This window comes from Engystomops pustulosus, chromosome 1, assembly GCF_040894005.1.
Source record: "Engystomops pustulosus chromosome 1, aEngPut4.maternal, whole genome shotgun sequence".
In the NCBI taxonomy this organism is placed as follows: domain Eukaryota; kingdom Metazoa; phylum Chordata; class Amphibia; order Anura; family Leptodactylidae; genus Engystomops; species Engystomops pustulosus.
This window is the reverse complement of record NC_092411.1, coordinates 93,767,740-93,895,786: the sequence shown is the minus strand read 5'-3', so window position 1 is coordinate 93,895,786 and position 128,047 is coordinate 93,767,740. Positions and strand designations below refer to the sequence as shown.

Here is a 128,047-nt window from a genome sequence, read left to right as displayed (position 1 = left end):
AGTTAAAGGGGTTGGCCACTTCACCTCATGTTTTTTGTAATGTGTGTGTAAGTGTGGCAGGATATCAGGTAATTTACCAATATACATCTATAGATCTGCACCACTTTCTTGATATGTAAAGTGAAGCCTCCTCATAAGCCAGACATTCCTGTCCATAAAATGGCCGCAGATGGAGGGTCATGTGATCTCTATATGTCTATAAACAAACATAGCACATAGCCTTCCATCTACAGCCATTTTATGGACAGGAATGTCTGAATGATAAGGTAAAAGACAGGAGGCTTCACTTTACATATCAAGAAATCACTGCAGAACTTATAATAGTAAATTTAAATGGTAATTTACCTAATATCCCACACCCCACACTTGCACACACATTACAAAAACATGAGGTAAAGTCGCCAACCCCTTTTAGAGTTCTCTAGTGCAAAGTCTAGATTTCTGTATAGGAGTGAAAGGGTAAAAATTGGAGAGGTCCAGGGATAACACCCTTAGGGTGCATTCACAAGGCCATCTGGGGGGATGTATATGCGGCCGCAATTTTGCACATGAGTGGCACTGTTCTGCGCTGTACACTGGAAAAAGATAGGTATCTTGCCCCGTGGGCATACCGCTCTGTAAATGTACCCTACGTGTGTGGACAAAAGTCAAACCCCGTGAATAGCACAATGGGTCCATTACAACAACTTTGGAAAAGGAGGCATCACAATAGGCAGTTATGTTATTTTGTTAAGCTGTTATTATTCCTGTTATTATTAGCTTTGCTAATTAAATAAAATTCTTATGGAAAAATTTCGATAGGCCAAGGATAAACAGGGTGAAAGTGGTCCCCTTTTTCTTATATAAAGAAGTTGCTATACACTTTTTTTTTATGATCAAATGGTTTTAAAACAGGCACAGAAGACACAGCTGTGCAAAAGATCTGCTTAAAGAATGACATTTTTAAAGCTTTCTTTTAAAAAAGACTAAATATCACTGATTTGGTTTACAATATATGTATAACGAGGCAAATATATCTAATACATAATTGTATTTTTGTCAAGGAGACTTATGCTCCACCTTCCATGGTTCAGATAAGGCAAAGAGCTGAACACGTACACAAAATGAAAAAGTGTATAAAGTACAGTAGTGCAACCATGTGCAAAGCTTTGCTCTATTTGATGTTGAGCAGATCCCTCCTGTGGAAAGGCCAGCAGCTCCCTCCTAAACTCTTTAGTTACCTATTGGTCCCCTCCCCTTATCCTAGCAGAACTAGTTCCATATGGACGTGTGGCTGCAGTGTGGAATCCTGATAAATTGCTCTACACATTGCGGGCAGCACCAACATAAGAAGGAGGGAGCCAGGAGCAAGTCAAACCTTCACCAAAGCACTAAGAGAAGGAGAAAGGAGGGTGAATGATAAAGGATAAAGGGTGGGGGATATCAATTTTTCTTAGTGGCAGGAAGAATTTTTATAAACATCTGCATTACCTAAACGGTTAGACAGGGAGTGTGTGGGTTTTCCGCTCCAACCAAATGTTCAAAGAATACAAAAGTTCCCCAAATAATGCTTGAAACAGATATGATCTAATATGCTTATATCTATTAGATACGGGCACTAAATATACTAACATTTGGTATCTACAAAATGTATAAATGTAATTTCTATTGTGTTTGAGCTTTATTTAATGTTATGGAGCAGGTGCAATAATACTGACTAATTAAGATGATTTTTTAATGCTTCAATATTTTATATATATATATATATATATATATATATATATATATATTTAGAAATGACAACATTTTATCAAACATACATGCCCAACAATTATCACAGTGGACATTGTGGAGGGCAACTAACTGCAAACATGATTTTTGCATGGCTACATTTTAGCTGCTGCCATTTCCAAAACGGCTAACCCACATTGATCAAAGTTGTGTGCCAGTTTCCTAAGTCAGAGGTCTCTCCAGAACAAAAGATATATAATTATTTTACATATACAGGACAGTCAAAAGTGGTACCACTTTACCAAAAAGAATTAAGCTGGCAGCACATAATGGTAGTCGATCCGTGAACATTGGACTGTGCGCTGGCCGGATTTATAGGGCTGATCACAGAGCAGACAGACTCTGAACATCAGAACAGCAGCGCTGACACCGTAGTCATGATTGAAGTTTGCTGCTACTGTTTTACAATGTATCTCATAAGGCAGACACACAGGGATAATACACAAAGTGATGTCACAGTACAGTGATAATAATCATAGATAATGATAAGAAATAATTTGATGTCATAGTATGGGGGTAATGCATACATTGCTGTCACAGCATAGGGATAGTTACACACATGGATAATAAAGACATTGATATAGTAGAGGAATAATTCACCCAGTGATGACACAGCACAGGGATAAGGCACCCTTTAAAAGGGTTTCTCCTCTGAATCAAGTTAGGCTCTAACTCTAATCGGTGGGGGACCCAAACAGATCACAAAAACGAGGGGTCCGATGGGGTCCCAGTTACCTCAATTGAATCCCTCGTCGCTCTGGAAGAATCTCTGGATCAGATGGCCATACATGACCGTTCTGCTGCAGTCATCTCTATTGAGATTACAGAGATCAATGAGCTGGGCAATTTCCATCAGCTCCATTGAGATGTATGAAGCAGAACGGTCACACGTGGCCTTCTGCTGCCTTAAAATCCGGGAGTGACGAGGGGTCTGAGTGAGGTAACAGGGACCCCATCGGACCTCTCGTTTTCATGATCTGTGGGGGTCTTATCACTGAAAAACCCTTTTAATGTACATTGGATGATAAGCACGGTGTTGTCAGATGACAAACAGACAAACAAATAGCAGAAGTAGTACAAACATTATACTAGACCAGTAGACAATAGACCAGTACATCCAGCACCTGAGTGAATTGAAGAGCAGGTATGTTTCTACTCTTCTAAGTGTTTATACTCTTTTCACCTCATTTGCAAATGTTTTTGGAGGTGATTTTATTTGTAGGTAAAAGGGTGAGATTAAGCATAAAAGTGACAATTCTAAAAAAAATATTTCACACCCTACCTGAAGGGGCTACTAGTGTAGTGGTGTTAAGCCTAGTGACAGAGATCCTTAACCCCTAAACAATGCGTGCCATAATAGTATGGGTCTGAGCCTTTGCCATAGCCGGTAAGTCTTTGCTGCATATTGCTAGCACCGATCGCGCATGTTATCCCATCCATCACTTGCCGGTGGCTTTAAAAAGATGGCGGTCACATTGGTGAAGATCACTGCTCCCCGTTATCGTTATCGGGGGCGGTGATCAGTTGCCATGACAGCTTTGGGTCTTTGTGTAACCCATTCATTAGAATGTGCGATTAGCACATTGTAATAAATGAGGAGGAAAATCCCCATATACTGCCATACGGCCAGTATGGCAGTATATGGTAGGATCCATCAGACAACCTAGGGTTAAAGTACCCTAGGGGATCTGAAAAAAAAATAGTAAAATTAAAAAAAGCAAAAAAAAAAAAATATATTAAAGAAACCTAAAAATTAGAATCACCCCCCTTTCCTTAGAAGTCATATAAATATAAATAAACAGTGAAAAACATAAACACATTAGGTATCCCCAAATCCAAAAATGCCTGATCTATCAAAATATAATAACGTTTATATAACTTTTTTTTATTGCATTTAACCCTGTAACGGAAAATAGCGCCCAAAGTCAAAAATGGTAATTTTTTGTTATTTTGAAAAATATACAAAATTCAATTTAAAAAATTATCAAAAGGTCATACGGTTCTAAAATATGTAGTATTTGTAGCAGTATGAAAAAGTTATTAGCGCCAGAAAAACAAACATTTAGTACAGGAGGTTTTAATTTCTGTAAATGTATGAAAACATTATAAAAACCTTCACAAATTTGTTATCCCTGTGATCGCACTGACCCAAAGAATAAAGTAGACATGTCATCACTGAAAGCCGTAAAATCCAAGCCCACATGAAAACGGCATGAATGTGTTTTTTTTTCATCATTTATTTATTTTAATTTCATCAAAATTATAGATATTTAAAGGTGGGGAGTGTAAAATGGAAATGAAAAAAAAAAAAAGGGCCAGGTCGTTAAGGTGTTAATGTTGCAGTGTAGGAATAAGTTCACACTACCATTTAAGCCTTCTTTCCATACCTCCACTAAAAAAAGTAAAAAACTGAGTTAATCAGCATCAGTTAATAATCCCATTGACATCAATGTAAATTTAATGTCATCCATCATGTTCAGTTAGGTAGGTACCGTATATACTCGAGTATAAGCCGACCCAAGTATAAGCCGAGGCCCCTAATTTTACCACAAAAACCTTGTAAAACCTATATATTTTTTTACTCGAGTATAAGCCGAGTTTGGGTTTTCAGCACATTTTTTTGTGCTAAAAAACTAGGCTTATACTCGAGTATATAAGGTATTTGTTATCATTGCATTTTTTTTACAGAAAATTACAGTAGCTCCGTTTGAAATAAAGCATAATGCATAATGGGTGTTGTAATTTTTACATTGAAGTCAATGGGAGACGGACATTTTTTACAAACAGTTATTACTTTACATTAGTTTTAAGATAGATAGAGACATAGATATAGATAGATGGAAAGAACTGTCAGCCACCCTGTATAGGAGGAATGATCAGGACTCTTACTGTCTTTCTGAGGAGCTCTGTCAGCAGTTAGTCTGCTTTTTTCCCTCAAAAATCCTCTTTCAAATCTTATAAATCTGTATATCACAGAGTTCAAGACCCCCTCCCTCTCGTTATTAAAGGAAATCTACAGTCAAAATCAAGCATGATAAGCCTGGGACCCTTACTCTTAGATCCAGGCACTGTGACTGTGGTAATCTTCTTATACTTGTTATCTATAGCCTCCTTCCTTCTAAATTAACTTTTAAAATTATACCAATGAGCCTGGGGTATTACAAGAACCCCTCCATGCTGCAGCTTCACAGGCTGTTACACTGTCCCCCCATGCTCCCTAGACACTTCATCCCTCTTTATCACTGCAGAATAAGTTTCAGTGTAACAGCCTGTGAAGCTACAGCACGGAGGGGCTCTAGTAACAGCCCCGGGCCTCATTATAATTATAAAAGTTGATTTTAGAAGGATGGAGGCCATCGATAACAAGTATGAGAAGATTACCAACAGTCAGATTGCCTGGATGAATAAGTGTCCCTGGTTTATCATGCTTGATTTTGATAATAAATTTCATTTAAATTTAAATAAAGCAGAAATCCAGACTCCTGGATAGGTTCCCTTTAAAGCCAGACAGCAAGCTGCTCAAGTTTGGTCTATATTCAATACAGAAAATATACATAAAATGAAGACACATTAAGTTAACAAGTGATGCTATAGAAGAAGGGTCTTCTATGTCCTTGCCCTCTGATATTCCAGTGTTACCTTCTCTACATGCTATATCTATATATGTTCTTCTCCAATTGCATTGAATTTGGGTCATTTCTTTGCTAGTGACAGTCCAGGTAGTCACCCTTCCTCACACCCATCCTCCCTCAGGGAGACATGCCAGGCACTGTGTGTTTTGACAAGGGACAGGCAGCTCTGTGGGTAGCAGTCTGTCAGACACCATGCTCACATCACTCTTCATGGGATACAATGTGAGGCTCTTAGTCAAAGAACAGCTAGAGGTCAAAGGGTCCCTCCCCGTTCTCTTACTTCTACCTAATCGATAAGCCATTAATACTACATGCTAAGGAGGGGGCTTTGGCATCACAACTTTATACAGATCCATAGGGAAAAAGGAAAGGCAATTTAGCAACTTCTTAAATGTTCCAGTGTAAAGCATCTCCAGAGAGTCTTGTTTGTCTATGTACCAGAAGTGTTACAGGACAGGACCAGTGTGCATTGGGAACGATAAGATGATGAGTTGTATTGACAGCTGAAGAATAGAAAAAAGTTACAAGATGTAATGTAAAACTACATAAAACAAAACTGAAATGATCATTTACATTTCATTACACTATTAGTTTTCATGTCATTGTAATCTACAAACCTTACACTGCAAAAAAACAAATGTATCCAAGTTATCATGTAGATTCAGCATACAGCAAGATCTAAAAATTTCAAATAATTGTCAAATCATTTTCAAGTAGACGCATACTTTAACAAATACAGAAAAATATGGCTGCCTTATTAACATCTCAGCTTCAAGTTACAAGAAATAATATGAATCACATTATTTTATAACTTTTTATTTAATAAACACATCACTAAGGCTGCATTTACACCAACGTAAAGGGAGCATATGTACAACCACAAGCTTCTGGCCGTACGTATGTTCCCCATAGGCGGCAATGGCCACACGTGTTGCACCGTACTGCTCCATACATGGAGAACAGAACATGTCCTTCCTATCTATACCTGTGTGTATGGGTGTAAGCAGTGCATCTCTATGGAGCGCGGAGGGGTCACCCCTACTCCTCTCCAGCATGCCGAACATATGCCCGCCCGCCATACGTTCGAGTTCAAGTTCACTCTAACCCCCTAGGTACAGTGTTCTAAAAGTTTGGGCTACAAACATATGAGGGTAGATTTATCATCAGGCTCTTTTGGTGTGTTAAGCAGATTTATTATAATGGATTAGTTTTATATTGGCACACGAGGTGTTAATGTCAATGCAGAGGATTTGCGACTTTTTAGTAAAATAAAAGTAGCAGAAAAGTCAAAATTATCAAAAGTCCAAAAGGTTATCCTTTCACCACGGGGAATTGAATGAATTTGCACCGAAATTTTAGACTTTTTGAAACCTTTGAACATCTGTTTACCACTTTTAAAGATAGAAATCTGACTATGTAACTGTAACTGCAAGCACAGATCCTCCCCTACTGTATGCGGTCAGTCACTTTTGCTATGTGGTTTCTGAAGATGAACGAGTTAATTCTAAAAGTTTCCAGTTCATCGCACTCTTACCTAAAACCTCTGTAAGTTCAATGCGCTGGACAGTTGGTCACTTAAGGAAGCTCTGATGGTCAAACCATAGAGACCATCAAATCATTGATATTGATCCAATCAATGGACTGCAGCAGATGGGGCCACCAATCCTAACACTCTTCAGAAGCTAGCAGGTGAAAAAGATGAAGTGATTATGAAATTGAAACAAGCTAACACAATAACAGAACAGACACCGTGTAAAAGGCTGGGTGTGAAAGGCGGGTTCCTTTTGTTATGGCTAGTGGTTGGTATTCTAGACTCCTAATCCTAAATCCTATTTGTGATTTGAGGTGCTAATCATCATTTATGGTATTTATTTGCTTTGGTAGCCTGCTCAGCCCCCGGATATAGGATTTAGTCTGGTTATAGAGTTTTTTATACTTTTCTTGTTACACTGACTGATAATATTTGTGGGTATGCGCAATTCTTGTGAGTGATCCGTTATGAGCCCAAAGGGATTAGTGAACAAATGTAGGGGACAATCCAGGGGGGGGGGGGGGTGTGGGGCCATTTCTTAGTGGTGGCTGTGAGAATACTTCTGGTGGCTGAGGGGTCATTACTGGTGGCTGTGAGGATAATACTCGGGAGTGTCGGGCCATTTCTTAGTGGTGGCTGTGAGAATACTACTGGTTGCTGTGGGGACAATACTGTGGGTTGTGGGGCCGTTACTTAGTGTCGGCTGTGGGATCATGACTGGGGGCTGTGATGACATTACTGGGGGCTATGGGGACATCTCTGTCACGGCCGTATCCGCGATACTCGGTGCCCCACACCAGTGACCCTCGGTGTCGCGCGGCAACTCCCCGGCCCGGACTTACCTCTCCGGCGCTCCAGCTGCCCGACAGGCCACGCGCATCCCCGGTCACTAGGGTGCGCGCGCCTTAAAGGGCCAGCGTCCTCCTGATTGGAGATTGTTAATCCGGCCCTTATAATCTGGCATCTCCCTTCCTGCCTCGGCGGATCTTCGGTTCAGCATTGTTCCTGTAAGTGAAAGCCCTATCTTCTGTGCCTAAAGGGACTTTCGTGGTTTTCGTACCAAGCTTCCCTAAGCTGTTCCTGTACTGACATGAGATAGTTTCCAGCATTCCCTTACGCTCCTGAGTGTCTGCAGCATTCCCATAAGCTCCAGTGTGTCTTCAGCGTTTCCAGACGTCTCTGTGTCTCCTGTGTTTCTTCAAAGACCTGTCCGTTTCTGTCCGCCTGGGTTATGTGCCAGCTTTTGCCTGCTTGCCTGCCGTAAGTTCCAGCTCATCCTTCCAAGCCATATTCCTGCTGTCATCCCAGGTTCGGACTGTGTCCTAGTACCCCTGTTTCCCTGGCTGCCACCTTGGGCCTAGTCGCACCCATGGAACGACCTGGTGGCATCCCACCGCAAGACCATCTGGACATCCTCCCGCGGTGGTCCAGAGGGTCCACTGGTCCACAGACTCCTCCTCCTGGACTCTTCCCACAGAGACTTTAGTTCTGTTGTGTGTGGACCGTTACAATCTCCTTTACTTAGTGTAGGCGTGGGGCAGCAATTGTGTGTAAACCACATGTTTATGTATACATATGGGTTTTATGGCTTTTATAACATGTTATTCTAGGAAGCATTATTTTTGTGTACTTCTATAAAGCTGTGTCCACATGTATAGAAATGCAAGACAAACCCCTGTGATCAGAGGATCAAGATGTAGCAACAATGAATAACATAAGATGCCTGTGTGGATGGGGTGACATGGTGATGCTGGTTCTAATAGAGTAGAGGGTCACCTGCAGTAACTCTGGTCACTGGAAGTGCTGTATATAATTACAGTTATTGGCACAACCAAATGTGAGGGGGATTATGTATAGGAACAGGCATTAATGAAAGTGCGATTTATATGCATTAGGTCACCCTGGTGCTATCACAATGTTGGCTAGAAGGGGCTCATCGTACCACATTTCCCTATGAAGCAAGCACTACTGTCCAATGCACTGTGCCTGATCCATGGAATCCAACCAGAATATGGCCCACTTCCATGGATAAAGCATATTAATGTGCAGGTAGCCTTAATTATCCTGTGTCAAACATGTACAGGTCAAGATTTTAATAATATTTAATAATAATTATAGCAGATACCATTACAAATACAAATAAAATACAAAAACAATTATTTTATTTGGTTTCCTGTTCACTTCCCCAGTTAAGGACCAAGCACTTTTCCAATTTTGCAATTTTGTTTTTGGTCCATTCCTTCTAAAAGGCATAGCCTAATTATATTCACATTTACAGAGCCAAATGAGGGCTTGTTTTCTATATTGCAAACTGTAGTTCCTAGTTGCAGCATTTAATATTTTGTGCAATGTACTAGGGAGCTGGACAAAATTCAAAATATGGTGGAATTGATCAAAAATTCAGAATGGTTATTATGAATGTTTTCTATGGTTTTCATTGTGTGGTCATACTGATAAATTTCATTTATCCTTTGGGTAGGTATGGTCACAGAGACAGCATATTTGCATTGGTCTGAGAGAAGTGGGATGCAGATTCAGATCCCCCAAATGCCTTAAAGTCAGGGCCGATTCTAGCATATTTGCTGCCTGAGGCGAATATTAAAATGCTGCCCCCCCCCCCCGATTCCTGTTAAGTAAATGCTGAAAACTTTACTAACAATTAACAACCCTACAGGCAGCTCCCTAACACTGTGTGACTGACTACAGGATCTGAGAGTCATTAGTGACATCTAGTACCTTATAGATGACAATCTCTTCCATCAGGAGGACTTTATTCCGGGTTCTCCAATCCATGACGTATCACGGCTGAATTCACGGCCAGATATCTTCAGCTCCGTGCGGCATCTCCACCCGGCGTCCCTAAAAATACCACAGTCACTTACAGTATGAAGTCTTCTGGATAACAACACTGCGCTCCTAAATAATATATACCCCTCACAACACAACTGACCGCACTCTCCCCACATATAACACATCCCTTCATATATATATTAGTCTACTGGAATTATAGCATGCTAAGCACCAATCAATATACAACACCCCTAATTTATTAATACAGACCCCCCCCCCAACATTTGGTTTACATGATGCAAAGTAATCTGTATCCTATAACTAATAAATATATAGCACCCCTAATGAATATATTATATATAATAAATTTATTTTTATATATCCCTGCTCTCATATATTTAAAGGCCTCGTTATTCACCCCCCAATTAAATTATATACAGATCCCCTACAGCTTAAATAAAATCTTGCCCCACATATACAGTCCGCTTCCAGCTTAGTAATATACTGTATCCCATATACATCCTCCCAGCTTAGTAATATACTGTATACCATATACATCCCCCCAGCTTAGTAATATACTGTATACCATATACATCCTCCCATCTTAGTAATATACTGTATCCCATATACTGCCCCCCAGCTTAGTAATATACTGTATCCCATATACATCCCCCCAGCTTAGTAATATACTGTATCCCATATACAGCCCCCCAGCTTAGTAATATACTGTACCCCATATACAGCCCCCAGCTTAGTAATATACTGTATCCCATATACATCCCCCAGCTTAGTGATATACTGTATCCCATATACATCCCCCCAGCTTAGTAATATACTGTATCCCATATACAGCCCCCCAGCTTAGTAATATACTGTATCCCATATACATCCCCCAGCTTAGTAATATACTGTATCCCATATACAGCCCCCCAGCTTAGTAATATACTGTATCCCATATACAGCCCCCCAGCTTAGTAATATATTGTATCCCATATACATCCCCCCAGCTTAGTAATATATTGTATCCCATATACAGCCCCCAGCTTAGTAATATACTGTATCCCATATACAGCCCCCAGCTTAGTAATATACTGTATACCATATACATCCCCCCAGCTTAGTAATATACTGTATACCATATACATCCCCCCAGCTTAGTAGTATACTGTATCCCATATACATCCCCCCAGCTTAGTAATATACTGTATCCCATATACATCCCCCCAGCTTAGTAATATACTGTATCCCATATACATCCCCCCAGCTTAGTAATATACTGTATCCCATATACAGCCCCCCAGCTTATTAATATACTGTATCCCATATACATCCCCCCAGCTTAGTAATATATTGTATCCCATATACAGCCCCCCAGCTTAGTAATATACTGTATCCCATATACAGCCCCCAGCTTAGTAATATACTGTACCCCATATACATCCCCCCCAGCTTAGTAATATACTGTATCCCATATACAGCTCCCCCAGCTTAGTAATATACTGTATACCATATACATCCCCCAGCTTAGTAATATACTGTATCCCATATACATCCCCCAGCTTAGTAATATACTGTATCCCATATACATCCCCCCAGCTTAGTAATATACTGTATACCATATACATCCCCCAGCTAAGTAATATACTGTATACCATATACATCCCCCAGCTTAGTAATATACTGTATCCCATATACATCCCCCAGCTTAGTAATATACTGCATCCCATATACATCCCCCCAGCTTAGTAATATACTGTATCCCATATACATCCCCCCAGCTTAGTAATATACTGTACCCCATATACAGCCTCCCAGCTTAGTAATATATTGTATCCCATATACAGCCCCCCAGCTTAGTAATATACTGTACCCCATATACAGCCTCCCAGCTTAGTAATATACTGTATCCCATATACAGCCTCCCAGCTTAGTAATATACTGTATCCCATATACATCCCCCAGCTTAGTAATATACTGTATCCCATATACATCCCCCCAGCTTAGTAATATACTGTATACCATATACATCCCCCAGCTTAGTAATATACTGTACCCCATATACAGCCTCCCAGCTTAGTAATATATTGTATCCCATATACAGCCCCCCAGCTTAGTAATATACTGTACCCCATATACAGCCTCCCAGCTTAGTAATATACTGTATCCCATATACAGCCTCCCAGCTTAGTAATATACTGTATCCCATATACATCCCCCAGCTTAGTAATATACTGTATCCCATATACATCCCCCCAGCTTAGTAATATACTGTATACCATATACATCCCCCAGCTAAGTAATATACTGTATACCATATACATCCCCCCAGCTTAGTAATATACTGTATCCCATATACATCCCCCCAGCTTAGTAATATACTGTACCCCATATACAGCCTCCCAGCTTAGTAATATACTGTATCCCATATACAGCCCCCCAGCTTAGTAATATACTGTATCCCATATACATCCCCCAGCTTAGTAATACACTGTATCCCATATACAGCCCCCCAGCTTAGTAATATACTGTATCCCATATACAGCCCCCAGCTTAGTAATATACTGTATCCCATATACATCCCCCAGCTTAGTAATATACTGTATCCCATATACATCCTCCCAGCTTAGTAATATACTGTATCCCATATACATCCTCCCAGCTTAGTAATATACTGTATCCCATATACATCCCCCCAGCTTAGTAATATACTGTATACCATATACAGCCCCCCAGCTTAGTAATATACTGTATCCCATATACAGCCCCCCAGCTTAGTAATATACTGTATCCCATATACATCCCCCCAGCTTAGTAATATACTGTATCCCATATACATCCCCCCAGCTTAGTAATATACTGTATACCATATACAGCCCCCCAGCTTAGTAATATACTGTATCCCATATACAGCCTCCCAGCTTAGTAATATACTGTTTCCCATATACAGCCCCCCAGCTTAGTAATATATTGTATCCCATATACATCCCTCCAGCTTAGTAATATACTGTATCCCATATACAGCCCCCCAGCTTAGTAATATACTGTATCCCATATACATCCCCCAGCTTAGTAATATATTGTATCCCATATACATCCCCCGAGCTTAGTAATATACTGTATACCATATACATCCCCCCAGCTTAGTAATATACTGTACCCCATATACAGCCCTCCAGCTTAGTAATATACTGTACCCCATATACAGCCCTCCAGCTTAGTAATATACTGTATCCCATATACAGCCCCCAGCTTAGTAATATACTGTATACCATATACAGCCTCCCAGCTTAGTAATATACTGTACCCCATATAGAGCCCCCCAGCTTAGTAATATACTAAATACCATATACAGCCCCCCAGCTTAGTAATATACTGTATCCCATATAGCATCCCCCCCAGTATAAAATAATTATGGCCCCATATAATATATACTGAATCCTTCCCCAGTATAAAATAATAATGGCCCCAAATAATATATATAGCATCCCCCCAGTATAAAATAATTATAGCCCCAAATCCCCAAATAAAATATACAGAACCCCCCCTAGTATAAACTAATTATGGCCCCATATAATATATACAGCACCCCCCTTGTATAAAATAATTATAGCCCCAAATAATATCTATAGCATCCCCCCCCGTATTAAAACAATCATAGCCCCAAATAATATATATATATATATATAGCATCCCCCCCAGTATAAAATAATTATAGCCCCAAATAAAATACATAGCATTCCATCATCCCCCCCCCCAGTATAAAATAATTATGGCCCCATATGATATATATAGCTCCCCCCCCAGTATAAAATAATTATGGCCTCATATGATATATATAGCTTTCCCCCCCCAGTATAAAATAATTATGGACTCATATGATATATATATAGCTCCCCCCCAGTATAAAATAATTATGGCCTCATATGATATATATATATAGCTCCCCCCCAGTATAAAATAATTATGGCCTCATATGATATATATATAGCTCCCCCCCCCCAGTATAAAATAATTATGGCCTCATATGATATATATATAGCCCCCCCCCCCAGTATAAAATAATTATGGCCTCATATGATATATATATATAGCTCCCCCCCCCCAGTATAAAATAATTATGGCCTCATATGATATATATATATAGCTCCCCCCCCAGTATAAAATAATTATGGTTTCATATGATATATATATAGCTCCCCCCCCCCAGTATAAAATAATTATGGCCTCATATGATATATATATAGCCCCCCCCCAGTATAAAATAATTATGGCCTCATATGATATATATAGCACCCCCCCCTAGTATAAAATAATTATGGCCCCAAATAATATATATAGCACCCACCCCCTAGTATAAAATAATTATAGCCCCATATGATATCTACAGTGTCCCCCCCCAAGCCCCCCCCAAGTATTAAACGTTTTCTAGCCCCATATAGAACTGACATCGTGTGCCCCATATAAAACCTCCCCACATTTAATCAAGTTCATTAAAAATAATAAAATACATACTCATGTTCAGGCAGCTGCTCCCTCGGCGCGGCTCCGGTCTTCACAGGAGAGCCGCGGCTCCGCACAGTGACACAGGCGCCATGACGTCATGACGCCTGTGTCACTGCTTAGAACGGAGCGACGCAGCTGCCGGAAAGGCGCTGCGTCGCTCCGCATATAAATCGCGCCTGTGTCTTAAAGAGACAGGCGCGATTTATTTAGCTGGTGGGCGATTCGGGCGTTAATGGACGCCCGAATCGCCCACTTTAGAGCGGCAAATTTCGCCGCCCTTTACAGGGACCCGCATTCTGCCGCCTGAAGCGAGATTTTCATCTCGCCTCATGGCAGATGCGGCCTTGCTTAAAGTGATATCACTATCACCCCACATTTACCCCACAAACTACTAGTATGAAATGGCCATTCTAAAATTCCTTCTTTTATGTGAAATCTCACTCATTTTAAACATTTTACCAATGAGGTGGGAAGAGTCATATTTTGCCTGGGATAATTAAGTTTACAGGCTGCAAGAGAAACATCACTTCAGACACTCCTATCATTGCTGTAGTACCTAGAAACATCTTTAAGAACGCATCAGGCTTGTGGTTCTGTTAGCTACAGAAGCAGGAGTGAAATAAAGGTTATTTGAATTAATATATTATCAATACTTATCCTCCAATTGGACAGTGAAAGTGCTTCATAAAGTGAATGCATAGACCTTTGGTTGCTGAACATCAAAGGAAACCTGTAGAACAGCAAAGATGTGCAGAAGCAAGAACAAAAACAAAAAACACAAGAAACACACACTGAAAAGACACAATAATGACGAAACCCCCTCAAGTACAAAAATGCCAACAATACGATCGGACAGCACAGCTAATTCAAATGCAAGGGTTCCAATCTATTATAAGCCAGTTATAAGCCAGTTATATAAGCTTTGTACCCAGATTGTACACAACCCCAACTATGTCAATTACACTTGCACTACAATCGTGCATAGTGTGTATCGAAAGACCATGATAAAAGTATGTCATGGATGTATAGTATAAATAAATGACAACTCACATCAAAACGTTAGTATACACGTGTACAGAAATACTTTGTCCAATGTGCCCCATGCTCGTCCAACATACCACAACCATAATAATAATAAAGCTAATATCACTAAACCACCTTATAATACTAAGAAAAAATTAAGAAAAAATACAAATAAAAGTCAGAGTTGCGAGTGTGGACACCAACCGACAAGTAAGATGAAAAAGAAAACTTTTCATTCAGGCCTGAAGTTTCACAATCCACTTCGTTTCAATTCGTTCTAATCTCTTGAAAGTGTTGCCACCACGCGATCCCGGGAGGACTTTGTCAGTACAAGACACCCGAACATCTTTCCACCTGTCATTATGGAATTCATGGAAATGTCTTGGAACACTTTTTAGCTTTGAAAATGCCTCATGGTCTTCCAGTTTGATCTTTGAAACTGCCCGGATATCTTTGAGAAGTTCCTGTATTCGGATCCTGTGTGGTCATTCCAATATACTTCAATCCACAAGGGCATGTTAATTGATACACCACGCCAGATGTGCTGCAATTAATGAAATGAACAATTTGAAATCACTTATCCTACCAGGAATCAGAGAAAGAGTCCGTCTTTATCATTAATTTGAAGATGGAATAATGCCTGCAGGGGAAAGATCCCCATTTCGGCCCTTCTACCCAAAAATGTAAGGTCTAAGATGAAGAGGAGTATAGTGGCTGTTTACCAACATGTCTCCAATTGATTTACTTTTCTTAGCCACCAATTGTGGGTGAGTTGATAAGTGGGTATTCAAATCTGGATCAGATAGGAGTAAGGGCCCAAACCGCTGCACAATACCCTCAACCCTCCTCCATTGCGAGTTGTAAGGTGTAATCAACCTCCCCTGGTTTTCATTAGGTCGATGAGGTCTAGATTTAACCAGTTCGCGACCTCCCGCCGGGTATTCACGGCGGCGGTCGGGTCGCGCTGCATGGAGAGGGCGCATGGGCGCCGCCATCTTACCTGGGATGGATACCTGCGATCCATCTCCAAGGCTATTTCGTTTAACCCCTTCATTACAAAGTGCTGATTGTAATGAATGAGGAGGAAAATCCCCATATGATAGCAACGATCAGACAACCTAGGGTTAAAGTACCCTAGGGAGTCTGAAAAATAGTAAAAATTAAAAAAAGTTAAAAAAAAAAGAATTATAATAAAAAAACCTAAAAATTCAAATGACCCCCCTTTCCCTAGAACTGACATAAATATAAATAAACAGTAAAAATCATAAACACATTAGGTATGGACGCGTCCGAAAATGCCCGATCTATCAAAATATGATAACGGTTTTTCAATGTGTTTAACCCCCTAACGGAAAATAGCGTCCAAAGTCGAAAATGGCACTTTTTTGCCATTTTGAAAAATATAAAAAAATCTATAAAAAGTGATCAAAAGGTCGTACAGTCCTAAAAATGATATCATTGAAAATATTATCAAATTTTGCAAAAAATTACACCACCCACAGCTCCGTTCACCAAAGTTTTAAAAAGTTATTAGCGCCAGAAGTTGGCAAAATCAAAAAAATAATTTTTGTACAGGAGGTGTTAATTTTTGTAAATGTATGAAAACATTATAAAACCTATACAAATTTGGTATCCACTTGATCGTACCGACCCAAAGAATAAAGTAGACATGTCATTTGGGGCGCTCAGTGAAAGATGTAATATCCAAGCCCACAAGAAAATGGCGCAAATGCATTTTTTCACCATTTTCCCTGCATTTGGAATTTTTTTCCTGCTTCCGAGTACATGGCATGGAATATTTAATACCATCACTATGAAGTGCAATTTGTTACGCAGAAAACAAGCCATCACACAGCTCTTTACGTGTAAAAATAAAAAAGTTATAGATTTTTGAAGGTGGGGAGTGAAAAATGGACATGAAAAAACAGGAAAGGGCCCGGTCCTTAACCGGTTAAGAAGATGATTCAGATTCTCCTTTTTCGCACATCTGTATGCTCCCTTGATGTCCACAGCGGAGTACCCTCTCTGCTTAAATCGTTGCTTAACCCCTTATCACCGACACTAGTTTTCAGCTCAATGACCAGACTCGATTTTTCAAATCTGACATGTCTCACGATAATTGGTTATAACTTCGGAACGGTTTAACATATCCTGGTGATTTTGAGAATGTTTTCTCGTGACACATTGTACTTCATGTTAGTTATAAAATTTAAGTGATAAGTTTTGCGTTTCGTTCTGAAAAAAAGTGAAAATTTGGCAAAAGTTTGTAAAAATTCTTCATTTTCCAAGTTTGAAATGTTCTGGTTTCCAGACAAGATGTAAAACTACCCAAAATGTTTGATAATTAACATTTACAGAATATCTGCTTTATGTTGGGGTGATATTTTTTGCTTCCGGTCATTTTTCTAGGATGTTATGAGGTGCAGAACTTTAGGTGCGATTTTTCTTATTTTCATGAAAATTGCCAAAACTCACATTGTGAGGGACAACTCAGCTTCCAAGTGACTTTGAGAGGCCTAAATAATAGTAAAACCCCATAAATTACCCCACTATAGAAAGTTCACCCCTCAATGTATGTAAAACAACTTCTATTAAGTCTATTAACCCTTTAAGTTTTTCACATGGGTTAAAAAATATGGACCTGCTATTTAGAAACTATAGAATTTTTTTGGAAAATACATTCATTTAGGCCAAACTGACAGTTTCAGAATAAATTAAATGATGAAACGCACTGCAACGCTTGATGCCCAATTCCTCCCGAGTTTACTGATACCCCATATGTGGTGGTAAACTTCTGTACGGGCGCACGGCCGAGTATAGAATGAATGGAGGCGCCATTCACAGCAGATTTGTATTGTCACATTGTACGACCTATAAATTTTAAATTTTTTTTGGTAATGCAAACATATGAGGTCTTATTATTTACGGGATGATATACAATGTATAGATAATTCATTTTGGGAGTCTAAAGCTTATTCATGAGATTTTATTAACTATTTAAAGGGGGACACAAACAAAATCATCAATTTTTATTTTGGATTGTTAGCATTTTTTCCCCCGCTCACCGTAATGTAAAAATAATATTTTATCTTTATTCTCTGGTTCACTACGATTGCGGTGTTACCTCATTTATATAGTTTTTCTTATTTTTGCTCAATTTTCCTGAGCAAAACCAATATTGGAGAAAATCGCATTGTTTTTACTATTGACAACTTTTCAGGGCCATAACTTCTGTTTTTTTCTGTTGTCAGATCTGGTTGAGGGCTTATTTTTTGTGAAAACAGTTGTTCTTTTCAGTCGTATCATATTATGGAACGTAACTTTTTTTGATCACTTTTTAGAACATTTTTTGTGATGGTGTTTGGTGAAAAATTCTATATTATGGGAAATTTTTCGAGTTTTTTTTTTACGTAGTTCACCGAGCCAGGAAGGCAGAACCCGGCGGGGAGAGAAGCTGACAGCCTCGGGTCATTCGTCGGAACCCGGGGCTGAGGCAGGAGGGATCGGATCCCCCGGTAAGCACACCGGGGGGGGGGGGGGGGTCCGATCCACGGGGGACACACTTGCACGCCGCAGTCATGCTTAACCGCGGCGTGTAAGGGGTTAAACACCCGGGATCGGGTGCCGGGTCTGGGCTGTGATATCAAAGCCCGACACCGGCACCAGCGAGACCCGGTGTCCCGAAATCTTCTTCTGACGCGCCGCCGTAGAAAGGCGTCACATCAGAAGAAGTACCCTTAATGACCGTCGTAAAAAGCCGATACGGGGGTCATTAAGGAAGCTCGCTTCATCCTCAAAATATTGTTTTGTGCCATAGATGCGTCAGGCTCGTAAAACTTGCCCTACATGGATGGAACAGGTGGTATGGGATGGATGGGACAAAGATTTTCTTACGAAATACTGATGTATTTAATTGACCCCTGTTACTTACCATGATCTTGATGTCCATCCCTGTTTGGCTCACTGTTTGTGTCAATTTAATATTTTGATCATTGAATTTCAATAAGTGTAAGAAGTCGTCCAATGCTTGCCTAGTACCCTGCCAAATAAACAAAATATTGTCAATGAAACGCATCCATAAAAACAAATGGCCATTCCAAAATATCCATAACATATTGCACCTCTTCATATTCCCACAATCCTAGGAACAGGCTTGGATACGAGGGGGCACAAGTGGCCCCCATCGCCGTACCCCTGACTTGCAAATAGTATTTGTCCTTGAAGAGGAAATAATTATGCTCCAACACTAACCTTAATAGTTTCAAAAGTAGGTCGATAATTTGGGCTCAAGATGGCATTGTCTGAGGAAGAAATCGGCAGCTCTCAGTCCAAGATCATGGTCAATGCAAGTATAGAGAGACTCGACATTACAGCAGCTCTCAGTCCAAGATCATGGTCAATGCAAGTATAGAGAGACTCGACATTACAGCAGCTCTCAGTCCAAGATCATGGTCAATGCAAGTATAGAGAGACTCGACATTACAGCAGCTCTCAGTCCAAGATCATGGTCAATGCAAGTATAGAGAGACTCGACATCACTATGCATGCAGAGTGCGCCATAATTATGTTGGACTTCCAACACACCCAGCAATGCCCTTTTATGTGCAGAGTGTCATGTATTTATGTGCAGTCTATGTCAGAATACTGGCATGTAGCCCAATATGTGTCACAGTCACATTTATCATGCAGAGTCTGACAGAATTATTATGTTAAAGGTGCACCAAAAAAAAGTTGCTGCATGGAGAACGTGCACCACAATGCATGAATCTGGCGCACCCTGGACACTACCCAGGCAAACTGCATGTTTATGTTTTTGATAAATGTGCGCCACTATTTGTTGAAAAGTTGCACATGTGCTCGAGGAGAACTGCTCCTTTTTTTCTATTCTGCATATACCTGGATCCTGGCAGTTTGGATCATAAGTCGGTGCGCCAACAGAAATCTCAACATGGTTATTGGTTTCTGTCACTCACTCATTTTTCTGATCTGCTTTGGAGGGCATGTTTTAGTGGAAGGGGTTGGTATGATACAAGATACCACATTTATGTTCAGATGCAATAAATATGGTAATGTTTGAGTCAGCATCCCTTCTACCAAGGCTTGAAAGAAGTAACCCTATTTAATATATCCGTAAAATAGAAATATTTATTTCAATAGCTCATAAAAGTTTTACATATATTAACATTTGTTAGTTGTATTTTCTGAAAGCTTTCGTTTGCAGCAGTTAGAGTATAATGACCTGGTCATACAGTTTAATGATTGCTGTTACTTAGGGATTGGAAAGTCCTTAACCTTCGGGCCTCATCCTCACAGTGACTTAATATAAAATGTTATTACATCAAGTGAGTACCTAAGTAGACGTTGGATAGTACACATAAGGTGGTGTCCTATGCTATAATAAAATTAATTTTGTGCATAATATATACACTATGTCTATCTGCACAGTTATGTGCCAGCTGATCAAAGGAACCCTGGGCTTTGGGGCTATCACATTCAGACCCCTAATGCCTGCATGTCAAAACAAGATTCCTTGGAGAAGCTTTGAGGTGGGCGCCTCAAGGGAACGTGACCCCCCTTCTTCTTCTACATAACATATACAGAATGTGGCTATTATAGCTTGCCACTAATTCCTCTGGGACATTAATATAAACATGAGAAACTTGAGCAATATACAGAAGATTCTGGGAAATAGAGATGTCTGAAATTCAACATTGGTTTCTTTCTATTACCTATTATGCAAGCTCCAACCTTTATAGCATATCGAATCTAAATCAAAGAGGTTTGGACTCCAAGCAAGATAGACTACATATCTTAATAGTTCACAGTTAGTTTTAAGGCATTTTATCAATGCTCTAGGCACAGAACCTGAGCTCATACATCTGCCTAAAAGGCAGCAAAAAGCAGTGTAGTTGTAGAGATACAGAATAAAAGTTTTATTAATTTTTTTGCATACTTCAAATTTGATCTGCTATGCCAAAATAAAGATTGTTTTCTCAGCCTGCCTCAGGTAGCAGATAATCATAGCATATACATTGGGTACGGAAAGTATTCAGGCCTCTTTACATTTTTCCCTCTTAGTTTTAATTGCAGCCAATTGGTAAGATCAAAAAAGTTCTTTTTTTGTTTATTAAAGGGGATTGCCCATGAAAGAAAATTCTCAAATGTCAATCCACCAGTGATGTTTTCACAATAAATATAATTTTAACACCTTACTTTACGATTTTACTCAGTGTTATTGCTGTTTAGCTCCTATCACTCAGTGATGGTCAGTGTAAGATTCCAGAGGGCAGGGATTCTCTAAGCAGACACTTCATGATTTCTCTAGTTCTATGAGCTGACAATGTGGTTAGATTATCAGGGTACAGGTTTATATACACTTTCATTTAGGTTGCAGGAAGTCAGTGTGTGTCTGTGTGTGCAGGGAGGGGGCTAGAAGCAGAGAGAAGCTCAGCGCAGTGTTAGACAGAAGAACAAGATGTCTGCCGACCCTAAACTCAGAAGATACAGGGTCAGGTCTAGGGGCAACCAAAATTGTAAATACCAGGTTGGACATATATCTGTGAAATGCTGTCTTTTTGTTAATAACATTGAACTTTTGTTATCCTGAGTAATATTTAAGAAACGTGTTTTCATGGGAATACCCTTTTAATATACACTCTGCATCTCATCTTGACAGAATAAAAAAACTGTCAAAACTGGTCAATGGGTCTAAATACTTATGACCATGTGATATTTCAAGTTTTTGTTTTGTAATATTTCAGCAAAAATATCTACATTTCAGTTTTTTTAACGTCAAGATGGGGTGCAGAGTGTACAAAGAAAAAGAACTTCTCTGATCTTACCAATTGGCTGCTATGAAACAAAGAGTGAAAAATTGTAAGGGGTCTGAATACTTTCCGTATACAGTGTACATCAGCATGAACATCTGAATTCCGTCAACAAATTCTTGTGACTCTATTTCTATGGTACATTTAATGATCCTCGTATTTATGAACAAAAAGCTATTTTATTTAATTTAATGACCATCATGTCAACAACTTCTCTAACATCCTTCTACCTCTACAAAGTCTGAATTTCATGATGAATTTCTTGTGACTTCATTTCTATTTCTGAAGAGCATAATTTTAAGTGTTTATTTTAGAAGGAGGGAGGTCATGGATAACATACATAAGAAGATTACCACAGTCACAGTGCTTAAGTGTCACTAATTTATCCATGCTTGATTTTAATGGTAGATTTCCTTTAAGCCAAATGAGTGATCAAACAATAATTGAACATTTTTCTTTGTTTATCATCTCTATTTTCAACATAAAAATACCTGTTTTTCAGACATAGAAAGAGCAACGAGTAAAAGGACAAATTTTAAATATTAACTATGAAATATTATACAAGAGAATCTTCCCCTTGGTGTTCTGTGGCCTTTGTGTATAGACCTTTGGCTCTGGTTTTCACTAAAAAATGTAAAGAATAAAAAAGAAAAATGTATTTTATTTGTATGTTTCATAGCAGACAATATACCGTAAATATTTAATGTGCTATTTGCACATGATGGGCGCACATTCTTTTACCAATGCTAGTGATAAAACTGTCAGACAATTTAGAGCTCAATATGTACATAGGGGTTATCATAAATGGTGGATTTAGGGCATTGTGCAGCCCGTGTATATGTGTACATGGTGGTACGATGCCACAGGCTGCACACAGTGCAGTGGAAGGGAGTCCCTGCATTATATTGAAATATACTGCATGGACAGTCTCTCTGCGACTATTCGGCCGGCAGAGGGAATGTCCTTGCATTATATTTCTTTATCATGAAGAACTCCTGTCCACTGCACTATGTGCAGCCCGTGGGATCGGGCCACCATACGGACTGATTACGCTTGTGTGCAAGAGCCTGTAAAATGTGTCTTGCTGAATTATTGCTGTAATTAACCCCACTTTTAGCAAATATTGTCCATTGTTTAATACAATTGGTGCATTCTTGAGTCTAACGTTTTCGTCCAGAGTTGTTACACCACTTTGAACACCGAGCATTATCGAAGTGAAACTGATCCGTTTTTGGTGACTTTTTAAAAAGCTGCATATAATAAAATCTGGGGTAGATCAAATCTCATTGGCTTCCCATGCCATGTCCCTCATCTATTTTTAAGAGGAGCTTAATAAAATACTTGTGCCACTAGAAACATCATAATATATTTTGTAACAGGAAAAAAAACTACTGAGTAAGAATCGGGGAAATAGATTGGTCTCAATCATGACAAAACCATGATTGCATGGCAAAATGTCAAACTCATAAATGAATTGCAATCTCTTAAAGACAGTCTTTGTAAGGAAAATGAAGAGATATCATTTCCATTTAGTTGGGATCTTAAGTGTATGGGAGATAATGAGCTCGGTATCAACTATACAAATGTAAATGTGGATTCAGAGGAGCCTGTCCTTCTGGAATATTAGAAGAGAAGCAGAGACAGAACATAAGTGCTCTTAGTTTTGCTTCTTATTATCAGAGGAAGATGAGACTTGGACTAAGTTTTATCTATGAGCCAGTGACTCTTCTCCCTCACTCTTCAGGATAGATGACCTCAGGGTCAGTAAAATGAAAGTGAAAAGCAACAGGTCCTAATGGAAGGTCAAAGGGTGAAATACATGTTAGCGTTGTTTAAAAGACATTACTAGACGAGTGAATGTAGGCAGAAAGTATTCTGAACCTAGTGCAGGTTGCTAAAAAGGTAATATTTTAATTGGTAATGCTTTGAAGGAACTAAAACTATAGTGCTGGGTATTTTTTGTAAAAATGACCAGTTTAGTTTTAGTTGCTTATTGCTGTGATATTATTATTGATTTCATAGTGCCTTTAGCTTCCTGGTGAGTGTACATAAAATCCTTTTAATACATTTCTTATTTGTCCAATTATTTATTTATATATTTGCTCCTTTTATGCACGTAAACAGTCATTTAAAGGGGTTTTCCCACTAAACAAGTTAGACACTATACACAGGATAGGGCCATACTTGCTGATTGGTGCGGGTCTCAGTGACAAGACCCCCACAGATCATGAGAACAAGGGGTCAGATGGGGTCCCAGGTACCTCTGTCAGAGCCCTCGTGGTTTTCCGGGATTAATGGAGCAGATGCCCCCACATGACTGCCGGACCGCGCATGACCATTCTGCTTCATTTATCTCTATGGAGCTCACAGAGATCGTTGCATGTTGCATTATAGAAATGATCAGAAAGCTCAGTTGTTAGCTCATCTTTGCAACTATAAATAACCATTTTGTCTAATATTGGCTTGTTTAACCACTTAGCTCTCTGTGCTGGAGCTGAGCTGGCATTGGTAATCACGGGATGTCAGCGGTAATCTACTGCTGCCACCCCCGAGTGAGCTCCGATCGTGGTTGTTAACCCTTTAAAATGCTGAGGTCATTGTGATCACTGCATTTAAATGGCTGTGGTGATATTACCTCTGTTTGATCTGCGCCCGCCGCAGTTGCTATGTAAACCTGAGGTCTGAACTATGACCCCAGGGGTGTCCATAGTAAATGCCTGTGAGTGTACATAGCAATGGTCCTGTTATATACGGGACCTTATAGGCCGTGTCTCGACCTATGCATCAACATGCATGTAACATAGTAAAAAAGTAAAAAAAAAAGTTTTAAATAAAAATAAACTAATAAATAAATCAAATAGCCCCCAAAACCCTGTTACACATTACACTTACATATACAATAAAAAAGTGAAATCACCATACAAACCCCACATATGTAGTATCCCGATGTCCGTAATGATAAATACAATACAACAAAATCATTACTATCATTACAAAATCATTACCGCACAATGAACACAGTCAAAAAAATGTTTATAAACCAACCAAAAAATATGATTTTTACCTATTTTGTGCCACATAAAATGCAATAAAAAGTGGTCAAAAAATGTATCAATACAAAAATGGTACTGTTGTACAGCTATGTAGACCAAAAATGAAAAAAGTAATGCTACTTGGAAAATGGTGATGCAAAAATTTTATATTTTTTCCCACATGAGGTTTTTTGTACAGAATTAGTATAACATTAGCAAAAATATAGAAATTTGGCATGCGTTAATAGTACTGATCTGTTGAATAAGTTTAACAAATTACTTAGGGTATATGGTGAAGACCAAAAAAAAAGAAGTCAAAAATCAATTATAGCATTGCAAAACAAATTTTAAGATGAGTTTTCTCTTTTTATCTTTTGTGAACGTGTAAAATTTAGGGCTAAATGAACGTATTACTGACAAAATCTAACCATTCTATATTCCCCCTCCATTTTGATTTAATTACTATGAAAATGTTTATAAAAATTTTGACAGGTGAAAATGGGTTAATATTATATACTGTATATCAAATTTCATTAAAAACAATAATGATCCCTAAAATAGTCTAAAATATCCTTGAAAATATGGAAAACCGATGTTCGATTTGTAAGCCGTGTGACATCAAAATAAATTATCCAGACATTTCAAAAATTAGGAAAACGTAAAGGAGACGTATGGGAAATGTTATTCAGCAACTAATTCAGATGGTAAAACTGTCTGCCTGAAACAATATAATTGTGCATTTTATAAATTACAAATTTTTCCAAAAATTCATAATTTTTTAGATTTTTTATATAAAAGCAAAACTTATCAGCCATAGTTTACCAACATGTGACGAAAAAATCTCTAAATCGCTCTATAAGTAAAAGTTTTTAAAAGTTGTAACCACACGATGCATGTCAGAATACAAAAAATGGGACTGAGCCTTAAGCTATAAGTGGCAACGTCCTGAAGGGGTAAAAGGGGACTTTGCTTTAGTGATTCACAATATTATTATTTCTTTTATAGTGTCTTTAACTTGGTGGTGTACATAGGAAATACAGCTTTTGGTAAATGAATAACTATACTCACCTCCTAGGCCAGTGGTGGCTAACCTATGGCACAGAGCCATTTCTGTGGGCCCTCAGGCCATCACCAGAGATGACTCCAGGTATCTTCCTGCAGTCCCAGACAACCCAAGACTAGCTGTGCACAGAGCTATTTTAAAGTGACAGTGCTATCTGGGACTATTGGAGGAGTGGGAAGGTGTCCTTAGGGTGCTGGTATCAATTAAAGCTGTGACAGAGAAGGGAGTATAAATCGCAAAAAAAAAATTCTGTGTTGGCACTTTGCACTAAATAAGTGGGTCTTGGTTGTAGTTTGAGCACTCGGTCTCTAAAAGGTTCACCATCACTGTCCTAGGCTGTCCTGGATACATTTCAGCAGTCATCTCAGGCAGGATGACAGATAACAGCACTATAATAGGATCCACCATTCACTGTAGATGATAGGCACGACTTATCTACTTCCCCACCTAAAACAACGACCTCACAGCAGGTCATAGAGCATGCCCAGAAAACTTTCCCATAAATGTCAAAATACAGATTCCTGTGAGTCAAGTGGCTGCTGTAAAGCATTTCCCTGTATGCTGTTAAAAGCAGTTTAGCCAAAATGGCCACCCCCATTATCAAGTCCAAAAGAATTGAATAAAACCTGAAATAAATATGTTTCACTATATGATATTGGATCACCAGCTAACAAATGCTTTAAGCATATTAAAATAAAACCAACTGAAATAATTCTATATCCAAGTGTCCACAAGGATAGAATATAACGTGTCATTCTTTTTATATAGAAATAGAGCACAGCCGTTATTACAGGTTGGCTATTCTAAAATCATCAGCCTCATAGAGTACCGTCGATGTAAATTGTTTGATGTCAGTGTCGCCAGCTGAAGCAATTGATTGGCCACTGCACGTCTGCCTAAACTTCCGAACCATCACTTTTATTCCTAGCCTGGCACCCATGAGGTTTATATCCCTTCTACTGGTTATTTGAGACTGTTATTAGAATGTATAAGTCAAAAAAACATTATAACAGCATTTTCTTACCTAGAGTTTTTTTTACTGAATGTAAAAATGTATAGAACAACCCATTGGGGCCAATTTAAGTATTGGGAAACACCTCAATTATTTAGTTATGTTGTTTGTTCTGTCCTATTGCCACATATGTATAAGGTTGCTTTTACATTGTCAGTATATTGATCAGCATTGTATTTGAACAGCAGTCTTCAAAAGTATTTAAAGAGAAACTTCCATTGAAATTAACCCTCCCAAAATAAATACTTCATGATGAAAAAGCATTGCCCTTATACCTAAATGATTCAATGGCTGCAATGTTAAAACAATCAGCTTGTAAACGTACGTATATATGTAACTCACCTGATGAAAGCCCAATGACACCCCAATGAGGCCCTGCATATTCAGTGGTTACTGCATTGCCATACCTACTTGACAGGTCTCAGTGATATGATGCTGTACAGAACGTTGAAAAACAGCTCTGTTACATAATTGGGCACTTCATGTCAGGTGACCAGGGTGATGTCATCTAAGGTACTGTTACATCTGCAATGTCTACTCCATGTATGTATCTAATCATATGAAATAAATACTTAGAAGAGGCATGGGACATGGGAAAGAGTAGACGGGAGGGTCTGGAGGAGCAGGTCACTGCCACTCTGATTTCAGGTAGTATAACAGTACCTTGACTTATGGGGATGTAGGGGAGAAAATTTTACCTAAAAGAAGGGTGCCAGTTATTGGGGCTCTATGTTAACCTATCACTAGCAGTATTTATGAAAATGTGGTGACAGGTACCCAGTAAACATACCACAGAGAAAAGGTATAAAAAACAAGCTGATGCTAAATATTTAAAGGGATATATGTCTGGGCATTGATATCTATTTTAATTTCTCTGGCATATAGATATACCCCTATAACAATCACAAGTCATGCAGTCTCTCGATAAAGATTTATTTTTTAGAACATTTGTTCTAAAGAGGTACTTTAACCCCATAGCGCAATAAGACCTAACCTTACGTCTTGCTGCGCCTGGGGGAGTATGAAGAAGGCTCAAGGGCTGAGCCCTCTTCATACTCACCGGGCATTTGCTTCATAATGAAGCAAATGCCCGTCGCTAGCACCCGTGATCGGTGCTTGCATCGATCGCAGGCTTTAACCCTTTGATCGCCGCCGGCGGCATTAAAGAGCCGGTGGCGCGTGACTTCATCGGGGAGCGGCGATCCGTTGCCATGACACACAAAGATCCGAGGCTATCATGATCTAGGCTATTACAATGTGCGATTTGCACATTGTAATAGATGGTGTGCAAAGTACCCATATACTGCCATACTGTAGTATGGCAGTATATGGTAGGATCAATCAGACAACCTAGGGTTAAAGTACCCTAGGGAGTCTGAAAAATAGTAAAAAAATAAATAAATAAAAAAAGTTAAAAAAAATTATATTAATAAACATAAAAATTCAAATCACCCCCTTTCCCTAGAACTGATATAAATATAAATAAATAGTAAAAATCATACACACATTAGGTATCACCGCGTCCGAAAATGCCCGATCTATCAAAATATAATAACTGTTTTTCACTGTGTTTAACCTCGTAGCGGAAAATAGCGCCCGAAGTCGCAAATGGCATTTTTTTGCCATTTTGAAAAATAGAAAAAATTCTATAAAAAGTGATCAAAAGGTCGTACAGTCCTAAAAATAAAAGCATTGAAAATGTCATCAAAAGTTGCAAAAAATGACACCACCCACAGCTCCGTACACCAAAGTATGAAAAAGTTATTAGCGCAAGAAATTGGCAAAATGAAGAATTTTTTTTCTGTACAGGTTTTAATTTTTGTAAATGTGTGAAAACATTTTAAAACCTATACAAATTTGGTATCCCCATGATCGTACTGACCCAATGAATAAAACAGACCTGTCATTTGGGGCTCACAGTGAAAGCTGTAGAAACCAAGCCCACAAGAAATGGCGCAAATGTGTTTTTTCATTATTTTCACTGCATTTAGAATTTTTTTCCCGGTTCCCAGTACATGGCATGGAATATTGAATACTACCACTACAAAGTGCAATTTGTTACGCAGAAAATAAGCCATCACACAGCTCTTTACATGGAAAAATAAAAAAGTTATAGATTTTTCAATGTGGGAAGTGAAAAATAAAAACGCAAAAACGAAAAAGGGCCTGGTCCTTAAGGGGTTAAAGGGATGTCACCATTGTAACACTGTTCTTTGTGTGGAATGGTGACCCCTCTGAAGCCTCTGCATTTGTTGATTTCCTTAACCATAACAATTGATGTCTGTCCTTTACATCTAATATAGACACAAATAATTGTCATTTTGAAGCTTGACATTTTACACATAAGGTGAAGTTGTTACCAAAACTTTCTTTAGAGGAAATCTATCACCAGATCAAGGTTTGTAAACCAAACATACAGACATACTGGTGTGGATCTGGCAGGATCTGCTGTTCTTTTAGCTTCTTATGCCATTGCTTTAAAAATTATGCAAATGTACCTCAGGTGCTTTAACACTCCATTAACTCTTATGGAGCCTGGAGCCCCTCTGCCTCATTTGCATAATTTTAAAAGGCACAATCCCCAAAATGATAGCAATGAAAACGTCGGCTCATTTCACAAAAAAATGACATATCACACATATCTGTACCCCAAAGTATGAAAAAGTTCTTAGCTTCAGAAGATGGCAAAAAATTTTTTTGTACACATTTGTTTAATTTTTGAAAATGTATTAAAACACAATAAAACCACTCTTATTTGTAAACCCCCATATTGGATACTACTTGATATCCATGATTCCTTTCACATTGTTTTACCTCCCTTCCCCTCTGATTCTTTTAATGTTATAAAAATCTTAATAAATTTAAATATGTAAAAAAAAAACACAATAAAACCTGAATAAATTTGGTATGATCACAATCGTACCGAACAAAAGAATAAAGTAGAGGTGTTATTTGGAGCGCAGAGTGAAAGTCGTAAAAACACATTTGGAATTTTTTTTCCACTACATGGCAGGGAATAAAATATAACATCACAGGAAAGTAAAATTTGGTACGCACAAAATAAGCCCTCACACAGCTCTGTACATGGAAAAATGAAAAAGTTATGGATTTTTGAAGATGGAGAGCGAAAATGAGCGAAAATACCCTGTGTCCTTAAGGGGTTAAGATCATACTTTGATAAAGTACTGTATTTCCATGATGTTGGTAACGGAAGTGTGAAATAACAAAAGGACTCATTGACTATAATAGCGGCCATTGGCCTTCTGATGTGTCCGTTTTTTAACCCCTTAACAACTTGGCATTTTGCACCTTCCTGACACGGCCCATTTATTCAAATCTGACAAGTGGTTATAACTTTGTAACATTTTGAAAGATCCAGGTTATTTCAAGATTGTTTTCTCATGAAACATTGCACTATGTGTAAGTTGAAAAATGTGGGTGATATGATTTGCATTTATTTATTTATTTTATTTGGCAAAAATTTAGAAAAATGTGATTTTTGAAATTCAAAATTTTCCACTTTTCCGACACATATTCATAACAACAAAATAACTTGATAATTAAAATTCACAGAATTTCTGCTTTATATTGACATGGTTCTTTATGCGTCCTCTCATTTTTGTAGTATGAGGCTTAGAGCTTTAGGTGCGATTTTTCCCATTTTTATAAAAAACGCAGAATCTTACTTTTGAGAGACCTACTTCGCTTCAAGGTTACTTTGAGAGGCCTAAATAATAGTAAAACCCTGTAAATTATCCTATTATAGAAACTACACTTCTCAACATATGTAAAACAACTTTTATGAAGTTTTTTAACCCTTTAAACATTTTTTTTAAAACTAAAATACCTTATTTACTCGAGTATAAGCCTAGTTTTTCAGCACAAAAAAATGTGCTGAAAAGCCAAACTCGGCTTATACTTGAGTAAAAAATATATAGGTTTTACCAGGTTTTTGTGGTAAAATTAGGGGCCTCGGCTTATACTTGGGTCGGCTTACACTCGAGTATATACGGCAATGCATTTAAAAAAAATTTACACATTCACAATGGATAACATACCAAAGTACAACACAAAGGTTGATGCACAATGTCACTATTTATGGCTATACAACTTTTACATTTTTTGGGGAATTTTGGCATATAAGAGATTATTTTTTGCAGGATGAGATGTACTTTCCAAATATTTCATTTTAGGACATGTTAGCTTATTGATTACATTTCATTAACTCTATAATTTGTGGAGAAAAAGAAAATCATCAATTCTTGTCTAGAATTCTTAGCATTTTATGTCGGCCGCTTACAGTACAAGTTTTATTCATATTTGTGGTCTTATTTTTTGCATGATAAGTTATTCAGTAGTACCATCTTGGTGTTTGTAACTTTTTTGATCATTTTTAGAACTTTTTTGTGAATGGATCTGATTAATTGTTTTTTTTAATGGTGTTCACCTAGCCGGTTCAATAATGTTTCTGATTTATTGTAATTTTTTACAATACAATTGTTATTTTTTTTTGTAATTTATTAGATGTGTATTGGAATGGTGGTGTTCAGGGGACTTTCACTTTTATTATTTAATTTTGTTTAAAAATTTTTTTATTGTTTTAAAACTTTTTTTATTACAGGTTTGCTTAAAAAAGCGATCCAACAATTGCTTGCTCAAGCTCATATTAATTTAACACAATGCAATACATGTTATGTAATCCACTGAGCATGAACAACATTGGATTAACAACAGTGGATTACAGCCTGGAGACAGGGCACGGCATTGTAAGAAGATTGTGCAAGCCTTGGGGCACTCGCTGGTCTCAGGAACTGCCATCACTAGATCCTGTACCTTTGCTTAATTTTAGAGCTTCAGCTTTTTTCTACTCTCATAATGCTGCCCTCTGCATATATACACAACTTCCTTCAGTCCGTCCTATTGGCGCCACTCACTGTGCCACCTTCTCGCACAGTCCGTCTCTTTGACAAAGAAAGAAAGAAAGAAAGAGCGGAGTAGGATGAGTCATGATTTCCTGCTTCAGCCCCTCCTATTTATTAGTGTTTAAACATGTAAACAAAGAATGGAGAGTCTGCAGACAGCACTAAAGTAAGTAGCAGGAATGCTGAATCACTTGATGAACATTTGGGGATTAATATTAAGGCAGTAAAGGCACATGGGCAACTTATGCAAAAGAGTGGCCAACCTCTTTAACAAAGGCTTCTAACAGAATATAATGCAATGCCAGAAGATTATGGCAGCAGCTTATTGCAGCATATCCAATGAGAATGAGAATTTGTACTATAGACCATGTTGGGAGCAATATCAATCAGATATCTAAAGTACATGGTAAAGTTAACTCTTTGCCACAAGTGAACTTAACTCTATGTCATATGCAATTGTGAGTTGCCAGTTATGTCTGATGATCACATGGGTGAAGAAGTTGCAGGAGCCTTCTCTGTGATACCATGTCCTTTTATCACATAACCTTTACACAGCTCAGTCTCATTATTCTAAATGGGGCTGAGCTTCAACACCAAATACAGAAACTATACAATGCATGCCGCTGGTAAGCAATGAAGAGACCACATCTCTCATCCAAATGCTATTATCACCTTTCCTAAGGAGAGGTAATCAGTAAATAAAAGTACATGAATTTACCTTTAAGGTTTTTTTAGGAAAAACAACTAAGTTTATATTTCATTATCAAGATGATATTCCTAAGAGTACTGGTCTTATCACCTACATTTAGGCTTTAATGAGAATACATTTTAAGTCCAAACACTATGAGCCAAGCTGCACTCTCTTCTTACCACCTGCTGGGATCCATATTGTAATCCAGTCAGCTCCTGTTAGTAGATCAGAGCTGACAGGGCGAGAGCGTTCCTAATGAGGGAAGGCAGTGGCTCCAGGCTCGGGCGGGGTACTAGGAATGGAGACTGCAACCCGTCTGTAGCGGTTGGCCTTAACCCTTGTTCCCTCGCTATATGTTTGATTGACAAGGCATAGCTACACATGAAATTAAGTCTCAGATCTTTTTGCAGATTATGCATATAATTAACTTAATCAGCAAAAATACTATTGAAGGAAAATTTGTCAAATTTTTATTAGAATTGGTAACATATAAGAATTGTCTATTACTAGTGGAGGTTTTAATGAACTAACTGCTAATCCCAAGATGTGCTTTTGCCATTGAAATAAGTGGTAAAATGTAAAGATCATATGAAGAAGCTGATTTACATAATTTAAAGAGGTTTCCAAGATTTAGATACTAATGACTTATCCTTATAATAGGGCATTCGTATTGGATTGGTGGATTGAGTACTGGAGGATTGAGTAATGGATTAGTTATTGAGTACTGAAAGTAGAGCTGACAAAGAGGATCTCCCCAAATTAACTCCAGAAATGTTGAAGTTGTCATCATGACAGTGGATAGGGACAAGTAAAGCAAGTTCATGGCTGACAAATATTAATTATCTATTAATGCATAAATATAACATAAGCTGTTTATATATCTATTTGTATCTCTGGGCGTATCTCCTATATATAAGATTAAATGGTTCTACAGGGACTCTTTCTAACGCTGTCTCCATGTTTAACCCCTTAAGGACGCAGGGTATTTTCGCTAATTTCTCGCTCTCCATCTTCAAAAATCCATAACTTTTTCATTTTTCCGTGTACAGAGCTGTCTGAGGGCTTATTTTGTGCGTAACAAATTTTACTTTCCCATGATGTTATTTATTATTCCATGCCATGTAGTGGGAAGCCGCAAAAAAATTCCAAATGTGGAAAAATTGAAAAAAACTGCATGTGCGTCATGTTCTTGTGGGCTCAGTTTTTACGACTTTCACTCTGCGCTCCAAATAACACCTCTACTTTATTCTTTGGTTCGGTGCGATCGCAGTGATACCAAATTTATATAGGTTTTATTGCGTTTTAATACATTTTCAAAAATTAAACGAATGTGAACAAAAAAGAAAAAAAAAATTTTGCCATCTTCTGACGTGAATAACTTTTTCATACTTTGGCGCATGGAGCTGTGTGAGGTGTCATTTTTTGTGAAATGAGCCAACGTTCTCATTTCTACCATTTTGAGGACTGTGCGACATTTTGATCATTTTTAATTACATTTTTTATGTCATCTAAAAAGGTGTAAAAGTCGCGTTTTGGACATTTGGGCGCCATTTGCCGTTCCAGAGGTCACCGCCGTCAATAACCGTTTTTATATTTTGATAGATCGGGCATTTTGGGACGCGGCGATACCTAATGTGTCTGTGATTTTTACTATTTATTATATTTTATATCAGTTCTAGGGAAAGGGGGGTGATTTGAACTTTTAATATTTTATTATTTTTTTACATTTTTTAAACTTTTTTTTTTCTTTTTTTTCCCACTATTTCTTAGACCCTCTAGGGTACATTAACCCTAGATGGTCTGATCGCTCCTGCCATATACTGCAATACTGCTGTATCGCAGTAGATGGCATTTCTGCTCACTATACATTACAATGAGCCACAGGCTCATTGTAATGCATATGCAGAAGCCATGTATCCTCGGGTCAAACGAAGACCCGAGGCTACCATGGCAACCGATCGCCGCCCCCCGATGACGTTCGGGGGAGCGGCGATCGGCGGTAAGATGGCGGCGCCCACGCGCCGCCAAATTTAAAGTGCCGCCGGCGACTTTGCCGGCGGCAAAGAAAAGGTTAACACCCGCGATCGGTGCAAGCACCGACCGCGGGTGATAGCGATGGGTCTTTGCTGCGATATGCAGCAAAGCCCATCTCTGTATGAAGAAGGCTCAGCCCGTGAGCCTTCTTCATACAACCTTCACAGCTCCGTGGCGGATATATCCGTCACGGAGCGTGAAGGGGTTAAAACCACAGAAGCCAAAATCAGAAATGGATCCTGAGATCTGCAGAAAGTGTAAGGTAGAAGCCCCTGAAAGCTGACTATTCATTATGTCATGTTGTCCGTTGTAATGAGCAGGAGGACTGTAAAAATGTATAGGATTTATATTCTACTAGCTTCCATAGTACACTGGGGGGTGGGGGTGTTCATACCCTGCTGCACTTTTAGCTATTTACATTGAGTTGCTCCACATCTCCTCCACTAAGCTCTGAATGACAGCTGTAGAAAGCAACCAAAAGCATGCTACAAATTTTACTGATAGAGCTATGGAGCACAACAGTATCAACATCCCAGTTACAAGCCACAATTTCATCTTCGACCTGGTAAAGACTTCTCCAGACCTGACAGGGCGTGGGTGAGTTACCAACGATACCGGGACTACTGAAAAAGGTAAAGACTTGGTTCAGACCCAGGGTTAGGGTTAGACAGTGAAAAACGCTTAGATAGAACCCATGGGTGCTCACAGGTCATGGACCTTGCTCTTAGTATTAAAGGAACACTCAAGTCTAAGTTACCTACCGTATATACTCGAGTATAGCCGATCCAAGTATAAGCCGAGGCCCCTAATTTTACCACAAAAACCTGGTAAAACCTATATTTCTTTTACTCGAGTATAAGCCAAGTTTGGGTTCTCAGCACATTTTTTGTGCTGAAAAACTAGGCTTATAATAAAGTATGTATGATAATTGAATAATGCATGGTGCAGGACCACATTTTTTTATAGGTTTATTCAATTTCACTACAAACCAAAATGAAAAAACATAAAAAGAAATAAATACAATTTCAATTTTCTTTACCTGCTCATAAAAAGAACTGTCATGATATACATAGCTTTTGCAAAGATCACAAACCTGTCCAGCAAACAAAGCAACCACAAACAGACTTGGCACAAGCTGTCTGACTGGGAAAGTGGTGGCAAATTAACCCTGTGATGCAGGCAAGGCAATGCCTATAGCAGATAAATTGCCCAGGGCAAACATGCTATCAGGTACCTAACTAACAGACCCTGCAAGATGACAGGGAAAACTTACTTCATCTGGCAGCCGAGTGGACAAGTAACAAAAAGTCAGAGAAAGACCGGTATTCACACAAGTACATAGAAAAACATCAAGCAAAGCCAAACACAAGGAAAAGCGAGGGCACACTTAGAGAGCCAAGACACAGAGGGACCAACAACAGATTAGAAAAGTAAGACAGAAGCGGGTCAAATCCAAATATTGGCAAGGCATAGAATCGTAAAGCAAGAGAATGGTCGAATAAACTAGCTGAGGTCGGATACGAAGAATAGAAAAGATATAGCAATTGCAAAAGCAAGGGCAAAGCATAGGGCTGCAATAAATCAGCCCCCCCCAATGTGGCCCCCCCTGAGTCCTTGGATACAGGGACACTCGGAGGAGAGAGAGAGGAGGAGGTCTCCAACCCAATTTGGGTGGAGATCTTGGCAACTGTTCAGAAAACCGGGGCTACTGTTGAGGGGTTGGATAAACAAGTCGCCTCTCTCTCCTCAGATATGGCCCTATTGAGGGAAGATTTATCTAAAATCAGGGACAAAGTCTCTAATGTGGTGTCCCAGGTTAGGTCCCTGAAGACCAAAAGCTTGAAGAAGGAAGTGGGAGGACTGTCTAAGGCACAGGTATCTCTTAGGGATAAACTGATTGATCTGGAAGACCGATCTAGGCGCTCTAACATCCGGATCATCGGTCTAGTAAGAAGCTCCTAGTGTTACAACAGATACAGAAGTGTTACACTGCTAGCCTTATCGGAAACCTCCGATAACGCTAGCAGACACTGCTGCGATGTACACTAGAGAGCGGTCCGGCTTAGAGAGCGGTCTGGTGTATTCATGAGTGGGCGGTCTGAGGCGCTGCCTCTTCTCCGGACCACCCGACCGACTCCATAGTCTGACAGTGACTGCTAAGCGCCATAAGGCCGATGGCCCCTAATCCCGCTCCCTCTCAAAGTGGTCCGGCGTTTCTAGTGTACATAGTGCCAGTCTCTGCTAGCAATATCGGAGGTTTCCGATAATGCTACCAGTGTAACACTGCTTAAGGATAACATGATTATTAGTTTATACAGTGAACACCAAAAAAAAAGAAGTAAAAAATCCAGTACAGAATTGATGCTTTTCTACTTCTGATCCTCATAAAAAAGTTTCTAAATTTTCAACAATAGGGGATACCAACCCCAAAATGCTAACACTGGAAAAAGCATCTCATCCCGCAAAAACATTCTATTACATGGCCCCAATAACGAAAAAGCTAAAATTTTATAGCCTGCAAAAGGGGTCAATGAGGAAACTAAAATCCTGGCAGATGCAGGTCTCTCCTCCCCCTCATACTGTATATACTCACTTATAATTTTACCACAAAAAAAAAAATGGGAAAAGTTATTGACTGGAGTTTAAGGCCTAGGGTAGGAAATGCAGCTGCTATTCTAATAGCATGTCCATCAGCAGAGTCCCAGTTTACAGAAATGACCACTGGCAGAGTCCCCCATTACAGAAATGTCCTCCAGCAATGTCCCCCTTTACAGAAATGCCCACCAGCAGATTCCACCTTTACCGAAATGTCAATCAGCAGAGTCCACCTTTACAGAAATGTCCACAGGCAGAGTCGCCCTTTACAGAAATGTCCTCTGGAAATGTCCCCCTTTACAGAAATGTCCTCCAGAAGAGTTCCCCTTTACAGAAATGTCCACCAGCAGAGTCCCCCTTTACAAAAATGGCCACCGGCAGAGTCAATCTTTACAGAAATGTCCTCCGGAAATGTCCCTCTTTACAGAAATATCCTCCAGCAGAGTCTCCCTTTACAGAAATGTCCACCAGCAGAGTCCCCATTTACAGAAACGTCCACCAGCAGAGTCCACCTTTACAGAAATGTCAACCAGCAGAGTCCCCCTTTCCAGATATGTCCACCAGCAGAGTCTCCCTTTGCAGATATGTCCACCAGCAAAATCCCCCTTTGCAAAAATGGCCACCAGCAGAGTCCACCTTTACAGAAGTGTCCACAGCAATGTCCACCAGCAGAGTCCACCTTTCTAGATATGCCCACCAGCAGAGTCCCCTTTACAAAAATGGCCACCAGCAGAGTCCCACTTTACAGAAATGTCCTCCGTAAATGTCCCTCTTTACAGAAATATCCTCCAGCAGAGTCTCCTTTTACAGAAATGTCCACCAGCAGAGTCCCCCTTTACAGAAATGTCCACTGGCAGAGTTCCCCTTTACAGAAATGTCCACCAGCAGAGTCCCCCTTTACAAAAATGGCCACCAGCAGAGTCAATCTTTACAGAAATGTTCTCCGGAAATGTCCCTCTTTACACAAATATCCTCCAGCAGAGTCTCCCTTTACAGCAGGGGTCTCAAACTCGCGGCCCGCGGGACAATATTTTGCGGCCCCCACCTGCATGGAGAGGGCAGGTCGCGCTGCATGGAGAGGGCTCACGGGCATATTGCAGCAAAGGCTTACCGGTAACACCCGCGATCGGTGCTAGTACCGATCGCGGGTGTTTTCACAGCGATGGCTGCCGGCAAAGCTGTCGGCAGCCTCAAAAAGATAGCGGCGCATGGGCGCCGCCATCTTACCTGGGATCGCCGCTCCCCGTGACGTCATAAAAAGTGATCAAAAGGTCGTACAGTCCTAAAAATGATATCATTGAAAATATTATCAAATTTCGCAAAAAATGACACCACCCACAGCTCCGTACACCAAAGTATGAAAAAGTTATTAGCGCCAGAAGTTGGCAAAATCAAAAAAATAATTTTTGCACAGGAGGTTTTAATTTTTGTAAATGTATGAAAACATTCTAAAACCTATACAAATTTGGTATCCCCTTAATCGTACCGACCCAAAGAATAAAGTAGACATGTCATTTGGGGCGCTCAGTGAAAGACGTAATATCCAAGCCCACAAGAAATGGCGCAAATGCGTTTTTTTCCTCATTTTCATTGCATTTGGAATTTTTTTCCCGCTTCCAAGTACATGGCATGGAATATTAAATACCATCACTATGAAGTGCAATTTGTTACGCAGAAAACAAGCCGTCACACAGCTCTTTACGTGTAAAAATAAAAAAGTTATAGATTTTTGAAGGTGGGGAGTGAAAAATGGACATGAAAAAACAGGAAAGGGCCCGTAACCGGTTAATCCCCTTCCCTCCGGTACTTGAAGAAGATGAAGTCGCCGCTCTGAACGCACTTGGTGCAGGTCAAAGCGGCGACTTCATCTTCTTCGATGGGAGGCAAGTACCGGGGGGGAGGGGGGATGGAGTGTCCTGGGCTCAGTGCGGTAGGAGCTTGGGACCCCTCGGTGCACAGGACGCGTTCATAGAGAGAACACGTCTCCCAGCATGGGGCTTTCCTTGCGCTGGGAGACGCCATGACATTTGAATCTGAATAATGATATTTTGTAAGCGCATTTTGTGTGGAAAACTTGATGCGGCCCAGCCTTACCCAGAATCTACCTCCAGCGGCCCCCAGGTAAATTGAGTTTGAGACCCCTGCTTTACAGAAATGTCCACCAGCAGAGTCCCCATTTACAGAAACGTCCACCAGCAGAGTCCACCTTTACAGAAATGTCAACCAGCAGAGTCCCCCTTTCCAGATATGTCCACCAGCAGAGTCCCCCTTTGCAGATATGTCCACCAGCAAAATCCCCCTTTGCAAAAATGGCCACCAGCAGAGTCCCTCTTTAAAGAAATGTCCTCCGGAAATGTCCCCCATTACAGAAATGTCCTCTGGAAATGTCCCCCTTTACAGAAATGCCCACCAGCAGATTCCACCTTTACAGAAGTGTCCACCAGCAGAGTCCACCTTTACAGAAGTGTCCACAGCAATGTCCACCAGCAGAGTCCACCTTTACAGAAATGGCCACCAGCAGAGTCCCACTTTACAGAAATGTCCTCCGTAAATGTCCCTCTTTACAGAAATATCCTCCAGCAGAGTCTCCTTTTACAGAAATGTCCACCAGCAGAGCCCCCTTTACAGAAATCTCCACTGGCAGAGTTCCCATTTACAGAAATGTCCTCTGGAAATGTCCCCCTTTACAGAAATGTCCACTGGCAGAGTCCCCATTTACAGATATGTCCACCAGCATAGTTCCCCTTTCCAGATATGTCCACCAGCAGAGTCCCCCTTTACAAAAATATCCACTGGCAGAGTCCCCCTTTACAGAAATGTCCACCGACAGAGTCCCCGTTTACAGAAATATAAATCGGAAATGTCCCCCTTAACAGAAATGTCCTGCAGCTGAGTCCCCCTTTACAGAAATGTCCTGCAGCTTCTTCTTCTCCTATTCCTGCCTGCGTGGCACATACACCATGACATCATGCGGCCGCGACACCTTCACGTCATAGTGATGCATCGGGGCTGCAAGAGGAGAAGACAGAGCCGTAGGGCTGGGGAGAAGAAGCCAGAAGGTGAGTACAGGCAGTCCCCGGGTTACATACAAGATAGGGTCTGTAGGTTTGTTCTTAAGTTGAATTTGTATGTAAGTCGGAACTGTATATTTTATCATTGTAACCCCAGCCAGAACTTTTTTGGTCTCTTTGACAATTGGATTTTAAAAATGTTGGGTTGTCATAAGAATCAATATTAACACTAAAGCTTCATTACAGACACATTTGATAACTGTTATAGCTGTTTATTGTAGCCTAGGACTAAAGTACAATAAATTACCAATATCCAGAGGTCCGTTTGTAACTAGGGGTCGTATGTAAGTCGAGTGTTCTTAAGTAGGGGACCGCCTGTATAGATTTTTAGTTTTTTTTAGATTGATAGCAAATATAGGGCCTGCTTTTGCCAAATTCCATATCGTCTATATGAATATCCGCCATTGCCTACAAGTGACTAGGAGCTGCGTTTGTAGTTACAACTTTTGGACAATTTCTTCTGATGCCCCATTTATTTAGCCCCTACTTTTATTCCCCAACTTTCAATAACCCTCCCACTTTTAATGCCCCATGCCCTTTAACTGAACCTTTTTTATGCCACCCCAATCAAAATCCAGTTTTCTGTAGCCTCCTCATTCGAAAGCCTATTTTCTGTAAAACCCCCTACATATATTTACAATCCGCTAATCTCTACTTTTTATTTCCCTTTTACAGTCAATTTTTTTTAATTAGATACTATGAAAATATAATGAATTATTCAATCCTGTCCCTTTTCTGTCCCTATATCTCTTCATTTTCTAAATACACCCTCAGCTACAGGACTGCTCATTAAGTTAGAACATCCTGCATCTCCGACCTCATCTAATCTCCTGACACTCTCCCTAGCGCTATCGGTTATTGAGTTGACTGGTTCTCGGCAATATAAATGCCTAGAAGTAACTAGGAACTGCAGTTATAGCTTACAGACCAGTGATCCCAATGCCCCCTTCTTTAAGCCCCTGCCAATTTTGAGTAAACCTCCCACTTATAATGCCCCATGAAGGGACTTCATCTTCATTTTTGAGTTCTGAGATCTTTCATTGAGGAAAGATAGAATTTAGTAGCTGTATTCATAGCAATGGTATGATTCTATAAATAGATAATTGTGATCTAGCATTAAAAACCTAAAAAATTGTTGATGTAGTATAGAAGTCCCTAAAAATATCAACAAGTCAAGCATGTCAGCATGTCATCTAATTCAGAGAGAAGTTCAATTATTTCTCCAACCCTATAACTTTGTTTATTATAAATGGCAATGTAGCAGTTCTAATACTCTTAAAAAGTTATGTTTAGGAATCTGTAAATTAAAGAGTAACTGTTTTTTTTCTTCTTCCACAAGAAGAACATATGTTACCTATATCCAGCAGTTTCTTTGCTAAACCCCTCAGATTATCTCATTGCTGCAATGGCTACTTCCTCTGCCTGTGCTGATATGCACTGGACTCTTAAAACTGGACAATTTCATGCTGCTGCTCCCAGAGCAGGAGGTCATGTGACAGAGCTCTCTCTGTGTATGTAGCAGAGCTGGAGGTGTTCAGAACTGTGGATACAGATGTCTCCTGCACAGAATAGTGAGGTACAAGATCTCCCCTGTTAACATCCCAGTCTGTTATTCCACAGAACTTTCTCTGTCTCTCTCTGCACCTCCTGCTACAGCCGTTCCCCTCCTTGTCATCAGCACTTTCTGCACTGTGCAGATTAACTATTAACCCTTAGTGCTCCCACAGCACAGACTATACACTTCATGTAAACTGGTTTACTTTCCATGTGATGGAAGCTGGCAGGCTAGTCACCATATACATCATGTATGTGCACTGTGCAGTGCTCACTGGATTTACTGGTGAGAAACTAAATGGATTTAATGTTAAATTACTTTAAGAGAGAACACAAGGCTCTGTGGGCAAGCTAACTGGCATCAGCTTGAGGGCATGGACAGACAGACATTAGTTTTTTTGCCAAACACCTTCAGAACAGAAAATGCCATAACTCTGGAAAGAAAAGGGTGAGCAGCACAAAGCAGACATTGTTCTTTTTGTTTTTAAAGGGGAAATGACATTTAAAATTTTAGTAAAATCATTATAACTTTACAGTTATGCTTTAAGTAAATCTTCATTTTCTATGATGAATGTGGCTGGGATGAGCTGTGCCAAATGACACCTTTCATTGTCACCAAAAGCACCCAATTGTAGGAATTTGTTCCTCAAACGGAAGTTAAAGATGAAGTTAAGAACGTCAGTATACCCCAATATTACACAATGAATGAACGCCGCAGCAGTGAGTGAAGAGCGACATACTTGGACTTGTTCCTTAAAGATGTCCAGCTCAACTGACACAAAATGGGTCAGGCTGTACACCAGCGGCGATGTCATCCTAACTGCCAATGCTGTTTGCAGCATGTATATAGCACACAGTAGCTAAAACTGTAAATATCATAATGATGTATACTGTTATATGCCCAAGGTTGGTACAATTTTTCCTATTAAGTATTCTTATTATTTTCTTTTTCCTGCAAATTTGTACTGAACCATGGTTATAGTATAGTCAATAAATCCTACATAGAGCAAAAAACCTATAGGCAGATCTATTAAACTGTATGAAGGTATAAACCAATTACTGCACAACTTTTTATCAGTGACTTATCTCATTGGGCATGGTGTTCGTATGTCCTGCTGTGTATAAATATGTATCTCTTCTCATGTAAGCTCCTGGGAGCAGGGCCCTCATTCCTATTATTTCATTTGACCATGTTATTTTTTGTAATGTTTTATTTTGTTTGTATATGATCTGTAAAGTGCCACAGGATATGATGGTGCTATATAAATAAACTCAGGACTCTGATTGGTTGTCTTTAAGATATCTTTATAGATCCTTCATGTGAAGCAAGGGTCTGCAGATATTCCATGCCTCAGAAATGACACTGAAACCACAGCACAAAATTTTTACATTATTTAGAAACTCTAAATAAGTTCAAGCCCACAAAATGCCAGATTTATTGCTTGAAGTAAATGACCATTTACTTGACATAATGAAATGAATACCATTAAGTCAATATAGAACCATATGAGATCTTAAAATAGATTGTTACAGAACCAAGATCATAAACCTTAAGGAGGACCTGTCACCAGATTTTAACCACCCTGACTAACAATGCCTGCTGATAAAGGGTTACAAGTCCTCCCTATATCACCAAAAATTAGCAGCCAGTGGGGCACTGTTCTTTAATTACGGACCGTTTTCTGATATGCAAATTAGCTTTTGTGACTCATGTCTTGTATCTGTGACTCTTTTCTCTCTCAGGCTGGCAGTAACTACAACCCATTATTCTGACTGACAGCTCTGTGTCTCTGCCTCCTTGTTCTTAAGGACTGTCTGTTAAAGTCAACTCAAGCTCTATGTACAGATGGGAAATAGTGTAAATTTTTTTACATGGTGCCTTGTGTTACATTCATGACCAGATTGACATAATTGCAGGTCCTTTAGCAATGGAGGCAGGTGTGACTTCATTTTGTCAGATTCATGCATGGGGTACAGTTTGCTATTGTTAAGAAGCTAAAGGACCTGAGATGATGTCACTCTGGTCACATGACTTGAACTGTGACCAGTAAGGAGTCATAAGGCATGGGGAGTATTAGATGGGAGGGGCCAGATGAGCAGAACATGCCCCCTCTGATGCCAGGTAATATAAGATAAAGTGTGATTTATGTGGATGTAAGCAAAACTATTTTTAGCTCAAAGAAGAGTATCAGTAAGTGAATATAGCTCTATAGGAACCTGTCAATTACTGTATATGGGTTAATGTGGTGACAGGTTCTCTTAAAATACAAGCTCTTTACCATAGACTAAACCTAACAGACCTTTAAATACAGACTACATACCTTCCAAATACAACCCCGTAAGGTCCATGAAGTGACACCATTAAATGTCATTCACTACTCTAGGAAACAGAATCAACCAATCCTTATGGTTGGATACTTTTACCCAGTAAGCTAAAGGACATTTGATGATGTTATTAAGTCCTTTATCTTGACTAAAGCTAAATTGCTGCAAATTATGCCAAAAATACAACAAAAATCATCTCCCCGTCTGTTTTTGTCTAGGCCCTGCATTGGGTGTATATTTTGTTTGTCTATTTGCAAGATAAAAAACATCAGAACACAGCGTCAGAATTCTGCTCGTGTCTTGTATTGATGAATACAGTAAAGGGGGTTGAAGCATGTTTGACTGTAGCATGTTTGACTGCATAGCCATTAACTGGTTAAAATTGTACATATAAAATAGACTGTGTAGTTTCTCATTTCCTTCCACCAACCCTTGCTCTCTTTTTCCATCTGAATGAATAGAAAGGTATACAATATCTGTGCCACAAAATAAACAATTGCCAGAAAGCTTTTACTTCCCAAAATAACCACAGACAAAACGAATAGGTCAGGAAGTGAAGAGAGAATGCTGCTTTTCTTCTTAAAGCTTCATGAACCATAAAAGATAGGCCAAGGAAAGATAGTGAATGCAGGCAGTAGTGTATTGGGAGGTGTATCAAGGTAACAGACATTTTAAATAACGCAGAAGAGGTTTTCCCAGGAGGGAGAACAATGTACCCTATATTTTTTATAGCATGTGTTAACTATACAGACTGAAATAAAATGCACTTTAGAGGCTGCTAATCACATTTATTTCACCATAAAATAATAAAACCTTGCCAACTAAAAAATACATATCAATTTCAATAATGCTTCAATCCAATAAATGCGTTTTTAAACCAACAATACAGTATAACGCATTTTACAATGCAAAAGCTATCTCTAAAATCTGGACTAACTTTACTGCTTTAATTGTTGTTTTCTCATTTTAAAAAGTCACAAGTCAGTGGATATCTGCAACAATGTAATGGCGTCCAATGCACCCCAAACAGTTTAACAGTTGCAATCTGTTCTCAGGTGAGTACCATCCAACGTGTATGGAGAAGTCCTGTAATAATAGTAAGTTAAGCGGTGATAGGTACTGTATTTATGTCTGATACACTCGCCAACATGAAGATGTAGTCTAATCGGCAGTACACTATAGAGAGGAAATTATAATCTACAGCAGGGGTGTCAAACTCATTTTCTCGGGGGCCACATCAGTCTCCTGGTTGCCTTAAAGGGGCCAACTGCCATTTTATTACTGTATAAATATATTAATTTGAGTTGTTTAGAAGTTAAATTTATACAGAATTAACATTACATTATTAACATCAGCCATTGAGAGCAAACACAAAGCTGAACTCTCCCAGCAGCCACAGTGCCCCGGCCCAACAGCCCTACTGCCGCCAACAATCACTGAACCCCAGTAGCCACAGTACCCCCCCCCCCCCCCAGCAATCATAGGGCCCCATTAGCCACACTGCTCTCCAGTAGCCACTGTCCCACCAGGAGTCACAGTGCCCCAGTAGCCACACTGCCCCCCAGCAGTAACAGTGCCCCAGTAGCCACACTGCCCCCGAGCAATCGCAGTAACCCAATAGCAACAGTACCTCCCCAGCAGTCATAGTGCCTCCTTTAGCCACTGTCCCACAGCAGTCACAGAAAAGTGATGACATCATCACGAGTAACGGCTTCAGAGCCGTTGAGTACAGCAGACGAAAGCTGAAGGAAGAAGATGGCCGCTGGTGTTGCTTACTGGGAGGGTTGCAAGGTGAGTATCAGATTCTGCCTCTATCCGTCAGGGACACAAGAGCCGGGCCGGATAACACAAGGCCATGGGCCATGGGTGCTTGACACCCGTGCTCTACATTATAGAGTAGAAACATACAGTATAGTGTTGTGGGAAAAGAAAGAAGACATGAGATATACAAGATATTTGTTTTCACAGATTGTCACAGATTGCAATATGATATGAGTGTAACCAATTTTGTGGTAGTATAAAAAGTCACCATCTACAAAAATCCAGTACCTAAAGTTTATTACCTCAGTATCTAGCTCTGTCCATCCTGTGATTAATCTAGACTTAACTGCACCAGAGACAACTAACAGACCCCCTGTGACCTTTGGGTGCTTCAACAGCCTATTTGCAGATGGGGAAAAAGCCCTGTTCAGGACCTTGGAAGCTAATTCACACAGTGGAAGACTTGGCACATACAGATGCAACCAAAATGGCAGAGCATAGAGATAGTACCAAGATTTAACAATAATAATATATAATATTATATTAGGGGATTTTAATACAACCTTATAGCTAAGCAGAATATATTAGACCTACTCCATCATGAAAGGCACTATCACAAAGGGCGCAAGGCCAAATTTTTACTGAGGCAGGGTGACCACCCAAATGTCAAGAATTGATTTGGTCAATGCCAGTAAAGACCTTCTTCTTCAGTACTTCCCAGAGCTATAGTCAACCATGCCCCTTCCTGATATCACGTACCTAATCATTTACCTGCCCTGGGTGAACCTGGAAAATGAACCCATACTAGCTTAATTGGAGTTCCAGTAAATGTTAAGTACAGGAGGCAGAAGCCTAATGGGCCCTTTTGAAGGTTCCCCAAATCTATGGCACAAAGGGAAGCAGTCCTTCACTCGCATCATCCACAAAACAATATTACAGGCAGAACCATATCCTGCCTGTAAGACTTTGGGACTGGATGATTACCTGGCAGAGTAGCATAAGCATTATCTGGAGGATCCAAGTTTCAGACGGCCCTGGGTAGACCAAGAGAGAGGGGTATATACATGACACTGTGGTGTCTCAGGTTACTTAACAATATGTTAAGCTTTGTGGTTGCCCTCAAATGGCTGATTGTTAATGGTAATGCTGTATAAATATAACTACTAAACATCTCGAGTAGATACATTTATACAGGAATAAAAATGACACTCGTCCCCCTTAAGGCAACCACAAGGCTTATTTGGCACCCGGGGAAAATGATTTCACACCCCTGATATAGAGTACAATGCAAAATCATCTTCACTTACACTTTGGACTCCTACGTGTGAAGTTAAAAATGAATGGACAGTAAGCCCCTAAAATGTTATAGTCACGATTGAACACAGCATCTGTAGGCTTAACATCCCTGCTAGCAAGTGATGCGGCAGAGTTTGAGCTGTCATTTGCAGTGGATACCCACTCCTGATAATGCCAGTCTAGGAGCTAAGCTCCTGAAAAAGCACCATCTTGCCACCATACATGTACTATGACTGTCCAAAAGGCTTTTCTCCTCAGCAGTACTTGCTCCTTTTTCTACTGCCTCTAACCGCACAGCGGCTTATCATCATCCTCTTCCACAGCTTGCAATCCGTGTCTAAAAAAGGTCTATAGTAAAGACCGAAACGTTACATGAATTTGGATTGTCATACACCAGTAAAATTCTGTATTTTTGCATCATCAAATGGAGTGCCAAGTGTTTTATTATTATTATACTTAACAGACTGGTATCCTACTTGAGCACCCTCTTACACACCCAGTGGAGTGATGTGCAGTCCTTTACTACTGTCCAAAAGTCACAGACAGCGAGTTGCCAATGGGTTAACAAACTCAAGACCACTGTGTTACTGTATATCTCCTTTGGTCTTACAGAAACAAGAACTATAGTTTCTCTATAAAATCTTTGGAAGTCATTAAGTTCTCTTGAAAAGATGTAACAAATTATTATTTTCCCCTAAAACATTGCAAAACATATGCTTTACTATATATTAAACCTGTGTACTAAATATTTTCCTGTGCCATGTTATATGGACAAACAACAGTAAGGAGTTTTAACATAACATATGAGATGCGCCAAAGGGAAAACTTACATTGTGGTGTGCAAGTGCATAATACACAGCCATAATAGCATAAGTTTATTATATACAATTGTCATGCAGATATTAATTATAGGAGTTTGGGATAGCAGTGATGGGTTAACCAACTATTTAACTAGATGTCTTGATAAAAATGTTCCTTTTCTAGAGGTCAGGCAGCCTTTTTTAGGTTAAGTCTTGACATGATACAAATCACAATAATCTGCTCCAGGCACGGTTGACTTTAAAAGGTGGTGGCACTTTAGAAGTAGACAAAGAGCATGACATTAGTCACCTTAGGGGACAAAGGGACCAAAAGAGCAGGTCTCTATGTAACTCTCATTGGTCACCTTCATAGTACACAACACCCTGCAGGCAGCATATGCCCTTTTATGGCAGTTTGGACAACAACAGTGACAATTCCTGCAAAGGGAAAGTGGTACTGTCACTAGGTATGCCAGTTATTCTATCTTCGCCTGTCCTTCTGAAGATTATCATGTGATTTTGAGGTTCTTTGCCCTCAAGTAAGAGGTCACCTTGAAAAATGTAATTTTAAAGTTTTAACAATATTTTGATACATTAAAAATTAGGATAACTTGTTTAATTTTCATAGAACTATCCTCTATTAAACGTAAATGAAAGTTTATTATTTTATAAAATATGGGTTCCTTTATTAACCATGCATATGTTTAGATTATAGGCAGAAAACATAGTAAATTAGGTTAGGACAATTGATGACATGATAGCTAATGTCATATTACACTGCAAGTAGTGTTGCAAATAGCGGGTAGAAGATGTACACATTACCTATGCCTAGAAGTGTTACTATAATTCGCAAGTAATAATAATAATTATTATTATTTATATAGCGCACACAGATTATGCAGCCCTGCACAAAGAATGACAAATCAGCCCCAGTCCCCAATGGGGCTCACAATCTAATCAACCTACCAGTATGTTCTGGAGTGTGGGAGGAAACAAGAGGACCCCCACACAAACATGGAAAGAACATACAAACTCTTTGCAGATGTTGACCCTGGGACTTGAACCAATGTCCCCAGTGCTGCAAGGTTGTAATGCTAACCACTAAGCCACCGTGCCGCCCTAAACAAACTTATTGGTATGTCAGCCACAGAGCTGTGTAAGGGATCTCTATAGCAGGGAAAGTTGTAGTTTTTATTGATATAGTTTTGGGGTATATAATTTTGATCACTTTTAACAAAAGTGTTAAAAAAAATTAATTTAAGCATTATGGGGCTTATTTACTAAGCGTCTGCTGTTCATGGTATGTTCATGGTATTTGGGATTTGCGCCGCTGGGACATTTAGAAGGGGATTATGTCGCATGCGATCGGATTTTGGCGCAGCGCCAGCCTTCATGCAACAGAAATCGGACGATCCGAATGATCCGGACTGAGCGCGGAATTTAAGAGTAAAATTGTGTCGCAAGCAATGCACATACTTACGTAAAAGTAATTGTGCCCCTATGTGCTTGTGTTCCGGTGTATGATGAAGGTTCTGACCCTCTGTTGTAGATGCAAAAGTGTATCTGGCAGGCAATTCTACGCCTGGCTCTTCCCTGAAACTTCGCTTGCTATAGCTATTGCACATACACAGGGCAAGAACCTCCATGCCCACCAACTCTGGGGCCTGGCGGTTCGCTAGTAATTGCGATTATTTCAGGACTTTCAAAACTTTTCCTGATAAATCTTCCCCTTTCATTTTATTGTTCTTCACATTGCAGCATTTATCATATGGGAAGAGTATTTTTATATTGACAGTAACGGCATAGTATGTTTCTCTTCTAGACAAAAAAAAAGAATTAGTCCTTACCAGTAATTCAGTTTTCATAAGTCTTCAATGACAGCCTCCTGGAGGTTGCTCCTCCTTCCCTGTTGGGACAGAAAATTGAGAGTTTTAAAGGGCCCTCCCTCAACCGCCCACCAGTGTTTCTTCCAAATAACATCCAAATAGGATTCAATACAATTTTATTTAGTATGTTAAATTCACATTTATAACCATAAACAATAACAGCAGAAGTATGGCTCTGGTAGAGTGGTTTTTTTTATATTTTTTAGGCATAGGAACATTAAGGTGATAACTTTCCTTGATAGTTCCAGTAATCTAGCGAGCAATGGTCAACTTTGAGCCTTTCTTTCCTCTGTTCTAGCCTGCAAATTGACTAAAGATAGAATCTATCCTCCATGACTTGAAATGTGCATATATTTTAGGACTATCCGCCTTACATCCAGAAGATGCCAGGATTCCTCTGTAATTACCTGGCTCCTATAGAAATTAGACTTTAGAAATGTAATTCTCATCAAGTCCACTTTCGTCAAACATCTGACGATTTCCATTTTGTGCCTCTGGGACAGGGATCTAAAAGGGGTGCCGGCTTTCATTTTGACACAAATCGGACGATCCGACGGATTTGGACAAACCGCAGGATTTAACTTCAAAATGGTGTCCCTTACATACACCAAGAGGAAGATGGTGAACTCCCGCGGACCTGATCAGGGAAGCAACAGATGCAGGAAATCGAGTGCACAATCTAAGTGAATTGCGGCAGAGTGCATTCCGGACGGACAATGCACTTTCGGGAACTCCAAGGGACAGGGTAAGTAAATGTGCCCCTTTGTGTTTTTCTATCCTCTGAGACCATCAGATATGGCTCTGGAATGGACAGAGCTTGTAGTTCCCCTAGTCTTCTGGCTGAAGTGATGGCACTAAGAAGGCAGTTTTGAGGGTCAAGAAGCAGATATTGTTCATGGAGTTTGGTTCAAAGAGATCTTTGGTTAGGGAATCTAGAACTAAAGAAAAATCCAACTGAGGGGAAGAGTCTTTTATAGAAGGGGGCAAGTGAGAAGAAATTTCAATAAATCTTTTCACTGACCTGTGTTCTGCCAACAAGATATCGAAGAAGGCACTTAAAGCTGCTATTTGGACCCTCAGTGTACTCAGCCATAAGCCTTTCTCAAATACCTGCTGTAAGAAATCAAGAATCTGAGAAATGTTTGGAGAATTTTGATCAGGAGAAATTTTGGACCAAGAAGAGAACTTTCTTTCATTTGAAGGGGCTAGAGAAGATTTCCTGGACCAAAGACCATGGACATATTGTTCTGGCAGGACTACTCCCCAACCTGACTGGCTGCCTGTCACGGGTGCCCCGCAATGCATGTCGCGGATCGCGGGTACACCAGTGCTCCGCGATGTGGTGCCCCTGTCCCCCCGCCCAGACTTACCTCTCCTGGCTCTTGCTCGGCTCCGGTCCTGACTAGGCAACGATCCTGCTCTGACTGGGCTGCCCGCGCGTCAGCTCTTTAGGATTTAAAGGGCCAGCGTCCCTCTAATTGCCGCTGCCTAATCTGGCTTGCCTTTATAATCTGGCACCTCCCTTCACTCTCTGCCGGATCTCCAAGTCATTCCCTGAAGTGAAAGCCCTCCTGTGTTTCCTAGTGTGCCTCGTTCCCAGGTTTTCTTCTGTGTGTCTATTCCCCAGTGTTCCTCTGAGTTCCTGTGGCGGTCCCGTGTTCCTGTAGCGGTCCTGTGTTCCTGTGGCGGTCCTGTATCCCGGTGGTCATCCTGAGGTCCTGCCATCCTGAGGTCCTGCCTTCCCTGCTTCCCTACCTTGGCTGCCACCGCGGGGGCCTTGTCGCACCCTGGTAGCTTCCCGCCCCAGCAAGACCAGCCCGCTTTGAGGCGGGCTATGGTGAAGACCAGGGGCCACTTAGATTCTGGTCCCGGGTTGCGGCTAGTACCATCATCCCCTGCGGTGGTCCAGGGAGTCCACAGACTCTAGCCCATGAGACTCTCCCACACACCCATGTGTGACAGTAAGATCCGGCTATGGACTGTCCTTAGGATCCACATCAGCTACTGGCGGATTTGCCCGACAGATTTGATGGCAACCCTGGATTGAGCAAAGACTTTATTTTCCAGTGCTCGCTGCACATTGAACTGATGTCCTCCCAGCTCACCACAGAACAGTCTGAGGTGGCATTTGTCTTCTGTTTGCTCTCTGGAGAGGCCCTGGCCTGGGCTGCTCCTCTATGGATAGTGGTGATCTGGACATGGCTACCTATACCACGTTCCTGACAAAAATCTGGTCCAGGTTTGAACAACCTCGATTCTGGCTAACACGCCTGCCCTACCAGTTTCCAGCCTTCCCAGAGGCCGCTCCAGAGTCTCCTGCCTTCCCAGAGGCCGCTCCAGAGTCTCCGGCTTTCCCAGAGGCCGCTCCAGAGTCTCCGGCCTTCCCAGAGGCCGCTCCAGAGTCTCCGGCCTTCCCAGAGGCCACTCCAGAGTCTCCCGTCACCAAGAAGAATTGGAGGAAGCGGAGAAGTAGAAGAGGGGCCCTAAGGGGGGGGGGTACTGTCACGGGTACACCCATACTCTTCTCATAAGAAATGTTTAACTTCACATTACATTTGGCAGCTTTTAGAAGGGGTTTTCTTACATTTTTCTTTTTCAGTTTCCTTTTTCTTCTCTTTAGGTTTTGCTTCGTTCTTTAGGAGATCATCTCCTATAGGGAGCAAGAGGGTAATACTGAAACCCCAAATAGGAACCATATAAAAAATGCCTAAATATATACATATTGAATACATATAACAACAAGTGCTTAATAGTCCCTAAGTTCAAATACTTAGAAACGTATAAACAAGTCAAGAAGAGGGACTTACAGAGCCCAGGGTTAAGGAGCCTCGTCAGTTAAGAAAAATTACTGGTGGGTGGTCTCATCCTCGTTAGTTATGGTGTGTGGTTGAGGGAGGGGCCTTTTTAAACCTCTCAGTTTCTTGTCCCTACAGGGAAGGGGGGAAAACTCTAGGGGGCCGTCATTGGGGACAAAATTAAAATATTGATTATTTTTTTAATTTAAAGATATTAATTTCTGCTTTACCATTTTTTTAACCATTTTCAAGGATGGTATAAGAAAAACATTGCCTCCTAGCTACCTTGTAATGCAGCCTCCTTAACATTAAACATGACTTTTTCAGAAAGCCTAACGACATGATGCAGGCTAAGAGCCATGGTTGGGAGCCATTTGGCCGGGTGGTGATGGGAGGGTAAAACACTCCTCACCCCTGTAATCTCCACTGTTTGTGAGACACAGGGCACAATGGACCTCTATGAGAGCTATGAGCTTAACAGAAAATCTCAGAACATATTCTACTTTCTAATAGTGAACCCCAAAGCATTCAGAATAGAGCAGCAGGTAACCAGGAGGCATGTAGCCTTTTCATGTTTTGGATTTTTGGTAGATCCTTTGTCTTACTGGAAGGTAATCTAATACAAGCGGCCCTCTACATAAGAACACCTGACTTACAGACGGCCCCTAGTTACAAACGGACCTCTGGATGTTGGTAATTTACTTTACTTTAACCCTAGGCTACAATGATCAGCTGTGACAGTCCAATCCAACATTTTTGAAATCCAATTGTCACAGAGACCAAAAATTTTTTGACTGGGGTCACTATTATAAAATATACAGTTCCGACTTACATACGAATTCAACTTGTGCGTAACCCGGGGACTGCCTGTAATAGCATAATAACCAATGCCGCAGATGACCTAACCAGGCCTAAGATGTGTTGTAATGTATGAGGGAGGAATCAGAGATTTATCTTCCTGTTCAAATGACCTTGACAATTTAGGACTATAAGGCTTTATGCACATGTGCCTTGTTTTGTTCTGTAAGTTATCTTTTTTTTTTTTAAAAAGATGGCAGACTGACACAATAATTTCAATAGACCTATGAACATGAGTGGATCCAGAGGCGGACTGGCCATAGGACCCACCAGGATGCCGACTAGTCTGAGGCCGGTCTGGGACTGGTGGGGCCGGTTGAAAAATAATGAAGCATGTACTCACCTTTCCGACGCTTTCCCCCAGCTCCGCTACTTGAAGTAGCCCAACCAGCGGTGACAGCTCGATGCACGCTAGCGCCACTCAGACTATGATGTCGTGCACGGAGCTGTCACCACCAGCCGGACTGCTTAAAGTAGTGGACCTGCGGGTAAGTGTCGGAAAGGTGAGTACATGGTTTTTTATTTGTATATACTGGGGTGGGGGCAGGGTGGCTGTATACGGGTGGGGGGTAAGGCTGGCTGTACACAGGGGGGGGCTGAATGTATAAAGAGGGGTCAGAATGGCTGTACACACGGGAGGCGGCTGGCTGTATACAGTGGGGCAGAATGGCTGTATACAGGGGGAGCTGGCTATATACTGGGGGGGCAGGCTGGCTATATATTGGGGAGGGTCTGGCTGGCTATATACTGGGGGGGGGGTTTCTGGCTATATATAGGTGGGCTGGCTGCCTATATACTGGGTGGGCTGCCTCTATACTGGGGGCCTGGCTGGCTACAGTATATACATACTGGGGGGGGGGAGGCTGGCAATATACTGGGGGGGTGGCTATATACAGGGGACTGACTGGCTTTATACAGGAGACTGGCTGCACGTGTTATATGGCAAAGTAGTAGTAATAGTAAATATATACCTGTACATGGGGGGCAGTATTATAGGAACTATATTCCCGTACCTAGGGGGCAGCATCATAGTAGTTACATTCTTGTACATAGGAGGGAGTATTATAGTAGTTATATTCTTGTACATAGGGGAAGTAAGAGTAGTTAAAGTGTAACTGTAGAGCTTTGAAAACAAACAGCATGATACCTACTTTGTGCTGCTCACCCTTTTCTTTCCAAAGTTATGGCATTTTTCTGTTTTGAAAGTGTTTGACAAAAATCTTTCTCACCAGAGGTGAAGTGGGCGGAGACTAATGTCTGTCAGTGTCGGAGACTAATGTCTGAGGCTGAGGCCAGTAAGCTTGCCCACAGATCCCATGATGCCTTGTGTTCTCTGTCAAAGTAATTTAACATTAAATCCATTTAGTTTCCCACATGTAAATCCACTGAACACTACACAATGCACATACAGGGTGTATATGGTGACAGCCTGGCAGCTTCCATCACATGGAGGAGCAGGGAACATATAATAAGTGGGAGAAATCATGATGTATATGGTGACAGCCTGGCAGCTTCCATCACATGGAGGAGTAGGAGACATGTACAGCCCATACAGGATGTATATGGTGACAGCCTGGCAGCTTCCATCACATGGAGGAGCAGGGAACATATAATAAGTGTGAGAAATCATGATGTATATGGTGACAGCCTGGCAGCTTCCATCACATGGAGGAGTAGGAGACATGTACAGCACATACAGGGTGTATATGGTGAAAGCCTGGCAGCTCCCACCACATGGAGGAGCAGAGAACATATAATAAGCAGGAGAAATCATAAGTAACCCAGTTATATGCAGTCTATAGCCTGTGCTGTGTGAGCACTAAGGCTTTATAGCTTATCTGCACAGATCTGATACTGCCGATGACAAGAAGGGGGAAGTGAGCCGCATAAAGAGCAGACAGACAGATAAACTTCTGTAGAATCAAACACTGGGATGGAGGGACTGATACAGGGAGATCTTGTACCTCACTATTCTGTGCAGGAGACATCTGCATTCATTGTTCTGTAGACTTCCAGCTCAGCTGCATTCACTGAAACATGACCTCTTCCAATGTGAGCAGGAGGCAGCAGCTCCCAGGAAACTGACAGAAACAAAGTGTGAACAAACTACGGATTCATAAGGTTTATCAGCACATGAAGAGGAGGCAGCCTTTACAGCAATGAGGTAATATGAGGACTATAGCAAGGAAACTACTGTTTATAGGTAATAAAGATAATAGGTAAAGATGTTTTACATCCCAAGAGCTATTGAGTTGTTAACAATATTAAAAACCTTTACAGTTACTCTTTAAATTATTGTACATAGGGGGAAGTATTATAGTAGTTATATTCTTGTACATAGGGTCAGTATTATAGTAGTTTTAAAAATGTACTACTGTGTATATATACCGTAAGTCAGTATTAAGTTGTAATCTTTTAAAAAAAGAAGCGTTATTCCCGTATAAGGGAGGCAGTATGAGTTTCTTTCTCTGCGCTGTACATGTCAATGTATAAACAGCTTGCATGGAGTTTGGTAACCCCACCCATATCACATGTTCGCACCTACTTGTTTTGACCCCGCTCACAGAATGGGGCCACTTTTAACATTTTTTTCCAGAGCCACTTTAAATTCCCAGTCCTCCCCTGAAAGGACCATAGATCTGTGTGGGGACAATAGAAAAATCAGAGCAGGTCCTATTACTACCCATGTTTACATGTTGAGCCTTCAGAAGAAAATAAACGCTCACCTTGCTGGCATTGCAATTTAGCAACTCTTCTTTATCAAAGGTATGCAAATCATTACAAGCGTGTAATGTACGTTGAGCCTGCCTGTAGAAGTCCATGTGAAAATTATGGATGCCACACAAGTGTAATCTAAGTGCCGTCTACACCTATAGTGGCTTAATTCTCCAGCCCTCTGTTTTTTTTGCAGATCAACAAATTGACATGTGCAATACAATACACAGAAATGAATTACATACTGATGACACACAAAAAGGACAACAGATCTGTCATGAGGCCCAAGAACAGTACACACTCGTGTTCAGGTAGGCTGACACTTCTAGGATCTGGAATGTAGGAACTAATTGCTGGACCGCATAAAAAATAAAGTTAGAAATTATTAGCAAAATAAAAATAATAGGCTTCATAGAATACATGTGTTTTTAGGGTAAAGTGTTATCGTAGTTTACTTCCAGGAAATCTCTCATTTCATCATTGTAACTGAAAGGTATTGTCTTTCCAGTATATTTGCTGTTAAAGCTAATATTTGCATAAAGACTGAATCATCATATACAAAAACTTAAACATTGTAATAGTAAACTGTTAGTTAGAACTATGTAAACACTTAATAGCCAATTATCAAGCAATTTGTAGTGTTCTTTACACAAAGTCCTTCAGGCAGGTTGTATTTCTCTAAGAACACTACTGCCCTCTGCTGTTTGCGTAGAAAAATGAAAAACACACTGACCTATTAAAGAAAAAGAAAGAAGACTCCCTGCACATGAACATTGTTTAGTGTATAAGCCACCTGTACGACCCTGTCCTATTCCTGTTCTGCCATTCTTTATTGCTGTCATCAGCATGTGAAGTCATCCCAAAGAATGAAATGAAATATGGTTGGGCACAGAGGTGTACAGGTTCTGAATATATCCTGAGAACAGGGGCGTTGCTAGGGTGGAAAAACATCCGGGGCACGGGCCCCAATGCATGTGTATCAGACTTTTAGTAATGCCCCCCCTGTACATAACCCCTCACATGTGGTTGTGCCAATAACAACCTGACAGTGTATACAGCTACAGAAACCACAGGAGAACCCCCTACTTTTTCCCTCCAGTGACTGCAGGTGACGTCTCCTCCATCTTCTCCATTAGACATCACCACATCTTATGTTCCCCATTGTCCCTACATCTTGGACAGTGTTATCTGGCTGCTGCCCCCAACAATCTCCCCCAAATACTGTAAGGCTTGCATTTAAACACCAGGAGCTTGTTACCCATCACACTGGTCTCACTAGAAACGCAAATGAGATCAAACTGAGGTCTGTCCTAGTGCCACGTGTGAACACGCCCCAAGAAATGTACCCCACACAGCCCCCCAGTAACGTGCCCCACACAGCCACAAATCAATGACCCCCATACATCTACCACCCCCAAAATGTTCCCCACACAGCTACCCCCAGTAGCTAATGTGCCCCCACACAGCCCCCCCAGTAGCTAATGTCCCCACACAGCCCCCCCCAGTAGCTAATGTCCACCACACAGCCCCCCCAGTAGCTAATGTCCCCCACACAGCCCCCCAGTAGCTAATGTGCCCCCACACAGCCCCCCCCAGTAAGTAATGTGCCCCCACACAGCCCCCCCCAGTAAGTAATGTGCCCCCACACAGCCCCCCCCCAGTAAGTAATGTGCCCACACACAGCCACCCCCCCCCAGTAAGTAATGTCTCCCACACAGGACCCACAGTAAGTAATGTCCCCCACACAGCCCCCCTCCCAGTAAGTAATGTCTCCCACACAGGACCCACAGTAAGTAATGTCCCCCACACAGCCCCCCTCCCAGTAAGTAATGTCTCCCACACAGCCCCCACAGTAGCTAATGTGCCCCCACACAGCCCCCCTGTAGGTAATGTCCCCCACACAGCCCCACTTACCTCAATGATGCAGGTCTATGTGTTCACTGTGTGTTTCCCCGGCAGGTCATGTGACCATCCATGACATCATCATAGGTCCTTCAGAGTATTATTCCTCCAGAGGCTGCAGCTCCTGCTGGGGAAAACAGTGACTGCACTCCTTCTCATCACGATCTGTGGAGATCGTGATGAGAGAGAGGAGGACGCGCAGGGGAGATCCGGGGCTCCAGCCAAAAGATCCGGGGCACGAGCCCCGGATCTTTTGACCTAGCGACGCCCCTGCCTGAGAATATCTACAAGTTGAACTAGAGATCAGATACATGGAACTTATATTAGATGAATATAGGGCAGTACTTCCTTATTACACAGAAGAGCAAAAGGAAAAAAAAGTAATGGTATCGGCTCACCCTCGTGTCGCTGCAGCTTTTCACGGCGTTGTTTCAGGCCAGGTGCACGGAGTATTCCCACTCACTGGTCCGGCAGTCCACAGTGAGGTATGATAATTATAAGGAGCAAAGGAAGGTAGGAGAGGTGGGGAATCCGGCAACCATACAAAAGAGTCCGAAGGGTAAACGACTGGTTAAAAATATAGTCCAAAAGGTTTAAGGTACGCGTTACCTCTACCACTATTTTGTTTTTGTGTCCCCTTACTGTTTGCCTCTGTGTCCATGTTCCCGCATGTTGTAAAGCGGAATTTTTTAAATTTTTGAATTAAACCTTTTGGACTATATTTTTAACCAGTCGTTTACCCTTCGGACTCTTTTGTATGGTTGCCGGATTCCCCACCTCTCCTACCTTCCTTTGCTCCTTATAATTATCATACCTCACTGTGGACTGCCGGACCAGTGAGTGGGAATACTCCGTGCACCTGGCCTGAAACAACGCCGTGAAAAGCTGCAGCGACACGAGGGCGAGCCGATACCATTACTTTTTTTTCCTTTTGCTCTTCTGTGTAATATTGTATCTGGCTTTGGTTATACGTGCTCCCCTAACCAGGAAACCTTTCATCATTTTTTCATGCATGATAAAGTTATCATATAAGCACACACTTTTGGCTATACAATAAATGGAAGGTTTTCCATAAATTTACTCTGCAGCTAATATACGCTTATTCACACTATAAAGTTTATATGGCCGGATAATACATTTGTCTACTATCTACAAAGGAACAACAAAAAATATTTTTCCTTGATAAAACAAAGTCATTGGGTATAACAAAACGACTAATCATGGACACAGCAGGCGGCAGTACCTCGGCTGTACCGACATTACCCAGTCTGGATAACCCGGAACGATTAAACAAAGCACTTGCACTTTTTTCTCAAACGGATCCAAACCAAGATTCTGACTTCCAAATGCATAGTCTCCTAAACAAATTGGAGGACCGCTTAGTCAACCAACTTAGGCTGTGGTGGGATTGTACCACCCTGGAAAACTATATATCAAAAGACATGATACCACGGGGACTCCGTATTAAAAAATATCCATCTACAATACAAAAAGAAGAATTTGAAACCAACTGGAATAAAATCTTATCGAACTGCTCATTGCAACTGATGAAATTAATTGTACAAAATGAACAGGACCAACTAAAAGTTCTACAGGAGGAGATCGACCAATTACAACCTTTTTCCGACTCTGAACAATATGCACTTGCACACCAAAAATTGGAGGAAAAATTAAATACTCTTGAAACACAAATCACTAATACTAAGAAGGAAAAATATAATAGGGACCTTGAAAATTACTTATCCAACCAAGTATACCTCAAAGCAGGTCAACCACGACACAAGTCAATTTTGAGGAGAAAACCAAAAAATAGAAAAATAAAACCAAAAGTCACATTCTCATCTTCTGCATGTGAATCGGAACCTAACTCTGACACGTCAGACACGGAAAGAAACCCAAACACTACCACTTCATCAAAAAACGACAAAGGCAGGGGGAACAAACCTCCAAAAAAATCAGAAGAGCGGGTAGGAAACACCCCAAATAACATCCAATCAAGGAGTTATACGACACACCAAACGAAAAAATGATCCACATTCCAGTTTCAGAATGTTACTACCCTGAAACCCACAATTCTACACTACACATCCAGAACGATAAACCTAAATTGGACTGCACGAAAACAAGACAAATTATCCCCTCTACAAGCGTTATTAACCTTTCAGCATGTACTCTATCCAAGGAACAAATAAAGGTATTAAACAAGGGATTGTCCTTTGCTCCAACAAACAACATGAACCTGTACAAGACAATCAAGGATGTTAACAAATTTATGCGACTTCTGACAGTAAAAAGATACTTTGCCATCTCTGAGGAAGATAAAGATAACGCTAAGATGGGTACCAACCATACCCCAATACCGATTAACACTAAAGGCCAAGAAAAATTTAATCCTAAGAATACGTTTAACGAAAATGCCACACTTATGAACCTACTTGAAATGGATACAACAGATGAAAAACTAACACCTATACTGAACACTTCCCATCTAGTCAGCACGAAAAACCCTTCTTTTTACCCGGTAGGAAGTAGAACGACGGAAATGGATCTTTTCCAGGAGATTGTTGAAGAAGAATTAAAGGAATTATCCATCAACTCTATGTCCATACAGTCGAAATCTAACCTCACACAACAAGAACACAGAGCCATAAACCAACTTAAAAGAAATCCACATATATACATACGTCCCTCTGATAAGGGAGGCTCTGTAGTAATCTTGGATAAAGATTTATATCTCCAGGAAGTCGAAAAAATGTTAAACGATATCGATGTTTACCAAAAAGTGCTAGAAGACCCTACTCCCATCATCACCAAGAATCTACAATCCCTACTGGAAGAAGGACGATATCTGGGCATATTTGATGACAAAACTATTCAATATTTGTTACCTAAAGATCCGGTTACCCCCTCATTCTACGCCTTACCAAAGTCACACAAGCCCAACTTTCCACCTCCATTTAGACCGATTGTATCCAGCGTGGGTTCGTTAAACGAGAGACTGGGTATTTGGCTCGACAAACTCCTTCAGCCCCTAGTCTCCCGTCTGCCTGGATATCTACAGGACTCAAAAGCGGTATTATCCATCATGGATGACTTTGACTGGTCCCCTTCCTCAGGCTGGCTCACATGCGATGTTGTCGCACTGTACACTTCTATTCCGCATAAGTTAGCCAACGAAGCCCTAGAATACCACCTCAGAAAGTTCAGCAACTATGATCTTGTTTTACAGGACTATATGATTTCTGTTTTATCTTTCTTGTTATCCAATAATTTTTTCATTTTCAATACTAAATATTACATTCAAAAATTGGGGTGTCCCATGGGGGCCAGTTTTTCGCCCTCATTAGCGAATCTCTATATGGCCCTATGGGAAGAGCACTATTTGTTTTCTCCTCTCAATCCCTTCTCAGGTTCTATCTCTTGGTATGGCAGGTATATAGACAACTGTCTCCTGGTCTGGAATTCAGACCAGGAGACAGTTGTCCACTTCATGGAGTTCATCAATAACAACCCTTATAACCTCAAATTCACTCACGCATATGAAAGGAACACCATTCCATTTTTAGACATCACCTTAGTGGGAGACAACACAACAGGCAAGGTTCAGACGTCATTGTTTCGCAAAAAGACATCGGGAAATACCCTGCTACATTCTACAAGTTGCCATGCCCCTCACACCGTAAAAAACCTCCCTATCGGTGAATATGTCAGGGCCAAAAGAGCATGCACCACAGAGTCTAAATATAAGGAAGAATGCCACATTATTACAGAACGACTCAAATCTAGGGGCTACTCTAACAATTCATGCAAACGGGCCATGCACATTGTCAGCAAAAAAACTAGAACTAACTATTTACAAACTTCACCCAAAATTAGGCAAGATAATCCTAAACTTACGTTTAGTTCAGAATACAGTTCTCAATTTTATGAAATTACCAACGTCATAAAAAGACATTTACCTCTCCTCAACCACGAACCCATACTCAAAAAGATTCAAGAAAATGGAGTCGCATTTGTCTCCACCAAAGCAAAAACGTTAGGTGATATTTTATCCCCTAATACTTCCAACAGCACCACGCGGAAAAAATCATGGTTACATATTAGAGGTAGCTACCGTTGCGGTGGTTCACGCTGCAACATATGCAAATACATCAATAAAACCACACAATTCTCCTCCATCAATAACAATACTATTCATAACATCAGAACCTATATGAATTGTGAATCGACACACTTAGTCTACCTCATTCAATGTACCAAATGCTCACTACAGTACATAGGATGTACAATGAGGAAGCTTAAGGATCGCATCAGCGAACATGTCACCGGGGCCAATCCTAAAACCATCTCTAGCACCCGAAATTTGTCGGGTGTCTCTAGACACTTTAAAGAAATTCACTCAGGCAACATGAATGGCATGTCGGTGACTGCGATCGAACAAGTATCACGCCCCATCAGAGGAGGTGATTGGAAGAAATTGCTTCTTTCCAAAGAAGCCTATTGGATCCTTAACTTAGATACTCGCTACCCCAAAGGGTTAAATTACAGACATTGTATTTCTACTAAATTTTAAAATATGTCAGCCAGCCCCATACACAAAAACTCCCCCCCACCTTTGCGGGGGTGTGGTAATTCCCCACACCGGAAAACACGTATACACACTCACCTGTAACTCTACTTAATTCTGGTATGGGACAACAGTTTGTTAGGTATGACTAAGGACTAAGACGCTACCAAAGTCCGAAACGCGTTACCTCTACCACTATTTTGTTTTTGTGTCCCCTTACTGTTCGCCTCTGTGTCCATGTTCCCGCATGTTGTAAAGCGGAATTTTTTAAATTTTTGAATTAAACCTTTTGGACTATATTTTTAACCAGTCGTTTACCCTTCGGACTCTTTTGTATGGTTGCCGGATTCCCCACCTCTCCTACCTTCCTTTACTTCCTTATTAGTTGGTCACTTTCTAATAATTTTCATCCTAGATACTTCTTAGTTGCCAGTATTCTTAGCTGCCACGTCACCCATTGTTTTGGTTCAGTCCACTACTCGCCCTGCCCATGGCATCAATGGTTCTCTCTGCCCCATACAGAACTCCCAGGTTACATCACAAGCAGGTACAGCTGTCCATCACTGGATGCATTACTGTAGATGTATGTGAACACAGCATGTTTTCTTACTCAATACCTCCTTTCACGAAAGCAGTTTTTATCAGGCAGACTGCTTTGGCGGTCGAAACATCACATGATGGGTAAATAAAGACACCAGGTTGATCATCTTATCATGAGCTGTGCAGCAGTCTTCTTCAACAATTGTTACCGTTGAATAACAATATATACATGGTCAGAGCTCCATTTTCGTGAATGACTGCATCAGTGTGGTGTGGCATGGAGGCGATCAGTTGATGGCATTGCATAGCTGTTATGTAAGCCCAAGTTCAGCTTTTCTGCATTGTTGAATCTGGAATCTCTAATCTTCCTACCCCATAAATTCTCTATAGGGTTAAGGTCAGGTGAGTTTGCTGGCCAATCACGACCCTGACATCAGTGATACTGTGGTTATTAAACCAGGTATTGGTACTTTTGGCAGGGTGGACAGGTGGCAAATCCTGCTGGAAAATTCATAAAGCTTCTCGTCAGAAGGAAGCATAAAGTGGTCTAAAATTTCCTGACTCTGGTCCTGTGGGCCTGGTTGCTTTTGCACCTTATTGTACCACACTTTTTCCTTCCACTCAATTCTCCATTAATATGCTTTGATAAAGCACTCTGATCAGCCAGCTTCTTTAGCAATGACCTTTTGTGGTTTAACCTCTCTGTGGTAGCTGATCCACTGGACCACTGCGGACGGTCTGGGATGTCTAAGTGGCACCCGGTTTTCACCAGAGCCTGCTGCAAAGCAGGTTGGACTTGCTGCGGCGAGGTACCACCAGGTCGTTCCACAGGTGCGACTTTCTTAGTACAGAATGGTAAGGCAAGCCCATGGTCAGAAGGTAGAGACAGGCAGCACAGGATCAGAGTTGGGGACGTAGCAGTAGGTCAGGAAAGGCAGCATGAGATCGGGGTCAGAACCGGAATCGAGGTGACAACAGGAAATCAGGATAATCGCAAAGGGCATGGAATAAAGCTTTCTCTAAGGCAGTGATGGCGAACCTTTTAGAAACCGAGTGCCCAAACTGCAACCCAAAACCTAATTACTTATCGCAAAGTGCCAGTACGGCAATTTAACCAGAAAACTGACGGTTTAGTTTAGAATCAATTTACACAGGACTGTCTGAGCTCGGATTCCAGCAGTCCTATACACACTGAAACGCCACTTTTACATCACATAAAAGAGTAATAAAAAGTTATCAAAAGGTTACGCAGTCCTCAAAATGGTAGCAATGAAAACAACGGCTCATTAAGCAAAAAAATCACCCCTCCCCAGCTCCGTGCACTAAAGTTATTAGCGTCACAAGATGGCAAAGCTATTTTCTTTTTCGTACACTGTTTTAATTATTGAAAAAGTATTAAAACACAATAAAACCTACAAATCTGGTATCACTGTGATTTTACCGAACCAAAGAATAAAGGAGACAAATGATTTGGAGCGCACAGCGAAAGTATTAACATCCAGCTTCCCAGTACACGACATGGAATAATAAATGAGAAGTAAAATATGTTACGCAAAATATAAGCCCTCACACAGGTATAAATATATAAATGCACATATAAATATGTAATATATGCATATACATAAATACATACATAGAAATACATATGTTACTTGCTCTTTGGTTGTCCAAGGTGGGGGCCATGCTGGCGGGGGAAGGGGGGGAGGGGTCAGTAGGTTAGATGGGCAGAGGGTGGGTGGCCACAGTTAGGGCTGGGGGGGGGGGGTAATGCAGCATCTGGAATTCGGGGCAGTTTGTGCTGCAAGTTTTGGGCCGGTTGCAGGCGGAGTTTTATGGGAGGTGCGGGAGCGGGCAGGAAATCAGCCTCCTGCTCATCTACTATGCCCCGTGGATGCGCTGAATAAAAAAAAAAAAAAAAAAACTCACCTCAGACTCCGCGTTCCTCCGGCTGATCACTGCAGCGCACACGGAGTAAGGTGCCCAGCACTGGCAGCGTAATGACATCATTACGCTGCCAGCGCTGGGACGCTTAGCGTCCTGTGTGCTGCTGTGATTGGAGTGACAGAGCAGGCAGTGTCAGAACCCTGCCCTGTCATGGCTGTTACAGCCATGACAACCAGGTGTGGACAGTGGGTGTCCGCACCTGGCAGTGGTTGGAAGGATGGGACGCGTGCCAGCAGTGAGGGCTCTGTGTGCCCTCTCTGGCACGCGTGCCATAGGTTCGCCACCGCTGCTCTAAGGCATTGAGCACAAAGATCCAGCAGGGTGTACAGGGAGAGGCAAGTTTACATAGAATTCTGGGAAATGGCCAGCGCCAACTAACGATGCGCTGGCCCTTTAAATTTTCTTAAGCCGGGGCACGACCTAAGGCCTGGGAACAGGCCTGGGGAGAGGTAAGAAGCATGGCAGGGCACGGGTGAGCCTGCGACCCGAGATATGGGTCGTGGTAGCACCCGTGAGAGTACCCCCACCCCCTTCCGCCTCCCCCTCTTCTTGGACTGGAGGAATTTCTGCAGAAGGCCACGATCCAGAATGTTGTCTTCTGGCTCCCTAGACCTATCGTTTGGCCTTAACCCCTTCCAGTCAACAAGAAAGAACCGCTTCCCCCTAACTGACTTCATACCCAGGAGCTTCTTGATTTCAAAGACATCAGTAGAATCTGCCTCAGGAGCTAGAGGTGGTACTTGCCGGCAGAAGCGGTTCATGATGACAGGTTTCAGGGACACGTGGAAGGAATTCAGGATGCACATGGTGGGAGGATGGCGAAGATTGTAGGGCACAGGGTTGATGTGCCTCATCACCTCAAATGGACCCAGATAGCGAGGATCAAGCTTGTAGCTGGGGATCTTCAACAGGATGTATCTAGAAGACAGCCACTCCTTATCTCATGGAGAGAAGACTGGAGGAAGCCTCCATCTCTTGTTGGCCTTCGTCTTGGTGCGGGCAGAGGACTGAAGTAGTGACTGCTGTGTTTGCTCCCAGATGGACTTGAGATCTTGAACCAATTCCTCCCTGGCAGGAACATCAGAAGGCTCAGACAGAGGAAGTGGTGGGTGTAGATGTCGTCCAAAGACAACAAAGAAGGGAGCGGCTCCGGCAGATTCAGAGTCAGCGAGTTATCCAAGTTTCTGTCCTTGCGCAGCAATCTGTTGAGACTGCTGGACCACGATGGTGGTAAGATCGGCCACTTCTGGAAGTGCAACCTTGACGGGATCCAGGGCCGGATCTTACTGTCAGGATCAGTGGTAGTGGATCCTCTGTACCATGCCAGTGCACGATGACATAAGCCCACACGTGGGACCAGAGTCTAAGTGGTACCTGGTTTTCACCAGAGCCCGCCGCAAAGCAGGTTGGTCTTGTTGTTGCGTGGTACCACCAGGTCGTTACACAGGAGCAACTTTGTCTGCGTTGGGAACAAGACGAAGTACGGAATCATGGTCGGGGACAGGCGGGAGGTAGAGACGGGCAGCACAGAAGCGAAGTCAGGAACGGAATTGAGATCACAACGGGAAATCAGGATAATCGCACAGGGCATCAGACAAGCTTTCTCTAAGGCTATGAGGCACAAAGGTCCAGCAGGGAACACAGGATGGGGCAGGGAATTTATCAGGAAAGGTGGCTGGCCAGCCAAATACCGCTGAGCTGGCCCTTTAAATTTAACAGAGTAGGCGCACGCATCCCTGCCTCCTAGGACAAGCCATGGGAGACGCGGCTGGAACCCGGTGAGGTGAGTGGCGCAGCGGGTCATTCGTAGGTACAAGACATGGATCACAGGGGCACCCATGACACAGCACAACCAACTAATAGACATCTGGAGACAAGTAGAGAAACCTATAGTCTGTTCTCTCTGCCACCACTGTCCACAAAACCGTTGAAATGCTTACAAAAAAGAAAATGGTTGACAAAGGGGTCAATACAGATTTTTTCATTAAATCCAAACACTGCTCCGTTGGCACCGATTCAAATTTTGAAAAAAAAGAAAGCAGGCCAAAGCAGGCAAAGCCACATACATATTAAAAATTTATCAGCTACTTTGTTATCTAGAATAGCTGACTTCGTTCCGCTCCGATCGTCTTTCTCATCCATCATATATTTGGGAACCTGTCTCATTTCTTTACCTGCTTACCTTTACTCTTGCTAATTACCTTTCTTTTTTACAAGCTTACAAGATTTTGAACTTTTGTCTTACAGAAGAAAGCAGCCTGATGATCAAATAATCTGTTACATGGCTCTAAAAACAAATGTGGTTTTGAACTGTTCGGTGATTTCTCTTATTATAATGCAGCTCAGCTGACCAAAGAAATAGACTTGCATAGAACAAATACCAAAATATGGGTGGGTATGGAATCTAAAGTGATCTTGATCCCCTTGGAGTAGAATCTTGGTTGCCACTAACTTTTGTTCCAAAAGCAGATGATATGACAGTTTTACCTGGGACACCTGTGCTGCACTTTTCATAAAGGCACAGTTGGGGGGTGAGTAAGGTTCACTTCTTGATGACAGGTTGCCTTTTAGGATTCCAACTGGTGTGTGGAGAATTTCTTGCCTGTTGTCTTCGTTTTGCTTCGGATTTTGGCCTGCATCCGTGAAAAAAATAACCTGAAGGTTTAACATTAGTTAGAAAACATAACACCTGGTTCCCCAGGCTAATCAATGAAAGAAAACTGATGTTTCATGAGTTTAATTGCGGACCCATAAACTTCTCTTGCCTTTTGTGATCCGCATCCTTGAAAAAAGTAGGACAGGTTTAAAATAGATCAATGGAAAAAAACTGAAATGAGAAAACACTCATTGAAAACAATGGATCAGTAAGGCATCCATAAAAATCACTGAACCACAGAAGTGAAAAGCAACACAAGTTTGAAAGAACCCCTATTTAACCCCTTAAGGACGTAACCATTTTGTAGCTTAAGGCGCAGCCCCATTTTTTGGATTCTGACTTGCGGCACTTTATATGGTTATAACTTTTTAAACACTGTTACTTATCAAAACGATGAGATTGTTTTTTCCTCACATGTTGTACTTCATTTTAGTTTTAGCTGATAATTTTTGCGTTTATTTATAAAAAAAAAAAAAAGAGGATTTTTTTTTTTTAATTTGCGATTTTCAAAATTTGAATCATGTTTTCAGGCAGATAGTTTTACCACCTAAATTAGTTACCGTATAACATTTCCCTTATGTTTTGTAAGACATTTTCATAATTTTTTAAATTTCTGGATAATTTATTCTAGCTTACAAATCAAATATCGGTTTGAGGATAATTACTGTTTTTAATGAAATGTTAAAACCATGTATATCAACCCATTTTTAAATCTGCACATCTCAAACTGTCAGAAACAACTCTTAAATAGAAAGAAACACAGGCGGCGCCCCTAGTGTAATATGTCACTTAAAGAGTGCTGTATAGTGACTATGACATCTGCTCACCTTGAGACACCTTGTGTCTTATGCGTTAGAGCAGATATGAAAGGTTCCGTCTAATCCTTGGAAATCTTGCGTAGGGTATGCTGCGTCTTCCCGCTATCCGGTACAGGATTGTGCCGGATGAGGAAATCATGTAGATTTAGTTTTATGAAAAACCGTGTTAGTATAAGACGCCCTGGCCAAATTAAAGTTGGTCCAACACAAGTTGCTTGGGTTTGGAAGTTTTATTCATTTAATCAGTGGACTACGCGTTTCGGGGGTGGTCCACCCCCTTCATCAGGTCCGTAACAGGTACTAAACAAAATAATGATGGTAAAATCTACGTATATATATACACATACACTCACCGGCCACTTTATTAGGTACACCATGCTAGTAATGGGTTGGACCCCCTTTTGCCTTCAGAACTGCCTCAATTCTTCGTGGCATAGATTCAACAAGGTGCTGGAAGCATTCCTCAGAGATTTTGGTCCATATTGACATGATGGCATCACACAGTTGCCGCAGATTTGTCGGCTGCACATCCATGATGCGAATCTCCTGTTCCACCACATCCCAAAGATGCTCTATTGGATTGAGATCTGGTGACTGTGGAGGCCATTTGAGTACAGTGAACTCATTGTCATGTTCAAGAAACCAGTCTGAGATGATTCCAGCTTTATGACATGGCGCATTATCCTGCTGAAAGTAGCCAACAGATGTTGGGTACATTATGGTCATAAAGGGATGGACATGGTCAGCAACGATGCTCAATTGGTACCAAGGGGCCCAAAGAGTGCCAAGAAAATATTCCCCACACCATGACACCACCACCACCAGCCTGAACCATGGATACAAGGCAGGATGGATCCATGCTTTCATGTTGTTGATGCCAAATTCTGACCCTACCATCCGAATGTCGCGGCAGAAATCGAGACTCATCAGACCAGGCAACGTTTTTCCAATCTTCTACTGTCCAATTTCGATGAGCTTGTGCAAATTGAAGCCTCAGTTTCCTGTTCTTAGCTGAAAGGAGTGGCACCCGGTGTGGTCTTCTGCTGCTGTAGCCCATCTGCCTCAAAGTTCGACGTACTGTGCGTTCAGAGATGCTCTTCTGCCTACCTTGGTTGTAACGGGTGGCGATTTGAGTCACTGTTGCCTTTCTATCAGCTCGAACCAGTCTGCCCATTCTCCTCTGACCTCTGGCATCAACAAGGCATTTCCGCCCACAGAACTGCCGCTCACTGGATGTTTTTTCTTTTTCGGACCATTCTCTGTAAACCCTAGAGATGGTTGTGCGTGAAACTGGGATCAGCAGTTTCTGAAATACTCAGACCAGCCCTTCTGGCACCAACAACCATGCCACGTTCAAAGGCACTCAAATCACCTTTCTTCCCCATACTGATGCTTGGTTTGAACTGCAGGAGATTGTCTTGACCATGTCTACATGCCTAAATGCACTGAGTTGCCGCCATGTGATTGGCTGATTAGAAATTAAGTGTTAACGAGCAGTTGGACAGGTGTACCTAATAAAGTGGCCGGTGAGTGTATGTATATTTGTTAGAGTATAAAAAATAGTTATACACATAAACTGGATTAAAAATAGATAAATAGATGTATATAGATAAACTTATAGATAGTATACCAGTTATATATAAAAAACTGATAAAATTCATAAAAGAGAATCCATAAAAATAGTGGTCGGCAAACACATATAGATAGCATATATAAACATATAGATACAAATTGTATAAAATGCATGATATGTTCACATTCATAGAATTTGGTGAGACACGTACATATGGATAGTAAAAACAAACATATACCGTATATACCGAAAATGCATTGATCACAGATCCCCCCAGTATATTGCCAGCAAGTCCCCAGTAGTATATAGCCAGCCTGCCCCCAGTAGTATACAGCCAGCCCAGCCTGCCCCCAGTAGTATACAGCCAGGCCAGCCTGCCCCCAGTAGTATACAGCCAGGCCAGCCTGTCCCCAGTAGTATACAGCCAGGCCAGCCTGCCCCCAGTAGTATACAGCCAGGCCAGCCTGCCCCCAGTAGTATACAGCCAGGCCAGCCTGCCCCCAGTAGTATACAGCCAGCCCAGCCTGCCCCCAGTAGTATACAGCCAGCCCAGCCTGCCCCCAGTAGTATACAGCCAGCCCAGCCTGCCCCCAGTAGTATACAGCCAGCCCAGCAGTATACAGCCAGCCCAGCCTGCCCCCAGTAGTATACAGCCAGCCCAGCCTGCCCCCAGTAGTATACAGCCAGCCCAGCTTTCCCCCAGTAGTATACAGCCTTCCCTAGTATACAGCAAGCCTAGCACTAATAAAAAAAAAAAAACTTATATACTCACCCTCCGGTGGCCCCGATGCGCAGCGCTGCTCCCCCGATGTCAGCACGACTCCACTTCTGTCTTCCGCAGGGTGCCGCCATGTTCCCGGCTTGCAAGCGCATAGTATGACGCGGCCGCTACTGACGTCATACTATGCGACGGCCGGGAGAAGAAGATGGCGGCGCCCTGTAGGATGTTACCGAAGAAAGAAGACAGAAGAGGACCCGCGCTGACATCGGAGGAGCAATTATACACAAAAAAGGACAGGCAATGCCAGAATCAAATATTGTCCATGAATCCTAAGAAACATGTATAATAAACACCAGAAAAGATGGATGAATATACTGGACCAATGTACCAATATAAATTTTATTAAAGGGGTATTCCGGGAATATGAACGTCTGACACAAAAACCCATGATGATATAAATAAATGAATACAACAATACACAATGTCATTAGTCACAAAATGAAGCTTAAATAATATGATTTTATGATTTACAAAATTTATGGCCTCTCTAAAGTAGGTGGAGTTATCACTAAGATGGCCGCCACTGGAAACTACAAGTTCCATGATCCTTTAGTTCTCAGTAACTCCTCCTCCCTCTTATACTCTGCTCCTAGTGATGATGTAACAGGTTTTCTTGCTCTGTTACCATAGTAATGATGTGTAACTACCATCACCACAACACTGGGCATACTGGATGCACTGCAACCAACCGACTACAGCCAAACATAGTGGTGATCACATGACCTGCCCAGGCAGGTACAGGACATGTGATGTGGACATGTGACCAGCGGCCATCTTCTTTTCTGCAACGGACCGCGCGGAGGAAATTAACGGACTGATTAAAGGGCCGGTAGCATTTTAATTCTTCATTACAGTCTATTTCAAGAGCATTTTCTGCTAAGGGGAGCAAAATTTTAAATAACAACTAATTACACATTAGCTTATATGTTGAGTGCCCACTTGTATATGAATTATGCTGATTCCTGGAATACCCCTTTAATCAAAGCAAGACAAGACAAAAAGTACAATAAAAACACTAAAAGGGTACATCAATAATATGTACCCAGCTCTCACGGGTCCAGGAGTGACCCAAACCCCCCTGATTCAAAACTGCCCACCAATACAATATATTGGAGTGTCAGAACTTGCACAGTAAAGTAGACAGATACATGATAACCTATGGTGAACAAATATGTATGAAGGTGTGGAACACCTGCTCTACTGATACAATACCCAGCTAAATCAACCGCATGAAAACGAGTGTTTAGGGTAATGGAGGTGGACAGAGAGCGAGGAGGGTGGAGAACCCCATGCGTATCGTCCCTGAGGAAGTCACCCTGCAGTGACGATACGCATGGGGTTCTCCACCCTCCTGGCTCTCTTCTGTTTCATTCATCTTTAAGGAGCTGATGTAGGCTCTATCCTGTACGTAGGACCTAAGGCCGAGATTACACGTTGCAGTTTGGAACGCATTCCTACGGCTGAGGAGATTTTCCTAATTACATTACTGTTAACATTTACATGTGTTTTGTTAACATGCATGTTAATGTGATGTTAACACATGCTTTAACATAACATTTACATAGCGTTTTGTAAATGCAAATGTTAACAGTAAAGTAATTAGGCAAATTACCTCTACTCAGCCATAGGAATGCGTTTCAAAACAACATCAAAATGCGTGTGACCTGACTTGTTTGGTGGGAAAACCCATGTAATTAGAAGGAAAAGATTCCTCAGCATCATCTGTGAAAAAAAAATGACTGAATATGAATGTCATCCAATTTTTTCCAGAGACCCATAGTCTACAGCAGTGATGGCTAACCTATGGCACTGGTGCCAGAGGTGGCACTCAGAGCCCTTTCTGTGGGCACCCAGACCATGACCAGAGATGACTCCAGGTATCTTCCTGCAGTCCCAGACAGCCCAGGACTTGCTGTGCACAGAGCTATTTTAAAGTGACAGCTGGACCTGGGACTATTTTCTGCTTTATTGGTGTCCTCAGTGAAAACTGTGACAGAGAAGGGAGTATAAATCCCAAATTAAATTTCTGTGATGGCACTTTGCAATAAATTATCGGGTCTTTGTGGTAGTTTGGGCACTCGGTCTCTAAAAGGTTCGCCATCACTGGTCTACAGTAATAAAAATAGGACTGATTGGCACCAGTGAAAATCATGAACAGAAAAATAAAAACGTGTGAATAAGACCTTACTCTTATATTAGTGGCCAAGGGCTATATCCTGGTTTGTCTTATATACAATTTAAGTTACAGTGTTTGATGCAAAAAATAACATCCACAACGTGTAAATTTTTCTGCTGTGGCTGTTTTTTCCTACTATGAATGTCTTGAGCGAATTAAAATCTGCATTAAATCTAATATCTGGAAATGATGGAAAGAAACTGGTGTAGAAAAATGAAATGGAAAGAGAGGGCAGAATTTGTGATGTTCTTTTTAGTATTCTGATCCGGACTGTGTGAAGTTAGCCTTATAGATTGACAAAAAACCGCATCATTACCGCATTCCACCAGAGATGTGTGTACACAGCTCTGCCTTGCCATCTGAGAGATGCCTGGATATTTTTGGTGACAGGCAGGCAACTATAAGGCACTACTAGCAGGGTTTTTGCCCCACTGACCTCCTTCAGTGGTAGAACTAGTAGATGTGTGTGCTTGATGTGAATGGAGGAAAACGTCGTCACTCGCACCAGCCTCCAGTCGGTGAGGAGACGCAGACACTGTACGCGGCGCCATTCACACTCAGGCCACGCCCCATCGTGCGCGCGCAGCCCCCTTCGTTCTCTGCGTGAACGCCGATACGGTCACGTGACGTACACCAAGATGGCGGCGCACAGGAGAGAAACGTGAAGCTATTTTGGGATTTTTCATCACAACACCGAGTATCATGTCGCGATTAATCGTGAAGAATCTCCCTAAGGGGGTACTCAATACATTACTTATTAACTAATGATATCAATATACCTGATCGTTCTCGGGGATGCAGAGTACCACACTTCTAGTGTCACTTGTCCCCATGTGCTCATGTTTTCCTCCATCACTGGCGGAGTTATTCACTGTCGCTATGCTTATTTTCACCCTTTAAAAATGCGAATTTTCTAGATGTCAAAGAAAAATTATTTAACAAAACTTTTGTTTTCTTTAGATGAAAGAAAGTCGATTTCGGGAGCTGTTTGCTGCATTTGGCAATTTAACTGACTGCACCCTAAAATATACAGCGGATGGCAAGTTCAGGAAGTTTGGCTTCATTGGCTATAGTTCAGAAGATGAGGCTAAAGCAGCGTTAATCCACTTCAACAAGAGCTTCATAGACACATCACGAATCTCTGTGAGTGATCAGGATACATTGGTGGGTTTAGGAGGGGAGATATCTGGCTCTCACATTGTATATTTATTATATCGCAGGTGGAGCTGTGTAGATCTTTTGGGGATTCTACCAATGCTAAAGTATGGAGCAAGCACTCAAAGCAGAATAAAAGTAAGGACGTGGTCAAGAATGAGACGCCGAAAGACAATGATAAGGTAAGCTGACAGTCCGAATTATATATACACCCACACACATGAATTAAGCACTCGCTTTGTAGCACTTGGCTTCGGCCTGCACCAGATACATCTAGAGTTATTGGGAATGAGGGCAGATAGCGTGCGGCGTGTCACCGCACACTGGCCCGCCACCCCATTTTCCCTGGTGAAGTGGATGGATTAGTTTATTCCTGGCTTTGTTTTTGTGGGAATTATGTCAAAATCACAGCTTGTATGTGTGTGTGTGTGTAATATATTCAGGAAACAGACCTATAACAATGCAGTCGCATGGTCGAATTGACATCATTGCTTCAACCTAGAAAAGAAAAAAACTGTTCAAAATGCTGCAGCAGCAATAGAGTATCCAACATGGAAGTAGTGGTATTTGGCATTTAGATTTTCCCCAAATTTGCCTGATCTTCGCAATACCCAGTGTTAACACTCTTCTCTTTGCCAACAACAACAAAATGGTCATCAGTGTACAACTTTTGCATGTGAAGTCCTGTGGCTTTCAAAATGTTGTGCATTTCAACTTAACTGATAATTTGTTCTGAGGTTGTAAGAAGCCCCTGGCTTCACCTCTTGAATAAATGTGCACATATGTCACTTGTACTCGGTATGGTAGCATGTTGGGTTATTTCACATGTCGATTATTTTATTGGTTGTTTGCATCCGTTATTTTAAGCAAAAAAACAGTTGTAGAGACTACGAACAAATAAATCATGATGAAAATATTTAAACCTGCTCTGTGTGTTCAACTCCACTGGGTTTTGGATAGCAAAAACTAAAGTAGTAACAAGGAAGTGAACTTCCAATTGGTTTTATTTGCTATTGGATAAATTCAACTTAATAAGAACCTTAACAAAGGGTTATGACTTATGGATAGTACAGAGGTCCTGCACAATGGGACCTGCACACCTACTTGTGAATGGACTGACCCTTATGTCAACAGGACTGCAAAAAATAGTTGAGCATGAATGGAGAGCGCACACATCAACATAATTTAAGAAAGCCAGTTAGACTGAGGTCAATACTGTAAAAGGGAAAACCCCTAAGTTTTTTGAATGAAAATAATTTGTCTTGTGGCTGCTTTGTGTTGCAGGTTTTAATAGCTTAATCTTTTTTTTGTAGGCAAAGAAAAAGCCAAATTCATTATTGGTAGATGTAAGTATTCTTTGTATTTTTGATGACTAACTATATGGTTATGTTACATATTTATTATGGTTTTGATTCAGTTAAAATGCATTGTCAGATGTAATCCAGTTCACTGCTCCAGCCTTGGGCTATGTCGCATAGTAACACTTTCAGCATGAACATTCAACATAATGTTATTTGGGAATACCCTAATTTACAAGCATGTAAACCATAAGATTTGTCATCTGGAGTTGCTGAAAAAAGGAAGGATCGCTCAACATGATATAACTGGCCATATTAGTGATTCACTTCAATAATTAAGAACCTTTGTCATGAGCTGGGAGAATAGTACTGTTAAAAGTGTGGGTAAAGTAGTAATTACTTGTATGTAGCCTGTAGGATTGTTGTACCTCCAGCAGAAAGATAAGCATGCATCCTGCTGCTCCATTCCATTTTGTGATGGTGCCAGAGATTCATCTCCAGCGCACATATGAAACAGAATGTAGTGGTAGAAAGAGTGCTTATATTGCTGATCCACCCATTACTGAGAATGGGATCTACATTCCGTGTAGAGTCCAATCAGTAAAATTTACTGATCACCTTGTTATACTCTTTCATGTAAACAGGAAACAACTTCATAAGTTGGGAAAACCCTCTTTTAAGGGAACTTTACAACTACAGGCAGCATGTATTCAACCAAATTAAGCTGTGCAGATTTATATATAAAGTTTGTGGCTAACAACTCGCCACTCACTCATTCTTTTGAAGAGTAACATCTATCTCTGTTTTATAGAGGTACAACATCCTCAGCCCATGAATCCTGGGCCATGTAATGACCGGACTTCACATACCAAACACTGTGTTCCGGACAGGACTCCAGTATAAATTGTTATATATGATGCAAGGACTCTGCTGTACTGTCTTTTTATGCACTGTTTTGCAAACATAGTTACAGTTAGGTGCTGTAAACTCCTTGTATTATATATGCCATAATTAAGATACATGGTATCCCGTTCCTGGCAGAGTGTTTGGCTTGTATATCCAGCCACCAAACGCCCTGGGATTGGGGCAAGGATGTGTGCTTACTCCTTACTACATATACTAATATATCTGTCAGTCACTGACTAGGACATCCCCGCACCCATTGAAGTTGAAATGGCTAAATCACAAGTTGGGTTACCAAATATAGCTTCTTCTGACATCAGAGCTGAATGTTGTAAGGCTTTTTACAAAGTGTACTTTACGTAGATTAACTGTTCACTTCCCTAGATAAAATTTACAGCAACATATAGTTAAGATAAGGTTTGTCATTATAAAGACTATATATAATTTAATGATCTACCCCGGGTTTTAACCAAAATAATAAAAAAACATTCAAAACTTGAACCCAAATGTTTGTGTAATTCTGACCTTGTATGTGTCTGCAGTTGGAAAAGGACAGTGGCTTCAAAGAGTTTCTCAGTGTGCACCAAAACAGGAACAAGACGGCCACATGGGCTAATGACACGCTGGCTGAACCTATTCAAAAGGCAAAGAGCCAGTCCAATAATGATTACCTCAACTTTGATTCCGAATCTGAGCAGGATTCTGTCAGTGAGGATGAAGAAAGCACCACGGGTATGTCCTATTAATCACCATTACATTCTGGTCTATATGTATGTACCTCTTCACTGGGAGAGTAAAGGGCTGTGTTTGTGAAGCATCAATTAGGCTAGTCACAGATTCTCATTTACTGTATGGTGATTCCAATGTTACAGAACTGAAAACGTATCCAACATGTAATTCCAGGGTGCACAAATAAGTGACAATACTGGTTTACTGATTTTTAATTCATCAGAAATAACTTATGCATTCAGATGAATATGATTTTGAGAATGTTATACCTATTTGTAGATGAGAACATTGCTATGAAGTCTGGAATTTCGGACATGGACTACCTTAAATCAAAGGTAGTGAAAGCATCCTCTAATGTTCCATCTGGAGATGAAGCAGAAGAAGATGATGATGATGAAGACGATGAAGACAATGATGAAGAAGAAGAAGACGATGATGAAAAAGAAGAAGAAGAAGAAGACGACAATGATGAAAAAGAAGAAGACGACGATGATGAAGAAGACGACAATGATGAAAAAGAAGAAGACGACGATGAGCAAGAGAAATCTGCTATCACAAGTGAAGTAGTGGAGACTTCTGTGAATAGCATGAAACAAAAAAAAGAGGTTTGTTAGTGATCTATTTTATGGGTTGTTAATGATCAGTTTATGATGGAGCTTACGCCCAACATTATATCTATACCAGAGGATTCATGTTCCAACCTGTAATACATTAAACTAGTCTCCTATTTTTGAGGAGCAGTGAGCTTGCATTCCTTATCTACAAGTAGAGATAATTGCATCCACAAACTCAAGGTGGGCCTGGAAGGATTGACTGAGAAAGAATGCTATGAAAGGGATGGGGGTTAGTGAGAGGAGCATATTTTGCCTTATACAATAGCTCCATGTTGTCTCCATGATTTTTTTGTTCAACCAATTCTCCTTGTGTATTTTGGAGTATGAAATGGTTAAAGGTAAGCTTTCCCATAGAGCCCTTTTAACTGACACCATTCTTTTAGTTTAAAATTGTTTCCCTTACATCCACATAAATCAACTTTATATTATATCCCCTGGCATCAGAAAAGGCATGTTCTGCCTGGCTGGCCCCTCCAATCTACTCCTCCCCATTCCTCTTTGCAGCATGTTATGTGACCAGGGTGACGTCACTGGTCCTTTAGCCTCCTAACATTAGAAAACTGTACACCATAGATACATCTGATCACATAAAATCACAGCAACCTCCATGCAGTTCAACTCATCCCTATCCTCCAAGGATTTGTACCTCTTCCCAGCCTCCATGCAGGCATGCAGTGATTTCATGTGATCAAATACATGCATGGTGTAAAGTTTGCCAGTGTTAGGAGGCTGAAGGACCTGTGATGATGCCATCCTGGTCACATGACTTTAAGTGCTCAATGATGTAACAGAGCTCTCCATACAGCAGAATATCATAGCATGTCAGTCAGGAACAAGGAGACAGGCAATGAAGGAAATTTTAATATGCATAACTCAAGTGAGTTGCATATAAGTTTACAAACTGATTTTTTTTGGGTCACATGGGGCATTTACCGCATGCATTGCACCAGCTGAAGAGAGATTTGCCTAATTAAATGGCTGTTAACATTTGCATTTACAAAATGCAACCGTTAACGCATGCTGTGGCATTGCATTTTAAAATGCTTGCATTAAACGGCGCGTGTGACCGCAACCATAACATTGCAACCGTGGAAAGGAACCCTTAAAGGGGTATTCTTGTCTGGGCATTCACATTCAGTTTGATTAATCTGCCATTAATAAACATTTCTTCAATTAGATGTTATTAAAAAAAATATTCCTTAGAATAATTTTCCATAGATGTAATGATTTGGTCCCTTAGAAATGAGATAGCTTCCTCAGATACGGCCACCTCTGCTGAAGTGATTGCACAAATAAACAAAAATGTTTTGTATATGAAATATCTGAGAATTACTACATGTCCCACAGCCGTCCTGTAGTAATGATCGCTGAATCCAGGTGGTCAGGCAGGGCTCAATAGTACATGTCTGGCCACTGCTGCCTAAATGTGACGTGGTCGTAGCCGAGGAAGCTATCTCGTTTCTAAGGGACAACATGGCTACATTTATGAGAAATTATCTTCACACAGAAACATTTTTTTTTAATAACATCCACTTGAAGAAATGTTTATATATGGAAGATTAATGAAACTGAATGTGAATGCCGTGACGAGAATACCCCTTTAAGGGATTAGAGAAATGCTTTTTAATCATAGTTTTTATTGATGTCTTTATTTTGTGTGGGTTAATTTGCACAACAGTTTCTCTTGCAAAAAAAAACACATTGCAATAGCTGGAGAGTGATTTGCCTAATTAAACAGCTGCTAACACCTGTGTTTACAAAACGCAACCGTTAACGCATTGTTAACGCATGCGTTAACATCGCGGTTAATGCATGCGGTTGTTAACACATGTGTTAACATCGCAGTTAACACATGCATTTTGTAAACACAAGTGTTAAGAGGTGTTTAATTAGGCAAATCACTCTTCAGCTATTCCAATGCGTTTTTAAACGCATGCGTTAAACGCGACGTGTGACCGCACTCTAAATGTTTGCAAATGAACAGCTTTTTCTTTTCTCAGGAACAACCTGTTAAGAAAGGACCCACAACGCCATATACTGTCAAGCTAAGAGGTGCACCAGTCAATGTAACAGAAGTAAGTTTTTTCATCCAGAGAGCTTTCGTACTGTACATTGCAGCCAAAACATGAACATTATGTACATTTTTGGCAATTGTAATTGCCCCGTGTGTGTTGCAACAATGGCGTTTTAGAAATTTTATTCAGACTTTAGGACATGCTTTACAACTCCAATATATTAAATTCTTCCAGATTTTTTTCAGTGGATTTATGTAGAGTGAGAATTCTACAGCAAAGTATCCATGTAAATGTAAAAATTTGTCACCACATCTAAGGCTACATTCACACTGCCGTACGGAGGACGTATATACACCCCCATAGATGACAATGGGTGCAAGTCCCCATACGGGAGTGGTAGGGTGCGGCACCGTACCGTTCGATAGCCAGGAGAAAGATGGGACATGTCCTATCTTTTCCTGGAATAAGGCACTGTGTGCCTTATATTACTATAAGGCACAACTTGTGCCCGCCGTATTACGTATGTAGCCTAAATCTGTATACATAGTATCATACTGAAAATTCTCCTATTATGGCCTATATAGACAAATTACAGACTGACTTTTATTTTTCAAGAGAAAAATATAAAAAAAAACAAGCTTCCCTGTGATTGGTGGCTATGGCATATAAAGACTGTTCTTTGTTTAATAAATCTTCTCTGTTCTTCCTCTGTACAAGCAAGAAGCTACCTGCCTTTTATAAAATGTGGCATTCTTTGTTTTCAGAAAACTGTCCGTGAGTTTCTTCTACCGCTAAAACCAGCAGCTATTCGAATAGTGAAAAATGCAAGTAAGTTAAAATATTGCTGGATTCTTCAAGGATCATTGTGTGCAAATACACAAATTGGGCGAGAATTATCGGAAGTGTCTGAGAGCAGAGCTGTTCTAGTTTACCATGGCAACCAATTGGAGCTCAGCTTTCATTTTCTCACAGCTGTTTATAAAATTAAAGCTTATCTCTGATTGGTTTACATTGAAAACTAGAACAGTTTTACCTCAGACAATTCTGATGACTTTCTCCCAATAACATTGCTCGCTGCATTTGTCAGTCTGACATTTTCTACAATATACTTAGGGTCATATCTCGCTAATCTGTTTTCTGGTTGGTGAATGAATATGGCTAACTGCGCATGAACATTACCACAATCTTCTGGCAGATTTGCATCAGTTTGGCATTCATTTTTCCCTGTATCTAATGAGGGATATATGAAATACACATCCGATTAGGATAGTTGCACATTTGGTAAAATAACATTTGTGGGCACCGATGTATTAGAAAGTTTTTCATTTAGTATAGCAGTGAGGTGTCCATTCAAAAAAAACGGACAACAGAAACAATTTTTACCGTCATGTGCATCTGCCCTAAGCATGTGAGGCTTTTCTAAAAGGCGCGACTTGTGTCCTGCTTTCAGACAGGACTGTGGCTCCTGCTGCGGGTAGCTTTATGTTACACACTTGTGTAAGCCTGCAAAAACTTGTGTGCCTTATTTTTTAACCAGTAGATGACCTAGCAGCCATTATCTTTCAGATGCCATATTTGTGGACCTAAATAGTGAGGCAGATCTGCATAAAGCTCTTAAACAAGATAAAGATTACATGGGTGAGTTGCACTGGAAGGATGTGTAATTGTCACTAGATGTGTTCACTTTTAAAATGCAGGAGATTCTTCTTGCAAATAGTTGCTGTTTTCTTGTTCCTCTGTAAATTTGGTGGAATTTATTTTCTGTGATTTAAGTAGTTATGTTACATTTTTAAAAAAAATTTTTTTATTAACCATTAACAATTAAAATTAACAATTTTTATGTTTTTTTTTTAAAACTGTCTGGACCATCTAAAAAACAGAGTGGAAGGTGGAGTGTGTTATTTGAGTAGCCTCCCCATTTTCCTTTAAAATCTGTCCAAGGTTTCATGTCCAAGGTTGCTGTGAGTTTTTATGACCACGCCTTGAAGTTTTTCTTAGTGACTACAGGCCAAATTGTACTCGCTAGTTGCACCGTTTAATATTCTTTGCAATGTCCTGGACAACCTGAAGTAAAATATTCCCAAATTTGTCTTTTTGCTGTTTTTGTAGTTTTTTTTTTTAATTGCTTTCCTTTTATACTCGTGTAGATGGAATTTTTTTTATATTTTTGGTAATTGTTTGGTATTTACCTTTATAAAAATTTCAATCTTTTGAATAAAAATCCCCATATGTAACAATTGTAACTTTTTTCTAGACATTGGTAAAAGGAGCTTACACCCCCCACTGTATCTCCATTTTCCACCTTAATGACCAGGATATATTTTTTTTTTTTTTTTTTTTGGCAATTATGTCTTTTATTTTTTTGTCACTATGGTTGCAAATCTAATTACTGAATTATAAAGTTTTTAATTGACATTCCTTTGCATGATGAATACTTCTGGAGGAAAAAGCTTTTTGCATTCCCACTTTCCAAGCGCCATGATTTTTGAATTTATTTGTCAATGTGGCTGTGTAGGGGCTTATTTTTTTTAAAAAAGAATTGTAGATTTCACTTGTACACACTGGTTTTCCTCAAGTTTCACTATCGACATAATTTTATGTGTGATGGAGGATTAAAAACTGTCAATTAGGACAATGTTTTCCATTTATCTTTTTCAATTTTTGTTGTTGTGCAGTATAAATACTATAATGGTTTTGTACTCTCAATTGGTAGGAGGCTTGGAGGTCCGAAATGTGTGCAATTTTTTTTATTTATTTTCTTTTTCCATTTTATTAACCCCTTAAGGACGCAGCCATTTTGCAGGTTAAGGCTCAGCCCGATTTTTTGGATTCTGACCTGCGTCGCTTTATATGGTTATAACTTTTGAACACTGTTACTTATCAAAACGATTCTGAGATTGTTGTTTCCCCACATGTTGTACTTCATTTTAGTGGTAAATTTTGGCTGATAAGTTTTGCATTTATTTACAAAAAAAAAGAAAATATGATAAATTTTTTGAAAAATTTGCCATTTTCGAAATTCAAAATCATTGCGTTTCCAGGCAGATAGATTTACCACCTAAATAAGTTGCTGAATAACATTTCCCATTTGTCTACTTTACATTTTCATAATTTTGTCTGGATAATTTATTTTGATGTCACGCGGCTTAAAAAAAGAATATCGCTTTTCCGGATTTTCAGAATTGACTATTTTGGGGATAAATACAGTTTTGAATGAAATTTTACATATTTAGCATCAAAACCCCTATATAACCAACCCATTTTCAAATCTGCACCCCTCAAGCTATCAGAAACAGCTTTTACGAAGATTGTTAACCCCTTGAGATCTTCATAGTAATTGAATCAAAATGGAGGTGAAATTTAGAATGGTCAAATTGTTCCCTTATACGTTCATTTAGCCCTAAAATTTACACATTTCCAAAATATAAAAAGAGAAAACCCACCATACAATTTGTTCTGCAATTTCTCCTGAGTACAAAGACCCCCCACATGTGGCCGTTACTTGTTTTAGCGAGACGCAGAAGGGAAGGAGCGCCCTGCAGCTGCCAGGATTTTAGTTTCCTCATTGGCCCCTTTTGAAGGCTATAAAATTTTCGCTTTTGCGTTATTGGGGCCATGTGATGCCATTTTTTTTGCGCGATGAGATGCTTTTTCCATTGTTACCATTTTGGGGTTGGTATCACCTATTGTTGAAAATTTAGGAACTTTTTTTGAGGGCAGGAGTAGAAAAGCATCAATTCTGTACTGGATTTTTTACTCTTTTTTTTTTTTTTTTGGTGTTCACCGTATAGCCTAACAATCATGTTATCTTTATTCTATGGGTCGATACGATTACGGGGATACCAGACTTGAATATATTTTCTTACGTTTTACTAAATTTGTCAAACAAAACCCTAATGTGGGGAAAAATCTATCATTTATGTATTGCCGTCTTCCAAGTGGCATAACATTGTTACTTTTTTGGCTACGGAGCTGGTTGATGGCTTGTTTTTTGCGGGGCATGTTGTGCTTTGCACCAGTATCATGTCGGAGTACACATGGTTTTTTGATCGCATTTTATAGCATTTTTTGTGGGATTGAATAGCTAAAAATCATAATTTTTGGAAGGTTTATAGCAGTTTTTTTTTACGGCGTTTATCGTGGGGGTTCAATAATGATTTACTTTTATTCTACGGGTTGTTACGGACGCGGTGATACTATATATGTGGGGTTTGTGTTATGATTTAGACTTTTTTTTTAGTTCTATGTCTCTTTATATGTTTTCGGGGTTTTGGGCATTTTTAGTGATTTATTACTTTATTTTTTTATTGAATAACATTTTTTTTTTTTACTTTTTCACTTTTATACCATGGGACATGAACAAGAAATCCTCTGATTGCTTGTTCATGATAATATTCTGCAATACTCATGTATTGCAGAGTATTATCAGTGTCAGCCTATACACTTGCATAGGCTGGCACTGTGCCAGTAAGATGACGTCACAGACGCCATCTTACCGGCAATTCTTGCAGGTAACTCTGGGGTCCAGATCGGACCCCAGAGTTGCCATAGCAACGATCGGCGCCCCCCGAAAACGGTTCGGGGGGGGCGTTCGTGGGGGAAAGACACCCCATATGCATGTTAGATGCCGCGGTCGCGCTGACCGCGGCATTTAACGGGTTAAGCACCCGCGATCGGAGTTAACTCCGATCGCGGGTGTTACACTGGGGTGCCGGCTATCAGTCACAGCCGGCACCCCGTGTTTCCCGATGCCGGTTCGGCTCAGATCTTGAGCTGAACCGGCATGGGCTCAGCGTCCGATATATCGGACGCTGAGCGCTAAGTCATTGAGCTCAGCGTCCGATATATCGGACGCTGAGCGTTAACGGGTTAAATTAGTCGACACTTTGTAAGTGTAGATAGTTCTTGGCCTCTGGTCTGGTCCATTAGAGAGTTAACAGTGGGGTGATTCACTGCGTTTTCTGCTTTTTCTGATGTGTCTCCATAAAAAGGGGTTGCATTAGATTAAGTGCCCTTAATGACCATTGTTAAAAAGCTGATATGGTGGTTGTTGTTTTTTTTTTTTTCTCTAAAGAATTTGTTTTGATTTTGCTGTAATAGCTTTGATTTAGATTGATACCATTTTGGAAATTGTACAACCTCTTCTCACTTATTATCAAAATGTTAGTTTGTGGCCAGAAAAATATTGATTTAAGCTTTTTTTCTTTTAGGGTGGCAGGCCATGGGATAATTTCTTTAAAATAATAATAATTTGGCAGTGTTTGTGCCTGGGTATAATATGTGTGTGTATAAATGTACTCTATGTATAATTTATAGATCTGGTTACTTTAACTTACTTTTTGTCAGTTAAAAACGTTAACTAAAAGGCAGCCCATGTATATACACAATATTCATTTCAGGTGGACAATGCATTAAGGTGTATCGGGTTCAGCAGACGAAGGAAGTGCGTGCATCTGGGAAACAGAACCGGCCATGGGAACAGCGTCAGAATGATCCTGAACTACTAGAAGATTTGGCAGACTCAGGAAGACTTTTTGTTAGGAATCTGCCATACAGCTCCACTGAAGCGGACTTAGAGGTGTTATTCTCCAAATTTGGTATGGCCTGCAAAAACTAGTTAGTGATGATTAACCCCTTAAGCCTCCATGACATTTCCAAATGTCATCAGCAGCTGTGCATAAAGACACCCCCTAAGGAATTGCTGTAATAAGGGGTGTAGTTTCTTAAATGGTGTCTTTTGTGTCAATTTTTCTGTTGATACAAAAGAATTTCAAAGAATTTAAAAAAATGTTCCTAACATAAAGCAAATGTATGTTATTTATGAAGTCAAAGTCAGAGTTTAAAGTTTAAAAAACAGCAAATATTTTTAAATTTTTGCTATTTTTCAGTTTTTTCATAAATAAATTCAATATGTATCACTCAAATGTTACAAATGAAGTACAATCTCAAAATCAATTTGGTATATTAAAGTGTTCAAAAGTTATTACAATTTAAATTGACATGTCATGTAGTCCTTAAAGCAATTTGTATATAGGTGATATAAGGGTTATATTTACGTAGGCTTACCTGAATAACATGCGTTATATTATTTAATATTTTAAAAACCTATCCAAAATTTATTTGAATTCTCACCTGTTTACCTATGAATACAATAAATCTCTTGAAAAGTGATGTAACAATAAGCAGTGAAGAATCATATTTTGCCTGAGTGCTTAGAAGCATTCTTTTGGTGACTCTTCTCTTCTCATTTTTCAATGACTTTGGAGGAGAGTGGATTCTAGAACGGACATTTCATATCCTACCTGATGCTGTCCAGTTTAGCTAAGTTGTAGTTAGCAAGGGAGTTGCAGTAATCTCATATCATGAGGACCATATTTGTTTAATAACCTCAAATTTTTGTTCTTTCTTCAGGTCCTATTTCTGAAATTCATTTTCCAATTGACAAGCTAACAAAGAAGCCAAAGGGTTTTGCTTTTGTTACATTTCTCATTACAGAACATGCTGTTAAAGCTTATGCAGAAGTTGATGGGAGCATTTTTCAGGTGGGTTGATACATTGGAAAGTTCGCTTTCCCTGACATGTTCACCTCCTGGAGTATATTGGTAAGGGGGTAACTAAACCCATATCAATCTGAGGACCTCACAGCATTTTACAGTGATTGTGTTCGTAAGAAGAGACTTTTTATCAAACAAAATATGTCCAGTCTAAGCAATACTACATGTGGTAACACTTTTAAAAGAGTTGACCTGGATTTTTTTTTTACTGTGATGGGAGGGCTTTTATAATAATAATCTTTATATAGTGCCATCCTATTCCATAACGCTTTACAAATCAACTAAATAATGAACTCGTACCTCTACCTCTCTACCCGCTCCTGTAATTCAGTAGCACTGCCAGCTTCTGCTTGTATACAGAGAGAGTCTGGTGGTAACACCCGTCTAAAGCTTCTGTTCACATTCAGACGCTGGCGGTGACTCAGTGCTGTATGAGATTCCGTGCATTAGCAGGAGTGCAGCTGTATAGGTGCTTTTTCTTCTTTTAAAGCCCCCCCCCCCCCACACACACACACATAAAAAATGTATATGCCTGGACAATCTCTTTAAGGCCTGCCTGGGGACTGAGTATAGTGCAGAGGATGGCCGTCTAGACATTATAGAGAAATATGATGTATGCCAGCAGAAATGCAAGGCTGAACTTTTGCAGTCTAGGTACCACTGTTTACATATGGGCTTCTTGCATTATATTGACTTGTGTGAGCTTGCACCCACTGTTTTTCTATGTTACGTACTTATCTACTTTTTCCCCCATAAAAGTGAACAATCGTGAGCAGTCATCTCCCCATTCACAGGGGTCACAGGCTTTAAGTCATAGGGAACAAATACAAATAAAATACTACATTACAAGCATTCATAGGAACAATAGGAGTGAGGGCCCTGGTCGCAAGAAGTTACTCTATAAGAATGAGGGGACATAAGAGGGTATAAGAGGTTGTATAATGGTCCCCCCATTCTTTATAAGGGAACAGTATACAATAATTCAATACATAAAGATTCTGCTGCTAGAACCAGCTATCAGTCGCCTTCTTGTATATACAAAGTCAATGCAGAGAAGCCTGTAGCTTGAAGCTTGAGGAGGACATAGGATGGATTAGTAAAGAGAAAGCTGACATTTCATGCAGTTAGCGGTTTGATGTAAACCTGCCTAAAGACATGGGTTTTAAGAGCACATTTGAAATTTTGGTGGTTGGGTAAGACTCTGATTAGTTACTGATCAGTCCAGGGATATTAATAATTATCTTTTATATAGCGCCATCATGTTCCATAGCGCTTTACAAATCATAGGGGATTCCAGTAATTCATGCAGCTTGGGAGAAGTCCTGGAGATGTGCATTTTTATGGTGGCTCTAATTCTTAATTGGGTAATAAAATCAATCTCTGCATAATTTGAGACCTGTATAAATGTAATAAACGGAAGAATTTGTCTTTTCAGCATATTTTAGTAAATTCTTCATTTCATGATATTCTTTGACTATTTTCTAAAGGGCCGTATGTTGCATGTTCTGCCCTCAACTGTGAAAAAAGAAGATGAAGGTGAGGCAGGAGCAGACAATGGTTATAAGAAACAAAAAGCTTTGAAGGACAAAGCAAACAGTTCCAGGTACTGTCCATAATTCTTAGCAGTAATTGACCAGAAAGCTTTCATTATTGTCATTCATTCTGTTTAGCGGGAAGGAAACATTAACTGCTGTCAGGTACAAGCAACAAGATGTTCTGCTAATAACAGCCGAGTGATAATGTACAATAACTCATTCTAATTTGTAGACAAATGTTTAACTTTTGGTATCTTATTCTATCAGTATACTTTATACCCTGAGAGGGAACAGTATCGGCACACATTAATATATCACTGAAGTGGAAGGTGACCATAACCTTTCTGTTTGCCTTGCTGCATAGTTCTGATCTGGATTTGATGTGATTTATTGCTTTATATAATTGCACATGGTTGTTGTTTCTGTCTGTGTGTTATCCACTGATTCAATGGTTAGCACTCTGACAAATTTATTTCTATGAGCTCTTTCATATGCTATGGTTTCCATGGCCCCGTTTTTCAGTCGCATCCATTAAATGAGTTTATTATCTTATATAGTTATTGTAGCTGTTGCTTTTTTTTTCTCACCAGTTATATAGTTTATTAATAGTTTGCATTATTCTCTTCCATAACCGAAGACATTTCAGTGATACTGTGAACTTGGCGTCAAGGCCTTCTTCACACGAATGAATGAAAACGGCCATACTATACATATGCATACGGCCATGTTCATTTTAATGGCCGTATTGTTCACCATACTGTACCTTACCCTACATGTCCTATTTTCTCCAGTAAATCCATTCCGTACGCCCCATAGAAGTTCTGTTTATGGGAACGTGCTGCATACAGCACCAGTGGTAGGTGCATTCTGCCGGACAGCCAATAGTTGGCCATCATTTGCCAGCCCACTGTATATTATACAGTACGGATACAGTGACATATGTGCACATATGGATGAGAAACGTGTACACAGATTCATACTGCACATAAATACAGGACTGGAGAAATTGGTTTAGCTTTGCAGTCATAAAGAGTAGAGAAAACTGCCTAATAATGCACATTTGATCCTTGGTAACAAATGTTCTTTCATACCTCCGTCAGTTCTCATAATTGGAATACACTGTTCATGGGGACTAGTTCAGTGGCAGAGGTGATTGCTCAGAAGTACAACACAAGCAAAAGCCAAGTACTGGATCATGTGAGTGATCAGCCCGACCACTTATGTTATTTGAAAATTCTTTCTTCACCTTGATACATTCTTTGTTCACTCTCCTCATTAGGAAGGCAAAGGCAGTGTTGCTGTCAGAGTTGCGCTGGGAGAAACCCAGATAGTCCAAGATGTGCGTCAGTTCCTGCTGGAGAATGGAGTTTGTCTAGATTCTTTCAGTCAGGTAAATGTTTATTATGGTCAAATTTCAGACAAATAATCCCTTATATCCAAGTGACTCTTAAACTGGCACACATTTTAATTTACCTTTTGGTATTCACTAATGGCCTATCCTGTCCTCCACCAATCAGCAGAATGTAGTGGTCATGGCATTCATTTTACCGGAAGTGACTGGGCTGCAATATCAAGCACAGCCATATTGTTATGCACCCTTATGCTTAACTGTCCTAAGGTTCATCCATCAGTATCTGTAATAATACTTGATGGCAAATACTCAAAATATCACTAATGGCATCAAAATGACGTGTCTTTTTGCTAAAATTAATTTGCTTAAACAGTGGTTTCTCTGTTTTTTTCCATCAGGCTGCATCACCCCGTAGTAAAACAGTGATTCTAGTAAAGAACCTCCCAGCCAATACACAGGTTGCAGAACTACAGGAGGTCTTTGGACGTTTTGGAGATCTTGGAAGGGTTCTGCTGCCAGAAGGTGGAATAACAGCAATTGTGGAATTTATTGAACCAACTGAAGCTAAGCAAGCTTTCCGGAAACTGGCATACACAAAGGTGGGTACATGGTTTTTGTTACTGACCTTTGGCAGCGTATTCCTGTCACATAGTTCGGTACCTCTTAAAAAATAACAAACGCTCCACAACCAATTTTATGTTAAATATATTTTAAAGCATTTTTGATTCTTATAAATTGCCAGTTTCTAATCCTGTGGGGGTTGTGTGGTGGAAATTAAATCCCACAAAATTAAAGTAGAAGGTAACACCAATAAAGAAAATGATCCATCATTGTATACACTTCTTATAATGCATGATGTCAAACTATAAAGGGCCTGTCCGGTTTTTTTCAATTTTTTTTTTTTTTTTAAAGTAAACCTGTCTCCATAAGGCTATATTTCAGTGGGGACAGGTTCCCATAGACCCTCTAATGTGGCTCAATGCACAATCTATCCTTCTATTCATGCCATGCAAAGCGGTGAGCTGCGCCTCGTCATTCCCCCCGAATGCGTCCCGTTCCTATGCGGTGTTACTAGGCAGTTTGCGTACCTCAGCAAGTGATAGATTGTGCAATGAGCGAAAGGACGTCGTGAAGGGGATGGGGTGCAGAAGGAGGATGTGGAAGGCGCAGTCTTGAATACTGATGAGTCAGGGAAATATGCCAATTGGGAAGTGCATGTTACCTTTTGAAATGGGGCTTTCCCAAGACTACAGTAGGAACTGCTGGCATGGTGCCAGGTAAACTTCACCTGTGAATATTACAATAACTACAGACCACTAAGGTATGATAAGACCATGTCTGCTATCTATGTTAGAGGGTCTGTGGGAACCTGTCCCCAATGAAATATAGCCTTCTGGTGACAGGTTCTCTTTAATATGGGCCTTTAGAAGGGTTAAAAAACGGTAAACACCTCATACTCTTCTTTCTCTGGTGCACCCGTGCAGCACCACATCTCTCTTCACCACCAGCCTCTGTTTGTATACAGAAGCTCGGTGGTGACATCACCATTTTTTTTTTCACGGATCCATGTGCGAGACAACCATGCTGCAGAAAATAGAGCAGGTCCTATTCCTGCAAATGTTTGTGGCTTGGACAATCTTTATTGCTATCATTGGCTTGTGAGTGGACTTCACATGCTGATGACATAGGGGCCAAAAATATGTAAAATAACGGACCAAGGATTTGTTGTTTGCAACCCCTGAAATGGGAGAATTGTGTGTTGGTTTTACACCCCCTGGTGCCTATATTGAACAAAATAACAGGGGCAACCCCTTAATGTGGGAAGGGAACAACATTACCCGTGTGTATTAAAGTGTTTAACTGTGAAGGGATTACATGATCATCTTATCAGGTCTTTAAAGGGGTTGTCCATCAGCAAATATGGTTTGTGTAAAGAAAAGTTATACAATTTTCCTATATACTTTCTCAATACTTTCAATTCCTCACTGTTTTCTAGATCTCTACTTTCTGTCCTGCTATAGAAAGCTTCTATGTTTACTTCCCGTGGATAGAAACTGTCAATGGTCATGTGCTGTCACACAGCTACACAAGCCGTTATTATCACAGAAAGTAATCAGAGCTGTGTGATAGACACTTTCAATGGTAGGACAGCGAGCAGAGATCTAGAATGAGGAATTGATACAGGAAGTATATGGAAAATTGACACTGAAAGAGGACAACCCCTTTAACTTAATGACTGACCCATTTTATACATTTAATACCTCAAGGGTTGTCTTTTTTTTCTTTTTGGATATGACTGTCATGTTTGCAATTAATTTATGGACAGCAAATAAATAAAACCAATCTGACCGGAGGTCCTTCCGTGTCCTTTAATTGTCCATTGACAACTCCATAATTCCTTTCCACTTCCACTCTTTAAAAAGCTTTTCAAGTATATTTCCACATTAAAAGATACTCTGATGGGAATAGACCACTATTCAGACAGTTCCGCTGCGATTCCTCATCCCTTGCATCCCTTTGATGTTTTTTTGGACGTGGGGATCGGTCCTTGACTGTACAGTAGCTCCCAAAAAGGATTGTGTGCAACTCAAAACATTTTTTAATTTATGGACAGGCTAAAGACTATAAAAATGCCATTGCAAATAAACTGTTAAAAAGCACAGTGAATGTTGGCTATTGCTGTGACCTTTTGCTTTACAATCCTATTGCATGACCATTTTTTGTTTGAAAAAAAGTCAAATATATAATTTAAAGTAAACACATTGCTCTATGTTTAAATAGATTTTTCCTCTCCTGTTCAGTTTCAGCATGTCCCCCTTTACTTAGAGTGGGCACCCATGGATGTTTTTAGCACCCCTTTTATTAAGAAGGAAACAAAGCCAGTGCAAGTTGACATGATTGAAGAGCAAAGCAAAGGTAGGTGATTTCTTAAAACTCTTATATTGTACTTTGGAATAAAATGTCCCTAGCCTTCATAATTGAGAAAAGGTTCATTCTGGTTTTGGAAGGTTCTGTTCACACCTGCATGTGAGCTTGCACATTTTGTTTTTTATGTGATTTTGACATTTGCACATGCCGTGCCATTTTTTTTCTGCAAAAACGGAGTGCCACAAAGCTCCTTGTCAGTTACCTTGGTGGTTGGAGTTGTCCATCATGTTACTGATCTGTCACAGCTTGCATTTTCAATTTCTGCTTGTATGAATGACAGAATGCAGAACTTGGACTTGGCTCTAGATTTGCGTTAACCATTTTTTAATTCTTTGTTAGAGAGTGTTGAGAAACCTGAAAATAAAATTGAAACAGAAGAGTCAGAAGATGATGAAGAAACTGTTCCAGGCTGCACATTGTTCATTAAGAACCTCAACTTTAGTTCCACAGAGGAAACTCTTAAAGAGGTACATTTTCACTCTATGTATGAAACGCATGAAAGTTAGAAGTGTTAGAGATTTTTCTTGTGGTTTATTTTTTAGGGAATGTTGACAATTCAGTCCTTATTTTTGCCAAACTAGCTAAGGTTCCTATTCACATTATCTCCCAACTTTTAGCACTTGGAAGACAATGTCAGCCTATTTTAGGGACTTTTGATTTGCTGATATCTAAAATTTGAGATCCTATTTAATGACTATTATATAAATGTAAAATTCATACTGCTTAAAATGTTGTTTTAAAGTTTATATAAAATATTCTCATTTTACTACAGGTCTTTTCAAAAATTGGTCCTTTGAAGTCCTGTAGCATTTCTAAGAAGAAAGATAAAAAAGGTGTGTATCGCCCACTGTGCTCAGTGTTGTAAAATCTGTGGTAATAGAAAATGTTTCTTGCATATAGTATAGGATACCCAAAGCTGTAGCTTTGGCAGCAATTAAAATGCATTACTGTATTTTTCTGACTTTTTAGCAAAAAAGGTCAGGAGGATCCAGTACTGCCAGACACTCCTGACCGCTGTAATGGAGATTGGGTGATGGGCTGAGATAGTAAGGAGCGTCTTATGGTCCTAAAAATATTGTATACTAGGTAATGGAAATAATATTTTATAGCTTTATTGATGATGCAGAATGGATATTTAAGACTAGATATAGACATATGGAACATATAAATAAAATCACATATCCGTACTAAAATGCCTAATCTATCGTCTTATAAAAACGTTGAATGCATTAATGGCGGAAAAAAAGTCAATATGTCTGATTTGCTGCCTTTTCACAATTTTTGGAATGGATTTCGCTTACTCATCGAATCCTATGTTTCGCTCACTCAGTGTAGTTTTAGCCACAATGTTTATACAAATGAAACCTGTAATTTAACGTAGTAGAACGGGACAAGGCAGTTTAGGAGGTATGGAGATGGCTCAACGGGCCGGAGCACTGTCCATATAGACAGCATGTTACCCAACGGTAACACCCACCATTGGTTCTGGCACAGAACACATGTGTTAACCTTTAACTGCGGTGGGCGCATGGATTCTGCCATATTGGCTTGGATCGTTGCTCCCTTTGATGTTATAAGACTCCAGGAACTGTCACTGAGATCTGTAACCTTCTGCAAGTGGCGCACTGTTACAGATCGATAGCAGTTTCTCTGTATACTGCAACACTGTAGTACATCGTGGGAGCAGTCAGACCTTCTAGGGTTAAAGTGCCTTAATTTTTTTTTTTTTTTTTTTTTTAGAGAATTTAAGAAAATAGTACATTTTTATTAAAAAATGAAACAAATTAAAAAAACTAAGTGAAAATCACCCCCTTTTCCTGGAACTAATATTAAAATAAATAAAATTTTTAGGTATCCCTGCTTCCTAAAAGTCCCTATGAATCAAAATATAAAAATGGTTATTCCCGACTTCCATGCCTGTAATGGAAAACAGCTCCTAATTGTCCGAAACTGCGCTTTGTATTAAACTTGAATAAAAACTAAAAGGTTGTACAGTACCCATTTTTTCCAAATGGTAACCATGAAAGTGTCATCATGTCCCGGAAAAAAATACAACTTGCACAGTTCTGTAAAAAAAAGTTATTGCTGTCAAAAAATGCAGAAATGAAGACATTTTATAAAAGGTTTACATTTTTTTAGATATATTAAAACACAATAAAACATGTACAGGCAGTCCCCGCAAAGTTAAATTTGTATGTAAGTCGGAACTATATACTTTATAATTGTTACCCCAGCCAAATTTTTTTTTTGGTCTCTGTGACAATAGGATTTTAAAAATGTTGGGTTGTCATAAGAACCAGGATTAACAATAAAGCTTCATTACAGACACCTGTGATATCTGTTACAGCTGTTTATTGTAGCCTAGGACTAAAGTACAGTAAATTGCCAAAATCCAGAGGTCCGTTTGTAAGTAGGGGTCGTCTGTAAGTCGGGTGTTCTTAAGTAGGGGACCGCCTGTATACATTTGGTTTCCCTTTGATTGTTTTGACCCAGATACTAAATGGGAGGTGTAATTTGGAGTGCACAGTTAAAACCGTAGAAACCACCCCAACAAGAAAGGGGAGCGAATGCATTTTTTTTTTTTGCCAATTTCCCTTCATTTGGAATTATCTACCACTTAGCAGGGAATATCAAATACTGTCACTATGAAGTAGAATTTGTTACGCAGAAAACAAGTCTGCACATAGAAACTTCAAAGTTATAGATTTTTGAAGGTGTGGAGTGACAAATGTATCATGGTTACATCTAGTCTTTGTTGCCTGTGAAGTGAAAATAGTGCCCCTCCTTCCTTTCAAATAAAAAAAAAAAAACAACACATTTATACTATAGGTCAGTGATGGCTAACCTATGGCACTGGTGCCAGAGGTGGCAGTCAGAGCCCTTTCTGTGGGCACTCAGGCCATCACCAGAGATGACTCCAGGTAACTTCCTGCAGTCCCAGACAGCCCAGGACTTGCTGTGCACAGAGCTATTTTAAAGTGACAGCTCTACCTTGGACTATTTTCTGCTTTATTGGTGTCCTCAGGTGCTGGTATCAATGAAAGCTGTGACAGAGAAGGGAGTATAAATCACAAATTAAATTTCTGTGTTGGCACATAGCGATAAATAAGCGGGTCTTTGTTGTAGTTTGGGCACTCAGTCTCTAAAAGGTTTGCCATCACTGCTATAGGTAAAGGTCATAAAGTGTTTTTCTATACCTGCAATAGTTGCAAAGTAACATTTATGGACTACCTCATATACTTGCTGTAACAGCCGGCAGAGCCACGGCCATGCAATCTGCCGGCTGGCGCACACTATGACTACGTCTCTGCCGGCTGTTACAGCAGAGAGGAGACAGAAGAGGAGCCGTGGGGATGGGATCATCGGGGTTCTGCGCCTAGCATCGGGACCGCTCAAAGGTGAGTATGTAAGTTTTTTTTTTTTTTAAGTGCTGGGCAAACTGGGGGTAGGTAGGCTGTATACAAAGGGGGGGGGCTGGCTGGCTGTATACTAAAGGGAGTTGGCTGGCTGTATACTAATGGTGGCGGGCTGCTAAGGGGGGGGCCTGCTGGCTGGCTGCTAAGGGGGGGGCCTGCTGGCTGGCTGCTAAGGGGGGGGGGGCCTGCTGGCTGGCGGCTAAGGGGGGCGGGGCCTGCTGGCTGGTGGCTAAGGGGGGCGGGGCTGCTGGCTGGCTGCTAAGGGGGGGGGCCTGCTGGCTGGCTGCTAAGGGGGAGGGGCTGCTGGCTGGCTGCTAAGGGGGGGGGGTGGCTGGCTGGCTGCTAAGGGGGGGGCCTGCTGGCTAGCTGCTAAGGGGGGGGCCTGCTGGCTGGCTGCTAAGGGGGGGGCCTGCTGGCTGCTAAGGGGGGGGGGCCTGCTGGCTGGCTGCTAAGGGGGGGGGGCCTGCTGGCTGGCTGCTAAGGGGGGGGGGCCTGCTGGCTGGCTGCTAAGGGGGGGGGGCCTGCTGGCTGGCTGCTAAGGGGGGGGGGCCTGCTGGCTGGCTGCTAAGGGGGGGGGGCCTGCTGGCTGGCTGCTAGGGGGGGGGGCCTGCTGGCTGGCTGCTAAGGGGGGGGGGCCTGCTGGCTGGCTGCTAAGGGGGGGGGCCTGCTGGCTGGCTGCTAAGGGGGGGGGGGAGCATGCCAGCTGAAGGGGGGGGGTGTGCTGGCTGGCTGCTAAGGGGGTGGGCGTGCTGGCTGACTACTAAAGGGGGCTGGCTATATACTGGGAGGCTGTGAGCAATGCATTTCCCACCCTCAGATTATACTCGAGTCAATAGGGTTTCCAAGTTTTTGTTGGTAGAAGTAGTGCCCTCGGCTTATACTTGAGTATATACGGTATACATTCATTCATTTATTGCCGCTGTTTCTCTGCTATCATGCTGTCTCAGCCCTCTCCCATCAGCCTGGCATTCTTGTTGCTGAGAACAATCATGGAGTGAAAAAGGAGGGAAGATGTGATGCTGTGTACTGACTTGGGTTCACAGAAGGGTTGAGGGTAGAGCTATGCACCGAGCTAGACACAGCTCTGTCCGTCTGTAACGGTGTATGTGTGTGTGTTAGAATCTGCTATTGTTAGAGCCTTTTGAGAAGTGATGAAAAGCTGTTCAGGCCTCAGTGCCCTTAGCTGATGTCCTAACCAGGAAGTGCCCTCCTACTTCAGGAGAAGCTGTATATGTCAAGGGAGCTGCCTTACAATGTAACTAAAATATGCATGGTTTTCCTTATCCCATCCTGGAAAACTTTGCATATTTACCCAGAATCCCCCTAGCAGAACTAGAAGACTCCACACGCCTACACGGCGGCCTTAGTTGACATTCTCCGTAAGGAGAACTCTTACTTCCTGAACCTATGATTTTATAAGTAAGGTTTATGGATATACAGGCAGTCCCCGGGTTACATACAAGATAGGGTCTGTAGGTTTGTTCTTAAGTTGAATTTGTATGTAAGTGGGAACTGTATATTTTATCATTGTAATCCCAGCCAGAACTTTTTTGGTCTCTGTGACAATTGGATTTTAAAAATGTTGGGTTGTCATTAGAACCAGGATTTACAATAAATCTTCATTACAGACACCTGTGATAACTGTTACAGCTGTTTGTTGTAGCTTAGGACTAAAGTACAATAAATTACCAATATCCAGAGGTCCGTTTGTAACTAGGGGTCGTATGTAAGTCGAGTGTTCTTAAGTAGGGGACCGCCTGTACTAGCTGAGATGCAACCCAGCTTAGGAATTCATTGGAATTGTTGTCAAAGGCTCTCTCCAGCTGTGCTAAAACAATTTTTGTGCTGGCAACTTCAGAGTTATTGTTTAAATGAACTATATGTCACCTAAGAAAGTTAATGTTTAAAAAAAAAAAAAAAAGTAGGACCTACTGTAGTATTCGTGCAAAATGTGACCAGGTAGATACCTCACTTGCTGGGATTGTCTATCATAGTGTGTATGTATAATATGTGTGTGTATATGTATAATGTATAATATTTATATGTGTGTGTGTGTATATGCATGGATGAATCTTCTTCTGTAATAGGACTTCACATGAGAATTGGAGGAATGGATAACATGGCTGGACTTTGCAGTTCCTCAGCACAGCCTTTCATTCCTTCCCTTTATGTTCAAACTGGATACAGAAAATAAAGCTCTGGTCATTGCCAAGATAAGGGGGGGGGGGGGGGGGGGTCGGACAAAACGGTTAAGGAGGCTTTGTTGTTAGGGAAGCACAAGATGCTATCAGGGGAGTAGGACCTCTTATAGTAACTGTTAAGTGAAGGTCCCTCTGCTTGTCCCTGGTCCATTGTCTTACTAAAATGCTCTCTGAAATTGTTGCCTACATTGAAAAGAAGAAGACTGCACTCCTCCTAGTTCATACAAAACTATAGGACCTTTAATGTTTTACTAGAACCTAGAAACCTTTTTCATGCGCACAAAACACTGCACTTGTGCACATATATAATGGAAAAATTCCATAACATATTAGTGTAGAGGTCATCTGTGTGGATCACATCTTGCGTATATAATACTACCTTTTTCAATAGTAGAGTAGAAATACTTAGATTTACTATATCATAAGTTACACAAAACATGGATGTTCTCACTATTCACTCCTTAGCGGTCCTTGATGTACTATTGCTGCATGGAGTGCTGTGACCTAGCTCACCATGCAGTAATAGTTCATCAAGGAGCCAATGTCTGTTCCGCTCCTCACCGTAATCGTAATGAATCATAGAATAAAGAGGGCATGTAACCTGGGGTATACGGTGAACACCAAAAACCAAATAGTCTAAAATCTATTTCAGGAATGGTTTTTTTTCTATTTCTTACTCCCATAAAAAAAGCTACAAAATTTTAATCAATAGGGTATAACCACTCCAAAATAGTATCACAAAAGTGCTCCAATGAACGAACTGAAAAACTCTATCCTAGAGAAAACTGGCTAATACATCGCCCTCCTTTCCTCTCCGAACTTAGGAGGAATTGCATGAGAAATTTTAAGAGGAGTTTTCTTTTAATTTTTTGTGAATGTGTAAATTTTAGGACTAAATAGACATAATACCAAGGATCTCAATTGGGCAACAATCTTACTAAAAGCTGTTTTTAACAGTTTTGAGGGGTTCAGATTTGAACATAGGGTGATTCATAGTGGCTTTCTAATATTATATATTTCAAAGCTCATTAAATACAAAAATGATCCCCTAAAAAAGTCAATTGTGACAACTTGAAAATATGGAAAACCAATGTTGAATTTGTTAGCTGCCTGACGTTTAAAATATAAAGAAATTTAATTGTAAAAATTATGAAAACTTAAAGCAGACACATGTGAAATTTACCCAAATTACTTACTATCTGTCTGAAAAGGAGAGTTTAGAATTTGCCTTTTTTTTTTTTTTTTTTCAAAAAATGTTTCTCTCTCTCTATTCTGCAGCGATTTTTAGATCAAGGGGTACATTTCCTAACAAAATAAGACTACAACTATGTACAACTATTACATGTTTCCGCTTGGCTTTTCGTGCTGTGGTTTTTAAAAATTCCTTTTATTTCAAATTGACTGCCATTATTGTGATTTTTATACATGTGGTGTACTTTTTAGGTTCCCTGTTGTCTTTGGGCTTTGGATTTGTAGAATATCGTAAACCGGAACATGCACAGAAAGCTTTACGACAGTTACAGGTAGGCAAGCATGCATCCAGCACTAGCGGTTTTTGGAGGGTGAAATGAGATAGGATGGGAGTAATTGTTAATGGGAACTCTTGAGGTAGCACAATATAAAATGCACAAGAGCATAAAAATTTTCAGGCAAGGGAATATGGGGAAACTGAGAACATCTCTGTGTAAGTAGTGCAAGAGGTTAGGAACTGTAGTCTCTTATTCTTGGTTTATAATGAGGCCTAGACCATCTTTCTGCACATGGGAATCAACAGTGTGACTAAAATGCTGGAATAACCTTTTATGGCATTTTAGATTTGGACAACCTTGGTTCTTTCACAATGGTGGAAGCATTACATGATAGAATTTAATTTGCATAATCAAATAATTTTTTTCGATTTGACAGCTAGTTGTTCATTCAGTCTCTACATCTGTGTGTAGTGAGCTCCATCTAGCAGCAACTTTGGGCAAAGGCTAGGAGTGATGGAAAGAAAAGAAGGGTTCCTGTAGCAAAGTTTTCCCTCTATAGTAACTACACTATTTGACACAACAAGATTCTGCCAGTGACCAGATTCTCTGACTGAGGCTTTTGGTTTGGGAGACTAGCAATGGAGTGGCATACCGGCTGTGAATTTCATCCCTTCTTTCTTCCTCTAGCACTGTACTGTTGACGGTCACCAACTAGAAGTGAAGCTATCGGAGCGGGCTGTCAGGTAAGTGCATTCAGTGCTATTTTTATGGTATCAGTCACTTAGGGTACGTCCCATATGCTTATCGAGTGCACTCTGTGGAAACTATGGGCCCAGATTTGTGTTTATTGGAAACCTAGCAAGAGATGCACTGTTCAAAAATGCCATATAACTCTGGACTTATTTCTTACATGGTACCGTACATGACTAATGAATTGGGTGCCTCACTGAGTTCTGGGACATTCCTTACTATTATATTTCTGGCAGTCCAACCTCTTATAATTATGATTAACCCCCATTAATCCTGGCATTGTGGCCTGGGGGAGTCTATATAAATGAAGAATGTATGGAGCCACTCAATGGCCAAGGAATAAACAGTTATGGCTGTCTATTGGGGAGATCCACTTCCATAATTACCAGAAACTGTGGATATAGCATTAATATATTTGCCCAGGGAAAACCTGCCGTGTAAAGGTAGATAAAAAAATAAAAAAGGTCATAACCCCGCATGCACATGCTATGCGCTGCTTAAAATGTCACAAAAGATCCTCTAGAAACTATATGCACAAAGCATGCAAGGGGATCTAAAGACATATTTGCAATATGCAGATGTTATGATGACAAATAATATTTTGTATGTAAGATGACCACTTATCAGGGTCGGGTAAAGAAAAAAGTTTTTTTTTTGTTTGTTTTGCAGGCCATCAGTATCCACTGTTCGTAAGAAACAGGTGAACAAAAAGCAGAAGACCTCAAAGATTCTTGTCCGGAATATTCCCTTCCAAGCTACAGTAAAGGAGGTGCGAGAGCTCTTCAGGTCAGTGTCTGCTTTACCGCTTTCTGTTCACCAGGGGGAGCTCTGGCACTGTGTTTGTAGAGTGTGAGCTGAGAAGCAATGCATGTGCGGAGATCCAAACATTAGTATGCTGTGTGTAACCTTACCTACATCTTGTCATCTTTTCACACCCGATTCTGACTATCTTTGTATTGTGTTAAGCAGTGAGTACTAACGTACCTATTGGGATTGAGTGACCTTGTGTCTTATTCATGTCACAATTTGGCATCACCGCAGTCTTCACGCTTGACTATCTTTGTTTTTCTATGTGTCCTTGGTGTGTACATAGACACATTGTGCGGGCTGAACACTAATTTTAAAAAAAAAATCTCTGGGCTGATAGTATCTTTTTGAGTTGTACAGGAGTCATTGTTAGAAGAATGCGGCAACATGTCTTGGTCAGTGATGCTTTTCTTGTAAGAAAAACATTCCTGTGAGAATTTAATGCATCCTTCATTTGTTGTGGTATTTTCTATAACTGGATTATTGTGCAGTAGGAACCCTAGGTGAAGGAGAGGCAGTGACCTGGGGAAATAAAGCGCTCTCTTGTATTTGTTCCAATTGTCGGTCTAAGGTTAATGGTTAGTAATAGTAAAAAGATGTATACAATTCAAGTTCATTTTATATATATCAGCTGTAGATGGAGTAATTGATGTGAAGCAGGGATATTTGTCATCTATATTGTGAGATTATTTGTTGGCCTTAAGATTCTTCACCAAGCACAGTCAATGTCCATTGCCTTGCTAACTTTTATCCATGTTGAACACAGCACTTTTGGAGAACTGAAAACCGCTCGTCTGCCCAAAAAGATGGCCGGCACAGGATCACATCGGGGTTTTGGCTTTGTGGACTTTGTAACAAAACAAGATGCCAAGGTGAGAACACAACCTAGGGGGTAACCCCTCTTCTGTTTTTAAGGCACCTAAGACCTAAAGTCTTGTAAATCTGAGCGGACACTCATGCTGTGTGGGTTTTTTAATTTTATTTTTACACATACTCATTTTTGCAAGTTCTATCCACACCATGTGCAGATCACTTTTTATTCAGCAGTGTGTTGCTAGCCTTTTATGCTGCTCATCTGAAGCATCGCTTTTTTTCCCCCTCCAGACATGGGGATCCTTTTTTTTTTTTTTTTTTTTTAAATTTCCAAGCCCCTCTTAAATAGCTGTTTTCACACTGCCTGTTTCCCAATTAACAAGTGATGCATCAGCGTAAATAAACAGGCAGAGCGGGTGATGTTTAGATGCAGAATCCTCCCAATTACATCCTCATTTGTACTCTTGTATTCTCGGGGCTGGTAATATTTGGCTCACACTGTGTCTCGACCTGGTCTGTGCAGGCTGTTATAGCACAAGCAAACACAGCCTGTGACCCAAGACACAAAGATTGCATTTCCATCCATACAGATCAGGATGTTTAATCCTTGAGCTCTTTAGAGACATACAATATCATGTCCTTGACCTATATGCCATTTTTGCATTGAAGAGGCCTCTGTCTTCAACAAAAGCCTATTTTGTGTTTTACTTTACAATAATCCTCCTCAGTCTCTGCACTATATGGTGCAGGGATTAATCTGCTTGGAGTCCAACTTGTTTGGAAACCTTTTACCAAGTCCATCCTTGTGAGCTTAGTTGGCGTGATGTAATTGGAGATAGATCATATATTGCAGATATATAGCTTGTTAATAATGACGTATAGTGTAAAAATGGCAGACAATGCATAAGCGTAGCCAAATTTATTATTCAGCATTCGAAACCTTATTATCAATTGCACACGTATTATGCATGGATTTTCACTGCATTTGACAGCAACATTAAAGTGAATGTGATTCGGACAAAGTAATGTGCACAATGCATTTTTTCCATGTGGAAATTGTTTCGTGATGCAGAAAAGGCTCTGTGGCCTTTTGTATGCATTTTTTTTTTCTTATTTACATGTGCTTGTTAAAATCTGCACAAAATCCGCAGGATATCCGTGATCAAACTGCGTATAGAGGCAGATTTTATGTGGATTTCTACCAGAAATTATGTAGGATCACAAGCGTAAAAAGAGGTTGGCACTGCATGCAGATCTGTATTAAAAGACACTGCCTACATCTGCAGCAAATGCACGCATAAAAGCCATGCCTATTCGGTGTGGGTTTACATGTTTTTTTTTTTTCCTAAACAAGATCATTTGAAACACATACAGTAAGTCTAAATTCTGTCCACACCTAATAGCCAAAGATGTACCCTTTTGTTATGCGAGTTGTAAAAGCGTCAAAAATTGTGTTAAAACCTTAGATGGGGTTTTTTTTCCAGCTATTTTTTTTCTTTGTAAACAGATAAAGTGCTTGTTTTCTTTTAATTAATTTCATTAAATTCAAGTAAAGAGCTACTAAATAGTACAGGTATAAAGGGATAGAAAGTAGCTATTTAGTTTCATAGTAAGTAACACCACCAATATGGATATATACAGTCAAGTACCCTGGTTGTAACCTGTCCTGTATTTGATTTGATGCAAAATCTTATACATGATTTCTAGTCCTGTAATATTTCAAGCATAAGTTGCACCTACAAATCCAACGTAAATAGAGAATAGCGCTCGGCACCATCCAAATTCTAGCGAGCAGGACGCAATCCAATAACGGGGCAATGACAATCACTGTAAAGAGACGCCGGTACTACAATCTTCTTCTAATCACACTCTTGGTGGTGCTCTGCTATAGTGACAAACAGTCCAATCAATATCCGAAAGAGAAAGGATAAGCGGCACTCACCATTGCTGTGAAAAATGTTGTCTTTATTTCGGGTGCATGTACAGGGAGGAGCGGGACCTGGCGACGAGCCGTTTCGCGCCTACTGGAGCTTCATCATGACCTCATTGGCTTGATGATGCGCCAGTAGGCGCGAAACGGCTCGTCGCCAGGTCCCGCTCCTCCCTGTACATGCACCCGAAATAAAGACAACATTTTTCACAGCAACGGTGAGTGCCACTTATCCTTTCTCTTTCGGATATAAGTTGCACCTACCTAAATATTAAGGAGTAATTGCACCTCTTCTGCACTATTCTCAGCTTGACAATAGGCTCTGCCATATTGTAAAAATTGTTCAAGAATGGTAAGAGGAACATGACGCATACACGAGAAATCAAGCAATAGCATCTATGGGATAAGCCGGAATGAAGTCTGGACCACGTAGCCCCAACTCAGTACTTACAGGCGGTATCCGAATTATATTGGTTTCTAAATTTAGCCTCCCAATTCTGTGTAGTAACAAAATAAAGCTCTTTTTTTTTTTACCAATGAACCTCTCACAGATCTCCTTGTCTATTTTGTGCTGTATGTGCTCAAAATTGTATACAGAACGTGACTGCTCAGCTCTATTCAGCTGTGGCACTCGCGTACTGTCCACATCACTGTAGAGACTAGCAGCGGTGCAGGTAGATGTAAAGGTTAAAGGTGCATCTAGAGAATAGATGCTGACCCCATGCAACCGTTTAGAGACCGCATATGGAACCCTATGATTATGGGAGACTGAATGACTTTTAGACTGGAAGTGCCAGTCAGTTTGTTAGTTACCCCTCCATCTTTGTTTAAGGAAAAGAGCTGGAAACCAACAGAGGTTCCAATCAGGCATCTGACCAACCTGAGATTTTTCATAGTTGTCCATCAAACATTGTTAGCCATATTAGGATTAAGCCAAGCACTCTGGCATTCTGGTGTGTGCCCCCTCTGGGTTATGCTCTTCTTTAGTCTTCTTTTGCCCTTGTTTTTAAGAAAAAAAGCTTAAAAAATTATGCAAATGAGCCAAGAGCCCTGCATGATTTCAAAAACCCTTTTTTTTTTTTTTTAAACCAGGTCCTTAGACGTTAAAAGAAGAGCAGATCCAGTTAGAGGGGTACACACCAGTATGCCAGTGTACTTGGTTTATAGGCCTTGATCCTGGTGGTAGATGTCCTTTAATGTTTTATGTAGCTCATCCCTGTTGTTCTGAACTAGACCTGCATAATGTCATCTTTCTATGTTTGTGTGCAGAATTGATAAATTTTTTGTATTATGCTTGCTGAATATCTCCTTTCCCCACAGAGGGCATTCAATGCTTTGTGTCACAGTACCCATCTGTACGGGCGTAGGCTCGTCCTAGAGTGGGCAGACACAGAGGACAGTGTAGAAGCTCTAAGAAGAAAAACAGCGGCACAGTATCAGGGTGAGTAGTTGCTGTGCTACAGCAATCTGGAATCATTATATAAGGAAGCATGGTGTGTATGTATTAGAAAGGAGAAGCATCCATTTGTTCTTGGTTGGTTTTTTTTTCTATTTGGGTTTAAAAAGGTTCTTCAAAACAGCAACAGTGTCATCAAAGTCAGAAGAAGGGAGAAAAGAAAAGTGGAGGGAGAGTTACCAATCCTGTCTAATATTATTGTAGACCAGGCAGATGTGCCACATATACTCTACCTATCGAGTGATATGCTTTCAGCAGACTTTTAAGCCATACTCATTGGCTGGATTTCTACTAAGGCACCCCTCCTTGTAGTTTGTGGCACAAACCGCTGACCAAAGCACCTCAAAGCGTTGTGTAATATTAACAAGGCCGTCCGTTTTGTTTTTTCTTTTTAACCCCTTGTGACATAACCGACTTGTGACGCATTATTAATCATTCAACAAAAGTCCCTTAAAGTAGTATGAAGAGGGCTCACAGGCTCACCTTCTTCATACAAGCTGGGTGTTTGCTGCAGGCATCAATTTTGGGTGCTAATGCTTTGGCTGTCACAACCAAAGCCACCAGTGGTTCCAATAGTGGCTATCATTATTTGCCATGACAACGTGTCCTGTCATTACTAAAAATCTGTAACAGTGTGCCAGTGGCACACTTTTACAGAAATATAGCAAGTTCTCTATTAATACATGTAGGAGCAACCAGATTCCTTAGAGGGCCTAAAAAATTGTGAAATTGTAAAAAGTTCAAATCACCCCACTTTTCCTAGGGCTTATATAAGAATAAAGTCATAAACATGTAAGGTATAGGCGTGTTGGCAACGTCCCCAAATCTGTCAAAATAAATAAATAGTAAATTATGGTATTAAGCCCCGTAACCGAAAATAGTGCTCAAATGTCCAAAGCACTTTTCCACTATTTTGCAACACACAAAAAAATGTATAATAAGTGATCTAAAGGTTAATTATACAGCAATGAAAATGTCATTTCATCTCGCAAAAAAAATTACACCTTAACCCCTTTTGTAAATAAGCTCTACCACCTGGTGAAATGAAGACGTTTTTCCGGTACAGAAGGTTTTACATTTTTTTATGTATTAAGACAGAATAAAACCTGTATAAATTTGGTATCCCTGTGAGCGTACCAACCAAAGAATAAAGGAGACATGTCATTTGGAGTGCATGGTGAAAGCTGTAAAAAACCAAGCCCACAAGTACCGCTTTTCAGTACACTGCATGGAATAATAAATACTGTCACTATGATGTACGCTGAATGTGTGTGTGTGGTGGTGGTGGTGGTGGGGGGGGGGGGGCGGCAGAGTTCTATTTATTTATTTTTTTGGAACTGGGGAGTGTAAAATGGGAATGCACAACCGAAAAAGAGCCAAGTCGTCAAGGGGTTAAACATCAATGCATTTAAATTTACAAAAATGAGATCATATATTTACCTTGCAGCTGGAGCAGCTATAGGTGGCACATACCCAGCTGCAGCCATATATTGCCTGTGTCTATGGAAATTCTTCACTCAGTGGCTGTTATGAAGCCATTGCCACATGACTGCTGCATCCAATCATAGACCAGGAGCCACACCCAAAGCTTCAGCGATGGATTACATTTGGGGTTATTTAAAAACAGCAAAAAAAACCCAAACTGACACCTCCTTTAATTGTGAATTTTTGTGCACTTGGCTTAGGGCCCAACATGACTTTTTTGTGTTCTTTTTTTAGAAAAGTAACAAGGATCTGTCTGTTAAATTTCACATGATGTATTCTCTTCTTCTTATGGACTTTTGCATACTTCGCCACTCATCGCCATGTTGTGGCTTGCACCAGTCCGGTTTTACATGTGACAGTTGGCTTCCGCCCCTATTTGCTCGCTTTCCGTCCTTCGCTCTAATTTTTCTTGACTTCCAAATTCTTGCAGTCCTCGCCTCTTGCTCCGTCTGTGTTTCTCTCCCCCTCCTTCCTTTCCTCTGTCAGCAACTGTGTCTCCTAGCAGGTTAATTAGTATTGACTAGTTTTCTGCATTCTGTAAACATGTCAGTCAGTGGGGCCTCCCACTCCATCCTCAAAGGAGGGAACTTCCCCGGAGAAGACAGCAGGGCAACAGTGAGAAATAATGCAGGGGATTTAGGGAATATAGCTGTGCCACTCATCCAGGCAGTCACCCTTCAGTGCATGAGATACTTGAACACGCCATTTGCTGTGCTCTACATGCACGTACATATATGCATATAAAAAAAACTCTACATACTAACCTTCTATGTGCTTCAGCGAAAAAGCTTTTCTCTAATCATCAGAATGCCTTATATACATATGTGTGACCTCTGAACGCTGGAGTTGATGAGTGTCTGAACTTGTTGGTTTTTCATTTTTTTGTGTACAGGTGTGCCACAGAAGAAGAAGAAATCCTCTGCCGTGATGGAGGATTTTATGGAGAGCTTAGAGACGGATGATGCGGATAAGTAAGATGTAAGGCTTATGGTTTTCCTGACAACGTCTTAATGCATTTATGGAGCGAAATGCTGTGTCCACTTCCCTCTGCGTTCTCAGTCCTGTACAGAAAAACAGAATGGCAGCGGTGCCATCACTATATTCTATAGCTTTTTATCTCCAGCCGATTTGTGGTTGAGTTGTAGTATTTCTATGTTACACCAGTGTAGCCTGCTACTAATATAGAAAGCTATTTATATTTGTATGCAAATGCCTTTATCTAGCTTTCTGCATGCCCATGCTGACAGGTGGTGTCAGCTCATAGTGCAGGTAGCTAGGAGAACCTGGTCCAGCTACAGCTTTCTGCTTGGGCAGATGAAATGGGACGATGCCCCCCTTTTCCTCCCCCTGGGCACCATGTGATTGACACTTACAAATGACCCAGCTGAGCGCGCAGCGCTGTGACCGAGCCGCTCCTCCCAGACTGCCAGCGTTTTGTCATCTCATTACCAGCCGTCCCCTGATTCCACTCAGCCGAGAGAACCTTTAATACCAGCAATCTCTGTGTAACACAGTGGCCAGATGGGCTCCTCTCCCCCTTCTCACCAAGTGCAGCCGCCCTCCTCTGGATACTCATTCTGTCCATCGTTTGTATTTGCTCTCTTCTCCTTTCTCAGGATCTCCTCCCCCTCTTCTTATATTCCCAGACCTTGCATGCACTTCACTTTGCATTTTCTGTACTCCTCCTTTAGCTAATTGTTGTCCTTTCCCTTTTCTCTCTTTCACCCCCTCTAGGATACCTTTTACCCATGATTTAGCTGATCCTAATATCCATGTCTGTAGAAAGTAAAAGCATTTTTTGGATGCAATGGACAGGTCCTGTCCCATACCAATTAACTGCTGCATGTTCGGCAGGCAACAGCTATCATATTTGTTTTCCAGTTTTTTTTTATTTAAATATATATATTTATAACATTTTTCCTTTCTCCCTCAATGTATAGGATACCTCACCTGTGATGCCATGTCAGCCATTAACTTAATGATGTCCATGGGGGGACTGAGCTCCCTTTTGTATTGGATTGGATACCGTTGGATCGTCACTTTTTTATATATATATATATTTTTGGACCTCTAAATTGCACATTTTGATTTTTAATACCAGGGAATGTTTTATACCAGAAATCCATTGTTACCTGCAATTTACCATCTGTGGGCTTTGTAATGGAGTGTTTTAAAGAAATATCCAAAGGTAATTCATGGGAGCATTTATGGCAATATTTAATCTATTAAGGGGGAAAAGTTTCATCCCAAGATGGTTGATGAGGCTGAGGCATTGCACTCCTGGTGCATTATGGGACCTGACAGCTCTCTAAAGGAAGTTCTCCCTGACGCACATGGATGGAAGCATGTGTCCTATTAATCATGTTTAAGGAAGGCGTGTAGGCCCTGGGGGGCTGTTAGCAGCCCCGCTTGTTTAATTAAAAGTCCCATTTTCCATATTTATGGTTCTTCGTTCTTTAAAATATTAATTGTTAAAAAAAAAACATGTGAAACATCCTTTTGGACCCAGTGAAAGTCTTGAAGCTAGAAAAATATTGAATGTGCTAGTGATGAGAAAAACCGCAGACAATCGTAAAGAGCGGCTTGTTCATCTGTACCAAGCGAGTATTAAATGTGATCGGAACATTATTGTTACGTATATGTGCAGAAGTTTTTTGTTTTGTTATTTTTTTATGTGATATGTAGTTACTCTGAAATATCACCCTGCAAGCGTTATACAGATGGGTACTAGTGTCCGGGCAGTACCCATTTGCAGACTGTCTAGGGTTAATCTCTGGGTTGTGGGGCAGTGTGAAGATGTTAACGCAATGTGACATTTGTGAAATTGAGCCTCCGCGTTGCCACGGTGACAGCCGGACCGCCATGCTGCCTGATGAGATGTTAAATGGTTTTGGCCTCCTGTCAGTACAAAGCCCCTTCCCCAGGGTGGGGGGCGGATGCTCAGGGGACCCTTCACTTCATCCCTACTCATCTAAAAACATGCAAAGGTGTTGTCCAGTGGTGGGATGGGTACTATTTATTTAGAAGATGCTGGACTTAGTTTCTTTAGTGTGGACCAGTTACAATATTGAAAGTGTAACTGTCATTTTTCATCTTTGTGCACCAACTTTCTTTTACCATCTACCTTAATACTTGGTTAATAGTAAGAAGGCCTGAAGACTTAAGTTTTTGGACCACTCTCCATTACCAGCAATTTAACCAATTTTGAAATTGAAGGAAAACTTATTAATTTCCTGTAACTTTCACAATGGTGTTAAATCCCACTAGAAGATATGTTTGAATCTGATTTTTTGTGAAACTAACATTTTTTTTAACTTGTCACAATCCTGAAATCCTGCAGATCTGTGGCCATTGAGTCTAACAGATTGACACTTTCTGTTCTGTTGAGATCACTTTTCAATGCCCACCTCATTCATCACTGAAATACAATGAGTAAAATGAGCCCTTGTATAAAGATGATGTAGAATAAAACAAGATACAATAGGTGCTGGGCATAGCTCACCCCCTCCATGCACAGGTTAGCGAGTATACTCCTTCTACTCTTTAATAAAAGTTTGAGCTCTCTCCAATCTACAGTTTCCTGTGATTTTCTTGGCTCCTTTAAAGAATAACTCTGATATCAGCAGCAAGATGGCCGCCCCCAGCCCCAAAGCGCCTTAAAAGGGACGCAAGTTAATTATGCTTACACAGAGCTCCATTTACCCCTCAATAAATGTTTATGTAATAAATTCACAAATACCCCTTTAACTATGTTTGATTCATGAAATAAGCAATTAGATAGACTATGGTAGATCTTAGAAGGTGTTGGAATTCACACCCTAACCCCCAGATCATATGAATATCTGTAAAATATTGCTGGTCATCCAGCAGTACACAACATTACTGTTATGTTTTGGAGTGAATTAGCGGACATGGTAATTGGAGCACTTTTCTTACCCTTTAGAATAGAACTTCTCCCAGGCAGACAGAAATAAATGACAGACGAAGCAGGCCGATGGTACTGATACACAACAGTCCCAGAAAACTGGTAGTCAAGTAGGTGAACATTTAAGTAGGCAAATTGTATGTATTTAGATGAACCTTTCTGCTAAATACTGCACACATCTAATGTTTAGGGCTACATTGACCTTTCCAATGCTATATGTTTACTTCTAAATTCTCTTTTTGTAGGTTTTCTTTATGACACAAGTTTTGTAAATTGTGCTTATAGAATTAATTAGTTATATTTATAATCGTTCTCTATGCTTGTATTATCAACCTCAAATCAGTCTTATTTACCCTAGACCATTGGAGAAAAAATATAGACCAAGCCTAAAAAAAAAATTCAAATGTTATCATATATCATCTGCCCTCCTATTAGTAGCTGGTCATGGTGGTCACGTTCTCTGACTATAGTACCTGTTTAATATTATATGTTCATAAATTATACTAACAAATAAAATCGGGTGCCTGCAAGACACAAACTGGCTATGTGGCACACCTTGCCATGACTACCCAAGAAATGACAAATGACTAGTAGCAGCAGAAGATGTGTGTCCTCTACCCTCGTCATGAAAAATGGCAGATTTATAGTCCCAGTGCTGTATAAGTATGTATAGGTTTGTGAGAGCTTGTTAACTCATTCGACGCTGGATTGCAAAATGAAAACATTTTGTAATCTACAGGTGCAAACTCTTTATTTTATGGCCGGCTAACCCGCAGAATGACTTAGCTATTGGAGTGGCACTTGTGCATGCGTTATACATGTGTATCGCTCCGCTTCCCTCCCAACCCCCAAGGCTCATTTTTCTTATGCAGTTGTTCCTTTAAAATACAAATCCTGATGTAGAATAAAATCGCAATAACCATATGCAAATGTGGTGAGCGGAACGCAGCGTGTAAATCAGAGGAGAGAAGAGCCAGAAGCAATAGGGAGCGGGAGAGAGAGGGAGGGGGGTGACCTGGGGTTAATCAGTTTTACTGCTCAGTGAGAGAAAGCTGAGCGAGGAGAAGGGGGGTGGACGAGGGATGGAAGACAGAGACAAGAAAGAGAAGGAATCAGACCAGGCAGAAAAGAACAGGTAGGTATAGAGAAATAAGAGAAACTGCAGAGATCCATGAATGTATAGATTGTGGAACTGGTTACTTAACTAACTGCAATACAAATTAACAAAGAAATAAGTCAAGGCATTGAATGGAAGTAATGGAGTAAAATGATGTGGAAGGCATAAAAAAAAATGGACAGAGAAACAGTGGAATAATCCTCATGACTAGCAATGAATCTAAAGAAAAACGCGTAGAGCATAGTGGATAAATACTCGTAACAGGAGAGGTGGGAATCTGCAGCTACCGCTGATGAAGAAGTCTTCAGACTGAACGCATACAGAGTAGAAAACAAGAGCGACTACCTACCTATCTACAACAAAGCAACAGCCTAATAGCCATACATATCGTAATTTACAAACTGGACTGGCAAAACCTATACAGCTGCTTCACTATTGCAGTATCTGTCCCAGGAAACCCATTTCAGCATGGTAAATGACTGGAAATGTTTTTCCCGTCCCCATTGCTACAAAATATACCAATCTTGTAGTGATAAAACGTAATACTTTACGGAGAGTACATAGAGCAAGTGTATCCTATTGCAGTTCTCGCTTTGCATTCAGTATGATATGACACTCTGCGTCATGTGCTCCCCTCATTCCTTGTCTATTCAAAGCCAGAGGGATTAACACTATCTGGAAGTGCGTCTGCTACAGATCTAGGCCGAAAAGATTCTTTGTTTATTAAGAAGTGGCAAGATGGGACAGATCCCCTTCCCCAAGGGGCCTGTGAATTACAACTGTCCTCACTTTCAAAAGATGTTAAAGGATGTGCAAACTCCTTGCCAGTACAAGCTCCATCACTCCATCCTGGAGTCTCTCCGGGCTACACAATAAAGTTTTATAGCCGATGGGGCTCGGAGCAGGGACGAGATATATTTATGCACCTAATGAAGAAGCTCAGTTATAGGGCTGGTATTTGGATCACCAATCCCAGTTCTTTAGACATTATTAGCTTATAAGAGAGGGGTGGGCATGATAATACAGGGTAACCATAGAAAAGTTTGTCCATTCCTTGTACGGTAGTAAGTGTATTAACCACGATCTCCTGTATTTTAGAGAACCACATAAAAATTGATGAGGAGTAGTCTGTCACCACAGGGCCAGAATGCATACACAGGCCAAGTTACTATATGGCAGAACACAAGTGCTTGTACTCATAGGGGAAAATCAAAAGTGTTGCAAAGAAAGAGAGCAGTGTTAGACTACACAGATGCTGCACAATTTGGCCTGGTTTGCGCCATAATACTTCCTCGAAATTCTTGTGAATTAACATAATTCTTTGAAAAATTATTAATTTTTGGCTGCTTTAGAGCAGGGGTGCATGGGATATATGCAGCCATCAAAGCTTTGAGTTGCAGCCCAAAGAGGATGGAAGTGCTCATTAGCAGAGGAGGCCAGGTAGCAGTCGGTACAAGGACTCGCTCCTGGGTCCCCTCCTGCTTTGGGGGACCTGATGCTGGTTGTATGTGCTGAGGGCAGAGCAACACCCAGATCAGGAGAGGACCTGGGAGTGGTGAGTAAATGTCAGATGTTCTGTATTTACAACTTCCAGGTACTCTCCTGCTCTGGGTGTAAGGATCCATAGTAGTATATAATATGTTGCATAGAAAATGCTCCAGTCCGGCATGTGAAGCGCAGAGAGGTGTCTATTCTTAATTTTCTTTTTAGGGCATTGCAGTTATTGCTAATATTTGGTTTCTTGGTTGGTACTGTGATCCAGTGGCATTTTTAGCTATATTTTGTTTTTTTTTGTGCATCCAGTTGCGGCCGGCATGAAGTTAACAGGTATGTCAACGTGACCTTTTGACCAATAAAGGTTGTGCACACCTGGTATGATGTATAAAAATAATAATTTTTATGCTGTAGTACTACACTATGGATACTAAAAGCATAACATTTTTTTTTTAATGGAAACATATACCAGTTTAACGCCCATCATGATGTCTGTCCTTATCAGGGATCTTTGAGCCTATGAGAAAGATTTATGCAACTGAATTCCCACAGAATTCTGAAGAAATCACATATGACATGCGCCACGTTTTATTAAGGATTTTAGACCGTTTTAGACACATTTCCTACTAACATGACAAAGGAGTGGGGCATTGGAACGAGAGCATGGCTTCACAGTGTGTGCCAAAAATGTTTTCTGGTGTACACAAGACCAACTAGTAGGTGGATTAAAGTATGACTTCAGACTTGAACAGCACTAGTTTTATCATTTGGTGATAAAGAAGGGGATGAAGGAACTCTAAAAAAAATTACTTTTATTAGTACATTAAAAGGGTCCAAGAGTTGGACAGCAAAACCAAACTAGTAAAAAAAAAAACAATCCCCTTAACAAAACATATTACACTTGGTAGAGAAATCACAAGAAAAGTGCATATACAGACCACAATGCGGGTAATAAATGGAGTGCATCTTACCCGTCATCTTAAGGCACAGTGGCTCTGGGGCTGCAGAAGGTAAGATAATCTGGACAGGAAATGGATACCGACACTGCACCTAGAAATCCCTGCCACTATACTTACCCTATAGCCCATAAACTCCCATCCTAAGAAGGACTGCCCCAGGGAATCCCTCAGCGTGACTAGAGGTCCCTAGAAGACCCTACCACAGCAACAACAACCCTAGGGTCTTCTGCATGGGGGCTTTCGTCATCAGTATGGGGGGGGAGTTGCTGACTGCATGGGGCATTTCATCATCAGTGGGGGGTGGCTGGCGGCATGGGGCATTTCATCAGTAGGAGCATGTTTGGCTGCATGGGGCATTTCAACTGGGTGGGGGGCTGTGAATAATACATTTCCCACCCTAGGCTTATTCTCGAGTCAACAAATTCTTGGTGGTTTTACACTGGGTGGAGGAACAATGATTACGGCTACAGAACATCATTAGTTACGATGCAATTTGATTGCACGTTTTTTGTTTTTTAGCAAGTCCACCTATGTAGCAGCTGTTTTATTTTGTATACCAATAGGACCCGCATCTTTCTATTATGCTGTCTACGTAGTGGCAGCTGTGTATGGTGTAGCAACTTTTTTTTTCCAACTTTGTCTTTGCCATACCTTCCAACTTTTGTAGCAGATAGAGGGAAGCACTATTTGTGCAGCAGATTCTTTATCCTAAACCGTGCATTTTGCTCTGCCCCTTACTCCACCCACACCCTCTTAGTACTCTACATCTTGGCCTCACATTGTATCCCCCCAGCTCCCTGGCACATTTTACCCCCATCTCCCCTTCACCTTGTAGACCCTCTGATATTGTGCACCCACAGTAAAATAATAAACACAGATACTTGCCTTTCCACATTCTGCCGTAGCAGCTCCTCTCCTCCTGCTGTGTGCATTACTGAAGCCGACAGGCAGAGATGACATCATCTTGATCTGCATTCCAGCTCTCCTGGACATAGCAGCAGCAAAGGCACAGGGATAATGCAAAGATGTCCGGGCAAATACATCCTGCCCCCGCGGAACAGAGCCCGAAAACCGAGATTGTCCCACTAGATCCGGGACGGTTGGCAGTTATGTCTTTTGCTGTCTGTGTTTCTGGTTCTGTAGCTTCTATAGTCTGTGATCTGCAAGTCTGTATGTTTCTAGGTAGAATAGAACAGAAGATAGGGCTTCTGAAGTGACACTACCCCTGCAACCAGTAAACGTGACTCATCGCATGTGAAAATGAGGTGAGAAGAGTCATATTTGCCTGACTTTGGGTGAGCTTTCACATAAGAGGGAACTTTAGAACATACTTGATGTATGGTTTAGTGGAGTAAAACCTAGTGACAGGTTCCTTTTTATTAAGATTTTGTACCTAATGTTGTGGTTCAGTAGAACCATTGCAACAACTGCTTGTTGTGTTCTTAATGTGCACTATTAGACAAAGATACAATACATCCATCTGAAAGAAATTTTTTATCTGTGAGACAAGAAATATACTACACTCGTAAGACTAAAAATTCGCAATTGATTAGTCAATGTTTATAGTTTACTTAAAGAGGACCAGTCAGGTTGATTTGGGAACCAACAAGTCCATATTGACCTGTAGTTTAGGGTCCCATAAATAGGGGCTAAAGATACAAAAGCAGCTGAACAATCATTTATCATCCTGTTCCCAAGTTATATTGTCTGCAGAATTTACAGGTCATGTGATGGCCAATGTCAGCCCTCGACAACACCCATGAAATGTGAACACATTTTTTGGGGTATAATTTTTAATGTATTTTTTTAAACGTACCATATATATTCGAAAACCCAAACTCAAGTATACTCGAGTAAAAAAATATAGGTTTTACCAGGTTTTTGTGTTAAAATTAGGGGCCTCGGCTTATACTCTGGTCGGCTTATACTCGAGTATATACAGTATTTAGGTTTTTTACAACTTTTATTTTACTTTTTCGTCTATGTACATTATTTTTACTTTGAAACGTGACCACCGGGAAAAATAGAGGAATGAGACCTACTCAGTATGTGATAAAAAGAAAAAAGGAGTGGCAAGTAGTACTGGTTTCTTCTCTTCAGAGTCCCCAACACTCAACTGCCTGATGTTTGGGGCACCCTCCTAATGCTCACATCATAGTGTAGAGACCAAAGCACCATGGCCCTTTCATTCAGCCCAGAGTTGTCTCCCTGCTGATCTAATCCTCATTTTTATCAAATTTCTGCAAATTCTCTTGCAGATTAAAATGTTTTAAAAACCAGCAAAGGGTGAACTAGAAAGGGCTGGAGTCACCGGCATAAGAACATGTTGTTGTTTTAGTGGACCCAAAACTGGTTATGGTTTCTTTAAACCATCTAAATTTACTTGGCATTATTTGCCATTGTATGTCAGCTATAGAAAGAATATTATCATGGGCTTTCCTTGTGTTGCAGAAATAATGTATCATGCTAAATAATTTAGTGAAATTTTTGGTTAATCAAACATACAAATTAAAATAGTTCGTGTTAGGAGTTAAAAATATTATTTTTTTATTTAAAAAAAAAAAGGTTTTATAAAATGCCTTGCAGGTTGCTATATCATATGGAATAATAGTGTTTTTATTTTAATATCAATAGTCATTCTAGATCACATGGATACCTAACATGTTTAGTTTTGTTTGTTTAGGAGGGTGATTTCAACTTTTAGGTTTTTCTAAATTTCTCACTTCACTTTCACCCCAGGGGACTTAAACATGTTAACTTCTAGTTGCTAGTACTATGTAGTTCAATGTTACTGTATTTTAATATTGGCAGTCCCCGAGTTACGTACAAGATAGGTTCTGTAGGTTCGTTCTTAAGTTGAATATGTATGTAGGTCGGAACTGAATATTTTATAATTGTAACCCCAACCAAATCTTTTTTTGACAATTTTATTTTAAAAATGTTGGATTGTCATAAGAATTTGTAACTAGGGATCGTCTGTAAGACGGGTGTCCTTAAGTAGGGGACCGCCTGTATATGGGATTTTTACTATATGTGCATTAAAACATGACATTATACAGGTTGTCGTAGCACTGTAGTGGCTCCAGTATCCTCACATTGGGCAACCATTGCCTTACTTTCATGTTAAATGAAAATGAAAGGAAGCCTTCAAATGCTGTGATCTAATTAGATGAAAGCATTTGAATGGTTCATGTCCATGATCAGAGACAAAGGGGCAGATTCATCTAGCTGTCTGAAAGTCAGAATATTTCTAGTTGCCCATGGCAACCAATCACAGTTCCCCTTTAAAATATTCATGAGCACTGATAAAGTGAAAGCTCAGCTGTGATTGGTTGCCATGGGCAACTAGAAATATTCTGACTTTCAGACTGCTTGATAAATCTGCCCCAAAGTGTTCAGTCTGCGCTGCATAAAAAAGTGGCGATCTGGTGCCTGAAACTCCCATGCACCTCCTTATCTCCTTATCTCAGATTAGAGATAAGTGTAACTAAACGACTAAAGCAAGATGAATATTTTTTTATTAAAGAAAAACTTCTTTCTTTGTCTGTTTTTTTTTTTGTCTTCACTTCCTTCTGACATATATTGCTTTATCTAAAATTGACATCATACCCACACAGGTAGCTGCTGTAGTTTGTAATGGCCTACCTAAGAATAAAGCTGAGTAATCAAGATAAATATTCTATGCGTGTGTAGGGAGTTTAGCTTTAGCCACCTCTCTTTTCATTTGGCTGTGTACAGTCAAGGGATGAGGAGAGAGAAATATCAAAAAGGAAATCTGCAAGCACATGTCACGGAAAGATTTTGAGCACCTACCACACCCGGATAGCACATGAGACAAATCAGTTTGTAGATGAACACTACAGGAGTTAAGTGCAATAATGTACCTATTGAGTGGAGAGTCTAATACTTTTTATATATCTAGATAACCGAAGAAGTGATAAGTAATCCAAGTTTGGCTATGATAGATCAGGGTGTTAAAACTGGATTTTGAGCAAGGTACATAGACAGTAATGGGACCTAGGTCCTTGGCCCTATAGCATGCCATCCATGCTTATTATCTCTGTAGTGTGACATGACTGAGTGCTTAATCTTTCTGTTATGATGGAGCTGTGACATCACTATGTAAACACGATCTCTGACCTCAGTGTTTATTATCCATGTACTGTGACATCAGTCTTTTATTCCTGCTTGGTGATAGCTTTGTACAATTTCCTACTATTGTAAAACACTGTGACCTTGATCACTGTTCACATTCTTCTTCCGCAGTGACTGTGCTGCTACTTTGCTTTGGACTTTACCCTTCTGCTTTGACATTACTATTTTTGTTACTTATTTTGAAGGTCTTGTATTGAATAAGTAATCGTTGTACTTGGTCGTTAGGTTTTTACTTCAATATCTGAATGCTGCTGATTTTTTGAGTAACAAAACATATACAGATGACTAGTAGTGTAGTAGTGGGTTATAATTTGAGCAGTACATAGAGATGAGCAGACCCGCTCTAAATGTGGGTCCGGGGTTTGGGTGCTTCCCCCTAGGCCCAGACATATTGGTGGCTGTGCAGCCAATCCAACATTGATGCTTCTAGCCATAGCTGTGATTGGTCAGGGGGAAACTCAGTTGAGTCAATTTTCCATATTGGCTAGGCCGCCAATATGGCAATATGTCCAGGCCCAAATTTAGAGTTTGTGTCCGCACATCAATGGGGCCCATGGCTACTCAAAATTTGATATCAAGGAGAAGAATCTTTAGTCTGACACTACTTGGTATTACTACTTTTATCTTGAATATATATGCATGCTTGTGCATTGAATTACTGCTTTAATGCTACTATTACTAAAATGCGTATGTGGCACGGCATGGTACTACTATGCTCACCCAGTGCTGCATCTTTGAGCTTGTATAAAAGTGGGCTGCAATGGCATGTCCTTATAGACTTCAGTTCATGACAGCCCTGGCGGCCTCTTCAAAGCCTCTGGTTATAATGAGAACCAATGGAACCAACACACTGCAACGGTTTGCCTCCCAATTGTCCTTTGGAACAGGAGCCTGCCAGTATTTCATGCACCTAAGGTGCTTGCGCCAGACACAGCTTCTGTGCCCACGTGATCACTAGATGTAACGAAGTCTAAATGTGGCAACTCGCACATACAGTTATGTCCATTTTCAGTAATGGGTTAAATAAGTCAGCTGCCACAACTTCCAGGAATCTGGAACCATGACTTTTCTTTTACAAATTTCGAAAGCAGTCCTTCAGCAGATGAAGCTGGAGGGCTGAGCAGTTATCATGCGTGTAGTTGGAGTAACAAGGTGACATGCCTTCTAGTAATCTGTAGGTGCAGAATGAAGGATTTAGATCTAAATTGCTAAGAGCTGTTAGAGCACAATGTATGATGGTGGAGTTTTGGAAAATAAATAGCGCAAGGATGACATTGTACATAAAGATGCCATATAGGATAGGGAGCTATGCTTGCTTTTAATATCTTTGTTACAGTATGGTGTTTGATATGGGTGTCAAAGAGGGTAAAAGAGCATCAGCGGGGAGGCAACATAAATGTAGTAGTAAGGGGAGTTAATGGCAGTGCAGTTACAGTAAAAGGTAAGGTGCAGCACAAAGCCAGTCTACACCATGATAAATTTATCATAGACACAGCATGGATACAGTGGGATTATAGCAGAGGTGAAAGCGGCAGCTGGGATTAGATGGGAGATGGGATTAGAGCGGAATTAGCTTGAAACCCATAAAGCTTTGCTCCTCTTAAAGTAATTATAGGAAAATGCCTTCATTTAGTGTATAATCTGTCTCCAGTCTGGTTATCTATCTGGCACTTGGAGTCTTTAATTCTGCCTTCTCCACACTTCATCCTGTCCTGCCAGGTAGACATATTTATTGTTTTGTACATTTTGGCAATGTATGACTTTCCTTGCATGTCTTGAATTGTAGGATTTATGGTCCCTCTGGTTCATGTTGTCCACCTCTGTCTCATACATTAAACCAGTTTATTATACTTTCCTATCATGTTATATTACTGTGCCTTTCCCGGACTGGATGTATGAGAATACATGCATTCAAGACTTGTCATGTTTTATTCTCCTATCATTTATCACTGAGAACATCCAGTTTATGCATTTATAAATATCAGTAATATTGATTTAATATTTCACCTGCTCAGAAAAAAATTGAGGGACATCAGACATACATTTTCAAACTATTGTTGAAAGAAGTTCTATGTTCTAATGTGTCTACTTTAAAGATTTTCTTTAAAGAAAATCTGTCAGGTCAATAAAACTCAGCCCATATTTAAAGAGAACCTGTCATCAGAAATTGGTCTAATAAACCACTACCAGTATGTTGTAAAGCAGCTCCAGAACACGTTTCTTTCATGGCCCAGTGTGGTGGCATCATCATCATCATAATAATAAATCTCCTTTGAAGATGTAAGATGTAAATTGTTTGTAAAAAGTCAAGGAGGCAGCTCACATGGATGATGCACCATGTCAACGGACATGGTGACACAACTCCGGTGGATGCCGAGAGGGGACTTCCCACCCCTGATATCGCAGAACCAGTCGGGTTGGTCCTAGCCCAACTAACAATTTAATTGGTCTGTCAATTTAGACTGACCAATGACCGCTGTCTATGATGGTGGAGGGCAGATCAAAGTATTCTCCCGCTATCCAACACATCCATTCTGTATATGGAGTTGTTGGAGAGTGGGAAACTGTGTGACCTGTGCTATCTGTACTGTGCCTAAACACCACTACACCCATAATCTCCCCCCTCCCTTTGTATTTCCACATTATCTGTATGATCTCTCGCCATCTGATCACACTCACCATCCCCACCCCCATCATCCGTTTTTTTTTTTCTCGCCCCCATCACACCACACTTTTAAGTGCGCTGTTCTAGTACTATCTTACTTCAGAGGTTCTTTTAAGTGCACCGTGTAAGTAGTTCTCTGTGATGGTAGGAGCAGGAGAAGAAGAGCAGGAGGAATGCACCAGGGCTGTGGAGTCCTATAAGAGCCATGATAAAATGGACCGATAAAAATATAATGAATTATAAAACTTTAGAAGTTTCCTTTAAATCTCTGTTCTGTTCCTGAACTAAGGTTTCAGTCGAGGGATAAGCAATATTTATTGGCCCACGCACCATACTGTTATTCTGCTCTATTTTAAGGGGCGTAACCAGAACCCGAGATGCACCAACAACCACAGTACAGCACAAATGCCAACCCAGAAATGATAAATGCCACAGTACAGCAACACAATACCACCCCAAAAACCAAATACTGCACTCAGAGCAGATAATAGTAGTACTAGAGACCCTAGTGCAGAAAAAAAATCCTCTCCTTTCCTGGCTCTTCTTCTCTCTTCCCTGCACCACACTGCAGCTTCTTCTCTCCTCCATGTGTTGCTCTTCTCTGTGCCCCTGTGGCATCAGGACCCGGAGCAGACCTGAGCCAGGAGCAGATAGGACCCTGTGGGCACTCTGCTCTTCCCAGAAATGATTCAAGTTTCTGATTTTATGGCAAGTCCTGGAGTACACATAGACACGTTAGGGCTCGGAGCAGTCATCTTTTTAAAACATTTTTTTGAATCATGAGTTAACTTGATGATATTCCTGACAAATCTAAGTGCTGCATAATTCATCGCTCAAAACCCCATTTCTTTCCATGTACAACCCCTGTCATTGCAGCAGAGATGGAAAATTTCAGGTAATATTACTGCCAACAATCGGGTACTATTGTAGTGTAGACATTTTGTACCGCACCTTGATGTTCCGCATGGCCATGAGCTCGATGTGCTTTGAAGCCATATACCCCCCAGAAGGACAGGTCTGTAGACAAGTCCCTGGTACATTTTAAAGGGAGATTTCAATTCCGCCAATACCTTCCAAATAAGATGGCAAGGTATGTGTCACGAACCCGACTCACCGGAGTTCACACACTGGGATAACTACTCTATGGAGTCCCAGAATTTAGCCCTTAAGCTCCGCCCACTTCCACAAAATGGCGTCCTTACGCTAAATTTACTCCACAGAATCCGCACTGCCACCACCCACGAGTTACTTATGCAAAGAAGGCCGTAGGCACCTCAACCACACAGACAATGCACCCTGATGATAACTCAGCACATGCACTCACTACTTACACTATATTACAATTATAAACTCACACAGAACATGCAATCGCTTACTACATGGACTATGCTAATAATGACCTCTGGTAACGTGATTCCCTTCAGAGACTCAGATTCTTTAAGGCTACAAGCAGAGGCTTATTAAAAAGTTTTAATTTACATAAAAATGCAGTACACTAGAATTAAATTGTCAGATAAAATGAAAAAAGGATTAAAACAATACACATACAATACTTACAAACAGTTAGGGAAAAAGGAAACAAAAAACTCTTGCTAGTGGAATAGGAAGAAATTCTTTGGCCCGAGGACAGGGCATAAGCATCGATCCAGCCTTCTATTGTCATAGAGTCACTCAGTCTGAACACTACTATGTGGCTGCTTCATTAATTTAAGCCCAGGTGATTTTTTGACCCCCACCCCTGGCTGTGATGTCACTGTGAGGGGGATTTTTCTATCCCCCTCCCATCAGTGAGCTACTTTTTGGTTCTGGGTTTTTATCAGAACCCCATAACTTTTGATTGGGAGATGGCACAATTGTGCCATGGCTTCCAACCAAACGGGTATGTTATTCCCATTAACCCCATACCAAACTCGGGGTGTCTTAGCCTAATATCAGGGGTGTTCTGCTATTGGCTGCCTTCCATTGCAGCTGTTCTGATTTTCGGTCCAGAAGTGTGTCTAGACCCCATAACTGTCCTGTGTAACTTGGGACCTATAATTATGAATTATGTCCCAGTTATGGACAGCTATGATATTCCCCTTTGTCTGAATTTGGAGGGAAAAACATGCAGTCTGTGGCTTCTTTTCATCCCCCACTAGCTAGACTACTCTGGCCGAAAGGTGTTAATTTTACCACTTAGAAGACCATGCTTCTCTGATCAAACCTAGACTCCCTGGGGTTTTATAACCACCCTGCCAGGCTCATCTTCTGGCTGGTCTTAAACAAATGGAGCCTAATGATTTATAACAGGCAGAATGAAACACAAAGAAAGAAAGAAAAAAATATATATATATAACAAACTGTGGAGGAGTAATATTATCACAGTATGTCGTATAGATGTATGAGCTGTGCGAGAGTACATCTGCATACACCTACAGTTCAGGATATATGAAGGGCTGGACTCCAGAATAGGGCCCCCAGAATGCCTCCACCCCTTTTCCTGGGAATTGCTGGAAACGTAGTGTGGCATTTGGGGTACCCATTACTGGACAAGTGCTACCATCTCTACCTGGATAATTTTTACAACAGCATTACAATAATCAAGTGCCTTCATTTCTAGAAATACACAACACTGTAAGAACCATGTGGCCTTATAATGCCTTGCAGAAATTGATGGTGTGGTACAAGAAGTTGGCCACGCACATTGTGCAGACGTGTTACAAAGTGTGGTTTGAAGGAAAAAATGGATACACGTTACATAAATGTGCAAGCCAGAGGGGACGTTCCTTGAGTTCCAAGAGGTGGTGCCAGTATTTCTGGAAATGAGGCCTCACATATTGTACCAAGGCAGCACTTTTCAGGAGAAGTTCCCAAAACGGCAGGCAAGGGAAGGACACACAAACCTGCAGGAAGTGTTCAAAAAGGGAAATAAGAAGGTAATCCATTTACCAGTGTGACACATGCCCTGTTAAACCTGGAATATGCATATAGGGATATTTTACACTCTTATCACGCCTTCCTGGATATTTAATTTTTTTTAATTAACTGGATGATTTACCCTACACAGGTTATGGTGCAGCTACCCTTCTGAGCCCTGTACATTATTGCCACAAGTTGGGAATTGCTGTAAGCAGGAGTACCCACATAATTGTTGGGCTTATTGTCTCCAGTGGCATGAGTTTGGCACAATATATTTAACACTAAAATGTCAAATTTGAGAAAAAATATACCAATCTGATAAAAACAGCAATTTTGGTCCATCCCTTCTGAGCCCTGCCTTGTGCCCAAGTAGTAGATTATTGCCATATCTGAGGTATTGGCATACCCTGTAAAACCCCATGATGATTTTTTAGGTGAATGTCTCCAGTGGCATTAGCTGGGCAAAATATATTTGCCGCTAAAATGGATAATTTAAGAAAAAAACAAAATTTTTTACTCTGAACCTTTCACTTTGTATTACATTTAGGCCAGTAGCTCGTGGTTTAAAATGCTCACTACAACCTTGGATAAATTCTTTGAGAGGTGTAGTTTCCAAAATGGGGTACTTTTTTTTTTTTTTTTTTTTTTCTATTGTTCTGGTATTTTAGGGGCTCTACAAATACATTGTTACCCCTGAAAACAATTGTACCAAAAACTCCCTTTTGAGGTAATGCCATACTTGGGAAAAACCGTGCAACAGATATGTGTCAAAAAGACCCTATAAAACAAAATAAAAAAATCTGTTGTATGACCCTTTGTCTAATTGTGAATTCATTTAAATTTTCACTAAATTTCTTTCCAAAAATAAACATCATCGATCAGCTAAAATCTTCTATTAAAATAAACTACAGCGTAGCACAAGAAAACAATGTCAAAATCATTTAGCTATGTAAAAGTGTTATAGGAGGAGACCCTGGTCAGATTTTGGAAAAAAAAAGTCCTGCGCCTTAACATAGGAACTGGCCAAAATTTAGCTTTTGAAGCCTACGTGCACATTAAAGATAAACAGTAGGAGATATTCTCAGCATATTTGCACACAGTTTACCCTAAACATGGTGTGAAATGAAGACCACCGATTACTTGAAGCAAGAATGCTTTACCGAAGCCACTCTAAATTGGCTTGATATAATGTGTTATAATATCATAACTTGTTTTGCATGCTTATTCAAAAAAATAGATATGATTCATTAAGTAACAGGTAAAATGTGTTCCACCAAGCCAAGATCTCCTTGAGGAACACAAGAAGGGTGTATTTGTGTTCCACTTGGATTATCATATTGGAAGAAAACCAGCTGTTAAACCCCTTGGCTCGACTAGCTGAATTACTGCACGCTCCATTGCTGCAATTCTGCAGTCAAAATATGACTGCTAACCTGAAATAGATTAATACTGATGGAGTCTATATAAACATCATCCGTGTTGTCCTAACACCCTCACCCTTCAGTTATTACACTTTTACACAATAAAGTCTTTGAAGTTGTTCTGGTTAAAGGACCTACTATTGGTACCACTATACTGTACATTTCATTTAAAGAGAACCTGTCATGCAAATTAACCTACCCAAAATAAAGACTTCATTCAAAACTATGTTGGGAGAGCACTATTGGAGGCTTTTTATTAGGGTTGGGGAGAACTGTTGGGGGCATTTTGTGAGGGGTGGGGAGCACTATTGGCGGAATATTATTAGGGGTGGCGAGCACTGAAGGAGGCATTTTATTAGGGGTAGGGAGCACTGCTCAGGGAATTTCATTAGTGGGTGGTCACCGCTAGGGGCATTTAATTTATGGGGGAGCAGTGCTGGGGTATTTCATTGTGGGGAGAACTGCTGGGGGCATTTTATTTGGGCTTAGCGCTGCTGGGGACATTGCACTAGGGGTGGGAAGGACTGCTGGGGGCATTTCATTAATGGGGGTAGCATTGGTGATGGCATTTCATTAATGGGAGAGCACTGCTGGGGAGCACTACTGGAGACATTTCATTTGGTGGGGTGCTCTGCTAAGGATGTTTCATTGGTGGCAGCACTGCTGGGGACATTGCATTGGGGGGGTTTGCTGTGGACATTTCAGTAAATAGCTCAAAGACAAAGGGGACAATATAGGTGTGTGGGGTTTGCATTAAACCAGAATATGAGTATGCCTGGGGTAGGTATAGAATTGCTCTTAAAAATATACTCATTTGCGCAAAAATTGGGGCCAAATCAAAGAAAACATCTGTCTTTCAAAATGCATTAGGAACATTGAAACAGACACACACACCAACAAGCTTCAGCTGGGTGTAGGCCCCCAAAATACAAAAGGGTGGTGGGAGGGAGGTAGTCAAGTGCAGCATGAATTGGATGAGGATATCTACGGGCCCTGCAGCTGCAGAAACTTCTCTCTTGTGCTGGTGTCTTCAACACAAGATTTCACATGGAGGAGGGAATTCTAGAAAGGACATGTCTTACCATACCTGAGGGGGCTGGTAGTTTAGTGTTCCCTATTAAGTCTTTACAGGCTTATTTTTCTCTATATACATCTTCCCATCAAATCCGACCAGCCAACTAGTCCCTGCTTCAGCCATCATGCCACCATCATTCTTCACATTTGGGTTTGTGTTTTTGGGGTGATGTGTGTGGTTTTGGTCTTCCACACAAAGCATTTGGCATTTTGACCAGAGACCCTTCTTCCATGTGCTTGCTGTGACGCCTACATAGCTACTATAAAGGCAAATTGCAGTTGTTCTGTGTACAGATTTTCCCACCTGAAGTGTGATTCTCTGTAGTTCATCCAGAGTCACCCTGGGGCTCTTGGCCGCATCTCTAATTATTGGGTAGGATGTCGGCTTAGGAAGGACAGATTTCCATTATACTATCTTCCAAAAACATTTAAGGGGTTTGAATACTTTTGCAATCCACTGTATGTTATATAAAAGAAAGGTTGTCATGCTCTAGAGCAATTTTCCCATGGGGCCACATGAGAAATTGGAATGGTTTTAGAGGGCCAGACTAATATACTTACCTCAATACCTAATGCCCCATTCATTATGCCCCCTCTTATTACCCACCCTCTAATTGTGCCCTCATTCATAATGACCACTTTTACTATGCCTCCTCTAACAATGCCTCTTCTTATTACGCCCCCTCACATAATGCCCCCTCTTATTATAATGCTCCTTCTCATAATGCTCTCTCTTACTAAGGCCCCTCTTATTATGCCCCATTTATAATGACCCCTCTTATTATGCCCCCTTTTATAATATCCCCACTTCTCATGCCCTTTCCATTATGCCCCCTTTTATATTTTTTTTGTCCCCAATTCCAAAGCAGGTTTAAAAAAAAAAATATTCACCTTTCCTGTGGTTTGAAATATGAATGAAAGATAATGAGATCATTACAAGGCTGGTGCTAGGAGCGATGCTGTGCAGGGTATGTATTACTCCCTGCTCTGCCACTGCACTAGCACAATCAGCGGTAGCAGTGCAAAAGCCAGGGGCACGACTCCTGGTCCTGCATCTCGCTTGTGCACTGCCAAGGGTCCCGCTCTGCCTGAGTGCCGGCAAACATGCCAGCCCACCACGATCCCGGTTGCAGGATTTGGGAACATGGCGGGTGGTCAAGCAGGCAAGTGAAAAATACCTGGCGGGCCGGGTGTGGCCAGCGGGCTGCATCATGCGCGCCCCTGCTCTAAAGAAAGGCAGGTTTTCCAAACTTTGTTATGGTAATTTTTCTAAAGGTGAATATCAGGGTCATATTTCTTCCATACAGCCTCATCAACATGGCCGTTAGTCTGGTCTCAGCTTTAATACTGCAGGGCACATGGGCACCATAGAGCAGTCAGCAATCCTTGGTGACAACTGATTGACTTTTTCAGATATTTTGGGTTTACAAGCTCCAACACAAGTGTTAGAAATGCAAATTATAACTATGTCTCTATACTTTGCTAAT

General features: G+C 40.7%; 1 protein-coding gene and 1 long non-coding RNA gene across 4 annotated transcripts; one reads left to right on the top strand and one right to left on the bottom strand.

Annotated features, from left to right (window-relative positions):
* Window positions 1–15,132: 15,132 nt before the first annotated feature.
* LOC140127383 (uncharacterized) lies at window positions 15,133–74,039 on the bottom strand. Of its 3 annotated transcripts, none has more exons than XR_011854978.1 (6): window positions 73,880–74,039; window positions 55,736–55,852; window positions 54,923–55,104; window positions 52,703–52,768; window positions 19,181–19,288; window positions 15,133–15,793 (listed from the first exon to the last, which is right to left on the bottom strand). It is a non-coding gene; the product is annotated as an uncharacterized lncRNA (long non-coding RNA). The 3 variants fall into 3 exon arrangements; XR_011854979.1 differs by lacking the exon at window positions 73,880–74,039 and adding an exon at window positions 67,927–68,210 and having other exon boundaries at window positions 55,736–55,877; XR_011854976.1 differs by lacking the exon at window positions 73,880–74,039 and adding an exon at window positions 67,927–68,210.
* RBM19 (RNA binding motif protein 19) lies at window positions 73,983–109,367 on the top strand. The gene is made up of 25 exons (XM_072147995.1): window positions 73,983–74,181; window positions 74,404–74,586; window positions 74,664–74,780; window positions 75,912–75,944; window positions 77,342–77,531; window positions 77,808–78,133; window positions 80,143–80,217; window positions 80,922–80,985; window positions 81,724–81,795; window positions 85,557–85,754; window positions 86,569–86,699; window positions 88,199–88,314; window positions 89,347–89,443; window positions 89,526–89,636; window positions 89,996–90,196; window positions 92,399–92,513; window positions 92,865–92,992; window positions 93,298–93,358; window positions 99,586–99,665; window positions 100,299–100,354; window positions 101,031–101,147; window positions 101,935–102,040; window positions 105,232–105,352; window positions 107,745–107,830; window positions 108,793–109,367. Exons 1-24 carry the CDS (start codon window positions 74,146–74,148, stop codon window positions 107,825–107,827), a joined length of 2,817 nt encoding a protein of 938 aa, XP_072004096.1. The 5' UTR covers window positions 73,983–74,145; the 3' UTR covers window positions 107,828–107,830; window positions 108,793–109,367.
* The last annotated feature ends 18,680 nt before the right edge of the window (window positions 109,368–128,047 follow it).

Bases quoted from the DNA above. Each gene is read 5' to 3' on its own strand.
- RBM19 (XM_072147995.1), top strand. From the start codon at position 74,146: ATGTCGCGATTAATCGTGAAGAATCTCCCTAAGGGG. The intron at 92,514-92,864 runs GTAGGTGATTTC...ATTCTTTGTTAG, and splicing joins GATTGAAGAGCAAAGCAAAG to AGAGTGTTGAGAAACCTGAA. The intron at 99,666-100,298 runs GTAGGCAAGCAT...TTCTTCCTCTAG, and splicing joins AAGCTTTACGACAGTTACAG to CACTGTACTGTTGACGGTCA.